Source organism: Telopea speciosissima, chromosome 7 (genome assembly GCF_018873765.1).
Source record: "Telopea speciosissima isolate NSW1024214 ecotype Mountain lineage chromosome 7, Tspe_v1, whole genome shotgun sequence".
In the NCBI taxonomy this organism is placed as follows: Eukaryota; Viridiplantae; Streptophyta; class Magnoliopsida; order Proteales; family Proteaceae; genus Telopea; species Telopea speciosissima.
In genome coordinates, this window is record NC_057922.1 from 33,312,388 (window position 1) to 33,456,566 (window position 144,179).

General features: G+C 43.0%; 2 protein-coding genes and 1 pseudogene across 3 annotated transcripts; all 3 read left to right on the forward strand.

Annotated features, from left to right (window-relative positions):
- Positions 1 to 995: 995 nt before the first annotated feature.
- LOC122667651 (spermatogenesis-associated protein 20) lies at positions 996 to 44,096 on the forward strand. Of its 2 annotated transcripts, XM_043864020.1 has the most exons (15): positions 996 to 1,274; positions 1,383 to 1,455; positions 1,558 to 1,579; positions 1,682 to 1,760; positions 1,853 to 1,885; positions 12,611 to 12,759; positions 12,931 to 13,087; positions 14,063 to 14,303; positions 17,220 to 17,461; positions 41,516 to 41,779; positions 41,894 to 42,004; positions 42,432 to 42,656; positions 42,765 to 42,968; positions 43,067 to 43,243; positions 43,766 to 44,096. In XM_043864020.1, exons 1-15 carry the CDS (start codon positions 996 to 998, stop codon positions 43,967 to 43,969), a joined length of 2,460 nt encoding a protein of 819 aa, XP_043719955.1. In that variant the 3' UTR covers positions 43,970 to 44,096. The 2 variants fall into 2 exon arrangements, with proteins under 2 accessions (XP_043719955.1, XP_043719956.1); XM_043864021.1 differs by lacking the exon at positions 12,611 to 12,759 and having other exon boundaries at positions 1,682 to 1,764; positions 1,843 to 1,885.
- Positions 44,097 to 53,732: 9,636 nt separating this feature from the next.
- Positions 53,733 to 60,127, forward strand: LOC122668474. The gene is made up of 3 exons (XM_043865033.1): positions 53,733 to 53,981; positions 59,277 to 59,655; positions 59,817 to 60,127. The coding sequence occupies exons 1-3, from the start codon at positions 53,733 to 53,735 to the stop codon at positions 60,125 to 60,127; spliced, it is 939 nt and encodes a 312-aa protein (XP_043720968.1).
- A 30,638-nt stretch (positions 60,128 to 90,765) lies between these two features.
- On the forward strand, positions 90,766 to 97,132 carry LOC122667047 (annotated as a pseudogene).
- Positions 97,133 to 144,179: the final 47,047 nt, after the last annotated feature.

Genomic DNA, 144,179 nt, shown 5'->3' on the forward strand with positions numbered 1-144,179 from the left:
TCGGCGGTATATATTTGTTTTATTGTCTGATTTGGGGGGTAAAACAGGAAACAAATCGGGCTGTAGTTTTCAGTTAGTAAACACTAAGGACAAATAAGAGCTTCGATCTTATCCACGTGCCGAGTAGACGGCGATGATGACTTGGGTCTCGTGTGGACGTACAGTCGGTAAGGTTGAGAATGTAAAATTACGAATTTACTCAGCTTTTCGGTTTGGTTAAGAAGACAACCGGCTATGCCGGTGACACGTGAGAAATAAAGAATAATCGTACAATCACACGAACGTCGAAGAATCTGTACCGTCCATTTCTTAACTACAGAAATTAAACTAATGTGAGAAAATCCCCCTGATTAATGCGGATTTAGCTTTCTGTAGGGAGTGGCTGAAAAGCCGTTCGGATGTGTGGCAAACATCCCGATGGTCAACTAGGCATGCGACAAGATCTGTGCGATACAGTCTAACCCTTGAATGCCCACTTGGGCATTCCCTGGAGAAAAGTTGGATCTAATTAATAATCGTGTGCATCCTTGGCCCTACACTGGTGTAGGAGCCACGTGATTGGACAGTGTTTTTCTTCTTAAAGATATTAAAAAATACCACAGTTTGGGATTACCTACACGGATCTTTATCGCTCCCAGTTTTAGGGGCGTTGTTGTGCCGCACGATACATACAGCAATAAATTTTCTTACCTACGCTCAGGCCCAGCCGCGCCCGAAAGACTTGCGTGGGCGGCTTATCCAGTACAGTATCATGTTACTCGTGTATCCATATCATCAAACTATCATCATCGTTCTCCGCTCTCTGTGGCCTCTCTAACTACTCCCAAGTGTCACCACCTCCCCTTCAACGGCTTCCATTCTCTCAAACCTTCTTTTTGTTGTCTGATGACTCTGATCTCTCTCGCCGCTTTCCACAAATTTCTTTTTTTATTTTATACTTTTAATAATGCTTACGTGTATAAATAGACTTTATACCTCGTAGCCACGGAATGGTGATGACAGTCGGGGAACTCTGTTCCAGTACCTTCGTCTCTCTCATCCGACTCAATCGCCGCTTTGGCCCGCTGAGGAAACCCATAAGAATTTCGAATCCATCAATTTTTTCCTCCTCGTTTTCTTCATTCCTATCTTTGCAATCTCCTCGTCGACACATTCACGTTCACAAGGTCTTAGCCATGGCCGAACGAGCCCTAAACCTACCCCAATCTCACAAACACACCAATCGTCTTGCCAGGGAGCACAGTCCCTACCTTCTTCAGCATGCTCACAACCCGGTTCGTTTTCATTTGATTTCAATGCGTTGGAACTGTAACGCACTTTGATGATTGATTCACTAATTAGAGGTGGAATTTGATGATTCAAATTTCCAATTTTTTTTGAAGGTTGATTGGTACTCATGGGGAGAGGAAGCTTTCCAGGAAGCGCGAAGGAGAGACGTTCCCATCTTCTTATCGAGTACAGCATTCTCATGCTTCATCTTTCTTTATTTTCTCTGTTAAATTGTATCTCGTTATAGTTTTCTAATTCCACGCTGCTTTTGTGCCGCCTTGTGAGAAGTTGGATACAGCACCTGTCACTGGTATGTGCTTCGGATAAATTATTTGCTTTCCCTGAACTACTTGCTTAAGATGAATGTAAAAACTGATTCTGTTTGGTGGGCATTTGGGAATTGTTGTTAAAGGTGTCATGTCATGGAGGTGGAGTCCTTCGAGGATGAAGAGGTCGCCAAATTGCTGAATGATTTGTTTGTTAGTATCAAGGTCCGTTTTTGAATCAAGTCAAGTTAAATGTTTTGAATATAGAGTGCTCTTTTACTCGCTATTTATTTTGTCCATTTGCTCTTGTGCAACAGGTGGATCGTGAGGAACGACCAGACGTGGATAAGGTATGGACCAAATACATTTTAATTCTTCACACCTTGTACAACAGGGTATTGAGAAGAATAGAATATTTACTACTAACCTGGTTAGTGATTGGGTTTCACAAGAGATACCATCTAATTTTCTTGTCTGAGTTATCTCAATAGAAGACTTAGAATGGGATTATGGGATGTTTTGACAGATTATTAATAAGATGATGAAAATTGATGCTAGCGGTCTGTTCAATCTGTGCTATACTTTTGTATTTGCCTTTTTTTTTATTCTTTGCTAAAGATCAGATTGTATTAAAATACGAAAAGGGACTACACAAAATTAGCTCGGGCATACCCAAGCAAGGACAAATACAAAAAAAAAAAAGGAATCCGAACCTCTCCGCATGGCCATCAGCAGGCACAGAAACCATACAAAAAGAAAGCAATCAAGCTACCGGAGTCTATATCTGGGCATCACCAGAATATCTCTGTTAATCTCCTCCTTTATCAAAAAAAGTAAAATCACTGACTAAAGAGGAAATCCCTGACTTAGCAGCTTCCTCCGCGAGAAAATCTGCGATTGGATTTGACTTCCTATAACAGTGGGTAATCTTCCATTGAATTGACAAGAGATAAGATTGCAGAGAGGACCAATGCTGCCAAGTGAACCAGGGAGAGCGACCTGACTGGGCAAGGACAACCACTGCAGCCGAATCACACTCAATCCAGAGGTCTCCAATTTTCAGCTCCTTGGCCTTATGGGGACCAAGCATGAGGGCTAAAAATTCTGCATCAAAATTGGTCTTAATACCTAAGAAAACTTGAAGTGAGCAGATCATACTTCTGAAGTGATTTCTGAAAATACCGCCCGCTCCCGCTCTACTTGGGCTACCCATGGCACAACCATCTATATTTAATTTGATCCAACTACCTGTCGGTTTGCACCAAAAAGTTTCTAAGAGTAGCCTTGGAGATCTTGATTTAATAGGAAGACCCAGATTTCTAGCGCACAGGAGATCTGCAGATGAACTAACCAACCCATTCAACCCATGAACTATATCACCTAAATCTCTTAAGATTTGTTTGAAAATCAAGTTAACCGGCCTCTTCCCTTCAAATCCTCGTTGATTTCTTTCCATCCATATATTGTAGGCAATCAAAGTAAGCCCAGCATGCCAAGCTCCTTTGAGGGAAAGAATAAGGCTTTTGGATATCCACCATCTAATCAGATCGGAGGAAGAAGAAAAAATCAATCCAGCTGATTCCAAAACACCCTACAAATCTGCCAAAGCTCCTTCGAAAAAGGACAATGAAAAAAAAGTATGGGTGGCTGATTCAGAATTACTATGACATAACTCATACCTAGATGCCAATGAATCTCTCATAACACCAAAAGAATCGTCCATTGGAAGTCTACCAAGGATAAACCTCAATCCAAATATAGAAAACCGAGGGAGAAGATTCGATTTCTAGATCAGCGAATACCAGGAAATCTTTGGATTTTTCTTTCTAAATTCTAATGTCCACCACCACATAGATGACACTGGGAAAGAGCCAGACAAAGTTATAGACCATGCCACCCTATCCACCATAGCTGAACTCGGTATCTTGATCTCCTTAGCAAAAGAATCCTTAAAGAAATTTGACTAGGCAGCAGGAAATGATCATCTGGAATCTGAAATAAACTCAGAAACCTTAACCGTGGAGTTCTTAAAAAGGTCAATTGGTAAATTGGAGGAGTCTGCCAAGGATGACCTGCTAATGCAAAGTCGACATTGAACCAGGGAAACCAGCGGGAGATCAATTGCAGCGGGAGATCAATACAAAAAAAGGAACAAAATTAAATAACTAAAACTCTTTTTTTATTGCTATTTTCTGTTTACATATGAAGAAGAACATCAGAGGTTAGGAAAGAAGAAGAAAGGGATATAGAAAGGGGGAATAGGATTAGCTATCTCAGCCTATCATCCTCTCACCCAGGGCTTCTCACCCACGGGATCTCACCGTTGCCGCATCTCACAGCTTCATCAATAGCTCTTTTCTCTTCAATCTGTGTCTCTTTTCTGTTCAGCCATATATATATATTTATAATAAAACAACCCAATCCAATTCTAAGTAAGAAACTAATTAATAAAATCTATAAAATAGAAACTAGACTCTAACTAGGTTTCCTAATAGAACTAGGATTCCCAATTAGGATTACAAATCAAATAGGAAACTAAATTAGTGTCTAATAATAAAAGTAACACCAAAAAACAACTCCTCAAAGCCAGCAGTCCATATCATCCCCCAAATCATTGTTCATGTGAGCAGTGTTGCATGAACAGTGCCGAGAGGTACCGTTCACGTGAACAGTAACTGTTTTTTTTTTTTCTTCCTACATCAAGTCTACCCTTCTTGGGAAAAACAACAACTTGTCCTCGAGTTTGGTAGAGATGCCGAATTTGAATTGCATGATGAATCTTCAATTGGAAGTAGAATGCAACAACCATCGATCTTGTCTACTGCTTCTCCTTAGCTCTGATACCAAATAATGCAAAGTCGACCTTGAACCAGGGAGACCAGCGGGAGTTCAATTGCAGCAGGATCAATATAATAAAAAGAACAAAAATAAATAGCTAAAATTCTTTTTTTATTGCTATTTTCTGTTTACATATGAAGAAGAATATCAAAGGTTAGGAAAGAAGAAGAAAGGGATATAAAAAGGGGGGAATAGGATTGGCTATCTCAGCCTATCATCCTCTCACCCAGGGCTTCTTACCCACAGTATCACACCGTTGCCGCATCTCACAGCTTCATCAATAACTCTTTTCTCTTCAATCTCTGTCTCATTTCTGTTCAGCCGCATAAATGTATTTATAATAAAAAAATCCAATCCAAATCTAAGTAATAAACTAATTAATAAAACTTATAAAATAGAAACTAGACTCTTAACTAGGTTTCCTAACAGAACTAGGATTCCCATTTAGGATTACAACTCAAATAGGAAACTAAATAAGTGTAATAATAAAAATAACACCAAAAAACAACTCCTCAAAGCTAGCAGTCCATATCAGCCCCCAAAATCACTGTTCATGTGAACAGTGCCGCAAGGTAGTTCACGTGAACAGCAACTTCCCCCCCCTTCCATGTTTCGATATACATCAACTCTCCCCTTCTTGAAAAAAAAAACTCGTCCTCGAGTTTGGTAGAGATGCCGAATCTGACTTGTATGATGAATCTTCAGTTGGAAGTAGAATGCAACAACCATTGATCTTGTCTACTGCCTCTCCTTAGCTCTGATACCAAATAATGCAAAGTCGACCTCGAACCAGGGAAACCAGCGGGAGATCAATTGCAGCAGGATCAATACAATAAAAAGAACAAAATTAATTAACTAACTCTTTTTTTATTGCTATTTTCTGTTTACATATGAAGAAGAACATCAAAGGTAGGGAAAGAAGAAGAAAGGGATATAGAAAGGGGGAATAGGATTAACTATCTCAGCCTATCATCGTCTCACCCAGGGCTTCTCACCCACGGTATCTCACCGTTGCCACATCTCATAGCTTCATCAATAGCTCTTTTTTCTTCAATCTCTGTCTCTTTTCTGTTCAGCCACATACATGTATTTATAATAAAACAACCCAATCCAAATCTAAGTAAGAAACTAATTAATAAAACCTATAAGATAGAAACTAGACTCTAACTAGGTTTCCTAACAGAACTAGGATTCCCAATTAGGATTACAACTCAAATAGGAAACTAAATAAGTGTGTAATAATAATAATAACACCAAAATACAACTCCTCAAAGCAAGCAATCCATATCAGCCCCCAAATCACTGTTCATATGAACAGTGCTGCATGAACAGTGCCACGAGGTACTGTTCGCGTGACAGTAATTTTTTTTTCATGTATTGTTCTACAGCACCTGCCCAGTCAAATGTTTCTATAAATTGATGGACCTCCCATCACCAATTGTCCACCTTTCTTGACCAATAATAAAGTCGTAAATCTTCTTAACACCTGGCCAAATAGAGGAGGATTGATAGGTTTGTTTAATTCTCCCATTAGAGTCTAGGAATCTTGCTTTAAAGAACTTACTCATTCCCGACTTTCCATGTTTTATCTGTCATGGACCTTCATTTTTAGGTCTGCACACCATATCCCATTTCACCACAAATGCCTTTGCTGTATGTATCTCACCAGACCATATAAAATTCCTCATCCAACGCTTCACCAAGGAATCCAAACTATATGGCCACTGGTATAGCTGACTTTACAAGCTCCACCTTTCTAGCCATCAATAACAAATTTCCCTTCCAACCGGATAGTTTATTCTTTATTTGATCCACCATAGGTAGAAGTGGCTCCTTCTTAATTCTTCCTTGAAAAATCCCCACCTCCTAAGTAACGAGTGGGAAATTTACATACTGGAATGCTTAATAGATCAATAATTCTTTGTCTTCTGGATGGAGGAATCTTCCCCAAGAATAGCTTGCTATTATCTAAATTGATATGCTGGCCAGAAAACTCTTGATATTTGGAAAGAAGACTCTCCAAGCTTCTGACATACCTAACAGATGCATTTATAAAAATGAAAATGTTATCTGCAAATAATAAGTGGGTTGGGACATCAATATCTTGAGGCCCCTTAACGGGTTTTAACTTCTCCCCAGTCGTAAGAGCATGAAGACCTCTGCATAACACTTCCTCCACAATTATAAACAACACGGGAGAGAGATGATCGCCTTGTCTAAGGCCCCTTTCCACTCCAAAGAAACCGACTGGGCCCCCATTCAACAAGATGGAATTCCTTGTGGATAGGAAGAGCTGATGAATCCATGAAAATCCATTTCTCACTGAAGCCAAATCTTCGAAGAAACTTCAAATAAGAAGTCCCAAGACAAAGTTTTATAGGCCTTTCGCACATCCAATTTTATCCTACTTCCTCTGGACATTGACTGGTGCACGAAATTGGCCAATTCAGAAGCCATACTGATACTTGAGAAGATAACCTTCCCTTTCTGAAAGGCATCCTGTTCATCAGAAATTAAACAAGGCAAGATAGGACTCAATATCATAGCCATAATTTTTATATAACTTTTACAAAGAAATTTCCCATGCATATGGGGAGAAATTTGTCCTAGGAGGAAGCACAATCCATGGAATGAGAACGATAAAACAATTACTAACACCCTTGGGCAACACACCTTTGGAATGAGAGTGATAAAACTATTGTAAACACCCTTGAGCAACACACCATTCTTGAAGAAGTCTTTAACTGCGATACATAAGTCTTCCTCCACCACTTCCCAAGTCCCAAATTGCATTTTTAATTTCTTCCAAGGATGGAGATGCTTCGAGCCCTAAGATATCAACATCATCTATTATATGAGGAATACATGATAAAATATCCAAGTGACTCACTGTAGTAGAGGATTTATGTAAAGTTTTAAAAAACTCCACCACATAGGTGCCCATATGAATTGGATCTTGCACAACCGATCCATCTTCTTTTGTCAGACTTCAAATCCAATTTTTTGCCCTTCTAACCTTTGTGGACATATGAAAAAACTTCGAATTTTTGTCACCGTCAGCCAACCACTTGGCACGGAACTTGTCAGTCCACAATTTCTCATGCATCTTCAACGCCTTTAAATATGAGGTTTTAGTATCAGCCTCTCGGTCAAAGTAATGTAAGACCAGATTAAGGTTAACCTAGTCCCAAATAACCCATAAATAAGTTAGTCAGTCAACGAACAATAAGCTTCAACAGCAGGGTATAAACCAGGGCCGAAATCAGATTCAGGGCACAAACCAGAACTCAAAATTTATAACCAAGAATAAGACTGCAATGACCATCGAGTTTTGATCTTGAGAAGCTTAATTAAGTCCCTGAATCTGGGCAGAATCGTATGGCTAGAAACGCAAGGGCAGCAGGTCTTCAAAATTAGAAAGTAAAGATGAGTGTGTAGAAACCAAACCAGCCAATAGAATGAAACCAAACTCAGGTCGAGTGATGCTTGTGGTGAGGAGAAGCACTGCTGAAAATCTCAATCAATTCTGATGGTTAGGTTGAGAGATATGGAGGTAGCACCAAAATAGAAACTTAGGCACTGTAAAGCAACCCAGCCAGCAGTAGGGTCTGGAACTTGGATCGAGTGGAGGGCTTGGTGTGAGTGTCCTTCGCTCCAAAACCCAGCAGATTCTGATGGTGAAATATGGAGATATGCAAGCTTGAAGTTTGCAGGCCTTGGTGCAACGGTAAAGGTTGCTCGAGTCTGGAAACAGCCTCTCTGTGAAAGCAGGGGTAAGGCTGCGTACATTATGACCCTCCCTAGACCCTGCAATGGCGGGAGCCTTGTGCACTGGGTACGCCCTTTTTGAAGTTTGCAGGAGAAGCAGAGCAGGAACAGCTGAGCTGCAAGGTGTTTGGGTCTTCCTTTGGTGTGAAGCAGCAGCAACAGATGTGGACTTGATTATGGTTCAGTTCAGGCCTTCAAGGTCACAAGTTGTCCTTAATCAACAGATTATTGTAGTCACAGGATAGGCAGGGCAGTGTTGATCGAGTAGGGAAAGGAGAAGAAGATAGAAGAAAGGGGGTAGGGGATGGGCTTTCTCAGCCCTGGGTCTCTCACCCACAGCTATCCCAGCTGTTGAACAGGGGTTTTACTCCCATAATCGAGTGCAAGAATGCCTCAAAACTTCATTCATTAATTCTGTCTTATCAATTACAATAAGGGGCTGCCTATTTAATGAAGTAGGCTAGATTTCAAAATTAGGAACTTAAAAAAATAGCAACTTGACAAACTTAGCAGCTAATAGAAATTAGAAACTTAATGGAAATAGAAACTACTAAAGGCTACAGCCTTGGACACTAAAATAGCAACTAACAAAATTAGAAACCACTTGGGCTTTATAATCCAGCCACATGCAAGAATAGAAAGTAATAAATATGGTAACTAAGTACTAGGATTTCACTGGTCAAAGATCAGGATCCTTGTCAAAATCATGGGCTGCAAGTTGGGTCTTCTAGAAGGCCAGCTGACTGGCTCGATCTGGTCCTTCTTGGCTGGCTCGAGCTGGTCCAGTTCTAGTCCAATAGGGCCTGGTTCGATGCTTGGTTCTGATCTACATCACAAAGAGCCAATGATTCACACCCACTGTCTCCATTGTTTCTTGTATATCCTCCAGAACCACTTTAGTCTCTTTTAGAGTTGAATTTATATTTGGAAAGCACTGGCGAGCCCCCATCTTCATAACAGGTTTGAGTCTCTTCAACTTCTGGGACAATCTAAAGATTGGAGATTTGCTCACAGCCACAACCCAAGAAAATTTCACCGTCTCTTAAAAATCTACATGGTCCATCCAAAATTTATGAATTCTGAATGGACAATTTGGGGGTTTTGGCAGTGCAGCTGCCGTGACTGCAACGGGACAATGATTCGAGGAGGCACCCTGCAACACTTTCTGAGAACCATTGTGGAACAAATTAAACCACTCACCATTACAGAAACTACGATCTAGAACCGCACGGACATTTCCAGATCACCTATTATTTGACCAAGTGAATTTTCTCCCATGAGAAGGGTGGGAAAAAGAGAACAAGCATCGATCATACCACCAAAATCAGTTGCCGAGCCCAGGTTGAAAGTACCAAGGCCTCTTTTCTAGGTAAGGCACGTAGATCTAACCCCAATTCCCTTCTCATGGCTCGAAAGCATTTAGCATGAACCATGGTAACAAAAATTTGCTTCCCTGACCAAGTTACATTAATCGATATGAATTGATCAAAGACAACCACCACAACGGGATGGTGTATGTACGACTTCCACATAATCCAAAGATTTGGAACTTTGTTAAGCTCTTTGGTTATGAATAAAATCCACCAAGTATCCCATCTTATTAAAAAATAATTAGGGAACTGATTGACTTCCACCATAGGTTCCGCCACACAAAGGATATCAGGATTGATCTCCTTCAACAAAGACTTCAAGGCCACGTTGCGACCTTCTGGATCCTTCTTATATTCCTGAAGAGGACCCACATCATTAACAACGAGAAGAGGTAGACTGCCAAGCTTTTTAGCTGCCTGGTCCTCCTTAGACTTCCTAGATCTTAGAACTTCAGAGAAGCCCTTCGTCAATTTTGTAGCTCTAGCCGCCTCATCAATAGTAGCAATCTCAGGGTGCTTCATAACAATAGCACCCCCCTTTAAGGTTACTAGAGACTAACTCATCCACTGATTCGTCTGCCTGAACTGACGAGGAAGAAAACTTACTCGGCAACAAAGTATGATCCAGATTAAGGACCACCTCTAGGGTTCTAGCTGCAAGGTCCTCCGTATCCTTTCTTTCCAAGCTACATGCATGTGAATGAATAGTGATACGTCTCTACGTATCGGTATGTATCGGTACGTATCGGTGATGTATCGGTATGTATCGAGCCGTATCGGCCGATACGTAAACCACCCACTGAACCCTTTACTGGACGTATCGATACCATCGATATGTATCGGTCGTATCATATCGTATCAGCCCGTATCGGTCGATACATTTCGATACACTTCGAGACAGTTCATTTAAAAAAAAAAGAAGAGACGTATCGGTATGTATTGTATCGGTCCGTATCGTATCGTATCGGTCGATACTTTAAACCATGCTAGGTACCCCTTTCCCCCTACTGTGACCATGACCTCGTCTTGCTGGACCATCTTGCCGTGACTGGTGCAGTTGCTCATCTTAACGTCTACATGTCTCTGTCAAGTTCCAGGGCTTGAGAATCTTCATGGTTGTAACCCTCTTCACTACCGTCACCCTGAGACTGGGAATCACCATGACTCAACTGAGAGCGAGACCTACCTCGATTCGAATCATGCTGCAGGCCCTGAATCTCCAAATTGTGGTTTGAGGGGAAACCGCCGACTTGTGCTTATCACCAATAATCTCCTCACCGCCAGAGCCTAAATTTTGGTCATGCAACGAAAGATCCGATCCTAATCAGACTTCTCCTTACATTGACTGGTCTAGTGATCCACTCGCTTACAGAAACCAGTGTGTTCCGTACCGTTTTCATATAGAATTTTCTGCATAAAAGAGAACGTATCAGACGACCCCACCTTCTTGCGTTCAACCTTTATGGCATCCAAGTGAGGAGCCTGAATTTCAATATCGACCAACACCCCCCCAAAGTGACCAATAGAGGGAACCCTAGTGCGCCGATCTAGGGCTACCAGCCGACCAATTGCTTTTGCAAAGGATAGAAGAATATCCTCATGCCAGTATTCAAAAGGAAGATTTGGAAATCGCACCCAAACCAACTTTCTGATGAGATGATTAGCATTAATATCAAAGTCAGGCTCCCATCGCTGAAATCTCAACACCGGACCTAGAACCCTAATTGGGTTCCTTCTCCAGATCATCGCCATATTATTCTCCTAGTGTGCCGATCTAGGTCTACCAGCCGACCAATTGCTTTTGCAAAGGATAGAAGAATATCCTCATGCCAGTATTCAAAAGGAAGATTCCGAAATCGCACCCAAACCAACTTTCTGATGAGATGATTAGCATTAATATCAAAGTCAGGCTCCCATCGCTGAAATCTCAACACCTGACCTAAAACCCTAATTGAGTTCCTTCTCCAGATCATCGCCATATTGTTCTCCAAGAAGAACCTGAAGATTACAAAACCCTTGCCAATGGGAATGATCTCAACCTTCTCCTTTTATCTCCAAGACTCCTTGACAGTTCGTTTCAGGTCCTCTAGGGAGATCAACTGCAGATTCAGCATGCCGATGAGAGCGAACTTGAACTGGTCTACCTGTTCTTCATACGATTTCTGAGGATTGATGATCCTTGTCACTGAACACTCGTGGATGGGATCCGGAAGGCCATTAACGTTTGGAAGAACCCTACTACCCACAACCGCAGCAAAGGATCTTCCACCATTCTGATGTTCCCCATTCAAGGGCGGAGCTGCTTCATGACCCTGGACAATAGGAGGATTGGAGTTCGGCAAAACCCCTTGGCGATCCATGGCGAGATCCCTCTCCCCTCTGCCATCATCATCTGCTTCCTCGTCAGCATCCGCAAAAACCCTAGCAAGCGAACCTCCATACTTTCTTTCCCTCCCTTGTGTATTTGCCTTCTATTTATGTGTCTTGCAATTGTTGAATTGTCATTGGTATGAATTTAGAGACATATTTAGACCCTCCCTAGAAAGAAAAGGGAAAGGGGGAGGGAAAACCATGGCATTATGATACACCTATATGGGTGGAAGGAAGAGAGAGAGGGGGGGTGGGGGTGGGAAGGAAAACCATGGCAGCTAAGTTTGGAGCTGAGAAGGTGGCCACTGTGTTCCTGACTTTTCATACCTTTCCTATGGCGAGTTCAGCTTTTTGGGTGTTATCCACATGGCTAGGATGGACACTTCTGGGGGCCTTTTCTTGAAAACATATGGATAGTCAAGGGCTATTATTTCTGGAGTATACGGTGGATACAAGGTGGACCATGTACTAACATTGACGAGTCGTTATATATGTGGCTAATTAAAGGGTTGATATGTATATTGTTAGTTCAGAGAGTGCTCCGAAATTCGGGTTGTTTGCATTTGCCATGTCTGCCCATGAGGCAAACAAACCTTTGTGATGCAGACTTCAAAGTAGTGGTGTGACAGCCAAAAACCTTATCCATAGGAGGTATTTTATTTTCTATGTAGAAAATTCATTTTTATTTTTAAATTTTTCTTAGTCTTTTCTCCATTTTTTTCTCTATAGGTGTACATGACGTATGTACAAGCACTGTATGGTGGAGGTGGTTGGCCACTGAATGTGTTCCTTTCGCCAGATCTGAATCCTTTAATGGGAGGAACATACTTCCCCCCAGATGATAAGTATGGACGACCAGGCTTCAAAACTATACTCAGGTGATCACATAAAGCTTGTCTTATCTATTTAGTTTTGGGGGGCATGAACATCCTCATAATTGCAACCATATGGTGAATTTTATTGTCATTACCTTATATTACTTACAATTGCATGATTTTCATGTTGCTTCATGCATCCCTTGACCATCATGTATTCAATTGCTCATTCAGGAAGGTCAAAGATGCTTGGGAAACGAAAAGAGAGGTGCTTGTTAAGAGTGGAGCCTTTGCAATAGAGCAATTGTCAGAAGCACTAGCTGCGAGTGCCAATTCCAATAAGTTATCAGATGGTCTTCCCCAAAAGGCTTTACACCTGTGCACTGAACAAGTGAGAACTTTTACTCTGATTAATTAAATTCTGTTGATTTCTGTTCTTTTGCATTATAGTGTTATTGCAAAATTTCACATGGGTTAAGGTGGCAGTTGAATCTTCATGCGTTTGATTTTGGCTTGATTTGCCAAAAAAAACTTCCAGGCTATAAATCATTGGAAGATGCAAAAGGCTTAAAAGGAATTATATTTTATTTATAGAGCTAATAGAGGTACAAATTGATGGGCTGGTGGCTGTCCAAGTTCATGGGTGAATATTGGTGTGAATGGCACCACCGAGACACTAACATCATAATCAGTACCCAAGCCTAAGGAACTTAAAATAAGAAGAGTTGAGAACTAGGGAGAGAGGAGGGGAATGTTAAGGAGGACAGGAATAAGTGTATAACAAGGAGAGGATTTCCTCACTAAACAGAGGTTAAGGGGCACCAATACAATAAAACCAAATTTCAGTTCCTTACTACTATATATCCTTCAAAATATTTGCAAAGAGTCTTTGTGTAGGGAGCCTGGAAACTTCATATTCTGGAAGACCAAAGACTCAACTTTCATTTGACTCACATATTTTAACCCGACCAATATATTCTTTCAAGTTAACAACTAGTAATTTCTGGGTCACTCTTGAACTTTGAAAACTTCGACAATCAAATCTAGAATCTGGACTCTCAGACCTTTAGGACCATATTGACACTGATAAATTCACTGGTCAATTGACCTTTCAAATTTACCAGGACATGTATGATGCACTTATATAATGCGGAACTAGTAATATCTAAACTATCAAACAATGCCTAAAACTGAAATTGAACTTGGACACAATTTCCTACAATAAAGCCAATCCTTTTCAACCTCTGACGGCATGGGCCTTTCAGGATGTTTTTGAAACTCTCTTTGAACAGAGCCATTAGGTATAAACTAAGCTAGAATCTGTGTATTACTGCTTCTGAACTGGACTTATCTGTGGCTCTTTTAGCTTTCTGGAAGTTATGATCCGCAATACGGTGGATTTGGATCTGCCCCGAAGTTTCCTAGACCTGTAGAGATCCAGCTAATGATGTATCAATCAAAGAAGCTGGAGGAAGCCGGGAAATCAAGTGAAGCAAATAATAATTTGAAAATGGTACTTTTTAGCTTGCAATGCATGGCAAGAGGTGGCGTCCATGATCACATTGGAGGTGGTTTCCATCGATATAGCGTTGATGAATGCTGGCATGGTAAGTTGGCAAATTTGAATTGTGTCTTAAAGGGAGAAATCTATTTCATATACATGTATTACTGGACCTAAATTTGAAGTTGAATGACATTTTTTTGGCTTGAAAAAAATTTATTCTTTTACTTATACCCCCCCCTGTTGGGGTGCAGAAAAAATATTGTTGGTGCCACTGAGATTTAAAGTCCTACTCTTCCAAATTCCGACCACAAAATGATTGCAGCTCTACTCCCCCCCTCCCCCCAAACCACCCCCAGCAAAAGTAAAAAAATCCCCTTTTGCGTATAAAATCAAGTGTAGGACCTTGGAGCTTTGCAGAATTCCTTGCAACTTATGATTATAGGATGGTTTAAATTTTGTTGGATCTCTAGTTGGATGATAATCCTTGGAAAAGGGTTGAATGGATGAACAAATTTAGATTCTTTTTGTGGTGGAAAGCTCAAATGTAGGGATAAACTTCCCATTGGCATGCAAAAAGGAGGTGTTAATCCTGGCAGCAAGGTGTTTGGTGATCATCTTTAATGTTCGGGTGGTGATCTGATCTTTTTATTGTGTTTAAGTTGTTCCTGTTGTTGGCTTTTGTGATGATATATAATAAATGATACCAATAGTATTTGATGACTTTAAAGATCACAAATATGGGTAACTGTTATCCTGTGTCATGACTTTGCTTGTATTTATTATTTTGTGTTGATATCCGAATGTTAATTGATTTATTTTCAAGTAAAATATAGGAAAAGTATTGTTAATATGAAATATATGCATAGTGGAAAGAATTTAAGAATGTAGTTTTTGCAGTCAAGTTGGCTAGCCGACAACTAGTTGTGTTATTTTCTGGCCAAGTTAACTTTTTAGTTAATAGGTGTTACGCCAAAAAATTATGACATCATTAAATAAGTGTCTAATTAATATTTTGCTGTAAACTTGGATGAAACTAGAAATCAATGATAAGATAATGCAGTGAACTCACTGAGTATCATTTTAATGATCCCTTGACCACTAGTTGACAGCTAGTCTGCTCTAGTTGACTGACTGGTCAATATAGCTGATTAGTACCTATTTTAGTTGGTGTCCATATCAAGGAGACTAGTTGACATTTTAACTACACTCAATACAGTGGTTTAATGGCCATTATGGTCATGGTGGGAGGTGGTAAACGCACTGTATTACTCTTATCAGTTATGTATTATAGTATGCTTTGCATGTATACTTGTTCAATATCTTGTGTTATTGACAATAGAGAACTTGCATATGCAGCTTTGCACATATACTTCTGCAGACTGCAATTTCTTGTGTTATTGACAATAGAGAACTTGCTCTATCATTGTTTGAACTTTGAATTATGATTCCTTTAGTCAAAGGGTGGTGTTATGAGTTGAGACTTTGAAATCTTTACAAAGCTGTGACTTCAAGGGTTGGATTTTGTGGAGGTTTTGGGTGGTCTGTAGGTGTTCTTGTTCTTTATAGGGTTTGACTGGTTAAGCTATGTGCTTGAGTTGTGGCGGATGTTGCTTCTTTTAGGTTTGTACAGGGTTTGTTTTTACTTGGCCTTGTGATGTAGATCACAAGTCCATATGCACCCGCATGAACAAGCCCCAAAATCAGCCCAGCAAGGTTGTGGGATACGACTGTTGTGAGAAGCAGCCTGGTCTGATGATGTGGCAAGTTTTTGTTGGTTCAATGGAGCATCACCTAAGGCAGCCCCAGGTCAGAGTGAAGAATGAAGAAAATAAAAGACCAACAACACTGTTCACGGCACTGTTCACGTGAGCAGTGTCACAGCCCATATTTTCCTTGTGTGGAGATATTTTTTATATGATTTTGTGGGCCCATTAAGTGGAGAAAGATCCCATCCTAACGCTGCCAAAGTTTAGTTTCTATTTTCAGTTTTAGAAAGTTTATTTTATTTCATTTAGGTAGCTTCTAATTTCAGTTTGTTTCTTTTTTTGTTTCCTTGCTTGTTTAGAAGGCTGGATCTATAAAGCCTTAGTAGTTTCTATTTTTCATTAGTTGCTATTTTCCTACCTTCTATTTTGGTTTTGGGACGTTTCTATTTTATACCCTCTATTTTGGAAGCTTGCCTAAGCTATTAATAGGTCCTCTATTTTAAGGAAGGATTAGATTTGGAGAAAAGAATTTTCAGGCCATGTTGCCATCGGTTATGGGAGAAATTCCATGTTTCAACAGCTGGGATTGCCATCGAGGTTGACATTTGCATTACCTTGCCTCCTTTTAGCCCTTCTTCAGCTTCTTCTACTTGGCTTGTTTCATACTTTCATCTTGTATAAACTTTTGTATTAAAATGTTTTGGTATGCCAAGAGAGAAAAAGAAATTTTTATTTCTATTTATGTATGGGAGCACTGAGGCTGTTATTGGTAGAGGTTGTTCCAAAATGTCTTTACTTTCATAGAGGCAGGAACTTTTAGGTGCAGATAAGCCAACAAACGCTCAGTAAATGAGAACCATAAGTCATGAGACTGTAGGCTAGGTTTTAATTGAATGAAGCTCTTTTGCCTCAAGTGGCTTAGGTCTGGGCACTGAAAAGCAGTGAGAAAGTGACAATTTTAAGGTCATTGTAATCAGTTAGTTGCATGTGGTTGTTGAATCACAATAAGTGGAGTTCAAGAACATTTTCTTCGCATGAAGAAAATGCACTCTTATTACGTTTGAGGTACTTGCGTATCAGGACATTGGTCAGAGGATGGTTCAACAACCAGAATTCGTATATTTCTTTTTCCAGTAGTGATGGTTTGCATAATTTTCAATAGCTTTGTTAGTGTCCACTCCATTGGGCAGTTACTTTTATTTTATTTTATTTCTTTGGTTAACAACCTGATGTTCTTATGGCTGCTCTTTATTGTGGAAGCTTAATCCTTGTATTAGTAATTGGCTCTTTTGATGCACTTTGTTGTTTTGCAGTTCCACACTTCGAGAAAATGTTGTATGATCAGGGGCAGCTTGCTAATGTTTATTTGGATTCTTTTTCCATTACGGGAGATACCTTCTATTCATTTGTGGCTCGGGATATCCTCGACTATTTGAGGAGAGATATGATTGGAGAAGGTGGTGAAATTTATTCAGCAGAAGATGCAGATAGTGCTGAATTTGAGGGAGCTTCAAGGAAAAAGGAAGGAGCATTCTACGTTTGGACAAGTCAAGAGGTCAGATTTGATAGTAATATCTATGAACATTACTAGATTGAGATATGATTTTCTAAACCTTCCGATTTGATGAACATTTTATATAGAAATGACTAGATCAAGTTATTCTACATATCCTTCAAATATTTTTATCTTATCAGTTCATATAGGAGATCTATATTTTGCCTCAGGTCTTATGTTTTGTTGATTTCTCTTTGCTACTGAAAAATATCTGCCTATGTCTTCTGGTACTCTTAGTGTCACACCCCTATTCCAGACAAGGAATATAATATCATATAAAGGGTGACTAGGACGACGCGTGTCATCCTACTAAACCGCCCGGATCACTGACACAGTGTCCCAACGCACAATCATATCCAATATTGACACAATATAATATTAGAATGCAGAAAAGAGGAATATTACATTCCAATGATCAGTAGTATTGCGGAAGCGTATAAATCGAATAGTTACAAGATGTTCAAAGCTAGATGATAAATACAGTAATTAGTTACATTTCCAATGATCATCTAATAACTATCAAAAATGGTATTACAGTAAGTATTTCACCATAGGCCTTAGCCTCAAAAGTAATCAAAAGGGGATCGAGTCCCGAATATCCTCACGGCCCGTAGGCACAATCATCGCAAGGACACCGCCGCCATGTTCCTCAAACACGGCCTCCGGTTCCTCCTCACCGATCTCATCGTATCCCGAGGGCTGAACTCCAAGTCCCGCGAGATATCCGTCACCTGCACCATAATCTAAAAAAAATGTGCGCACGAGGGGGTTAGCTCCACTGAGCCAGTGAGGGGATGGGAATGCACAAACACGCAATTCACATAGTCCAATGATGCATGCACATGTTAAGTTCATTTTTCCACCTATCAAACAACTAAGTCAATGGCATATGCCATCGTGACAACTCTGGAGACACACGTGGGTCACTTAACTTATCGCCACAATGAAACCTCAATTGTCACGTGGGACCTACGCCGATCGAAGCCTCCAAGACCACTCTGGCGGACCCTCGATAACCAATACTACCACGATTGGCCTCTCCCACCTCCACGTAATCCGAGATCGATTACCCAACACCCGAACCCCTGTTGGTAAGGGTCGTAGCATAAGGGTGTGAAATCCTAGCCACAAATATACTACATGCAAGTCCTATCGTCCCGAGAGGTAATCCGGCGCATCAACTTTTCATCCGGTTTAGTGCCCGGTTACAAGACGGCACGCACGCATCTATTCAACATGACATTCAACATAATTTCTTCATAAATGTATATAGTGTTCGGGTTATGCACCGTCACCCACCGCACCGAGACCCATCAAGATACAACATTACCAATCAACATTATAACAAATAGATATAAAATTATGCAATATGCGCAAACATGCTTATTAATTATAATGAGTACATAATATATAGTGCATAATAATAATAACAAGCCCAAACAACCAAACCCACTCACAACGTATACGCCAAGCACCACGATTATCAGTTGTCGCCTCGATCAAGCAATAAGCCACAAAAGTGAATATATTAACCTATACAAAGAGTGGAATAAGGTTACACGAGCGAAAGGAACGGATCCCCAAAAGGTCTCCCATAAACACTTAAGTATAAGGTTTCAGAGACGAAGTGGTTGCAGGAGTGGTTTCATGCCCAAATTCTGCAACCACATGTAAATCCTAGGAAACCGGGGGTTCGGGACAGTTTTAGTCAAGGTCGGATGCGATGTGGTTTGAAAAACTGAATCCGAGTGTAAATCCGAGCTCACAGGGCTCGGGACAATTTTTGTCAAGGTCGGATGCGAGATGTGGTTTGAAAAACGAATCCGAGTGTAAATCCGACCTTCACAGAATCCATCTCGGGAAGGTAATTTAGGGTGGTTTCTTGCAGGTCTGAACCCACATGTAAACCCTCACACCTTCAGGTCCAAAATCCGAAGGATTCCCCTCCAAGGACCCCATTTCAAGTGGTTTTTAAAGCACAAGGACTTCAAGAAAACTCCATCCTAAGCTCATTAGGGTCCAACCTTAAATCTCTCAAATGGCAATGAGAACCCTCACATTAGAGCTCATAATGGAGTGAACTAACTCCACCATAGCTTGGCTTTAAAGCTCCATCTACTCCCTAGGTTCCAAGAGAGATCTAGGTCAATCTCTCCCATTACCCAACCCCTTTTTGAAATCCAAAATAGAAGAAAGAAGAAGGTTCAATAGCTTACCTTCCCCCAAGATGAGAGCTCCACGATTTCTAGCCCAAGAGATGGGGTCTCCACCTTCCTCCAAGCCTCTCTCTCCTTCCTCTTTCTCTTTCTCTCCTCTTTCTCTCCTCCACGATTTAGGGTAGAAGAGGATGTTGAAGAAGAAGTGATGTTCTCTCTCTCCCTCATGGACTCATTTATTATAAATGAGTCCATGGGTACCCTTAGTCAAATGGGTCATGAGGCCTAATGGGTCAACCCATTAGTCCTATGTGGGTAAGTGGATGGAATAACCCATCATTGGGTCAATAGGTTATATGGGCCTGCCCACAACCTCAATTAGGGAAAAGCCCATTCTTAGATGGGTTCATATGAGATGGGTTTAAGTCCCCAATGTACTTCCTAAAGGTACGCGGGACCCGAACTTAAATTATTCCCTTCTCTCATGAAATAGCTCGAGCGGTTCAAGCCCGGACCCGCACTTCGAGGTTACCAAGGGAAGAATAATTAATAAGTCTTGAGGCTAGAACTTACTTTTCCCCCGTCATGGTTTATTACCCATGACCCGAACGCTTCGCCACGGCAATGCTAAGCTCATCACCGAACGAAATATCCAGCTGAGGTGACGGTCCAGGATGCTCTCTCCTGAACTCCTCGCTTCCCGGGCTGGTACTTGGAGGGTAGTCGACGAAGTCGCCGTCCACGAACTTTCCCCACTGGCGGTTGAGGAATCTTTCCTCCACAGGCAAACCCGTGCTGTGGTCAACGATTTTGTAGCTAGGTTTGACCATCATGGAGAACAGTCACCAAGATACATGGCAGGTATCTACACGTCACGAGAAGAAATGATATTTAATTATATCCGGTACGGGTATAACATCCCCCCACCTTATAAGAAATTTCGTACTCGAAATTTGACGTACCTTGTAGATAGGCAAGAAAAGGGTATTTCGCCCGCATTTCTACCTCTGCCTCCCAAAAAGCTTCCTCTTCCGGATGGTTGCACCATTTTATCTTCACATAATGAATGGGCGGTTGCGAAGATGAACAACCTCTTGTCCAAAATCTTTTCAGCAACTCTTTATAGGACATGTCGGCCGCAAGTTCTGGTGGTTCATGCGTCAATACATGGCTTGGATCATGGACATACTTCCTCAACATGGACACGTGGAAGACGTCGTGTACACCTTCTAAAGATGGAGGGAGTGCTAACCGATATGCCACCGGTCCAATCCGTGCAAGGATCTCAAAAGGTCCTATAAATCTCGGACTACCTTGCCTTCTTTCTGAAACGCATCACCCTTTGGAGGGTGATACCTTAAGGAACACTTTATCACCGATAGTGAACTCAAGGTCCTTCCGTCTCAAGTCCGCATAACCCTTTCGCTGGATCGAGCCGCCTTGATCCGCTCACGAATCAAGTCCACCTTCTCGCATGTTGCCTGAATCAACTCGGGTCCAAGAATACGCCGTTCACCTACTTCGTCCCAATATAACGGTGTCCGACACTTCTTCCCATATCGAGCCTCAAACGGTGCCATGCCTATAGTAGCCTGGTAATCGTTATTGTAAGCAAACTCAATAAGTGAGAGATGCTCGCCGCGCCTTGCATATCAATGGCACAGCTCGGAGCATATCTTCTAATGTCGAATAGTCCTCTCCGATCGTCCGTCGGTTTGAGGGTGGAAGGTGTACTAAAACTCAACAAGTGTACCCATTGCCTTCGAAAACCCCCCTAACTTAGATGTAAATCGGGATCCCGATCGGAGATGATGCCGCAGAACTCCGTGTAGACGAACTACATTATCAATGTACAAGCGAGCCAGCTTGTCCATCGAATAGGTAATCTTCATGGGGATGAAGTGAGCCGTCTTTGTCAATCTGTCAACGACAACCCATATGGTATCGACACCTCTAGGCGTGCGGGGCAACCCGGTGACAAAATCCATGGTAACATGCTCCCACTTCCACTCTGGAACAGAAATGACCGTAAGAGGCCATGAGGTCGCTTGTCTATCCGCCTTCACTCGCCGACAAGTAAGACATTTTGCCACATACTCAGCCACATCCCTCTTCATTCCACTCCACCAGTAATATTCCTTCAGATCTCTATACATCTTCGTACTACCTGGATGAATAGAATAGGGAGAGTCATGGGCCTCAGCTAACACTTCCTTCCTCAACTGAGGGTTACTAGGAACACATAGCCGTTGTCCGAACATGAGAACACCACTCTCTGCTAAAGTAAAATCCAGTTCCTGCGTGTCCCCCTTGATAGCCTCAATAACCTTTTGAATCTCCTCATCGAAGCCTGGGCTGATTGAATTCGCCTACTACCAGTGTGGATTGTATTGATAAAGCCGATAGAGATAAGGTAACACCATCAACCAAGAATTCCAGTCCATCCTTCTAGCTTCCTCGATGAGTTTCTCACCGGCCGCTAATGATGCCAGTGACAAGGATCGAGATTTCCGGCTCAGGCGCATCCGCTACTACATTTGCCTTGCCTGGGTGGTAATGGATAGTACAATCATAATCTTTCAACAACTCCAACCACCGGCTGCCTCATATTGAGCTCCTTTTGTGTAAAGAAGTATTTGAGGCTCTTGTGATCATCGTATATTTCGCTCTTCTCACCATATAAATAATGTCTCCGGATCTTCTGAGCGAAAACCACGTGCAAGCTCCAAATCATGGGTCGGGTAGTTCTTCTCATAGTCCTTCAATTGCCGAGAAGCATAGGCCACTACCTTCCCATCTTGCATTAGAACACAACCCAAGCCCATTTTAGATGCATCATGAGACTACCATCCCTCCAGCACCATTAGGAATGGTAAGTCTGGAGCGGAAACCACCTCGCTTGAGCTCTTGGAAGCTCTTTTTCGCACTATCGACCACTCGAACTTCACTCCCTTTCGGCGGTCGTGTCATAGGAGCGGAGAGCCTTGAGAAGTTCTCAATAAATCTCCCGTAATAGCCAGCTAGTCCCAGGAAACTACGAATGTCCGCCACATTCTTGGGTATCGCCTATCAACTATCGACTTCACCTTGCGGGTCAACCTCTATACCCTTACCGTAAACAAGGTGTCCTGAAATGCCACTGTTGTAGCCAAAACTCACACTTACCGAATTTGGCGTACAACGCTTCTCCCTTAGGCGTTGTAATACTAGGCGAGATGGTCTCGCATGCTCCTCCTCGCTCTTGAATAGACCAAGATGTCATCAATGAAGACAATGACGTACTTGTCTAGAACATCGTGGAACACCCGGTTCATCAACTCCATAAAGCGGCGGGGCATTGGTCAGCCCAAGGACATGACCAAGAACTCATAATGACCATAGCGAGATCCGAATCTGTCTTGCGATATCACTATTTCGATCTTCAATTGATGGTACCCGACGGAGATCAATTTTCGAGAACACCTTCGCACTCGTAGTTGATCGAATAGGTCATCGATCCTAGGCAAAGGATACCGGTTCTTGATTGTCAATTTGTTGAGCTCACGGTAGTCAATGCCGACGCATACTACCGTCCTTCTTTTTCACAAACAACACAGTGCTCCCCAAGGAGATACACTGGGTCTAATGAAACCCTTCTTCAACAGGTCCTTCAATCGCTCTTGTAGCTCCTTTAGCTCGTTGGGGCCATCCTGTAAGGTGCCTTGATCCGGGGCTGCACCGGAATGAGATCTATCATGAACTCGTCTCGCGATCCGGTGGCAACGCGTTAGATCCTCGGAAAGACATCCGGAAAATCTTTCACCACGCACAACTCTTCCAAAGGCCTGCTTTGGCTTGATGTCTATCACGGATGCTAGATAACACCGACATCCTCTCGCCAATAACCCGTACTTGGAGGCGAGAGATGATAGCCTTCTTGGGTCTCTCCCGCTAGTACCCATAAACACAAACTCTTCACCTTCACTGGTTTGAATAGAACCTTCCTCTCTGAATAGATTAGACTGGCTTTGTGAGTTGATAGCCAATCCATTCCCAAAATCACATCAAAGTCTTTCATATCCAGCAGATCTTAAGCTTGCTTCGAGTCCGTGACCACCCACACCTACCGGCAAGGATCATAAACCGAGTTAAGTTCAACCTTGCTACCCGTTGGTGTCTGACTATCAATTTCCGGGCCATTCGCTTTGGTTCAATGGACATCTTCTTAGCAAAACTAGGGGACACAAAAGAGTGTGATGCCCCGAATCAAATAAAGCATAAGCAGCCGAGAGCAAACAAGAACGACACCGACAAGCAAGATAACCAATCATAGAAACAAAAGCTATTATATGCACATCTTAAGAGTAGAGTGCATTACTGTAATAACACTGGGATCGGCCTGGCCTCTTCATTTGTCACGAATACACCCGACCTTGAGATCTCGTGGGCCGGAGCAGGAAGAAGAGAACGCACAATCTGGCTTGGGGTGCCTTCGTGTAGCTGCACTGGAGGACCTATCATCCGCGGATGAGGACAGTCTCGAACCATATGCCCGGACTCCTTGCAATTGTAACATATGAGAGTCTGGGAACCATAGTGAGGAGTTGATGTAGGCCTGGGTGCTTGCACCGCATCTGACCTCCGGGACTGGACCGGAAAAGTAGTAGTGTAAGATCCTCTCTTTTGGAATTTTGTGGATCCCCTAGGTTCATGAGAGGTCATGGGCCTTTTACCAACCTGAATGGCCCTGTAATTCTCTCTCTGCCGGTCCTCGATCACCTTAGCGGCTTGGACCGTCTCAGCATAAGTAGGGTACTTGTGTAGCACCACAGAAGTACTAATGCTAGGTCTAAGCCCCTTCTCAAACTTCCTAGCCTTCACATTCTCGGCCTTCATGTGTACCGGGGCGAAGTAAAACAGCTCCTCAAAAGCTTGCTGGTACTCAAGGACCGATTTGGATCCTTGAAAGAAGCTCATAAACTCAGACTCCTTCCTATCACGGAAGTTTTGAGGGAAGAAATTTTTGAAGAAGACTTCCTTGAATTGAGCCCAAGTTGCCTCTGGGTGAGTTGCCCAAAAATGGTCTTTAGAGGAGAGCCACCACGCATCGAATCACCCCGGAGCTGGTAGGTAGCACACCGGATCTTGTCCGTGTCATTGCATCGTATCACTTCAAAGATTCTCTCAAGATCCCTTATAAATGTTCTTGCGGGAAAAAGGAATCATGGGCCATCTTGTAGAAGGTTGGAGGACGATGTTTCTGAAATCTCTCCGATAACCTAGCAGCATCCACCCAAGCCGGAGTCACCGCTTGGACCGAAGGAGCCACAGAAGTGGAAGGTAGAATAGGTGCTGGCACCTCTTGTGTCAAAGGAATTCCGGCGTGGCTTGAGCGCAGAGGAACACTAGGTACAGCAGAACCCACGGGGGGTGGGGGAGGATTGACTTGCAGGGAGGAGGCACTGGTGCCTTTCCCTAACAAAGGCTTGGAACATAGCCGTCATGTTTTGCATAAATTGGCGCTGCTCTTGTTGCGCCTCCCTATGCTCTCGTTCCATGGATTGCAACCTATTGCTCAACAACGCGGCGACATCCGCATTATTATTAATTGGCGGTGCTACCGGTAGAACCGTATTCGAAGCCTCACCGGCCTCTTCCCTAGCAGGAGAACGGTTGGCATTTGACCGTGTATTAACCATGGTTCACACCTGGTTACAGTCAACACCCTCAGTTATAGGCACTATAGCAATTTTAAGCAAACCAATCAAAAATCGATTTGCAAAGGTAAACATAGGTTACACGAGGGGTAAGGGAAGCAATAATGAGGGTAATAAGCATTAGAAACAAGTTGGTTAAGCAAAACAGGGCCAAAAAACCCTTTCTGGCAGGGTCGGATTTACATGCGGTTTCACCAGGCTGCATCCGAGTGTAAATCCGACATTCACAGGACCAAAGTCTGGTCTCGGGAAACCGCGGATTCACAGTCGGTTTCAAAATTGTGCATCCGAGTGTAAAACCGCATGGTCAAAAAACAGAATTTCTAACTCGAAACTCTCTTCCAAAACCCAAATTCCTTTTTCCAAACACCCCCTACGTTCTGGAGAACCCAAAACCGCACTCGTCCCTTGCTCCCTCTCCCTTCAAGGTGGATTTTTGGCACTCAATCCACGCACAACAGATCCGATCGAGTTCAGGTATGCCCTCTTCCCTCTCTATCGATCTATCTCTTTCTCCTTTCGACTTCTATTATGGAGAAACCCCAAAATCCATTTCGGGTTTACAAGATTTGGGTTTTTTTGTTTTCTCCTAGCTAAATAGATGGATTATTGTCCATTCTCCATTCGTTTCCCATCATATGCAACCTAGTTGAGGTATTTCCCCCAATTTTGCACCTTCACCATGGGTTTGGGTTGGATTTTGGTGAAATCCCAAAACCCTAACCGAAATTCTATGTCTTTTTGCCCAATTCAAGTTCGGTTTTGCTAGGTAGGCTTGGTGTATATAATTTGGGGTTGTCTCAAGCCATTACTTATTTATTTCTTGCAAATTGGAACTTCAAGAATCACATCTGAATTTTCTTTTAGAGATTCAAGCATTATTTACTACAATTTAGCTCCATATATTGCTTGAACTAGGTATTTAGTATAAACTTCATGTTTTAGGTATACTATGGCCATGTATGTATATTGTTTACTATGCCATTCAACTTCCAAACACAAAACTGAAAATTTCCTCTTTGGATCCCTTAGTATATTTCTTATCAAATCAGTCCAACTTTGTTTGAACTAATTGCTTGTATGATATAATGCTTCTCCAAGCATAATGTGGCCATGTACATTTATCCTCTATAATTGCATCTACATGTTGGCCAGCATTCCCTTTCCCTAACTCCTTAGACCATTCACAACAAAATTGTCTAGTACATTTCCTACGTAATGTGGTTCATTGTAGGAATCAAGGTCTAGGTTCTAATTCCTTGTCTCCCTTCATTGTATATCGCTTAGACCTTAATATCCAAGCATGGACTTAATATGTTTCTGTATTCTCGGCCTTCTTTGGTTGCAGGTTAGGGAATCTAAATGGCTCCTAGAACAAGGCGTGCACGGGCCGAACAAGCTGCCCCAGCTGCTTTGGATGCACTATGGTTCCAAGACCTAGAGAAACAGGAGATGTACCAAGACCACTTTCGCTTTAAGAGTATCTTGGAGGGGAGAGATGTAGTACTGGAAGACCTCAAGGCCTACAAGGTAGGGCCGAGATTTGAAGCACTGGGGTGGTCCAACCTCCTCAACCTTCCAGAGCCATTCTATCCCAAGCTCGTTCGTCACTTCTACGCCAACCTCGCACACCGAGAACCTAGGCACGCGAGATTACCGGATCCTCTCTTATGTCAAGGAGTCACCATATCCTTCACAGGGGCACAGTGGTGCATCCTCAATGTAGCTATCCTGGGAGAGAAGACTCATGCGCACCATGGAAGAATCCCTACTCCTTTCTCAGGAGAGAGGCATACAGAGAATTATACAGGGAGCTTACAGGTGGGGCATTCGAGAAGAAAGTGCCTGAGACTTCTTTTGCCAATTCTCCCAGGATATTGAGCCGGATAGAAGACAACATCGTGCCTATAGCAGGTCACCGCACCATGCCTTCCATCTTCGTAGGCTATGTGGCCTATCACCTCTACAAAGGCATTCCCATCCGCCGCCCTACATTATCATGCGGACCATGGATCATGCGGGCGAAATCCCAGGAGGAACTTAGATTTACCCTATGGGAGGTTGCTCACCACTATTTTTCAGCATTTTGGAGTTGACTTGAGTGAGGAGGATCAAGACTTAACCGAAGATCCACCTCTAGATCGAAATGCGATGCGAGGATGCGAGTGCGATGGATGCATATAGTGATGGGGAGCCATTGGTCCCAGCAGAGGGTCACGGGCCCGAGCCTCGTGCAGGAGCCTCCTCCTCGCCCGGTGCATGCGGCCTCTTCATCCAAGATGCCTCCTAGTGGGTCGACATCGACAGGATTCTTGCAACTCGGGCCGGATGAGCACCGGCATGGCTCGGGGGTTTCAAGGAGTGAACACTAGGCTCGATGCATCGACGACGCATGGAGAGCCTCGAGCAGAGATGGAGGACTTGCACTCCTACCTCCATGATGAGGGCACAGAGGACGAGCCCAGAGTGATGATGAGATGGAGCAGTAGACCTCCTGTCCATTCCCACCATGCTCTCAATGGACCCCTAGCTATTTGTCTTACCATGCAGCAAATTTATTTTTCTTTTTCTTGGTTGTAAGAATTTGAAGTCTAAAGTTCAGCTGAATTTTGTTGTAATCACTCGTTTGGCTTATGGAAAATGTATTCACAGCTGGAATTAAGGAATATATATATAAATATATACACATGTCTTTCCTTCCACTGTTGTCTATTATTTGCTATTGTCTTCGGCTTTCTCCCTAACACTCGCACACATTCCAATTATGCATTGTTAGAAGCTTTTATTTTAGCAACCTATTGTGTAGAGTAAATCACAATTCCGCTTAGATCGTGGCAGTGCAGAGCATCTCGCCTCGATACCATTGTCACACCCCTATTCCGACAAGGAATATAATATCATATAAAGGGTGACTAGGACGACGCGTGTCATCCTACTAAACCGCCGGATCACCGACACAGTGTCCCAACGCATAGTCATATCAATATTGACACAATATAATATTAGAATGCAGAAAAGAGGAATATTACATTCCAATGATCAGTAGTATTGCGGAAGCGTATAAATCGAATAGTTACAAGATGTTCAAAGCTAGATGATAAATACGATGAATTAGTTACATTTCCAATGATCATCTAATAACTATCAAAAATGGTATTACAGTAAGTATTTCACCATAGGCCTTAGCCTCAAAAGTAATCAAAAGGGGATCGAGTCCCGAATATCCTCACGGCCCGTAGGCACAATCATCGCAAGGACACCCGTCGCCATGTTCCTCAAACACGGCCTCCGGTTCCTCCTCACCGATCTCATCGTATCCCGAGGGCTGAACTCCAAGTCCCGCGAGATATCCGTCACCTGCACCATAATCTAAAAAAAATGTGCGCACGAGGGGGTTAGCTCCACTGAGCCAGTGAGGGGATGGGAATGCACAAACACGCAATTCACATAGTCCAATGATGCATGCACATGTTAAGTTCATTTTTCCACCTATCAAACAACTAAGTCAATGGCATATGCCATCGTGACAACTCGGGAGACACCGTGGGTCACTTAACTTATCGCCACAATGAAACCTCAATTGTCACGTGGGACCTACGCCGATCGAAGCCTCCAAGACCACTCAGTGGCGGACACTCGATAACCAATACTACCATGATGGCCTCTCCCACCCTCCACGAATCCGTTGTCGATTACCCAACACCCGAACCCCTCGTTGGTAAGGGTCGTAGCATAAGGGTGTGAAATCCTAGCCACAAATATACTACATGCAAGTCCTATCGCCCCGAGAGGTAATCCGGCGCATCAACTTTTCATCCGGTTTAGTGCCCGGTTACACAAGACGGCACGGCGCATACGTTCAACATGACATTCAACATAATTTCTTCATAAATGTATATAGTGTTGGTTCCAGCACCGGTACCCACCGGCACCGAGACCCATCAAGATACAACATTACCAATCAACATTATAACAAATAGATATAAAATTATGCAATATGCGCAAACATGCTTATTAATTATAATGAGTACATAATATATAGTGCAATAATAATAACAAGCCCAAACAACCAAACCCACTCACAACGTATACGCCAAGCACCACGATTATCAGTTGTCGCCTCGATCAAGCAATAAGCCACAAAAGTGAATATATTAACCTATACAAAGAGTGGAATAAGGTTACACGAGCGAAAGGAACGGATCCCCAAAAGGTCTCCCATAAACACTTAAGTATAAGGTTTCAGAGACGAAGTGGTTGCAGGAGTGGTTTCATGCCCAAATTCTGCAACCACATGTAAATCCTAGGAAACCGGGGTTCGGGACGTTTTAGTCAAGGTCGGATGCGGATGTGGTTTCGAAAAACTGAATCCGAGTGTAAATCCGAGCTTCAGGGGCTCGGACAATTTTTGTCAAGGTCGGATGCGGATGTGGTTTAAAAACTGAATCCAGTGTAAATCCGACCTTCAGAGAATCCATCTCGGGAAGGTAATTTCAGGGTGGTTTCTTGCAGGTCTGAACCCACATGTAAACCCTCACACCTTCAGGTCCAAAATCCGAAGGATTCCCCTCCAAGGACCCCATTTCAAGTGGTTTTTAAAGCACAAGGACTTCAAGAAAACTCCATCCTAAGCTCATTAGGGTCCAACCTTAAATCTCTCAAATGGCAATGAGAACCCTCACATTAGAGCTCATAATGGAGTGAACTAACTCCACCATAGCTTGGCTTTAATAGGTTCCAAGAGAGATCTAGGTCAATCTCTCCCATTACCCAACCCCTTTTTGAAATCCAAAATAGAAGAAAGAAGAAGGTTCAATAGCTTACCTTCCCCCAAGATGAGAGCTCCACGATTTCTAGCCCAAGAGATGGGGTCTCCACCTTCCTCCAAGCCTCTCTCTCCTTCCTCTTTCTCTTTCTCTCCTCTTTCTCTCCTCCACGATTTAGGGTAGAAGAGGATGTTGAAGAAGAAGTGATGTTCTCTCTCTCCCTCATGGACTCATTTATAATAAATGGGTCTATGGGTACCCTTAGTCAAATGGGTCATGAGGCCTAATGGGTCAACCCATTAGTCCTATGTGGGTAAGTGGATGGAATAACCCATCATTGGGTCAATAGGTTATATGGGCCTGCCCACAACCTCAATTAGGGAAAAGCCCATTCTTAGATGGGTTCATATGAGATGGGTTTAAGTCCCCAATGTACTTCCTAAAGGTACGCGGGACCCGAACTTAAATTATTCCCTTCTCTCATGAAATAGCTCGAGCGGTTCAAGCCCGGACCCGCACTTCGAGGTTACCAAGGGAAGAATAATTAATAAGTCTTGAGGCTAGAACTTACTTTTCCCCCTGTCATGGTTTATTACCCATGACCCCGAACAGCTTCGCCACGGCAATGCTAAGCTCATCACCGAACGAAATATCCAGCTGAGGTGACGGTCCAGGATGCTCTCTCCTGAACTCCTCGCTTCCCGGGCTGGTACTTGGAGGGTAGTCGACGAAGTCGCCGTCCACGAACTTTCCCCACTGGCGGTTGAGGAATCTTTCCTCCACAGGCAAACCCGTGCTGTGGTCAACGATTTTGTAGCTAGGTTTGACCATCATGGAGAACAGGTCACCAGCATACATGGCAGCGGTATCTACACGTCACGAGAAGAAATGATATTTAATTATATCCCGGGGTACGGGTATAACACTTAGTGAGTGGGTCAGACATAGGCTTAGTTAGTAAATACGCGTATCCGAACATTTGATTAACAAAAAACATATTTTACTGTATAAATCCATATATAAGGTAAAAAAATGCGTCTTTTACGTGGGACCATATTATACATGTATAAATATGAATTAAAGACGTATAATACTTTTAACTTAAAGTTAGTTTATGTTAAAAAAAAAAGATAAAAAATAAAAGAAGAAAACACGCAATAAAACACTCACAACTCTCAGGAAGTTAAAAACTTAACAATTCCGGTCTTCGAACCCTAGCCGCCGGCTGCCCCCATTCATCTTCTTCGTCTCCATTCCCATTTCAGTTCAACGGCGGCCAGCTAGACTTCCTATAAGGCTCAATACCCCCCTGCCTGCCCCCGGATCGTTATCCTCTGCTGTCCGCTGCCCGAACAGCACCTGCTGTCCCTTCACATGGGGGCGAAATGACGACTTTACCTCCCTGCCCGAGGGAGGTTAAGTCGTCATTTCGCGCCCCATGTGAGGGGACAGCACTCTGTTCGGGCAGCGAACAGCAGAGGATAAAAATTCGCCTGCCCCCTTCCTATTCTCCATCTCTGTTAATGGTTAGTCGCAGCGGGGCGATTGCAGTGGCAGACAAGCTCTGTTCCTCTTCTCCTCCTCCATCTCCTTTCGCCAAATGGTTGCAGCGGCGATTGCAGTGGCAGGAACACTCCATCTGAGGCTCTCTCTTCTCCGTCTCTATTTTTCCAGCGAGTCTTTCTTCTCCATCTTCATCTGTATTCTTTTCTCAGCTTTTATGGTCTTCTTTTTGTTTCCCTCTGTTTTGCTTCTATTTGATGTAGAGAATAATGAGGAAGGAATAGAAGCTCTGAGAAGAATGGAATAGAAATGGGATTTTTAATAATCAGGTCCTTAAGTTCGCTCGACTCTGAATTTTCTTTTGCACAATTTCAACATTTTTGTTGTGATCTTTGCAACGGCTATTTACCTTTCACACCTTTGTAAAGACTGAAAACATTCGCTTGCAGAAGCTACTTGAAATTGTTGGTTAGAAAACATGCCATAAAGAATGGATGGTGGTGCCAGGGATAATCAGTTTAGTGATATTCTTCTGTTCCAGAAAGCTCTATAAATGAAATTTATGGCTTGAATTAGGAAAAAATCAGGAAACAAAATTAGTCATTTCTAAGAAGTCTAATGAATGCTTATCAGCTGGAGAAAGTAGAGTCAATTGTTATGGCTTGCGTGTCTTTTAACTCTTATTCAATTTTGGTAAACTTAGAAGTTAAGCATATGAAAGCAAACCTTACAATTAACCTCCATGAGAGAGACAATGCATGTAATCAATTTGAGTTTTGTCAAATTTGTAGGGAACAGACTGAGAAACATAGTGTTTATTTGAGTTGTGAGGTTTCTTTTTGATAAAATCATTTTCTCTATGCTATTATTTTGTTTATTAGGTGGTGAGTGTCTGTTATGTAGTGAATATATGTCTGTATTTTTGCTTACAGAGTGGCTGTATTAAACACGTACCGTATCATTGCTGTATGCGTTTTATTACACAGGATTTTTGAAAAGTATTATTGCCGTCTAACCAGTTAATTGCCATACGTATCCATACCCGTTTTATTGCTGTTCTCGAATTCACTAAGGGCATAGGTAGGCCTAACCATGGATCCAAGGTCCTAAAACTTGGGTTTCGACCAGCAAGAAACAGAGATATGGTCGTATCCTGTGATTTTTTCCAAGCCAACTCGAGCTGGTGGTTTCGAGGCCCAGAAATGCTCTTTTTGATCTGATTTTTTGTATAAAACTTATTTTTGACATTCTAAACACAATGCATGAACTATTTTCACAAAAAATTACACTCAAAATGGTACTTGTGGTTTTTGACCCAAGTTTACTAGTGTACGCATAGTGTACTGAGAATCATTTGGTATATCATTTACCTAAGATATTATTCATAAATTAGCAAATACGCCCCTATTTGAATCTAATAAAAATAGTTAAAAAAATCAAATTCCAGAAAGATAAAGTCAATTCCCCAGTTCAAGAACAAAAATTGGATTTTCGGCGGTAGGTGCGATTTTTAACTTTTAAATGCTTGGGTTTTTCTTAAATCTAAAAATTCCATAAATCTTAATGTGGTAAACATTGCTAAAAACCAAACAAATCCAAGATTGCTTAAATCTGATTTATATTGAAGAAGTTATGTACCGGTTAAACCTTAATTTGGTGTGCGCTAATGCTGTTTAAAATCACTCTGAATGAAATATTTTTTTTAGAAAAAAAAAAGAGAATATTTTACCGTACTTTTGGTTTTTAGCAATGTTTTACCATATTAAGATTTATGGAATTTTTAGATTTGAGAAAAACCCTAGCATTTAAAAGTTGAAAATTGCACTTACCGTTGAAAATCGAGTTTTTGTTCTTGAACTGGAGGGTTGACTTTATCCTTTGGAATTTTATTTTTTAACTATTTTTATTGGATTCAAATAGGGGGTATTTGCTTATTTATGAATAATATCTTAAGTAAATGAAATTATTTACTGAAATTATATTAGGTATAAATAAGGCTAAATAAGTGTCTGTCCTAGTTTCTGGCATAAATAACTGTTTGTCTTGCTTTCGAGCGAGGTTTCCTCAAGTTTCGATGGGCATGGGTGTCAAAACTTGCGAAATATGGGTTGTTTCGGTTGAAACAGGTCGAAACTAGTGACTTTTTAAACTCCACCCACAACTCGTCTTGGTTTCTTGCGAAACCGAGATATCTTGGTGTTTCGGTTGGTTTTGATTGAGTTCTCTTTCCATGCATGGATCTTCCAGGTTTTGACCAGTTTTGACCATATTTCGAATATTTCGGTAGTTTCGACCAAAACTGGTTGAACAACTACTTAAAATCCCCCATCTCCATCGAAGCTTGTCTTATTTCGACAGGTTTCTACTGAGAGCACCGGGTTTTTAAGTTTCAACTCCTAGAATGAGGATTTTGCCAAGAACTTTGATTTTGGGCTCAAAACATGTATACATATATGGTGCATTCCGAGGAGTGGTGACGATTTATTCAGTCATACACAGCTCGTGGAATGGACCTGCCAAGAAGCTCCACATGGAATTGAGTGGTGAGTGTTGTACTTGTATGCTTGTTTTTCCATTCTAAGTTGGTGTTCTTTCCGATCTCTACGCATTTCACCGCTCCACCGGAAATTCTCTTTGCCCCTACCGTACTCCAGCTTGGTAGTTTCCACCGCTTGTCCAGGGTTGAGCCCTGGGATTTGACAGCGGACTTGAAAAGCCACCTACAGACGCTTTACGCCCAATCAGTCCTCAGTTCGGATTGCAGGCTGCAACTCACCTGCATGAAGCCGGAATCGCTAGTAATCGCCGGTCAGCCATACGGCGGTGAATTCGATCCCGGGCCTTGTACACACCGCCCGTCACACTATGGGAGCTGGCCATGCCCGAAGTCGTTACCTTAACCGCAAGGAGGGGGATACTGAAGGCAGGGCTAGTGACTGGAGTGAAGGATCGTCGAATTTGAAATGACAACAGAACGCATAGGTCATTAGAAGGAGTTCTAATAAACATATACTTAAAAGTATACCAGCGAATCACCTTATTTCCTGTATGTTTTGATTGTTTTAGTAACTTATTTACATTTCTAGTAGCTCAATTATATGTAGACTCGATGCATAATAGGGCTAGTGTACAGCAACATTCAGTGTAACCTAGCAAACTTGTGTCCAAATCATAGTTGTCACGGCGTCACGGCGATCCAAGTCGGTGGAAGGGTGTCACGTCGATATATCGACATGTCGCCCGCCATGGCGTTGCCATGGCGAGCATGTCGACCATGTTTAATTTTTTATTTTCTCTATTTTTAATGTCATTGAGTATGCCATAATATATGTCCTATAACATCAAAAATCAACATGAAAGTGTACTACACTACTACTAATATACTATGCCACTATGGTTTAATTCATGAAAGTGTAACTAATATCCATTAGTGTATATGAAAGTATGAAAAATTGAAAATATAGATAACCTATCAAATAATTGAAAGCAATAGTAAAAATTAAATGATAGGCTAACTTTTGCATCAAGCTTGATAGCAATAGTCTTTCTTGAGTGTGTGTGATTTGGAGCAAAGCAACGAACAAAGTAATAGGTATATATTAATATATATGAATTTGATGAAAGAGGAGAGGAAATTATGTATTTAAAAGCCAAAAATAATTTAAGATAGATAATGAATATAGTAATCAAAGATCAAATTATTAAAGTCAAGTAATCAACCAAATATAGATAACTTTAAGTCCTTAACTAATCTTCAAAGATCAAAGTTTAAAGTTCAAACCTTCAAAGTTTAAATAATCCATAATCATAATATCCAAAAGGACCAAAACTAATTAATTATCATATTCATCTAAAAGATCCGCATTTGGCAGATTTTCTTGTCGTGGCTCTTCGACACCAACATAGTCATCTCGACATTCTCGTCGTCATTCACATCATCTTCCTCTTCTTCCTCATCTTCATCTAGCTCGAGTCATCCCGAACATCAGCCATCCTTGAGCTACCTCTCCTCTAGCATGTCCACGGCGTGAATATGTCACATCGGCTCTAGAGGTTGATGCTTGAGTTCTCCTTGGTCGGATGGGGGCTTCAATCGATGCCCCCATTGCTCTACCAACATCATCCCACGTGAGATCATCATTGGGATGGACTAAATCTTCCTCCGACTCGGGTAACCATCCACTCACTAGACCAATCCAGCTCATCAAGAATTAGTGGATCATATGTTTTGTTTTTGCCTTCCACTCACGCTCTCTGTTGAAACCTTTCATGGAGGCGGCTATTGTATTGAACATAGACTAGATCATTCAAACGAGAATGTTCAGTCTATTCCTCTTTTGGTATGAATCTGAATTCATAAACAAGAGAGAACAAAAAGTCATTTTTCAATAAAAAGACATAACAAAAGTGGAAAAAAAGAGTCTAAAAATAAATTAAAAGTAAATGTAATCATGTAAGTTAATACTTAATACTTACAAACTCAAATGTGCTCGATTGCGCTCATAACTAGAAGAAGAGCAACAAAGGCCTAGTATGCGTCGTGCAAGCTTTGAAAGCTCAAAAGCACGACCTCCATTTGTACTCCACCAAGTAACTATAAAAATATAATAAAAAAACTGAATTAATAGTAATACATCATAGACATAGTAGCATACAACGTAGGTACAAACTAAAAATACTAAGTTACTTACTAGGATTTATGGTTGTCCGTTGTCTAATCGCCATATCCCTCCGAAACAACCCTTTGAATATCTATAATCATCAATTTGCAAAGTTATCTTGTCTTTATAGATAGGTCAACTACCAATCTGGTCATGACATCAACCAATGAGATGTGTAGATTGGCAATCAGTTCGCCATTTTCATTTTCCTTGAACATGAAAAATTTTCCGGGATTAAGAAATAGTGCGGCTCCATACAATGGACGCTCCATCGACACTCCCAACGCCCGTCAATGATACTTATAATTTTCTTCCACAGCCGTTCTTTATGTGCTAAATGTTCACGTATTTTCTTTTTGCCTCTTCCATAGCAACATAAACTTCGTGCATTGCAGCCTCTCATCACCATCAACAATCCTCAAAACAACAATAAGTGGCTTCGATGCTCTAATAAAATCCTCCACGATGTTCCAAAATGGTACAACAAACACCGTTTCTTCCACTTTCTTTCCAGCCTCTGTCTTTGACAAATTAGAACCCTTCCACTCATCGAAATAAACAAATGCTTCAATGCATCCTTATGCCTAACTAAGCTCCGACATGTCAAACAAGCAGTTGCAAATCTAGTAGCTGCAGCTCTCACAAGATCTTTTTGTCAGCTTCTTTTCCTCATTGCATCAAGAAGACGTGTGTGCCTGTAGATGAAGGTGGTTATTTTTTTGCCTTACCTATCACATTCTTAAAGTCTTTCGGACCACCTATATCCTCCAACATCGGTCTAAACAATGGGCTGCACAAGGAGTCCAAGTATAGCTTTCTTCTCTTTTCCATAAGCATTTTACCAAGCCAACTTATAGTTTGAAGCATTGTCATCTACAACTTGAATGACATAATCCTCACCAATCTCATCAATTTTGCTATCAAGCAATTCAAATAGCATTTGTGCACTTTGAACCATACCAGACGCATCAACAGATCCCATGAAATAAGTCCCTCTCGGGACGCTTAACGAGAAAATTAATTAAGTGCCTTCCCGTTTATCCGTCCATCCATCGACATAAGAGTGCACCCATACGCTTCCAATACTCTTCATATTTTTCTTCATCTCTGCAGTTTCATTCACAGCATTTCTTAACAATGGCACTCTCACTTGATGATATGAAGGTGGAATATATCCAGAACCATATTGTGCAATAGACTCGCACATCACCTCAAAGGTCCTTGCCTTAATAGCATTGAATGGGATACCTTGCGATACAACCACTTAGCAATGTGATAATCAACTCTAGCTTTTTGTTCGGTGTCCTAAAACGGTTCTCTATAGTAGTCCGAGTAGAACTACTATTATGCCTCTCATTGACTACTTGCTCAGAGTCCGTCTAACATGAGCATCCATGGGACCCCTTACTTGAGGCTGAGTAACCTTTCTTTTCTTAGCAATTGTCCCGAGCTAGGAGCCACCCTAGCAGCCTGTAGGAGTGCGGGATTGTCCTTCTAGTGTATCTTCGATTGTATTTGCCCTCCAACTTCTACAAGCATTATCATCACCATCATTATCATCCAATACTTCTGTAATTTGTTTCTTCTTTTTTTATTTAGAGCTGCCCTCATCACTTGAGAAATAGAATCATTCGTCTTGGTACACTTAATAACGTCTCCATATCCACCCACCAAATGTTGCTTCAATCTTTTAATTCCACAACTCATTTCTTTGCCACAAAGGGTGCATTTAACAACATTCTTGTTTGTTAGATCTGGCCAATACCCATACTTCCACCAGGGTCATTTGATTTGGCCTTTCTTGTTGGGTCTTTGCTTGGATCATATCCTGGAGTAGCTCCAGTTTACAATATTTTCACCCCACTACTAATTGGTGTAGAACCATCCATTAGTTGAGTGAAAGACACTAGTAGACTACAAAGGTAACAAAACAAAAAAAAAAACAATTAAACTGATTTTTAGCATATTAACATTAAGCTGAACTAGGATGGAATACAGTCAAAACACAAAATCCAAGTACTGGTTTTTAGCAGATTAACATTAATGGATGGAGGGGGAAAAAAAAACTGAAATTATGGACTTGAATATGTGCTTGCTGCTGTTGTGTGTGTGACACTGTGAGTCTGTGACTGAGACTGTGAGTGAAATCAGTGAATAGGGATGGACTACTGGCTGTAATAACTATTAAATCCCTCCCCCCATTGTCTCTCGAGTCTCGACTCTCTCCCTGTCTCTGTGTGTGTAAGTGTAACTGTGTATGTGTGGGCCTGTGGCTGTGTGCAAGGTAAGAAGAAGAAAAATAAAAACAAACACCTTCTATGTGACTGTGCAACCCTGCAACTGCAAGGCAAGAAAAAGGAAAAAAAAAACAAAAAACAGAGATAGTTCGGCTGTAATAAATCCCTCCCCCTTCTGTCTCTCAACTCTCTCCCTGTCTCTGTGTGTGACACTGTGTGTATGTGTGCACTGTGCAGGGCAAGAAGAAGAAGAAAAAAAAATGCAAGGCAAGAAGTCCCAAGGTCTGCGACTGTAAGCAAGCTAGTTGCAAGGCAAGAAGAAGAAAAAAGGAAAGAAAAAAAAAACCGAGAGGACTATGGTTACAACACTGGCTGGAATAAATCCCTCCCCCCTCTCTCTCGGCTATGTCCCTGTCTCTGTGAATCTCTGTGACTGTACAAGCAAAGAAGAAAAAAAAAAAAAGAAAAAACCGAGAAGGCTATGGTTACAGCACTGACTGGAATGAATCCCTCCCCCTCTGTCTCTCGACTATGTCCCTGTCTCCGTGACTGTACAAGCAAAGAAAAAAAAAAAAAAGAAAATAAAAACCGAGAGGAGTCGAGAGTGAGGACTACTAACTGAAATAAATCCCCGTCTCTCGACTCTCTCCCTGTCACTGTGTGTGTAAATGTGGCTGTGCAAGGCAAGAGAAAAATAAAAATAAAAACGATACTACTGGCTGTAGTAGTGATCGGAGGCTGGGAGGAGAAGAACTGAAGAAGAAGAAGTTAAGAAGAAGAAGAAGAGGTCTGCCTGGGAGGAGGAAGCAAGGCAAGAGAAAAATTACAAAAAAACGATACTACTGGCTGTAATCACTACCGGAGGCTGGGAGGAGAAGAACTGAAGAAGAAGAAGTTAAGAAGAAGAAGACGAGGTCTGCGGCGTCTGCCTGGGAGGAGGAAGAAGATCCAAATTAAAAAAATTACAAATTTACTTACTTGGAGAGTTGGAGTCCTGGAGATTGCCGGAGAAGCTGGAGAAGTTCGAAGTTCGAACTTGTTCGAAGGCTGCCGAGACTCGAGAGTTGCAGGAACTAGGAAGCGAGGAAGTTACCGTTGCCGCTTGCCGAGTCACGATCCCTCTCCTCTCGATTTTCCTTTTGCTATTTCTAATTTTCTATTTCCCCCATTAGGGTATAACCGTATAAGACTATAAGAGTATAAGTTATTATGTTTATTTAAGTTTTATGATAATGTGTATTGTAGGTGTAACTTGAAAAAGTTACACCTCCAATACACATTAAAAAACATCTAAGTTATTAAATCGCTTTTAAAAAATATATATATATAAACCTGACTTTTATACATTAAATGTTCAAATATCGGTCGACATACCCATATATCGTGGTATGGCGTCCATGGCGACGCCATGGCGACGCCATGGAAGCCATATCGCTCGATATTTATACATATACCATGGCGGATCTCGATATGCCCTTTCCCCAGCGCCAGGACGCCATGGCGGCGCCATGGCGACGCCATGGCGACGCCATGACAACTATGGTCCAAATCACAAGTACCATTTTTGGTGGTTTTTTTGTGAAACTAATTCATTCAATATGTATAAAATATTAATAGTTGGTGCACAAAGGAAAAAAAAAAGAAGCTGGGCCTTGAAACCTAGGTTATGAGTTTGGCCCAAAAAAATACCTGGTTTCGGTCGAAACTTGTGAAATCTTGGTTTAGGTTTGGGTTGAAACCGAGATTTAGAACCTTGGGCCTAACTGAGCCTGAAGTTTCTGTGTCAGAACCAGGTTCAGGTAAGGTAAAAAAAAAATTATGGGCCTCCGGCCATATGAACCACGTATTAGTTGCTATAAATGTAAGAGGGCCAGTCATATATAAGCTAGGCTCATTAACAATCTAATCGTTGTGTTTTAAAGGGGTATATTGTAATTTACAATACATATTAATGATATGTCACAGTTGTATATTATTTACATTTGGGGCTTGGGCTGGCAAGAAAAATGTGGGCCAACTCAGGTTGATCAGGCCTCAGACTGGACCAGACCAAGTTACATCCCTACTATTTCCATAGATCAAGCCAATATTGTAAGTGTTGATGATAACACCAGGATTTATTAACACTAGGACACAGAGACTGGTGGTAGCAGATCTCTGGCTGTTACTGCATTCATTGTTGTCAAGGCGTCACCTAGGGCACCTTGACAACTAGGGTTGCCTTGCGTCCAGGCCCCCTCCAATGCATTGGGATCGAATTAATTGAGCACATTCTTTTTTCTTTAAACAAGTCTACGAAGTGAGGGTCCTTTTTGTGAGCTTCCTTATCATATTCCACCTTGCTTTTAATCATCTTCTGTATTGAATCTTGCAGTGAGGGCCTGTTTTCCCACTTTTTGCTCTTTGTTTTATTGCATGTGTGTGGACATTAAACTTTGGTGTTACTGTATGTCCCCTATTATATGCTTGAATATCAGTAATTATGTCTATCCCTACATTATTTATTTTGATTTGCTTTTATCTGTTGTTTTTTCTTATTTTCTGTCCTTTGATCCCCTCTATGTTTCTCTGTGCTTTTATTCAACTTTTTCCCACTTCTTTCTTTTCCTTTCTTCAAATTCTTCCGCAGTCCCTCCCCTCCCCCCTCCCCCCCCCCCAAATAAAAAGATTCCTCTGTTTTAAACCCTCCCTCTCTCTCTCCACACACGTTCTTATGCTTTACTCTTAAGAGACTGATTTGCTGGACAGCTGTGGAGAATCTGGGCACTTTGCTCCGGTTCCACATATACACGTGTTTTTTACATCAGGTCCCCATTATGTGGTCCACTACAGAAGGGTTTTTTTCCGAGTACTTAAAGTTGTTGTCTTTATGGACCCACTTTTTCTGTGGTTCACTGTGTCCATGTGTAGGGAGTATGGTTTTTACTCCTGGAGGCCCTATGAAGTATGAACTTAGCCTGGCTTTGGCATTCTGAACTTATCAGAGTCTGGCTTTATTAATCTGACTTTTGTCTGTTTCGTTGGATTTTTCAAAGGTTGAAGATATAGTTGGAGAACATGCAGATATTTTCAAAGATCATTATTACATAAAACCTTCGGGGAACTGTGACCTTTCACGAATGAGTGATCCCCACAATGAATTCAAAGGGAAAAATGTACTCATAGAGAGAAATGATACTTCTACAATGGCATCAAAGCTGGGAATTTCCAAGGATGACTATTTGGATATTTTAGGAGCTTGCCGAAAAAAGCTTTTTGATGCAAGATCAGAACGGCCACGGCCACATTTAGATGATAAGGTATTATTTTTCCTCATACTACGTTTCTGCAGGAATCAGATTATTGTTCAAAAGATGTCAAGTATTTCTGAGCTTATCTTACTTACACTTTTAACAGATCAGGTTCTTGCCTAGGTAATTGTTTCATGGAACGGGCTTGCTATTTCAGCCTTTGCGAGAGCTTCTCAGATTCTCAAGGGAGAAGCCGAAGGGACCAAATATTGCTTTCCTGTTGTTGGGTGCACTGTAAGGCTCTGAATTCATGGATTGATTTTGTTTTCTGAATGCAAGTATTTTTTTACAAGGCTTTCCAGTCATTAACCAGTGCTATGCTTATTTTTTATCAGCAATTGTGGTAGTCTATTTGTTGGTCCGTGTTGAAAAAAATATAGGAAATTTTCCTTTCCGACAGCCTGCTAGTGTCCTCATTTCCTCTTACTATTTTTTTTGGGTGATGCAATTATAACCCAAAAAGAACCAGATTCCGTAAACAACATAGAGGAAGAATGAAGGGAATATCTTATCGAGGCAATCGTATTTGTTTCGGCAGATGAGAATATTCTCTCTCTCTCTCTCTCTCTCTCACACACACACACACAGACGACACCCCCCCCACCCCCCAAAAAAAAAAAAAACCCACTGTGGAGTCATTGATTTAGTTTCACATTTTCAGCCTAGCGAATACCTGGAAGTTGGAGAAAAGGCAGCATCTTTTATCAAGAGGCAGCTTTACGATGAGAGGGCAAACAGACTGAAGCATAGCTTTCGGAATGGTCCATCTAAAGCACCTGGCTTTTTAGATGATTATGCCTTTCTAATCTCTGGTTTACTGGATCTTTATGAGTGTGGTGGTGGTACCAGCTGGCTGTCATGGGCAATCGAACTGCAAAATACCCAGGTATGTAATAACTGTAAAGTTGCCTGCCTGCCTGCCTTTTCTTTAATTTTCCTTCTCACCCTAAAGGGTACCATCTGATGTGACATCCCATGGGAACTATCTTTCTAGGATGAGTTGTTTATGGATAGAGAAGGGGGAGGGTATTTTAATACTCCTGGTGAAGATCCTTCTGTTCTGCTCCGTGTTAAGGAAGATCATGATGGGGCAGAGCCTTCTGGAAATTCAGTATCAGTGATCAATCTTGTTAGATTAGCATCCATGGTTACGGGAAGCAGGTCCGACTATTACAAGCACAATGCAGAACATCTTCTGGTATGTTATTTTTTACCTTAAAACCTACATTTGCTGAGAACTTGTAACTAATTTTAAATCATCCCTAATGCAGTTTGTTGTAATATATGGGTTTTCAGGTAGTTTTTGAATCACGTTTGAAAGATATGGCTATGGCCATCCCCTTGATGTGCTGTGCAGCAGATATGCTCTCTGTTCCTTCCAGGAAGCAGGTTGTCTTGGTTGGCCATAAACCAAGTGTGGACTTTGATGGAATGATTGCTGCTGCTCATGCATCCTATGATCCTAATAAAACTGTGAGTAGAACACAAGCACATGATTGTTTTGTATATCCTTTTTCTTCAATATAATAATAGTCTTTTTTAAAAAATAAAAAATTGGGCAAGGATATCAACTAATGTCTGATGTTATTGGTTCGATTTTCTCAGGGTTCCAAGAATCGGGATCAGATTGGCCGATCCCAATTCCAGCCAATCCAGCTGGTCTGATTATTGTATGGAAACTAGGGCTAGGGCATTAAAACACCAATTCTGGGGCCGTTCCAGGCCCATTTGGAATCAGCCAGGACCTATCCGGATCATGATTCTGTTTTTTCTTTTTCATATTTAGTTCGTATTAGTGTCGAACAGACCTCCTCAGGATTGGATGTTGATTGAGGCTAATTGACTATTTAAGCTTGCACATAAACTGTCTAAAGCTTTTGTGCTTGTAATTGGGAATAGAGTTGGGACTTTAATATCACTTTATGATTGTCCCAACTTCAAGGATATTTATAGGAGCCATGTACTGATATGTTTTCCTAATGCTATTAATGACAGGTTATTCATGTAGATCCCAGCAACAAGGAAGACATGGAGTTCTGGGAAAGCAACAATGAAAACATAGCCATGATGGCAAAGAATAACGCTGCAACAGACAAGGTGGTGGCTCTTGTTTGCCAGAACTTCATGTGCAGTTCTCCTGTTACTGACCCTGAGTCTCTTAAGGCCTTGCTCCAACAGAAACCCTCTCTTCCTGTTTAGCTATGAGTGAGTACGAACTTCCTTTATACCTCACCCTCGTCATGTATTTCAACCTACAACTGCTGGAAGACAGGGTGGCCAATGTTTGACATGTATATGCCGTTTGTGTGGAGGATCTGTTTCCCTTTTTTTATTCTCATTTGGGTTAAATATATATTTTTTAAATTGTAAAAAGATTATCCTGCTACTGCAAACTGATCCTTTGATGGGTTTTATTTTAATATAGACTGGTACTTAGTTCTGCCATTGTGGTAGTTTGGAGGGTTTTGAAATTTTGTGCTCCGGTGGACCTCGAGGTTTTCTGCTCACAAGTGGCAAATTGAGTTTGGAAAAAAAAAAAAGAGAGGAGATTATGGAAGAGTGCTCGGCCTATCAGGTCGGCTGGGTCGGGTTGGATTACTAGAAGGTGTGCACCGATAGATAAGGGGATGCATGCCAAGACACACGAAAGGGTATCTTATTACGAGGAAAAGTCTCTTTGAGCAATCGATGTAAGCATTACTGTTATGTTAATGGGGTTCAATCTAGTGGATGGGGGTTAGTTTGGGTCAGTCTAATATGAGATTGGTTAAATGATTTGATTTAATGCGTTCCATTAGTTCTGGAGCTTTTGGCGTATTAGTCAAGTACCTAACATTTGGTATCAGAACTAGGCACCACGTCATAGAGAGGACTACTTAGGAGAGTGCTACCTGGAGTAGAGTAAAAGTCGTCAAAAAAGAGTTGTTTGCTGCCAGACAAAAACCTTGGGGTAGACTGGAACCACTTGGAAAGGTCTACTTAACGTCAAAGTGAGAACTGCCTAAAATGAGTCGTCGAGGACGAGGGTTGCAGAAGCATGATGGTTTGTTATGTGCTTAATAGGGTTCAATCTAGTGTATGGGTGTTAGTTTGGGCCAGTGTAGTATGAGATGAGTTAAAGGGTTTGATTTAATGTGTTCCATCAGTTCTGGAGCTTTTAACGTAACGATCGAGTACCTAACACTTACGTTCACCGTTTCTGTTTTCTCCATTGATTGATTGTCCCACTCAATTGGCTCAAAGAACACTCTTTCTTATTATTAAATCAGGAGAGTTTGATAAATGATTAATCTTGGATTATCTTTTCTTTATCGAACGGTTGGGATGACACAACATACTGTTTGAGTTTTAATAATACCGCAAGCGTATGGGTCAATCATAGCTACAGGTCGAACATAAGGAGATGTATGCCATTCTATCTTACTCACTTAAAAGCAACGCAAAGTGAACCAAATTAATTAAGGTGTTTAGTTAAACTAACGAATCCTAACTCACAAGCATCTACGTCCTAACACATCCATCTAACCTACTATGCATCTAACGCGGATTAACGAAATTGGAGGAATTAAAATTACCACAACCACACCACAACCACACCACAACCACACAATCAAAAATTAGAAATCAAAGAAATAAAACTAACGAATTGTTCCTTGAACTGGACTGAAGTTGATTGGCTTTCTCTACCACACTTGAATGTGCATACCAAATCTGAAAAATAAAACAAAAATACTTAAACTAAGAGCTTAACATAAGGCATGATGATGAAAGTAAATAAAACATAAAATCCCAAAAGCATGGAAGAATTAGAGAGGTAGAGAATGAGAATAAAATAAAAAGAGTGGAAAAATAAAATCCTACTAGAATGGAGGAATTAGAGGTGATGAGAGTAAGAATAAAAATAAAAAGGATAGAAGAAATATGAGACTAGGAATGAGAAAAAGAAAAAAAAAAAAAGAACTTTGAATCAATACTCACTTCTACCAAACTTGTAATTACATGAATTAATTAGGCATTGGATGGATGTAGTTGATGAAGCTTGAAAAACTTGAATGAATTTTGCATGTCTTCCTCTTTCAAATCTCTAAGTCTTCTCATAAGAATTAGAAACCTAGAAGTAGAAAGCTTAAAAAACTAGGAACTAGAGATTAAGAGATTACAACCATATTGAAGACAATAATTGAATTAAACTTGCGTAAAATTATTACAACCATGGAAATCAAATTCATAAAATCAAACTAGAAATTAAAAGCAAAAAATTAGAGGAAGAAGAAGATAATTTTCATTAAGAATTGAACACCTTACAACCCCCAACCCCTTAGGTATTTATAGGGGAAGGAGAAAGAAGAGAGAAGAGGAGGGAAGCCTCCACGGTTTTGGGAGGTTCCCTCCTCTAAAAATCGTGGAGTGTAGAGAGAATCCTCCAAAAATTTGATTTTCATCTCTCTTTCCTTTACAACTTGCTTGAATCCCAAGGAAAATAAAAAAAATAGAAAGTGGGGAATATACAAGGCTAAGCTCAATAGACCTGCTATTTTCTAAAATGCAGAATTTCCAATTTAATTCCTGTGTTTCCTTTTCTTTGCAGGTGTCTTCTCCAAGTAATGTGATCAAGGCATCTCCAATCTTTGACTTTTCAACCTTCCAACGATGAGAGAATATTCTCCACAAGATATCCATCCATAGTCAAATTCCTATAATACCCTTGGAGATTTGGAGGAGAGAGAGAGTGATGACTAGGATTCCATTCAAGGATTTATTAAATCCCCACATTGTCCTTAAAAAATCGTGGAGCATGTGTGCTCCAAAAAAAAAACGTGGAGAGTGGCATGTGTGCTCCAAAGAAAAACATGGAGAGTGGTCCCCCCATGTGTGGATGGCAGCTCTTCTCTCTCTTCAAGATTTGAAAATCGTAGAAAGGGTCTTGTACTTGCATTAAATCTCAACCCTTGATTATAAACACCTTCTTTGATATAAAAAATACCCTTGGGTGGCAGATAGGCTTGGGCTTGCATTCCAGCTCATATCTGGCCCATTATTCTTTCCTAACCTGAAAAGAATAATCGCTTGCATGGTGGCTTAAACGAATGCGTACTTGAATTTCGTCACGTCCATCTTGCTCAAAATTCAGTCCTCTTTACAACCATGGAAAGAAATATGGTGACTTTGCGTGTAGATTAGGAGATGCAACTCCCGATAGTCCAGAATAGCATAAAATGACCAAAAACCTGAAAAGTACAGGAAAGCACTCGAGTAACTCTGTTCAATGTGGTAAAATGCATGCTTTATACCCTAAGATTTCACACATAAATGTGCTCATCAGATTCCCCCACACTTGAACTTTGCTTGTCCTCAAGTAAACAAAACAAAAATTAATCTAAAATACAAAAATCCTAACTCACTTTCACAGGAATCACAGTTGCACTTAGCATATGCAATAAGCCTTTAAACCCCTAGGTTACGCCTAGTGGACGAGTTTAGTCTCGTGGGTGTTTGCAGTGAATGTACACCCAAAATTTAATAAGTCAAGAAATGGTGCAAATTTTAATCATGGCATGAGTAGGATAGTGCACACAATCCCTAAAAGTGCTCAAATAAAGATCAAGGAGCCAAAGATTCCCCCACACTTGAATTTTATTACCCCACATCAATTCAAGCAACAAGCATGCATCAAGATTAAGGGATCTTCTCATATCTTCTGAACACTACTCACCTTCAGGTAAACCACTCATAGCATCGATAGAACCAAAGACTCAGGCTTTGAGCATTTTTGACCATACTTTCTCTTCAAACAGTGAACTCTATTTCTACTCCACTACTGTTACTTGAATGACATGGTGGAGCATACATCAGATACCGAAGTACTTGGTAGCTTCGCTTTTTGCATATATCTATAAAGACATTGAGACATTGATGCGAGAGCTTTTTTTTGAGTTTCCTTCCAAGGAATTTCGAACAAGTCACTCTGCTTCCTGAAGCACCAGTGCCCTGTCTAGTTCCAAGGAATTTCACTTTCCTTTCTTCTCTTTTTTTTTTTTTTTCCATTCACTTTCATGCCTTGCTATAAACAAATTGGTCTCAGCTACTAGCCAAAAGATCAAAGGGTCCATAAAACACAGAGGAATCTAACCATCAAATGAAATAGTGCTCATATTTTCTAACTTAGTCCCCATCACCGGATACATACCAATTACCGTCCTTGGAAAGGGATTTTGTTTATTATTTCGCATGTTCGGGCACCTAAATCCCTCTTTTTCTCTCTTCGCAATCAAAGAAACGTATGCACAAAACCAAAACTACCACCACAAATAAAATTCACCAATTAAGTTCACACCCCCCCCCACTTAATTCATGCAAAAAAGAAAGAATAAGGACAAGGGAGGTCAAACATACCAGGATATCAACCATCAAGGTAAAGAGGCTTATGGAGATCCATGACCTCTTCCACAATTGGAACGGGCATCTCAATGTATGGCTTCAAATGTTGGCCATTCACTTTAAAAATAGCACCTGTATTTGGATTGACAACTTCAATAGCCCCATGAGGATAAACAGTTTGAATAATATAAGGGTCATCCCATCTAGAGCGCAACTTACCATGACCGTCGGAGCTTCTCCACCTCTTCTTTGATCGCAGTTTTCCGATCGAGGGCATAATTTCTTCTTTTCTGTTGGATCGGCTTTTGGCTCGGATCAATGTGGAGTCGGTGCTCAGCTAAGTGTCTCAGTATGCCAGGCATGTCAGCGACCGACTATGCGAAGATGTCGGCGTTCATCTTCAAGAAATTTCTGAGCCGATTCCTTTGTTCCTCGCTCAACAACGATCCGAGCTATACCATCTTGGTAGGGTCTTTATCACTAAGGGAGAATGGGATGAGGTCTTCCATGGGCTTCCCGCGCCTCTCGATGAGCTCATCTCGTTGGTCTTCAGGGAGGTGCTCGAGGCACATGGCCATTCTTCGGACATTTCTTTTGTTTTGCTTGATGAATGTTCCGTAACACTCTCGAGCTTTCTTTTGGTCTCCTCGGATTTCTTCGATCCCGTTCTCCGTAGGAAATTTCATCTCCAAATGTACCAATGAAATGATCGCTTGGAGGGCGGTGAGCAACGGGTGGCCAAGTATGGCGTTGAAGGCCACCATCGATCGCACCACCATGAACTTGACTTTGACCGTCGCTTGACATGGTGCCTATCCGAGCGTTACCAGTAGTTCGATCGATCCCTTGATGGTGGTCAAGGCTCCCGAGAACCCGTGTATGGAGGTTCCTTCTGGTTTGAGCATGTCATCGCCGAGGCCGAATTGTCGGTATGCGTCGAGTAACATTAGATCTACCGATGCTCCCGTGTCTATCAATACTCTGTGAACAGGTCTTTTCACGATCTCCACCTGCACCACCAAAGCATCATCATGAGGTAAGTTTATACCTTCGAGGTCGGCTTCGGTGAAGGAGATTTTCGTCTCAGACTTCGACCTCTTGCTCGGCATCTCCACGACCCCGATAAACCTAGCATTATCCTTGGCTTTCCGGGTGGATTCTTGTCCGGGTCCTCTGAGGATGGTGTATATGGGCGCTCCCTTGTCATTACTCGGCCCTACTCCGTCATCTTTCTTTTTGGCTCGGGCTTTACTCTCATCGTGTTTGGCCCTTCAGCTATCTGACTTTGGCTCGGCCTTCTTTTAATCGCGGTCTTCTGGTTGCCGACCTCCTTGCTCATCTCGGATCCCTTTAACGTACAGCTTCAGGTGTCCCGCCTTGATAAGCTCTTCAATCTCCCTTTTTAGCTGGTAGCAGTCTTCGGTATCGTGGCCAATATCTTTATGAAATTGATAGTATTTATTGGGGTTTCGAGAACCCGGCTTGCATCGGCCGTGGTCTGCGAATGTACCTGTCATCTTGAATTTGTATCAGAATCTCCTTCTGCGAGGTATTCAAGGGAGTATATTCAGGACTTTGAGCTCGATCCGTCTTCTCGGTTCAGTGGTAGGTCTTGGTCGGCTTCTCATCTTTACGATCGTCACCTGTTGGCCTTTTCTTCTCGGTCTTCCCTTCGTTCGCTTTTCGCGCTTGGAGCACCTCAGTCATGTTCGCGAACTCGTTACACCTCTCCAAGAGTTCAGCCATGTTCTTGGTTGGTTTTCTGGCGAAGCCCTTGATGAGGTCCATGTCTGAGAGACCGTTGCTCATCGCCATGTGTGCCGTAGCCTCATCCAAATCCTTGATGTCCGAGGATTCTTTGTTAAAATGAGACGAATGCTCGAATCGACTCGTCGGGCCTTTGCTTCACCTTCAGGAGATTGATTGTTGTCTTTTTATGTTTTATACTGCTATGGAAGCACGTGACGAAGGCTCGACAGAGCTAAGTGAAGCTTGTTATAGAGTTCACCGGCAACCATGAGAACCATGATGTCGCCACACCTTTAAGAGATGAAAGGAAAGCTCGATAGAAGACAATTTTTGTTCCCCCATACATGGTCATCATCGCATTGAAATTGTTGATGTGATCCGCCGGGTCAGTGGTCCCATCATATCGGTCGAAGGGAGGCAGCTTGAACCCAGCCGACAATGGTGCGGTCATAATCTCAGGAGGGTAGGGTTGTCATCCGATCAACGAGTAGGCATCTAGGGTCGTCTGCTTCTTCAACCCTTCAACCTGTTCGGCCAACTCTCGTAATCGCCTTTCTACTTCGATTTCAGGTGCTCGGCCATTCTGCCCCTTGGCTCGAGGTTGGCTTTCACGGTCATCCAGTCGAGGTCTGCCATTCTGTTTGGCTCGATCAACTTCACTCCTTGCCCGCCTTTCGCCTTGGTAGTTAGGCCCACGGGGGCTTCTTTGCTATTCTTCTCGGCGCATCAGGCTACGGCGAGATCTTTCACCTTCCTTAGTGATGCGTCCTCCGTTGGGTTCTTCCCACCGTTCCTGGCGTCCCCTCTGTTGCCCTTCCTCACCGAGTTGGTTGGAGAACACCGACCTTTTAGTGACCGAGGCCGTCGGTTCAAGCTCTAGTCTCACCCTCGGGCTCAGGCGATGCTCCCACTCGTCCCGATGAATACTTCTATTAAAGCGTAGAGGAGGAGTTTTTTGGCCCGGCGGATGAGACGACGCGGCTCGACTCAGCTCGGCTCGGTGTCGGTCGGTATTTTATTGTAGGCTTCCCTCGACGAGTGCTGGTGCCAAGGGTGGTGCAGCTGGCGGTTGGCCCAACAGCCCTCCCTGGGCCATCTGGCTCATGAAGGTACGCAACATCTCATTGGTACGAAGCACTTACAATTGAATATCCATATCCTGTCAGTTGTTCGCTGGGGCTTCAGGGTCCAAATTTTTTGGCACGGGAGGTGGTTGCTGCAAATTCAACCCATCCAAGTTCGGCTCGGCTTGGGGCTGGCCCTCCGTTGCTGTTTTCAAGACACTTCCTCTATTACCTCCGTCTCCTGGTAAGGCCAGGTTGGCCGCGACACTCGCACTGCACTGGGTTCCTCCTCCTCGTGGGGGTCTTCTAGCCGCACCTTGCCATGAGGTTTCAGGGGGCGGCGAACGCCTTGTTCGTATGTCGGGCTGCGGATCATCTCCGCGAGAGCCAGAGCCGTGCTGGCCCGAACTTGTTTGTATGACCATTATCTTTGCTCTTCGGATTGGTAGAAACGACAATGCTTAGCTGACGTCGTTCCCATAGACGACGCCAAACCTGTTGTGTGTGGAAACCTCTGTCACCTGGTTCGCCCAAGGATGAACCTGCAAAAAACTGAGTGAGCACAAAAGAGCCGGTGTGGCTCTGGCCAAGGACTCTCCGATGCCTAAGTCAGGTCTCCGGTGCAACAACATTTCAACTTAGAAAAAGCGAGATGAGCTTTTGAGCTCCATACCTGGGTATTTATAGGATGAGTTGAGGTAGCCGGAATGAGTCCTTGTATGGTAAGAGTCCTTTTTTGGTCGGGCTCTTCCATACGGAGCGAAGATGAGAGTTATTCTCAGAGTCAGACTCTTAATAAGGTAAGAGTCCTTATTGGAGCGTGATTTTATTCCGTCGTTGGATCACAGCCCGATTCATATCCCATGGCTATCGGGATACGATGACGTGACTCCGTGATTTTGGCAAGTCGTGGCACCACCTCTAGAGAGGTCTCGGCCTCGGCCTGCCTTGGATGGCCGAGCCCGAGGTGCTAGGCTCCGTTGTCGGCGTAGGTGGGGATACGGTGTACCGGAATGCTCGTTCGGAGAACCTCGGCACAGGGCTCGGCTCGGTAGGTTCTCTATGCGTGACCGATCTCCTGATTGTTCGTCCCGGTATTCGTCCTTGGGGGTTTTAGTCGCTGGGACGACCCAAATTGGCTCGACCAAGTGCTCGGCTATCGGGGCGCTCGACCCTTTATGTTCGGCTATGTCGTTGAACGGGATGATCTCCGTGCCAGGGCCTTGTTTTCTCCTCTGGTGTCCAGTTTGGTGCGGCTCATTATGGTTCGGCTCGGTATTCAGGTTCGGCCCGTATATGTCCACATGTCACCCTCCGAGTGAAGGACATTTCTATAACCCATCACCGCCCAACATGGGCAAGTGGGCAATCATCTCTTGAATTTGTATGTTAAATGTTCCAATTTGAACCAAGCCCAGAAGCTGTTGGACAAAATTTCCAATCGAGATGTCCGAACATGGACAATTCTGATCACGGGTTTTGCTCAACTGGGTCCTGCTAAACTGGGGCTTGATCTCTTCTCTCAGATGCAATATGATGGGGTTTGCTCGAATTGTTTCACTTTGACTAGTCTTTTGAAGTGTTGCTTGTGTCTTAATGACCTTCAGAAGGGTAAGGAAATCCATGGATGGGTACTGCGGAAGGGGGTCGGATTCGATGTTGTTTTGGAGAATGCTATGATTGATCATTATATCAAATATGGGAACTTTGATTATGCAAGAATAATCTTTGAATCGATGACCAAGAGGGATACAGTTTCATGGAATATAATGATTGGTGCATATCTGCATTTTGGGGATGTAGATAAATCACTTGAGTTATTTAAACAATTGCCCGTTACAGATGTTGCTAGTTGAGATTTATATCTACACCTCGTATATGTGATGGTGGGACCATAAATAGTAATGTTATCACCAATATTCAAAAATGGGAATTAAAAGAACCTTGAAAGGCAGTGTGGCCCTTGCGTCCAAACATAGAGAGGAAAAAATGACCGCAACACCCCCAAGAAAGGTGGAAATCCTACCTCTATTGATGTTTTTGTACACACTCATTGCACGGGGGCCACATTGCCTTTGAGGGATTCCTCTCCCTTCAAAAAATTAGAGAGTCAATTAAATACTCACTTAGATTTCTTGTAGGAGACACAATTTGGTTCGGCCCTCAAGAACTAGTTAAAGCCGAGTCATTGGGTAACTTAGTTGAATTATTATATGGAGGGATCTCTTGATGTGTATAACATTGAAATTGACTAGTTAAATGTTTCTATTAAAAAAACACTAACTAATTGATAGTTATCTACTTATCCTATACCCTGGTGAAATTTATATTTTAATTTATTTTTTCTATATTATTTTTGTTCACATCTTATGTAAATTTACATCTTTTTGTTTCAAAATCCGGTGCATCACATAGGTTTTGTGCTAGTATATCATAATTTGTGTTATCAACAACTAGTGCAAACTTGGAATCACTAATGAATTATTTATTTATTTTGTTATACTCTTCACTAAAACTTTTAAGAGAAAAAGATCCCTCCCGAACTGCATGCAGTCTACACCTAGACACATGCCCACATGAAATGACTACGACGTGCCCTGAAATGAAAGAATTTCACACCATTGATGGTCCTACACACACTCTCATTGACCCCCCACACTTGTATAAGGGCCACGCAGCTTTGCAGCGATTTTCTAACCAACTTTTAATATCACATCATAGGTATTTGGATTATTTAGTAAATCAACAACCAAAATAAATGCATTTATGCCATGGAAGTTTTATCCAAACTCTTCTCTGCTTATCGTGATTTAAACCTTTTTCAGGGAGTTAAAATTTCCAGATCAGCCCCTGAATTCTCTCATCTCCTTTTTGTTGTTGATGTTTTCATCTTCTGTCGTGCAACTCAGGATGATCTTCTGACAATAAAGGCCATCCTTGATCTTTTCTTTGATCTTACTGGCCAAGAAATTAATCTATCCAAAAGTGGGATCCATTTCAGCAGAAATGTTCCTAATACGGTTAGAAGTTCCCTTAGCTCTCTTCTTGGCATTAAGGAGATATCCAAAGACTCTACTTATTTGGGTACTAATCTCTTTCACTGCAGGTCCAAAGTTAAGGAACTTGAAGGAGTAGTGTCACGGATGCAAAGAAAACTCTCGATTTGGAAATCCAATTTTCTGTCCTATGCTAGGCGTAGTGTTTTAATTCAATCGGTCTTGGCCTCTGCCCCTGCTTATTTGATGAATTGTTTTCTGTTTCCCTTTAAAACTTGTCGCAAGATTGATTCTATTTGCCGCAATTTCTGGTTGGGCAACACTGGGGGAGATAAGAAAAAATTTTCTCGCATTTCCTGGGATAGAATGTGCACCCTCAAATCTAAAGAGGGACTAGGGTTTCGTAAGGCTGAACACCATAACAAGGCCTTACTGATAAAGCTAGGATGGAGATTGATCACTGAGCCTTCCTCGATTTGGGCTCGAGTCCTCAAAGCTAAATATTTTCCTAAATTATCTTTCTTTGATCAAAGAACTCGCGTGAGAAAAGGTTCCTGGACTTGGAATAGTATCTCCCATGTTATTCCATCCTTGGAAAAAATGGTGATAAAAAAAGTAGGAAATGGTAATTCCACTTTTTTCTGGACTAAAAAATGGATCCCTTCTCTATCAGATAATCTCTCTTCCTTTTCCATTTCTCTTGTTACTTCTGCTACAAGCATGGAAAAATTTGACAGGTTCAGAGTGGGTTCTAACTGGAATTTTGATTTACTTAATTCTATGTTACCTGCACCTATCTATTCTCGAATTCAATTAATGAATTTGTCAAACTTAGAGGATAGATGGTGGTGTGGTAGGGACAAAAATGGTACCCTCAATAGTAAACTGGCTGCTAGAGAAATCACTCATAATTGTGGTCTTAATAATTTGTTTATTAAATCTTGGTGGAATTTCTTTTGGAAACTCAAAATTCATCCAAAATTTAAACTCTTCTTCTGGCGTTTGCTCAATGCAGGACTTCCAATCAGGGCTACTCTCTCAAAATGGCTTACATCGACTTTTCCTGTGCTCTATGTGGAAATTGTATCGAATCCTCCTGGCATTTGTTCTTATCTTGTGATTGGGTTAAACACATATGGGAGGCCAGACCTCTGGGCCTGAGAACCAAATTCTTGGCTTATGAAAGCCTGATAGATTTCTGCCTAGCACTTTACTTTAATCATCATCTAGATAAACAAACGTTAACCTGGTTTTTCAGTGTCTTTATTATTACTTGCTTCTTTATTTGGGCAACTAGAAACAAAGTTGTCAATGGGTCAGGACAGCCTGATCCACTTTGGATTATGAAACATATATGCAAATGGTTGGTGGATTTAAAATTATCCCCCCCCCCTTCAATTTCATCACAGGATGTAATTGTTAGTAATGTGGAGGATTTCTTAGTACCTACTTCTTTTTCCTTACCTGTGCTCAATATTGTTGTTTTAATCTGTGCAGGATACAGCATACCTGGACTAAGTCAGGCAGGATGGTCCCATATCTTTTTGAAAGATGACAATTTCATCTTTCTTGCTATAGGTTATATAAGTACTACTAATGATATATATGGGACCTGAAATTTTTGGTATTCAATCAGGCCTAGATCATGCTGCTAGCATGGGGTTGAAGGTTAAAAAAGTATGGTGCTCCAATCCACACATCACTGATATTCTTCCATCTCCAACTAAATCTTCTTGGCCCTGGTATTGTATTAAGTATTTAGTGTATATCTCTGATATGGCCCAAGAAATAGTGTTTGATAAGCAAGGCGACCCTTTTTGTATAGCTATAGCCATGAACCTTGCTAAGTATGCTCAATCCAAGAATACTGTATATCTACCTTTGCTTTAGTAATATATCTTTTGTTTTTCCATTAAAAAAAAAAAATAAATGCATTTATTATGCCCATATAGGTTCAACAACAATAGAACTTAATAAATAGGAAGAACATGTTAAAATCATGCCTGTGATCAAATTTTTTCTTTTCAGTTGGTCTATTTAATTAAAAAATAACATTTATATATTCATCCTAAATAACCAATATCGAATAAAGGAACAATCTCTTAAATGGTGGCATCTAAGCAATGTATTAATCTTTAATATTAGTGAACTAGTCTGGTTTCCTTGGTTCGTGCTTGGCGCGTTGGTCAAGTGCTCACTTGCTGAACGTTTGGTCACGGGTTCAAGTCTTGGAAACAACCTCTTTGGAAACAGGGGCAAGGCTGCGTACATTTGACCTTCCCTAGACCCTGCCAAACGCGGGAGCCTTGTGCACTGGGTATGGCCTTTTATTTCATTTAGTTTTACCCAATCACAAACAAGTCCTATTCTCTCATAACATAACTAAGCATTCATGTACCATGCTTCATAATTTTTGCTATTCAATTTTCACTACAACTAAACTTAAAGAACTAAATTCTTTCTTTATTACTCCAACCTCAATTGTTTCTTGGAAATTTCCTTGACATTTTAGCAATTCCATTTGTATCATGAGGTCCATTTTGATTGACTCTGCAATATCTTTAAATTATTAATGGTAGTCTTAAATTTCACAAATTGTACTTATGTAATTAGTCCTTGCTCTTTATACACGTTTTACATATATGTTGTTGTTTATTTATCATCTAATTATTCGATCTTTCAAAAAATTATTGGTCCTATAAACTATTTTGGAACAACCACCCCCACCCCTTTTTATAGTTGAATGTATCAATAATAGCATTTTGTATGCTACTTTACATGCACTTGGTTTTAACTCTGTGACTCATGCTTTCATTTTAATCTCTCTTTTTCATCTATAAGAACCAAAAGAATTTATATGCAATTATTATAAATGTTACTTGTTTATTAATCTTAATCACATCTAATTTTTCTAATTTTTATTAAAGTGAATTGGTTTAATGCTTGAAATTAGTAAAAAAATGTGCTAAAATAAAAAAGAACTACTTGTCATTTAAAATTATTCTTTTTATATTATTTTTTACTCAGCTATTGATGAAAGAAAAATCTCTTCTTTCAACTTCCTCAAAATTCTTTTTGTATAATAATTAAAGGAGAGATTTTCTTTGGTTAAAATTTTGAAAGGAAAAAACACACCATTTTAAGAATTAGTGAGATTATAAGGGTATGTATGGTAACCATTCTGATTCAAAAAATTGATTCTGGGTCAGAATCGATTTTTTCTGTTTCTGAATTTTTGGAGTAATTCTGTACCAACAAATGTTGTATGGTAAAAAATTGATTATGCTATACAGAGAAACAGAAACATGTATGGATTGCCATTGATGGTTGGTTTTTCCCTCTTAATAAGACTGGGAAGTTTTCTACAAAAATTGCTGCTAAACCATTGAACTGTTTAAATCCTTTGTTGCTACTTGTCCTATTGATAAGAATGATAAGCAGATGTTATTATCTGTTCTTGCTGTATTTTTTACTTCATTTGGTTGGCCCGAAACTATGCTATTTTTGGTTCTCATAAGCCTAATCCCCTACGAAAACAATCCAGGTTGATTTTCAAATGGGCCAATGCTTTAACAGTGAGAGAAAGAAAGCCTCTTCACCTGTGATTGGGCTCCTCTGTCCTGCCCTTCATTTCTACTTTAAGAAAAGAATTTTTTTTGATGAATTCCAACCAAAAAAGAGGAAAGGGGGGGGGGGGGGGGGGAAACACAAGAGGAGGAAAAAAAAAAGAGGGGCAAAAAAAAACACAAGCAACCTCTGTCCTGCCCTTAATTTCTACTTTAAATACAGAGGAGGATTCTCAAAGAGAGATCAGTTTATAGACGGTGTTTTAATTTCATTTTTGTGATCTAAGGTTTTAAACCCTAGATCAGAAAAAGAAGAAGAAGAAGAGAAATAGTAGTAGAAGTACAGATGAAGAAGAAGAAGAAGAAGAAAGGAAACATTACCTGAGTTGAAGGAGATGCAGATGATCCAAGCTTTGATAAATCAGAGCTTTTCCCTTCGTTCGAACAGAGGCTGAAACAATGGAGAGAAGAGGGCTAGCAGTGTTCTTCGTTTGAGAGATGGAGAGGTAAAGCCGTTTTAGGTTTTGTTATGTTTTGAGGGAAAATTCCAAAAAATACCCCTCTAACTTAAGTCGTCCTAAGTCTACCCGATTTTTCATAAAACCAATTCTTAGAATTGAGAAACTCCATTTTGGTGTTTCTCAAAAGCTTGCCAGAATTCATTATATCACCCGGTCCGTTTCAAAGAATCACAGAAACGGACCGGACAAACCATACATAATTTGATTCAATTCTGGCCCCAGAATCAGAAAAAATGCCATAATCCATTTTTTGAAAAGTTACCATACATACCCTAAGTGTTGTTTTTCTTCAAAACTCGATTCATATATCTGGTTGGATATATAGTTTTCAAACTTTATTGACAGGGAGACCCTAACCTCCCCTTTTGTACCAAGTTTGACTTCAAACAAACATCATCATTTGTTAAAATATAAATTAAGAAAACTAATCGAAATACAAATCTTAGGAAGATTATGGACCATCAAAATACAAATGAAGAATGCAATACTTGGCGGTCCAAACTTTGACATGTAATAATAGTCTTTCTTCTCAGCCACTTGTGAATTAGTTTGGTTACGTACACGTTGATGACCGCAGCCATTTGTGAATTAGTTTGGTTACGTACACTCTTACATGATTTTGGTGTTTCATTGCGTACTTCTATGCTGCTATGCGCCTATTCTGTGACAATCAGGCTGCTTTCCATATTGTTGCCAACCCCGTCTTTCATGAACGCATAAAGCACATCGAAATCGACTGTCACGTCGTCCGAGAACGTATCCAGTTAGGCTGTCTCACTACTTCTCATGTTTCTTTTGGATTGCAATTAGCGGATATACTTACTAAGGCTCTCGGTCGAGATCAATTTCTTTTTCTTTTTTCCAAGTTGGGCGGTCGCAATCTTCATGCTACAATTTGAGGGAGAGTATTAGCGGATCTACTGGTGGAGATCTTGCTGCCACGTCCTCCAAGCAGTTTCCTTCTCAATCTCTCATATTATTTTGCATTAGGATTCTCTTCTTATTGCATGCGATATAGGTTTCCTTCTATTGCATGGACTCTTCTTCTATTTATTCTCTTTGTAATTCTTCATATTGTAATACGAGATTCATTATCAATCAATTACTTATTTCACAAATGCTGCTTAGATTAGTGATTCAAATTGGTTCCGGAATGGGTTTAATGTCTTGTGCTTCAATCTCTCTCTGTGGACTTGAATTTCTTTTATTTCTCCCGACTGATTGTTGACAAGTATTTAAAAGAAGCTCGAGTGCTCATTGCGACCCAAGAGCAGTCGGAGATCGCTTCAGCTCTCAACCTCCTCGATGCTGCCCTTGTTCTCTATCCGCGGCTCGAATCGGCCCTTGAGCTTAAAGCTCGGTCTCTCCTCTACCTCCGCCGGTACAAGGAGGTTGCTGACATGCTCCAAGAATACATACCAAGCTTTAAAATGGTGTCTGAAGAATCGTCCCTGTCTTCTGATAACTCGTCCCAATCGTCCCACCAACTCTCGAAGGAACGAGTGATGCTCCTCTCCTCTGACCACTCCCCTTCTGACTCTACAGATAAAGACCCTACCTTCATATGCTTTTCTGTTTCGGACCTGAAGAAGAAGGTCATGGCTGGTCTCTGTAAGAACTGCAAGAAGGAAGGGCAATGGAGGTATATATCTCCTCGCTTCTCACATATTTTGCGGTTTCAAAGATCAAATTTTTATTTGGTATTGATTGCAGATCATCTTGTTTATGGCAATGCAGATACTTGGTTCTTGGTCAAGCGTGAAAACGTTTAGCTTCCGCAGCATTCAGGAAGGAAAGCGTGTGCTGGTCTGACGACAGCTTCTCCGCCAACTTCGCTGCAAGCAGCGATCTAAGCAACGCAAATCCTCCCACTACACCAACTGATTCGGAGTACGTTGCTCAACTCCTTGGGCACATCAAGCTCCTCTGCCGCCGCTGCACTATCGCTGTCGCAGCCTTAGACGCAGAGCTCTATTCAGAAGCCATTAGGCACTTCTCTAAGATAATCGATAATCGCTGTGGTACTCCACAGGGCTTCCTTGCCGAGTGCTACATTCATGTTATATTAATTCGATCCGAATAAGGACAAAATCCCAAAAGCCAGGATCTCCATAGAGCATTCAAGAAAACAATCAAATAAATAATAGAAAACAGGGATAGAACCACCAACCTTGTTTCGCATCCATAGTGATGATGATCGCAGCGAATAATAAAGACCAAAGATCTAGGTGCTTCCCCTCTATTCCCAAAGTAACTGGCTTGATGAGAATACCGTATGCACAGGGATGATGAACACTGAATATGTCCCTCTCTGTCCAGAATGCACTCCTCAATAGAGATTGAGAATAATTAGTTGTTATGGGTAGAGGGGGGACCTAGCTCTCTTTATATAGTAATTCCTATAGGGTCTGACTCATCACAGTCCCAATAGGAATCTATCTGCCTACCCTAAAGCCAGTCCACATAGGATTCCTAATATAACCCAATGACCTCCTTAATTAGACCAATACCATAATTAGCCTGAGTTTTAGGTTATTTAATATTAGTTCATATTAGGGAATAATAATTCAATTCTAAATAGAATTCTAGCACTACATTCACAGAGCTTCGGCCTATAAAGCTGTCGGCCAGATTGCAGAGTCGATTGTTGATTGCAATCGGGTCCTTGCACTTGAGCCAGCCTGCATCCCTGCTCTCGGTACTCGAGCTAGCCTCCTTGAAACCATCTGATGCTGTTCTGATTGCCTGCGTGATCTGGAGCACTTGAAGCTCTTCTACGATTCCATCTTATGGGACAGGAAGTTTCCTAGCCCTGTGTTAGCTCCAAAAAACTGTCAGCCCAGATTAGGCCGGACCAAAGATCCAGGATGGACGATTAGGCTGCAAGCCGTATGGGAATAACCCACTTAAAGCACGATCCCATCCCATCAATCAGAGGCTAAGCCATGTGGTAGATGCTCAGAGGACACTGGAAAAGAGGAACGTCGCCCAAGAAATGTGAGAACACAGGGCGAGGTGGACCCCACCAAGACTACAGGCAGTTAGGAGTAATGCAAGCCTGGTGGGACACATGGCAGGCGCTGATTGAGGCTGGGGAGTATGGGACCGAGAGAAACAGATTTTGTGGGGAGCAACCACATAAACTGGTAAGCAGAGAGTCTCTCCTATATAAGGAGGATGACTGATACAGAAAAGACATCAATAAACACTTAACAAGAATCAAAAGCTTTACTTTATTGCTTTTGTTTTCCCTTGATTGGAAGGATGTACGATCATGTACTAGGAGTGACGCAGATGTACTTTTGGAGTCCACACTCACATCTGGTATGATCGAAATATACACTTGCTTTTCAATCTTGTTTAGTGCTCATTGGCTCAATTCCTTCTATTGGCAACCTGTTAATTTATCCAGTTTGCGACCTACGTTGTTGGCTTAACCCAAAAGACCTTAGAGCTACTCAGGCAAGAGGGAGACCGACTGCTTGATTAGGAGTCAGATCAAGCCGTATCGACCTTGTTTGAACCTGCGCAAAGGTTCTCACACACCCGCGCTATTTGCACCATGTGCATGTTCCCCTGTACGTGAGTGTTGCGATTTTCTCGCCAACATTTTTGCACGCCCGGTGGGACCCTCATAAGCCAACGACTGCTATGGTCAAACAAAAGAAGGGACCTAGACACCCTTGTAATAAAAAAGAAATCATGATTTATGAAGAAATGGAAAATCCTACGATGGTCGAATTCGCAGACCAGGCCAAGGATGAACCATCTGGTTCAAATGGCAGCAATACCAGTCATGACTCAGTGCACCGACTGGCAGTTGTGATGCACGATGTTGTGGATCCCCTCATGGACAGCATACAACATCTGGTGGACGTCTTCAGACCTATTTCTAATGATCTACGGCATATGATGGCCGCGGTCGATAAATCGGTTGCTAGCCAACAAACCCAGTTCGAGGAGTTCTGTGAAACCCCCCTCGCTTTAAGGCAACAAGCTACATCAGGGGCAAGGCTGCATCTGACGGTTGCTCTGCCTGATGGAACCATTGCATAAACCGAGGGTGGAGGACTCGATGTGGGCCGAACTACAGGCCATCTACGTTGATAGTTCTAGCCAGAACCCTGTCTATGGAGATTAGCCTAGAGTCAGTTTGCTGCAGACGACCTTTGTCAACCCCTATACCAGGGTACGTCTGCCAACACCATCAACCCCATAGGAAGTTACGTGGCAAACAACCTCCCCTCAGGTGTTCCCGACGGCAGCATTTATGCAGCTGCCTTAGGGGCAGGTGGAAATCCCACGATGACTACCCCAATGGGAATGTAGTGGCTGATTGCCGCGAGTACTGCGCAGGTAGGGGCCACTAGACCCGGTCCTAGCCCAAGCATTACAGTCGCCACAGGGGCAAATGCTATCCTTCTTGGGGGTATCCCCCTGTTGGACGAAGTAATGGTAGTGCCAATACCCCGGGGTATAGGGCCACGGGGATAAATATCAGAGAGAACGACCTCGGATTTGAATAGAGGCCGGAGGTGTACTCAGGGGCCAGCCAGGCCTGACCAATCACAATGGTCTATGGCCGGCCAACATGGGGGGACAGGCCGCAGCACAAGGAGCACCAGTGACTATCGATCGAGAGGAGCTGGCTAGGATTATCCAAGACAACATTAACCCCTTCTATAGGACGACCTTATGTCCTACCTACAGGAAACCCTACCCAGAATACTATGATACAGTAGACCTTGGGAGAAATCACAAAATCCCAGAGTTCACCAAATTCTCGGGGAAGACAAGGTTTCTACCATTGAGTATATAGCCCGTTTCACAGTGCAGTGCAAAAACCTAGGTGGGTTGGAAGCTGCCAAGCTTAGGCTGGTCCCTAACTCCTTGACAGGATCGCCCTTTATATGGTATTTCAATTTACCTGCCAATTCTGTGCAGAGTTGGCATGAGATGGAGGAATTATTCCACACTCAATTCTACCGTACTAAGCCCGAGGTCACGATAGGGGACCTAGAAAAAATGAGCCAAGAGCCAGGGGAAACCGTTGAGAGGTTCATCTCCTGGTTTAAGATGGCCAAGCATAAGTGTCACGCCCCTATCCCAAGCTTACGAATAAGCACAATCAAGAGGGTGATTAGGATGACACGCGTCACCCCAATTCCTACCAGGACAGTGTCCCAAGCCATAGTCAACAACCAAGGACCCACCCAAATGATTACATTTGTGTGTATCAAGAAAGGAATATTCCATTAAACATCAGAGATAATATGAGAGGAAGCAATATTTATATAGAGCAGTTACAATATGTTCAACTGGCTAGGTGATACAGTAATAGTTTAACACTGACTACCACTGACCATGACATAACTACTCAGAATAATAGTAAGTTATTACAAAAGTGTTCTTGATGGGCACAAAGCCCCAAAAGGATCAAAAGTGGGGAAGATACCCAAACAACATCAGTGCTCGTAAGCATAATCATCATAGGGGCAACCGTCGCCGTGTTCATAACTCAGGCTCCTTTACACCAATACTATCATACTCTGTCGACTGAACTTCTAAGCCAGCCAAGTAGCCACCATCTGCATCAAAATCTAAAAAGTTGTGTACACAGGGGGTTAGCTCCACTGAGCCAGTGAGGGGAAAGGGGAGTGCACATACACGCAATCACACATAGTACATGAAATGTTAAATATATTTTCCACCTAACAAACAATCTAAGTCATGGTATGTGCTACTGTGATAACTCGGGAGACACTGAGGGTCACTTAACTTATCGCCTCAGTGAAACCTCAATTATCACAAGGGAGCCTACGCTGGTAGAAGCCATCAGACCACCCAGTGGCAGACCCCGATAGCCATCACTATCCCTGACCTAGCCTCTCCCACCTCCATAGGCAACAGGTGCTCAGACTATCCAACATATAAACCCGTGTTGGCAAGGGTCGTAGCATGATGGAGCATAAATCCTAGCCACAGATATACTACATGCAAGTCCTATCGTCCTGAGAGGTATTTCGGGTGCATCAACGTTCCATTCCATCTAGTACCCAGGTACCAGCACGGCACGACGCATGCAAACCAGGATGACAAACAATGAATATAATAAGAATTTCTAGGGTTTCGACACCGGTAGTTCTGACACCATAACCCAATATAATGAAGTAAAGTAGCATATTCACATTTCAACAATTCGTATCCAATATGGTTTTATATGCACAGCCGCAACATGGCAAGAATGAATGTAAGCATATAAACCATCATGTAGTTTATATAGTTATATATTATATATCAAGCCCAAACATCACCCAAAGCCCCCTCACAGTTTGCTTGCTTGTCGTTTGGTGTGTTTGGTAAGGTTTGCCTCGGTGCATGCATACAGATCTCGAAGTCTGAGGATGAGTGAGAACAATGTTAGAAGTGTATAGGTGGGTCCCATGAAGGGTCCCAACAATTTATTTGAAGTTTGGATCAAGACAACAAGGGCGGATGCTGGAACGGAGGCAGCCAGGTGAGTCTGCCCCTGGATCCGTCCAGCCAAACCCTGAAAATATATGGAACTGACTCACGGACAGATGTGGAACATGAATCCGCTAGTGCATCCGTCCAAACCCTGAGACATTCCCAAGAGCGAACTGAGCTACGGGCGGATTTACCAAGTGAATCCGCTCGTGGCTCCGCCCCAGGCTAAACAGCTAGGTTATACCGGACGGACTGACGGGAGGGAACATGACAGTGGATCCGCTCGTGGATCCGTCGACTTTCCTTTAAAATCTGAGAAGATTTCCATCTTCAGCCCTCCATCCATGGAACCATAAGGGTCCTAAGGTTAGGGAGGTGAGTCCTAACCTTCGTTGGAGATCCAAAACACATAGTCCCTTATAGAACTCAAAGGATTCAAGGGATTGGATCCATCTCCAAGGTTTTTCCCAAACCTAAGCTAGGTCTACAATGTTTGAACATCAACTAGGTCATCACAGCCATGAAGGCAATAAGGGAAAGGAGTATGAGTCTCAAAGGGAGTATTAATTAGGGATTATGGGGTTCCAAAGGGAAACCCTAGGCTGGGGATCGATCCCAAGAAGATCTCCAAACTCAAAAATGGAAAAGAGAGGGAGAAAGGTGAGGACATTCACCTCAAGGATGGATTAATGGGTGATTTCCACCTTCACAGCTCCCTCCAAGCTCTTCTTCTCTAAGGCCTTCAATGCTCCTCAGCTCCCAACATTTTTGGTAGGTAGGAGAAACAAATGAGCCTTAATGGCCAAGTTTTCCTTCATAAGAAATCCCACTTAGGGCCTGTTTGGCTTGGGCCTTAATGAGTCAAACTCATTTAAAAGCCTACTATGCAAATGGGTCCACCTATATGGCACACCCACAAGCCAAGGAGACCAAGGGTGGGGCCCACCTTGTCTAGGTGCCTAGATAGAATGTCTGGGGCACTGAGTGTGGGTCCCATACAAGGAAAATGCCCAAAAGCCTAAAACAGCATGGGCAAACTAACGGACGGATGTGGCCTTCATGAGTCTGTTCGTGCGTCTGTTGCTACTGCAAAGGACAAAACCCTAAGGAAATTAATTGGGCTTTGGCCCACACTTCAAGGCCAACAAGGGGAAGGTATACTATCATTCATAAGGGCAGTGTCTCACCCCTCGACCATCACAACGTGTCCTTCGTGATCCTGAAGAGTTGTGCGATTGTGATGCTAAGCTCATCGCCAAAAGAGGTGTCTAGGTGTGGGGACACAGGGAACACCTTTCGGTGCTCTTCACTCCGGGGACTCATGCTAGGAGGATGGTCGACGAAGTCACCATTGATAAATCTTCCCCACTGCCGATTAAGGAACCTCTCTTCCACAGGTAGGCCGGTGAACTGGTCAACTATCTTGTGGCTAGGTTTGGCCACAAGTGAAAACAACTCACCAGCGTATACAACAATAGAATCTACACGTCATAAAAGAGAGAAATTATAATTAATAGCAAATCTGGGCGCGGATGTATCAATAGTGCCCTACCGCCTTGCTCGAGGGCGTGTACGCAAAAATGGCTTTGGCGGGTTTGGGCTTCGAACTCCGAAAAAGGTTCGTTGGCCAGCACTTTGTTGATCTTGGCCAACTGGTACTACATGCCGTGCCCTACGAATAACTCTTGAAAGAAGAGAGCCAGCTAAAAATGGCCTCAATCGGGACTTCTTATAAAGATACTGCGGGCAACGGGTTCCCACTCCTAGGAAACAGCGACCAAAAATAGGTGGATTACGTAGAGTTTGAGGTAGACGCCGCAGAGATAGAGGAAGGCAAACCCTATGTATGTAAGGCCTTAGCCAGGCCAATCGACCAGGCCAAGCAGGCCGAACAATAAAAAAAACATGCCCCAAAGGATCTTCGATTCAAAATTGACATACTCCTTCAACATTTTTAAGGCAGAATTGATCTTCAATCAGCTGCTCAAGGATAAGTAAATCAAGTTACTGTCAGGGCACCAAATACCGCCCAACCACGAGCTAAAAGACCAAAAGTATTGTAAGTGGTACAACACTCGCACTCATACTACTACTAACTGTGTGGTTTTGCGGAATGCCTTACAGAAAATAATTATAGGAGGACATGTCTAGTTCCCAAGGAAAGAAAAGGGCGTCATGGTGGTAGATGCAGACCCCTTCCCGGTAAACATGGTCAGTGCTGATTTCTCGAAGTTGGCCGGACCAAGAGGAAATATAGTACCAACTTGGGACTTCGGGCAGAGGAATAAACAAGCTCGGCCAGATCCCTCAAACCGACTATGAAGATCTCGTTTGAACCCTCTGGCAGTCCCGTTCTAGAGTAAGGTTGATAACGGCCGCCCATTGGAGAACTTGTCCACGCGAAAAGGGGCAACCATGGGCTTAGCAGCATAAAGTGGAGCCCAAGGGTTGATAACCCTACTAGAGAGGCCTAGTGCACCCATTATGGGCCGGTCTAGTAACCCATCCATCCAGGGAGAGAGCTGACCTGTGTCTCCCAGAAGGGAGGGGCATAGCAAACGGCCGATAACATACAACCGCCAAGAGCCCAACCCCCCAGGAGACTCGAGTGAATGGGGAGAAAGGAGGATCGCTACGCTCGAACTGAACGAGGCACAAAAGTTTCATCGAAGTGTCTGCTCTAATTGCAGACAACTAATGGAAGATTGTTAAGAGGGATCCCCGGGGCGGTCAGGGTGACTCCTGCCCAGCCAGGGTAAATGGCCCACCTCTGAGACCACAAGGAGGCCAGATAGGATATCCAAATGAGACACGACGTACGGTTTCTCTAAGGCAACTTATACCTTTAGGCATTCAGCTAAGGACCAGCTTGGGAGGGTTCTAGTGCGGTGGCATTTATCATACTATTAATGCAAGCCGGATAACCCCTAGGAAGAATATCTAGAATGGCCGGTCCCTCAATAGTATGAAGGACGCAGGCCAAGGATAGTCCACCCCAAAGTAGAAGGAGAAAACTGGAAGGTAGCAAGGCACCCAAAGTTCTTTGCTAATCTTGACCCTGCAAGTATAACCAGGACACAAAAAAGAAGATGGTAGCAGAAAATGGCCGCTCGTAGACACAACCAAAGGCCCCCTGTGAGGGTCAGCTGTGAGGATATGGTCATCCAAAGTCAGGATGATCAAGACACCCAATTAGCGATCAGAAGTTAAGCGATCATCAATTCTTCGAAAGTCCCAGAGCTAAAAGCCGCAAGTGGAGAGGGGGCAGCGTTAGAATCAGACGTGTCAGATTATAAGAGCGGAGATAGCGATCCAGACATTTTTGAAGACACAGAGACAGGTACCAGCCCCAGGGCGGACAATATGGATGCAAATGACCCAATTCAGTCTCAGGAGATTGACTTTGGTGAACTAGTGGAAATGATGTTTAGAATAGTGCCAACTCAAGTTCAGGTGTCGATGGTGTACAACCTACCCAGGACATTCCAGTACCAGCCTAGCCAGGCAACAGAGCTAGAGGGAGACGTGGACGATGAAGGTATTCCTCCCGGGGTGCTGGGATTAGAGTTGATGCCCGTTAAGGAACAAGCCACCAAGGAACCAGACGATAAGGAACCAGACCACAAGGAACCGAAGGACAACGTTCGTATGGTCGTCACCGGAGAGATAGAGTACATATTTGACACCCCCATGACCCAGGAGAAGGTGGCCGGCATAATTGAAGAACCCACCAGAGAAATGACTTGACACCTGAAGCTGCTCTATATCCAGTCACATGGACGACAAACCGGTGGCTAGGGTATTGGTCGACAATGGGGCAGCGGTTAACATCCTGCCCTAAAGGATGTTGAGGCATTTAGGCAGAGATGAGACTGACCTATTGCCCGTCGACGTTTCGATCACAAACTTTTTGGGTGGATCCACCAAGCCTAGAGGCATCCTGCCAATCGATCTAAGGGTAAAAAATTTAACATCCTTAACGGCTTTCTTCATCATGGATGCCACGACCAACTACAACGCCTTGCTAGGGCGGGACTGGATTCACACGAATTCCTACGTCCCTTTATCCCTACACCAGTTCTTGGTACTTTGGCGCAAAGGAGGAAAGATCGAGTTGGTGATGGCCGATAATAGACCATTCATGGTCGATGCCAACCATGTGGAGGCCGCCTTATATGACGGGTACATCGGCCCCATCTAGTTCATGGAGCGGATGAGCATGGAAGACCTACATCCTTAGTTACCTCAGCTACAATGATGGAAGAAGTTTTCCAGTTGAAAGGACCCCAGACGAGAACTCTGTTGAACATCAGGGATAGGCGGAGGTTGACTGATCAAGCTGATCAATGAAGATGGAGTGAAAGACCATTGCAGACATACTACACAGACTATCAGTGGCAGGCCTAGAGCACAGGATGTCTTAAGAGATGAACATGGTGGCTGAAGCCTCAGCCAGGGAAGAAGTTGTGATCGACCCTAAAGTCAGGCTGCAGGACCTACTACCCGCGATACTCAAGATGGAGGAAACTCTAGCAGAGGTCTAGGACCTATTAGTTGAAGTTAATTTAGGAACAGCCGAGGATAAATGGCCTATTTATGTTAGTAGTTTACTTTCACCTACGTTGCAGGATGAGATTGTAAATTTATTACAGGAATTTAAAGATTGTTTTGCTTGAGATTATTCTGAGAAGCCTGGTCTAGACCAAAATTTGGTTGAACACCAGTTGCCTATCAAAAATATCTTCAGACCGGTGAAGCAGTTGCCCAGGCGCATGGCGCCAGATGTCATCTTAAAAGTCAAGGACGAAATAGAGCAGTTGCTCAGAGCGGGCTTTATAAGAACCGCCAGGTATGTGGACTGGGTATCCAACATAGTGCCTGTCGTAAAAAAGAACGGGAAACTAAGGATTTGTATCAACCTGAGAGACCTGAATAAGGCCACTCCCAAGGATGAGTACCCGATGCCAATAGTCGATATGTTGGTGGATGTCGCCTCCAAAAATCAGATAATGTCCTTTATGGACGGTCATGCAGGGTACAACCAGATATTTATAACAGAACAGGACGTTCCGAAGATGGCCTTTCATTGCCCAGGGGCACTGGGGACATATGAATGGATGGTCATGCCATTCGGACTGAAGAACGTCGACGTAACCTACTAGAGAGGAATGAACACCATATTCCACAATATGATCAACACCTTTGTGGAGGTCTATATCGATGACGTGGTGGTCAAGTCGAAGTAAGAACAGGAACACCTCGACCACCTCAGGAGGGTGTTTTCAAGGATGAGGACACACAGTTTGAAGATGAACCTATTGAAGCGTGCCTTCGGGGTGGCAGCTGGCAACTTCCTCCGTTTTTTGGTCCACCAAAAGGGGTCGAGGTGGACAAGAACAAGGCCAAGGCCATCCAAGATGCCAAACCAGCTACGACCAAGAAAGAGATGCAGAGGTTCTTGGGATAAGTGAACTTTCTCCGACGTTTCATCCCCAATTCTTCTGTAGGTCGAACTAAGGTTTTCTCTTCTTTGATAAAATTGAAAGCCGGTGAGGGGTTCAGATGGGACAACGCCCACCAAAGGGTATTTGATCAAATAAAGGATTACCTGACCAGACCTCCTGTCTTAATGCCCCCAAGGAAGGAAATACTATTGAAACTATATATATCCGGGGCAGAAGGCTCAATAGGAAGCCTACTGACACAAGATAATGAGGTCGGGGATGAGCAAGCCGTCTTTTACCTCAGCCAGGCCTTAATTGAAGTAGAGCAAAAATGCACGGCTATTGAGAAACTTTGCCTAGTATTATTCTTCTCATGGTCCAAGCTATAATACTACCTTCTGCCGACCACGGTAAACTTAATTTGTCAAACCGACATAATTAAGTACATGCTTACATGGCCCATTTCTAGGGGAAGGATAGGAAAGTGGACCCTGGCCTTGATTGAGTTCTCCCTGCAGTATATACCCTAGAAAGCAGTCAAAGGGTAGGCCTTGGCAAATTTTCTGGCAGACCACCCTCCCATTGAGACAGGAAAGGGCAAAACGGAGGTGCCGCACATCGGCCTGTCGCCTTGGAAGCTTTTCTTCGATGGATCTAAGACTGAGTAGGTCGCAGGGGCATGGGTTATGTTACAATCACCAGAGGGGATGGAAACCCAAGTAGCTTTTCAGGTTGGCTTCCCTTGTTCCAACAACCAGGCCGAATATGAGGCCCTCGTACTTGGGGTCAGCTTTCTACTCGACTTAAAGATAACCACTGTCGAAATCATTGGAGACTCACAGTTGGTAATCAAACAGCTGGCCGGTGAGTACCGGTGTGAGAGCAAACACTTGGTCAGATACCATGCGTTGGCTAAGAAGCTAATCGACGGTTTCCAGGACGTGGTCGTTCGCCACATCCCACAATCAAAGAACCAGGCTATGAACGGCCTGGCTCAGGCGGCTTCCGGCATTAGACTCCCAGAAGGCAGTCTGGAGAAGACCATCGTCATAAAAAAGTGGGTATGGTCCTCCATCCTCGAAACTAACCAAGTAGAGGTCAACTAGGTAGAGGACACACAACCTGATTGGCGAACTTCAATCATCCAGTACTTAAGTAAACCTATGCCCAAATTCGACAGAAAAACCAAGGACAGGGCTATGGGATACGTTCTAATTGGAGACGACCTCTACTAGAAGGGGAAAGACGACCTTTTACTCAAATGTGTCAGCCTGAATGAGGCCACTTGTGGTATAGGCGCAAGCCTAGTCTCCAACATATTAGGGTGTGGGGTTGTATAGCACATGTGCAGAAGCAACAAACAGATAAGTTGGAATCTCGTACAGAAAGATGCTATTTCCTTGGATACCCTAAGACTACAATAGGCTACTATTTCTATGACCCGATGAATCAGACGGTCATAGTTAGTAAGTATACGACATTTCTAGAGGATGACATGGTCTAACCGAGATCGGATCTAGTTGTCATAAAGGAAATATCTAATGACCAGCTACCCTCTGCACCCACAGAAATTTCAGTCGATGTACTCACTGAGGAGCAACAGCCTCAAGAGCCTAGACAGAGTGGGAGGTCTATACAACCACCGACTCGTTTGAATCTTCTCACGGAGGAAGATCAAAGTGTAGAGAATTCCACATTCTAATTGTTCAGACACAGATCCTTATACTTATGTTAAGGCTTTAAAGGATGTTGACTCAAATAAATGGAAGGAAGCAATGCACTCTGAAATAGACTCCATGCATTCTAACCATGTCTGGAATCTTGAGGATCTGCCATAAGGGGTGAAAACCATTGGCTGTAAATGGATCTTCAAGAGAAAGAGAGGTATGGATGGAAAGATGGAATGTTTCAAGGCGAGACTAGTTGCGAAGGGATACACTCAGAAAGAGGGTATCGACTATGATGAGACCTTCTCACCAGTAGCGATGATTAAATCCATTCATATTCTATTATCGATTGCTGCATACCATGATTATGAGATCTGGCAGATGGATGTACAGACTGCTTTCCTTAATAGATATCTTGATGAGGTCATATACACGGATCAACCAAAGGGTTATGCTTCTCCAAGGGAGGAAAATAAGGTATGTAGGTTGTTGAGATCCATTTATGGACTTTAACAGGATTTTAGAAGCTAGAACATCTGTTTTGATCAAACTATCAAGGAATTTGAGTTTGAGCAAAACATTGATGAACGATGTGTGTATAAGAAAATTTATGGGGGTTCCATCTGTTTCCTTATCCTATATGTAGATGATATACTTCTCATTGGGAATGATGTGGAGTTACTTTCATCTGTAAAGATATGGTATCCAAAACGTTCTTAATGAAAGATCTAGGTGAAATCAGTTACATCCTAGGAATTATGCTTGTGAGAGATTACAAGAAGAGGATGTTGGGATTGTTACAATCCACCTACATTGACAAAGTGCTTAACAGGTTCAACATGCAGGATTCTAAGAGAGGTAATGTGCCTCTCAGACATGGAATCGGTCTTTCCAAGTCATAATGCCCTCAAACTTCTAAGGATGTTGAGGCTATGAAAAGAGTTCCCTATACTTTGGCAGTAGGAAGTCTAATGTATGCCATATTGTGTACCAGACTTGACATTTATCACGCTATGGGGATTATGAGCTGATATCAATCTAATCTGAGATAAGAACATTGGACAGCTGTCAAGGGGATCCTCAAGTATCTAAGGAGGACCAAGGACTACTTCCTTGTTTATGTTTATAATCAACAATCAGTAGTTGGATATACCGATTCGGACTTCCAAACTGACAAGAATGACAGAAAGTCCACCTCTAGGATGATCTTTATGATTGGTAGTGGTGCAGCAATTTGGAGGAGTGCCAAACAAAAATCAACAGTCGATTCCACAATAGAAGTTGAGTACTTGGCAGCTAGTGAAGCAGCTAAAGAAGGTGTCTGGCTCAAGAAATTCTTGATCGACTTAGGGGTGGTGCCTGAGCTAGTGGAGCAACCCATATCATTGTTATGTGACAACAGGAGAGCTATAGCATAAGCAAAGGAACCAAGAGCTCACCGAAGGAATAAGCATGTGGAGCAGAAGTATCACTTGATTCATGAGATCATTCAGTGTGGTGATATAACCATAGCTAAGGTTGACACGACAAATAATTTATCTGACCCTATGACTAAAGCATTATCTCCTATTGTTTTTGAGAAACATGTTTGGAATATGGGGATAAAGTTTATGGGTAATTGGCACTGATGTACAAACTCTTTTTGAATTAATGAATTTAATTTTTGATTTGCATGATCAGTTGTTGAGCTTAGTTGTTGTCCATAGGTATTCATACCTAAAACTATTCACCACTAGGGACGAGACTAGACATCATATCCGGCATGGTGGTCACACTGTGTGTGCTTAGGAAGATTACTTTTCCAAAACACAAGTGTGAGTGTACATACGGTGTATACATTAGACTGGATCACTTGAGAATTTCACATGTAGTGTACTGTCAGTTTATAAAGAAAATGAGATTCTCTTAAGTAGTTCTCGATTGGTCCCTTGACCTGAGGGGTCCTTATCCTTGCATTCAGATGTTGTGTGTTTTGGTGCACCAACGGTTGATGTCTCTCTGACTATATATCGGTGCACTGGATTCATAGTGTGTAACTGTATTCGAAAGAGATGCCCAACATGGAATCTACAGTCCATACATTGGGAATATGTTGAGGAGAGAATTCTATACAGGATTGGACATAAATCCGGATCCGGTAGCATTTTTAAAATGTTTTTTGAAATATTTTTAGATGTATATTTACAAACCATTATCTATTTTCTTGAACATTTTGTTTGAAATATTTTTCCTCGGTCCAATCAAGGTAATTAAATCTCTCGATCGACATATCGGTTCATTGAGGATTGACAGTCTCAAACACATGCCTTATATTGAACCATGCAACATTGTTTTGTGGGGGACTAATGCGTCTCTTAACTACTTACCTTAGGTGTTGATTGTTACACTCTTCTTGGCATCTTTGGTGATTGGACACTTTAGAAGTTGAGTTGAATCCCATTGCGATCCTACCCCTTTCCTTTCAGTTCCATTAATTTATGCAGCACGGTTGATCATGATTTTCTTTTCGTGATCCTCTTGTAAGATCAGATCTTACAGTAGGATGGAGGAGATTGTTAGAAAAGAAAAGATGTTGAGTCAATATTATTCCTCTAGCAATAGGGCCTTTCGTTGGTAGGAAAGATTGAATGGGTTGGTGATTGAATATTCCTTGCCTATGTGTGCTACCAATTTGGGAGTGAGAGGGAAAATCACATATATTCATAAGATTGCCAAAATTCAAAAAGCACTCTCTCATCCTTGGAAAATCGGTGGAGCACTCCCCTCCCTAGAACCATTCTCTCTCCTCTCCCTCTCTTGGTGTTTGATCCTGGAGAAAGCTTGGGTTTTGAGAACCCTTGTGTGTGGAGGAGTTGGCTTGATCGTGTGGGAATGCCAAGCTTTGCATAGTGTGTGGAACGACTGAGAAAGGGCTATCATCGGTTGGAGGTCTTGCATCTGCGAGACTCTAGGTAACGATCGATTCCCCTGTTGTTCTAGATAATTTAATAGCATTCTCTATTGATAGAATCGATCTTACCACGCTTCCGTGGATTGATTTTGATCGCCTTTAGTTCTTTATTCAATCGTGTTTTAGATCTTTGTATGGAGATGGATTCAGGTTTCACAAATCCCAAGGTTTTTTTTTAACATTCAGCAATTGAAACTAACCAACATACACGCACGTGAAGCCAGCCAAAGCAGGAAAAATGAAGTGAAGAAACTAACAATCTCGCATAACAAGCAGTGAATGGCAACTCAGAAATATCACAGGTTCAAAAATGTAGGTGTTTCAGGGTGCAACGAAAATTAAATTATGTTCCTCTAATCTCATTAGAGTTAAGGATCACACCATTTACAGGTTCAGGAATTTTAAATCTAAAATTCCATCATATGGATTAGGAGATTACCGAGTGTTAGGGTTAGGGTTTAAGCACAAGGTTGCTTAAAGCATTACACCCTGCGTATCTAGTTTGGAATACCCAGACTGCTGCCTCCAGCTAGTATATATAGAGAAACTAGGGTTTAGGTCAGATGGGCTAATTATTAGATTGTCCCTTACAGCCTGGGCATAAACACAAGTAGGATTATATTAGAACATATGAAGGGATATTACATAAATACCCTTACAATCTCCTCCTATGTTCTACATATATCCATTAGACATGTATAGAAACCATTGTTCAATCAGTAATTGAATCAATATAAATTGAATATCAATAATCCAATAAATCAAATAAGAAATAAGTAAACTTCAAGAAATAAAACTAGGGTTTTAGATCAAAACTAAACCCAACAATAAATCCAAAGTTCCACATGCAAGTGGCTAAACCAAAAAAAATAATCAAAAGGAAAAGTCCTTGCAATCCATGTGACTTTACTCATCAAGTAAGTCATCCTCATCGAGATCCAGATTCAACCGTTCTCCTCCATCTTCGCCATTCTCTGTAATTTGTCAAATATGAATTTCATAAGATATTATGAATTCAATCATTTGCACAATAGTATCTAGTTCAACAATAAGAACTTAGTACATTTCATATATGGCTGAAGATAAATCAAAAAACAATAAGCATCATCATCAAGTTTCTTTACAAGAACTCGATCCTATATAGTTTCTATCATAAGGACCATACCATGTTTCCATTTGGAATACTGTGTTCGTCATATCAGTCATAGATTTATGTTGTATCATCAAATTTAGAATGGTACACCATACTATGAAAGATATGCCATCAAATTTGGAATGACATAAAGACTAGCACAATATCATTGAAACATATCAGACATTTTCCATAATCCTTTGTGGAATAACAAAGAAAGGAGACTTCATATGAAAATTTACTACACCATCAAGTTTGGAATGGTTTCACAAACCCCCATACTTAGTAACCTAACTAAGTTATCTGAAACATGTAAACTGTCCCGAATGCTTACTAAGGCTAGATGAGATTCGAATAATTCAAAATAATACTGGGTTAGGTTAAGACCTGACTAAATGGTCTTTAACCCCATCTCCCCTGTAGTTTTGAATGTTCGATCTTTATTCAATCCCTTTGTAAGGGCATCTGCCGTATTATCCTTCGATCTCACATCAATCAAAGTGATAATCCATTGTTCTGTTCTATAATTCAGCATGACCTGTTTCATCCTGATGTATCTCCTCTTACCATTAAAGAGTGAGTTATTCACAATCGTCTTTGTTGCTTGATTATCACAGAATATAGATATAGAGTTTAACTTAAAACTCTTCAATGGAATATCCATGATCAGATCCTTTATCCACTCTGCTTCATCTCTCACAGAAGCTAGAGCATAAAGTTCCGATTCCATAGATGACAGAGCAATACTAGTCTGTCTCTTGGATTTTTATGCTACAGCTGCTCCTCCTAGTGTAAATACATAACCACTGGTGGATCTGCTGTCTCCCAAATCTGAGCACCAAGATGTATCAGAATATCCTTCCAAAGTTGGAGGATGTCCAGTATAACATAAAGCATAACCTTGAGTACCCTTAAGGTATCTCATCAGCCTCGATAGTGCATCCCAATACTCTTTTCTAGGATTACTAGTGAAACGACTTAGCATGCCTACCGTAAAGGCTATGTCTAGCCTAGTGCAACTCATTGCATACATGAGACTACCAATCAGTTTAGAATAATCTAACTAATTCACAGTGTCACCTGTGTTAGGTTTCAACCGTTTGTTATAGTTATAGGGTGTCTCAATCGGCTTACAATCACTGTATCCCCAACTAGAAAGTAGCTTCTCAATGTAATGAGTCTGACTAAGGGTGATCCCTTGCTCACTGAAGCTTACTCTCATCCCAAGAATGGTGTCTACCACACCAAGACCTTTCATGTCGAATTCTTTGGACAAGGTTTCTTTAATGTCACTCACTACAGAGAGATCAGAACCAAGAATCAACATGTCGTCTACATACAAGCAAATAATCGTGACCTTGTTTGACTCAGACAAAAAATAAAGGCACTTATCCGAGTTGCTGGTTTGAAAACCAAGGCTCTTTACTGTCTTGTCAAACTTCTCATGCCACAATTTAGGTGCTTGTTTAAGACCATAGAGAGATTTGTTTAATTTACAAACTCTTTTTTCAGAACCTTCCATGACAAACCCTTCAGGTTGGTTCATGTAGATTTTTTCTGTTAGGTCTCCATTAAGGAAAGCCATTTTTATATCCATTTGATGCACAACATAGTGCTCAATAGATGCTATGGCAAGAAGAATCCTTATTGTTGCCAAATGGCAGACCGGGGAGTAGATGTCAAAATAATCTATCCCTCTCACTTGTTTATAGCCCTTAGCTACTAATCGTGCTTTATACCTGGCTATAGACCCATCCGGATTAAGTTTCTTCTTCAGTACCCACTTACATCCTATTGTCTTGGCCCCTTTAGGCAGATTAACAAGGTGCCAGGTCTCATTCTGCATTAAAGAGCTCATTTCCTCATCAATGGCTTCTTTCCATAACAGTGAGTCCCTAGATCTCATCGCTTCCTTATAGATGGATGGATCAGCCTCTAAATGGTAGGTCACAAAATCCTCACCAAAATTCTTGGGTACTCGATCTCTAGTAGATACTCTTCTAGATTCTGATTCAAGGAGCATTGTGGGAGTAGTGTCAGAAACAATTGGTTCAGATTCCAAAGGTGATTCTATAATCACTTCAGTCAAACCAGGCAAGGTCAGGCCTTTATCTCTAAGGAATTTATCCTCAAAGGATATAGCATCCCTAGATTCTATCACCACATTGGTTGATAGATCCAAAAACTGGTCTGCAGCACTGTCTTCTACACAACCTAGATATACACATGTGTTTGTTCTAGTTCCCACCTTAGGTCTCCTAGGGTCTTGTATCCTAACATAAGCTATACAGCCCCAAACCTTAAGAGTGTCATATCTACAGGGATGATTATGCTATAGTTCATAAGGTGTAGAAGTCAGTTTTGAATGTGGTAGTCTATTTAGAATGTGATTTGCAGTCAACACTGCTTCTCCCCAATAGCAAGAGGGCATGTCAGCTGTCAATAACATGGAGTTTAACATCTCTGTTAACATCCTATTCTTTCTTTCAGCTATGCTATTTGATTGAGGTGAGTAAGGAGCAGTAGTTTCAAGGATTATGCCTGCAGAGGCACAGAATTCCTTGAACTCTGTCAATTTGTATTCTCCTCCCCTATCACTTCTAAATCTTTTAATTTTCAAGTTCAACTGATTTTCTACCCTATTCTTGAAAATTTTAAAATTTTTAAATGCTTCATCTTTAGGTTTTAACAAGTATAAATGACAATATCTAAAAAATCGTCTATAAATGTTATCAAATACTTTCGACCTCCTCTAGTTGTGTAGCTTTTAAAGTCATAAATGTCAGAATGTATAAGTTCAAGAAGTTGAGTGCTCCTAGAAACTGGTCTGAACGGTTTTCTAGTTATTTTGGTGTGAGCACACACTTTACATCTGTTAAATCTAATTGAAGTGTCTAATGGTAAATTATGAGTTTTAGCTAGTTTGAGCATTTTCCTATAGTTCACATGTCCTAACCTACAATATAGTATTTTAGGATCAAGTGAATTATGGTTAACCTGGTTTATTGTCTCATTAGCTAAACTCAACCTAAACATACCATTCAAATCATAAGCACATCCAAAATAAAAAGAGTTAACAGACAATGTTACTCTACCACTACTAAAAGTAATAGACATGCCAGCATTAAGTAAAATTCCAATGGAAATTAAATTATTTTCAAAACCAAAAAAGATTTTAACATTTTTCAAAGTTAATATTTTACCTGATGATAGAACCAGGTTCGCTGTCCCTTGTTGAGCCACTTCCACGACGTCTCCATTTGCAACAGTGACAGTCTCTACTACTTGAACAACATAAGTGAGCAGGTCCTTGCTATTGCAAACATGACAAGTCGCTCCAGAGTCTAACCACCAATCTGAAGATGTACTGGCCAACCCCTTACCCTTGCCAACCATGGCAACAAAGTTAGTAGGCTCAGTCTTGTCCACCAGCATGTGAACTTCCTTTTGTGGTGTGTCAGTGTTCCCTTTCTTAGGACCCCTACACTCAGATGCATAGTGACCCCACTTTCCATAGTTGCGGCACTTGCCCCTCTTTTTAAAATTAGTCTTTTTGGCCTCCAACTGTTGGGGTTCTTTCTTAGGTGGCTTGGACTGCCTAGGATATTTCTTGGGTTGTGAAACCAAATTGGTAGATGCCTGTTGTTGTTTCACCATCTCCAAGTTATTCCTGACTCTGTTCTCATTTTCGATTCTAATGAACCGTTTGAGATCATCCAGCCCCACTTGTATTTTCTTTCTGTGCATCTCAGTTTTAAAGGAATGCCAGGTAGAGGGTAACTTAAAGATAATTGCACCCACTAACAATGCATCAACAACAGGGATGTTTTCTTGGTTCAATTTTGTTCTCAAGTTCTCAAAATCTGTTACTTGTGGAAGTATCTCCTTATCTTCTTGAAACTTGAAGTCCATAAACTTGTCAACCAAGTGAGTTTTTGATAGGTCCTCCTCCTTTTTGAATTGGGCTTCTAGGTTTTTCCAAATCTCTTTTGCAGTGTCATATTTACTATAGGTCTCTGCCAGCCTATCTGACAGGCAGTTCAATAGGTAGTCTTTGCAAAAGTCCTCATCACTTATCAATTGGGCTTCAGTTAGGTCCATACAATCAAAAAATTTATTTTCTACAGTGTAGAAAATATTAAGGTACTTCAGTCCAAACTGAGTTCTCCTTTTCCAAGAACTGAACTCAGAGCCACTAAAACTTTCCAATTTGATCATCTCAATTGGAACAGCGTGTTTCTCCATATTTATGTGATTTGTTTATATGCCCAAGCAAAAATTCAAATAAAAAATAAATGCTCAAGGAACAGTCACACCTGAGATGGAGAACCCTGGATTTAGACGACGGAGGAAAGGATGGTGGTGGTGCAGCGACGTCGACAGTCGTGGTGGGCACCCTAGTGCTGGCAGGCACGGGTCATTGACTACTGTTTGGTGACGGCTGGCACTGATCGCAACCCGTAGGTAGTGACCGATCTCAAAACAAATAAAAAATTAAAGCCTTTTGTCTTCTTCTACTTTTTTTTTTTTTTGAATAGTCAAATCAAGGAAGTAGAAAAGAGCTTTGAAAATTAGAAGCTCCCTGCCAATAACGTACTCTGCCAAAAGGTAAACTCCAAAACTTCTTTTGATTTGATTTTTTTTTTTTTCTCAAACCAATCAAATCAAAAGGGATTAATTGCTTTTGTCTTTGTAATCAAACAACCAAATAAAAAACCTTTGATAAAGGTTCTCTGCCAAGGTCTGCAAACGTTGCAGCTTTGTTTTAAACCAAATCAAAACAAAACTTTGAGAAACGAAAGTCGTGACGCACGTTCGAACAAAATCGTGAAGACAGATCTCCAAGCTTGATTGATCGTTTGATAAAGAATTACCTCTCAAATTGGAACCGTGATGCAAGAGCTTTGATCGATGTCGTCTTTGATAAAATAGTAACCGTGATCAGATTCCGTGATCACCAAAATGTCGATCAAATAAAAACTCTAAAGTCGATCAAAAAATCAGAATTGAGACAAAGTTGAACGTGAATCCAAAATCCAAAGCCGATCTTGATCGCAGAGAAACGAAAATCCTAATGCTTTAAGATTGTTAGGGTTAGGGTTTAAGCACAAGGTTGCTTAAAGCATTACACCCTGAGTATCTAGTTTGGAATACCCAGATTGCTACCTCCAGCTAGTATATATAGAGAAACTAGGGTTTAGGTCAGATGGGCTAATTACTAGATTGCCCCTCACAGCCTGGGCATAAACATAAGTAGGATTATATTAGAACATATGAAGGGATATTACATAAATACCCTTACACCGAGTGTCACAAATGCAACACCTCCAAAGAATTGTAGTTTTTCCACAAATCAGCAACTGAGGTATACAGCAAAATACCATACGACAACTCTTGTACGCCTAATACTTTATTTGATTGAAAGGGTGAACACCAGATCCGACTCCTCTACTTCTGCCTGCCTGGTACTACCGTGCGCCCCCACACACAAGTGCGGCAAAAAGTACCACCTTACCCCCGCTAGGGCAAGGCACTCGGGCAGGGGTAAGGCGATACATTCCGACTTGCTTGTATACGGGTGCACACGGTAGTAGGGGTAGGCGGAAGTAGAGGAATCAAATTGGTGAACACTATGCTATAAGCCATTGACAATTGAACCCAATTTTAGGATATTTACTCTTTAAAAGCAAGTATCGAGGCTATTCGGTCACCCCTACCTTCAATAAACGAATAGTCTATTGCTGGTGGGAATTAGCTTGTTTGGGGAGAGGCGCGGATAAAAGCTATCAGAAAGAATCTTCCATCGATTAAAGCTATTACTTGGAGAATTCAGACTAGGGCTTGGGGGGGAAGAAAAATTATCATCTCTATTTATTTGCCCCTCCATTTCCTCCATTACATCTAATAGGGGGGAGCAGACCCCACCCGGGTAGTGTGTTTGGGCAGGGGGTAGGATGGTCATTCTGCCCCTATGAGAGGATAAAGATCCGCGGGGGGGGGGGGGAGGGGGAACCCACCCAATGAAGAGATGATTCTCTTCTCATTAGGAGGTTACAGAATACAACCCTTTATGAGGATAGGATGTCTTAATAATTAAACTCATGATCTACCAAGGATAAGATGTCGTACATCCTTATCCCTTTTATCTATTCTTAACTAACCTCATGATGACACGTGGGGTGTCATCAAGTGAAGTGAGAAGAAGTCAGCCATAACTGTTTTTTGGCAACTCTTGGGTAGCTTCTTGGAGAAGTTTTACGATGGCTCTTCCTTGAGGCAAGATTCAGAGGATTTCTTATCCCTCACATTAGGGTTCCTCTCCCTATTTGGGTTTTCTTTCCTTGTCTTCGAAGGTTTCACTCCTGTGAGAGGCTCAGTTGCATGCGATGGAGCGTCTAAGTCTTGTAAGCTCTACGAGTAGAGATCTTCCTCTTCGATCAGGCCTTCAGTTTCTTCAATTTTGAGATCTTTAGATTCGTAAGATCATGATAGAGTTTCCGCACGCTAGCGCGCTACAACTAGCAGAGTAGCCAGCTGAAAAACTATAGCGTACGTACTCTTCTGGATAGCTTTTATGGACAATTACAATTGTATCAGTCCAACACGAGCGGAATAGTATGGGACAGGTTCATGGAATGACCTGGCTCCTTCCTTTTCCTTGCCTTCAGGTAGACTGGCAAGTCCAATGTGACTCCTAATAATATAGTATGAAGATTCATAGTCTTCCTCCTTATCCTTTTGGTATCATCATATATTGACAAAAAAAAAAACAAGTTTTTAGAACAAGCTTTTACCCAGTTATCGCTGCAAACCCCGCAATATTATTACAGCGAAGAATGAACAAAAATCCAAAGCTTTGATTCAAAATTATGTTGATTCATCCCCCATGAGGAATTACCAAAACATTTTACTCTTCATCCATTCCAATATAAAGGATTTGTCAAAAAAATAATAGATAGTAAATCGATCAGTTTGAAAATAAATGAATTGCTAGTCGTAGAATATTATTCCCATCAGACTTAAAACTAACTAAAATAAATAAAATAACAAAAAAATTAAGGGTTTGAGAAATTTGGCCCTCCTTTTCCTTTCACCGAAATAAATTGACCTAAGGTAAGTAGTTTACCCAGGATTTTTATCTGATTCATGTGTCATGAATCGATAGGGGAATTTTCATTCGTTGTCCACTCTTTCCCGTATTTTCCGTACGACGGCAACTAGGAATAGAGAATCCATATCAAAGAAGTCTAACTGTTGACAGGTTTTTCTAGCCCTTTTTTTTATGTGTTGGTGTTCTATATGACCGACATAAGACTCGACTTGCTAGATATTACGGAGGTTCAGTGAGTACCATGCCGAATCTCTCTACCATTTCCTTCTCTTCTACTTTGGCCAATATGAGTTCACCTGGTACTAGTAAGATCTTCTATGTTGATTGTTGGTGGAATTAGGGCTTGTTTCTTGTGTTCTTTGTTTCTTTGTTTTGGATTTGTCTTTCTTTCTATTTCTTTAAGATGGTTCTTCTTTGCTACTGTTTGAGAAGATCTCTAATCGTAGAGCTGAGCAAAGGTGAGAAGCTCTATCGCACGTTACAAAGCCTCTCACATGAGTGAGCTCTCTGAAGACAAGGAAAGAAAACTCAAATAGGGTGAGGAACCCCAACATGAAGGATAAGAAACCCTTAGACTCTTGCCTCAAGGGAAGAGCTATCGATAGAATTATTGCCATAGCCGGCCTCCTGCAAAACTTCTCTAAGAAGTTACCCAAGAGTTACCAAAAAGCAGCTATTCTTGACTTCTTCTCACTTGACTTGATGAAGTAACACTCCGACCCCCACGTGTCATCATGAGTTTAATATTAATTATTAAAAATAAGAAAGGGGGAAGAGCCATAAGGATAATGCAATAGCACTTGACTGGATCAACATGATCAGTTTTGGAAACCCAAACCCAAATGAAACTGGTCCAACCCGGGTTTTTGGTCCAACAAGGGCTGGTAGTAGTTTAATCTTTATGCCTTTTATTTTCTTATGTTTACTTTGGGTAGGATATGTAGGAGATACTAGGCTAGTTTGCACGAATTCGGGTAATGGCTACAAGGGAGAAATCGAAAGGAAAGTGTACCCGACCAGGGATGGATGTAAACTCGTAAGCTACCAAGGATGGGGATAATAGTCCAGGTCTTATTGTGAAACAAAAAAGCCACCCCGCCAGACCAGGCAGGTTGGTTCCTTTGTCGTCGTCGGGCAGCTCTTGGCAAGGAGACCTTAGAATAAGTTGCTAAAACAAACCGGAGGGGAGGATTGACCCGTTCAGTATAATTCCGAAGAAAGAATATTGGCAGTAGGTGGAGACATTTCTTTGGCCCCCTTCCAGGAGTCTTTTGATTTTCATTTATTTATAACTTGTAATCCATCATTCGAAAAAGGGATTTGAAATGCATAGTGATTGGGTTGCCAACGTGAGTATGTGGCTACATGATTCTCTCCCTCCCTGCAACTCTAGGATTCCATCTCATATGTCTCCCTCTTCTTCTTTAACCGACCCTCCACTAATCTGGCATCATAGCCAAAAGACCCAATCTTCCCCATCAATCTCTTTCTTCCCTCTAGTAAAGTATGACCTCTTTTCCTCTCTACTTGATCTTTTTCTAAACTTTGAAAATACTGTCAAACCATAACACAAGAGGGAGGGGGGAGGGTGTTGAATCTGTGCTTATAAATATTTTTTTTAAATTCGGATTTTCACATTCAAACACACAGTCGTATAGTTACCCACCAATCACTACAAAATAGCTTAGTTTACCGGTGAACCATACTCACTCTGCAAGCAAGCACTTCAAAACAATTAATTAAACCATAATACAAGTATATACGTGGTTCGGCATAATGACCTACATCCAAGGAGCAATACCCCTTCACAGGTTTCGTGCTTTGCTCAACACTCCACTATAAAAAAAACCTTATTACACAGGTTCAGTTCATTCCATATAACACAGGTACCATAGGAAACAATCCCACACCTAAGTGTATCAACATAGTAGGCTGTATTGATGATTTCAGTTGCTTATCTTTCTGTTCTTTCACTTAACAGGGACTGAGATGAATGGTAAATTTTTTTTTGTTTTTAATTTGGTTGAATATAAGATCTGCTTCCTTCTGGCAGGCCAATTTATGCTGGAAATGCTCTATGTACTGTCCGGTACACTGGTGGTGACCCTTGTATGCTAACCATAAAGTCCACTTCATTTCCGGTGCCCTCAATTTCAGCTGATTCAAAATCTAATGTGGCTACGATTTCCTAGGTTGATCTCTCAACCTTTAGTGAAGGTCTGTTTGCCTTCTGTTGAATTAACTAACATTCATGACATCCCTGTTGTTCTTTGCTTGGTTTCAAAGAGGAAGAGATAAGGTTTTTGCTTTATCGTGAAATAATATCTAAATATGGTGTCATAAATTTAACTATCAGAATGGGGATATTATATTTCATCTCCCTATCTACAGATGCCGATAGAAAGTCCAGGTATGTAAAGCATACATCTCAGGAAACTGAATGCCCTCATCTGGGAAATGCTCGCATAGTAGTCACCGGGGGACGGGGGTTGAAAAATCCTGAGAACTTCAAATTAATAGAGAAACTTGCGGAAAAACTTGGTGCAGCAGGTATGTGACTTTGTACTTCATGAATCATCTAAAGTTAGTAGCTGTCTTAATTTCTCCCTGTGCTCGTTCATTTCTGTAATATTCATCAAATTGATAACCAGATTTTCAGTCTGTTTTACTGAGTATTCTTTGCATATTGATCTGCCTTTTCCATCATTTAAACTTTGAAAATGTGATCTTGCGTTTTTTATGAAGATTTTAGAAATTTAATTATATAGTCTCTAATTGATGCTGTCTTCAAGTTTTTTTTATGACCTTCCATTCTTCTTTTACACTAGTCTAGTGTGATTGACTGATCTCTTCTTTATCTTAGTTGGTGCTACTCGATCGGGCTGCTGTTGATTCAGGATATGTTCTAACGAGCTCCAGGTAACTATATCAGTTTATTCCAACTCTATCTCTATCATCTCAAGAATAATGGGATGTGTTGCTTTACATTGTATTCCTTTCAAAGATTGTTTTATTTTTAAAAACTTTTATGACTAATATTAATTTTTTTTTACAAACTGTTGATATATTGTTGTGTTTGCCGCCCTTCCTAACAGCTCGAGCTTTTGGGATCAGTAGTTCTAACACAGTATCAAAGCCAGGAGGTTGGGTGTTCGATCCTTGATAAGTGTGGGGGAGTTTGTTGTTGCGCCCCTGTGCCCTGTACCCTTCAGTGCCACGTAGTGGTGTCACATGCAGAGTCGCGTGTGTGTGCACCTGCACTTGCCCTGGGGGCTGTTGATATATTGTTGTGTGCCCTTTCTAACAGCTCGAGCTTTTGAGATTAGCATTTGTTACACAAACCTATACGAATACCTTTTGCCTGTCTATTGAGGCTTGCCCAATTTTGTAGATGGTACCACCTGAGAGATCAGAATTTGTCTTTTTGATAAGAAGGTTGGCAGGTCAAACAGCATATAATTAATTGGAATTGTACCTCTTTTCCTTTTGTCCAAGGCATCCTCAGTAAAGCATAGGTTGAGAAAAGCAGTACCAAAATTAGTATGAGAATACTCAAACGTGAGATGAAACCAATGCCAATCAAATTAGTGTGGTCAGGATTCTAGATGGGTTCTCCGCTCTCCGGCTCTCCCCCGCCCGTGGAATGGGTCCTATGAAATGCAATTGATCATCTGGTAGATAAGTATTTGGATATCTTGATCTTATCATACCCAATAAAGGAAAAAGTAATTGGAGGTTCAACTGATCAATATAACTTATATTGATCTCATAAAGCAACTGTCTATTGTGAAGACTGAGTTTATCCCAATTTGTGCTACATGGTGGTTGGAGGTTCAACTGATAAATGCTTGTTGGAAAGGAAGAGTGACGAAAGCATTTCATATACCAAACTTTTTTATGTCCAAAAACTACATCGAGTTTCTAATATAAGAAAGGGGACAAAAAACATCATTACTGTGAATCAATTTACTCGGTGCAATATCAAATGTAATATTATACATATTGTTTTAGAGAAAATATTATATAGGGTTGTCAATTGGGACAGGTCCTAACTGGGTCCACCTTTTGGAAGCCAGGACCAGAACTGTCTTGATCAAATATTCTGTTCCAATCCTTAGAACCAGTACCAATTAATAATGGGAGTGTCTGATTCTGATTCCCCATCAACCCAAAGACTAAAACATCAATATGAACTGTTTTAATATGAATATGCTTGGCCCAAGAGAGTGAATACCCATTGAAAAACATAAACACCTATATATAAATTCCCATAATCAGTACCTGAAGGCTAAGGACCAGAACTGGTCCTGTCAGTTTCGAACCAGTTCCTGGTCCTTGCCTGAGATTGACCCCCTAATATTACATTGATAAAACAGTTCTAAAATAACTGGGTGTGAAAATGGTCAATACTTATGCTAGAACAGTAGTTGGCTGCCGACTGTAAACACTGTTATAGTAACATGAATGCTGATTATTTTCTTCCCTGATTGTGGAACATGAAAAAAGATGCAAAAGAAAAATTCTTGTTTACTGCCATCTTAAATATTATTATTCTTATAAGATGAGAGCTGCACTGGATTCTTTAAGCCCATTGAATTTGCATTTTCATCAGCTTGGTCTGGATGGTGATTTTGCAGGTTGCTGATTATGGATTTGTGAGTCTTTGAGGTACTACGTACCCGAGTTGCTGAAGAAGCTTCCTGATAAAAAGTAGCCTTGTACTGAGAAACCACTCAGAAGTAAATAAATAAAAGCTCAAAGTAGAACATACCAAGAAACAGAAGGGACTCCCCACAGGTCCATACATGAGAATAATCCTCTGAAGGTGGGATGGAGAAATGCTTCTACTGTTTGTTCCATTAGAAACACCATTCTTGGGTTCTTGTTTTAGTTTCTATTATCAATGAAACAACTGAAAGTATTGACTTGGAATGACTCTTTCTGTGACTTGAGTATTCTACGTTTTGCTTGGATTGGGATATATATAGCTTACTAGTGCTTGATTGTGACAGAAAACTTGATCCAGTATGAAATCTTAAGACCCATGTTCAGAACTCCCTACCTCATCAATCCCACCTGCCCACCTCTTAATGCGTCTTTTAAATGGTTAATTCTGTCATTGATGTAGTGTGAACTTGATGCATTCCTGTTATAGATAAAAAAGGAAATTAGGATGTCCCTGCTGGTTTTTACTATAATAGCTCCTTTTACAGTTCTCTAGTGTGACTAATTAAGAGAGCTTCGTGTTCCAAATTCAAAGTGGGAGAGAGAGAGAATCGTGTTCCAAATTCAAAGTGGGAATAATAGCCACATTGGTCAACTCCTACACCACTCTATACCTTATGTGCCCAGACTCTAAGAGGACTTGCCATGTACCCCTCCCAAGTTATAATTTCTATGTGCATGGAGGATAAGTCGACTAAATCTACTAGTTTCTCAACCTGCATGCAAACATTCAAACCTCTATAAAAGGCCAATTTTGGGGTTCCTCTAGCTTGCTAATTCTGCTGTCCCAAAGACGGATCATTTGTCACTACGACGAGAGACTCAAAAAATTAAGAATTATATGCTGGTAGTATGATCTAGGGGGAATGTGGCCTTCGGATGGGCGGGAGAGTGTCGTCCACGACTTTTGGTGTGGGGGGGGGGGGGGGGGCGGAATTTTTTTGATTTCATCCAATAGAAGGGGATTTTTTATGACCCTAGAATGGTGGCTGACTCTTCAGCGGTCAGCCACCGGTGTTGGAAAACTTTATCCTATGGTAGTAGTACATAAACCCTTACAGGAGAAAGTTTTCCTTCAACGTGGATGAAAGAAACACCCACAAATCTTAGGGTCAATATTACTTCTTTAGCACACATCCAAGGCCAATGATGGCCCTCTAACCTAGTCTCAAAAGGTCTAGGGAGCCTTACCTGGCCAATCAGCATCAGCATATGCCAATAATCAAAGAGAGCACGTGTAAGAAAAGAGACCAGCCCCAAAGCATTGACCATTAATCTCTATTGGTGTCCCAATCCAAAAGGCCATTTTGCCCAAGATGAAGATACAATCTTTTTACTGATGATGGTGTGAATTGTGATGCTGTTTATTCTTTGGGTTCATTATTAACTCCCTCCCTTATTGTTCATGATCTGATATGCCTTTTTCCTCTCCAATTAGAGGGTCAAATGGGGATGGGAGAAGAACTTCTCTCTTCACTTACGTGGAGAGAAACTGAATCCTTTGTAATGTTGAATTTTCATAATCTGACTTTTATTTTTTATGGAAAAAGAAAAATATATACTAACAAAAGAGGAAAGTATCTACAATATTGTCACACCGAATAAAACCCTGTTGGGATTCAATTACATAGTTGGTAATAAACTTGGTGAGATCCAAAATATTAGCGTTCTTGGTGTTGCATAAGGGTATGTTTGAAAGTGACTCCGTAACTTTCATCAAAAGAGGGACCATACTCCAAGGCCACACAGATGTAGTTGGAGATGGAAGTATCTCAAGAAGGTCCGAGTTGCAGCACTAAACTTCTTTGATCTTGTATCCCAGTTGTGAGGAAGATCGAGCCCCTATGCTAGCCTAAATATCTGGCTCCAAAAAATGGTTAGTTTCCAAAAAACCTGCAGCTGTCATAATTAAATGTCCTTCCAATAAAACTGTAAACATCCGTCCTGATCTCTTCAAGAAAGAGTTGACTGTCTTTGTGCAAATTAGAATGGCATGGTGTAATACAAGCAATAATTCTAAACAGAATCCTTTATTTTGTCCCTGATAAAATCCATCTAAGGTTGAAGAACTCCCAATAACTAGCATCTTTTAGAATAATCTTATATATAATAACATGAAGACTCTTATTAGGAAAATTATTGCCCCCAGTACTGGGGGCGCTGCTGTACGCATCGTGCGGCGCAACAGCGGGCCCCACCATGCGCACATGGCCGCTGCTGTGCCGCACGATGCGCACAGCAGCTCCCCCAGTACAGGGGGCAATAAAGATCCCTCTTATTACCAACAAGCGCATCTATTGTAGTGCTATTATTACCTTCCCATGGTATTGACCAGGGTTCGATTCCCTTGATGCGCAACATCCATTTTTGTCTCCCACATTATTATATCGTTTTTCTTTGTTTTGACCCTTCTCTTTAAGTTGGAGGAGTTGGTCTTTCATCTTTCACACCTGATGGTCCTGATGAGACCTGAATTTTTTTCCTCTTCTGTCCGCAAAGCTTTATCGTCTACGATTCCCTGACCGGTGCGGTTCCCTAGTGCCTCTCACAAGAAGGGGGGTGGGACGAATTGTTATCCTCTCTTGTTACTGCACGGTGCAGTAATGCATCGTACTGTGGCTACAGAGGCCATCTGCACCATGTGGGGCCTACTGTGCCACATGGCCTCTGTAGCGCCGCACGATGCAGTACTGCACCGTACAGTAATAGGAGAGGATAAAAATTTGGGTGGGACCCACCCGGGGCAATTGACCGAACACTCTACCCGGGTGGGGTCCACCCTCCTCTTGTGAGAGGCACTAGGAACCGCATCGGTCAGGGAACAGCATACAATAAAAATTCCCTATCGGCTGCTCGGACAGGACCGTGCTATCCCCTTATATGGGGGCACAAAATGACAATTTAATCTTGCCCGGGCAGTGTGTTCGGGCATGGGGTTAGGTCGTCATTTTGCGCCCCCATACGAGGGCACATCACGATCCTGTCCGGGCAGCGGACAAGTGAGGATAACGATTCGATGAGACCTTATTTACAATTGGACAGCTTAGGAAGCAGAATCGATCATTATCCTCTGCTGTTATAGCATGGTGCTATACTGCATCGTGCGGCGTTGCAGAGGCCATGTGGCACAGCGGGCCCCATATGATGCACATGGCCTTTGCAGCTGCCTCACGATGCAGTACAGCACCGTGGAGTTACAGCATAGGATAAAAATTCGTCAATCTTAGGAAACAGAATCGTCAATCTCTTAAACTCTTGCACCTCTTCAATCCAACTCCACCAAATTCAAGCCCAAATCCTAGTTAACAATCTGCACCCCAATACAAAAATCTATTCCCACTTCATCAATGCTTGTGAATCTCTAGGTCTTCTGAACTCCGCTCTCCTCTACTTCAATCAACTCCTGAAACCACATGTATTCATTTGCAATTCCCTCATCAGGGCCTTCTCTCATTCCTATTCTCCCCAAACCTCCATCTCTGTTTACACTCGCATGCTCAATGCCTCTGTTTCTCCTAATCACTTCACCTTCCCCTTCCTTCTTAAATCTCTTTCCGACCTCAGATAACTTGACCAGGGCCGATCTATTCATTCCCAGATCCTCAAATTAGGTCATCTCAATGATATTTACGTTCACAATTTACTCATGAACTTCTATGCGTCGTGCGGTGATATGTGTACATGCCAACAGGTGTTCTATGAAATGCCTCAGAGAGATGCAGTCTCATGGACTGTCTTAATTGATGGCAATCGAAATGCTGGGGAGCTTGATGAAGCGCTGATTACCTTCGAGCGAATGCTAAACTCAGGTGTGTCTCCAAATCGTGTAACAATGGTTAATGCATTGTCCGCTTGTGCCTGCTCTGGAGCGCTTGAAATGGGTGTTTGGTTGGATACATGATTTCATTACAAAGAATGGTTGGGAACTGGATGTGATCCTGGGAACTTCTTTGGTAGATATGTATACAAAATGCAGGAGAATCGATGTGGGGTTGAGCGTTTTTCAGAGCATGCATCAGAAGAATGTATTCATTTGGAATGCGCTTATCAAAGGACTCGCTCTAGCAAAAAGTGGGAAGGAGGCACTTTTGTGGTTCTTTAGAATGGAGACAGAAGGAATCAAGCCGGATGAAGTGAGTTTACTTGGGGTCCTATGTGCTTGTAGCCACTCAGGGTTGGTAGAAGCAGGAAAACAGATCTTTAATTCTATGGTTGATGGGAGAGATGGATTCTCACCAGGGCCCAAGCATTACAGTTGTATGATCGATATGTTGGGGCGTGCAGGGTGTCTTGAAGAAGCATTTGAGTTCATGGGAAAGATGCCTTTCGAGCCTTATAAAGTCATGTGGGGAGCCTTCTTAGCAGGTTGCAGAGCCCATGGGAACTTGGAACTGAGTGAAATTGCAGGAAGAAAGCTTGTTGCGATAGAACCAGAGAATGGTGCTTACTATGTTTTTAAAGGAAATGCCACATCAGAGGCCATCTCAGACGTATCTCCAGAGGATCATCCACCTTCCTCTTCCCACTCATCTACAGCTACACATGGTCCCCATATTCTAGAAGGATCACTTAACAGAGAGCACTAGCACTCTGCCTCATTCTTTTGTAACTGATTTTATTCTTTATTCTTTATTACTCTTCAATCTGTACAGATATATAAATAGTGAAATATACCCTAGCTTTACTCACTTGAGAAAGCTAACCAATTCATCGTCTCCTCTGGTTTCGATTTAGTCTTTATGGTATCAGAACAGACCAAGGGAGAAAGCTCTCACGTCAAGGTAGCCATGGCCTATCCATACCCTTCAACCTTGAACGTTACTCCGTTCACCTCGTTCAAACTCACACCTTCGAATTTCCTTCTCTGGGAAACCCAGATCGTGTCTCTTCTTGAAAGCCAAGACTTATATGGCTTCATCACCGGTGAAACCAAATCACCTGAACCAAAAATCACTACTGCTGATGGGAAGAAAGCCGTGAATCCAGACTATATGTCATGGGTTCGAACTGACCGACTGGTTAAGGCTTGGATCATAGCAACCCTCTCTGAAGAAGTCTTGGTTCATGCCGTTGGGATGAAGACCTCTTATGATCTCTGGTGTGCTTTGGTTGCAGCCTTTTCCCAAACATCTGAAGCAAGAGAGTTTGAGCTTCTCTCCAAGTTGCAGTTCCTTAAGAGAGAAAACTCTTCATCACTCACTGATTATCTAAATCAGTTCAAATTTCTTTGCGATCAACTCAGTGCTATTGGGAAACCTATCCCTGATCAACGCAAGGTCTTCTCTCTATTAACCAACCTTGGCCCTGACTATGAGGCCTTTGCAACTACTATGTTGAAGCCTCCAGTGCCTTCATACTCTGAAATCATTCCACTTCTGCTCAGCCATGAGCTTCGCAACAAGGGAAATCAGCCTTCCCAGGAATCCAGCAATCCACACTTGGCCTTCTATGGTGCTCACACATCGGCGAACTCTGCTAATCGTCGATTCTCAAAGCCAAAGAGCAGCGAAAGTGGCAATTTCACCTCTAAGGGCAGGGGATTTACCCAAACAACCAATAGAAGTCTTTCCTCTTCCCAAAATTCACCCAGATCTGACAAGCGAAGCACTCCGAATCAAGGCAACTCATCTGGAGGAACTGGAGGATCTGCTCGATCTAATTACAACGACCGTAATGGATGAGGTCCTGGCCGCATCTCATGCCAAATCTGTGGACAGATGGGCCATGGAGCGTAGAAATGCTGGGAACGCTTCAATCACACTTATCAAGCAGAAGAGATCCCACGAGCTCTCGCTACAGTTCACCTCTCTGATTCATAGGATGTTGCTTGGTTTCCAGATACTGGAGCGAATGCTCACATCACCGACAACACAGGTAATCTTCACAGCTTCACTCCTTATAGTGGATTTGATAGAGTAATGGTTGGGAATGGTTCTCTTCTGCCCATCACTCACAGTGGAGAGAGTAGTATTGGGATCGGTTCCTCTTCCATTCCACTGAGAAATGTGCTAGTAGTACCTTCTATTAAGAAAAATCTTCTTTCAATTTCCAAGTTGACATCTGATTATCCCTGCTCTACCGAGTTTAATAATACTGGGTTTATGATCAAGGATGCATCGACCAAGAAAGTCCTGGCATCGGGGAGTAAGCAAGATGATGGTTTATATGTCCTTGATGGGTGTTCATTTGCGAAAACTTCTCCAATAGATGCGCTGCTCTACTGCAGATCTTTGGCATCACAGGTTGGGACATCCACAAGGAAGAATCTCTGATTTTCTTAGTTCTACAAGGGCCATTTCAGTTTATAATAAACGCAGACATTTCTGCTCTAGTTGTCAAATGAGTAAGAGCTCTAAATTGCCCTTTGTAAGTTCCTTTACTCGCAGTACAACACCACTTCAACGCATACATTGTGATCTCTGGGGACCAGCGCCCATTACTTCAATACAGAAATTTCATTTTTACATACTGTTTGTGGATGATTACTCTCGCTATTCTTGGATTTATCCTATCAAGCGCAAATCTGATTTTCTACAGCATTTTATTATTTTTCACAAGATGGTTGAAAAGCAATTTAATCGGCCTATTCAAATCTTTCAATCTGATGGGGGGGTGAATTTGTGGATCACAAGTTCTTAGCTCATCTACAATCTCATGGTATTGTTCATCATATGTCATGCCCTGGAACACCCGAATAGAACAGCGTCACAGAACACAAGCATCGTCACTTGGTTGAATTGGGGTTGGCTATGCTCTTTCATGCCTCTCTCCCATGATGCTACTGGGTTGAGGCCTTTGCCACTGCTGTTTTCCTCATAAATAGGCTTCCCTCCAGGATTCTCCACATGGATACGCCTCTGCATGCACTCTATGGAAAGCGTCCTGATTACTCCATGCTGAGAGCTTTTGGTTCTCAATGTTTTCCCTACATCAGGCACACCACTTCTGACAAATTGGAGCCACGGTCATTGCCCTGTATATTCCTGGGCTACAACGATCATCATAAGGGGTATCGTTGCTTGCATAGGCCAACTAACCGTGTCTACATATCGCGCCACGTGGTCTTTAATGAAGAAGACTTCCCATTAAGCATAGCAGGTTCCACTCATCCCACTTCACCTTGCTTTAAAGGTGAACTTAGCACCTTTTCTGAATGGTTGGCACCACAGGACAGCTCACTGCAAGGCCCACCTTCACCGGCCCACTCAACAATTCCTACTCAACCCAGCCCATTATGATTCTCCTCAAGCAGCTCCACCAGCCGATGCTCCATCAAGCCCACTTCTTGAGCCCATGCCTAACCCACTACCTGCACCCATTGTGGATCCACCTGAACCACAACCTGATATTATTACTGACCCACCTGGCCCACTACCTGAAACTTTCACTGATTCTCATAGTGGCCCATCTTCTCCTGCACCACTTTCTAGCCCATCTTCCTTAACACTTCCCAACCACAACCCACTTCACCTGCTTCTCCAACCGTGGCCTCCCCACCATCCAGCATCACTACCCGCAGCAAACATGGGATTTTAAAACCAAATCCTAAATATGCACTTATGGCACCAGCTGTTCCCATGGAACCCAAATCAGTGAAGTCCGCACTTTCCCACCCAGGGTGGAAGCATGCTATGGAGGAAGAGCTTTCTGCTCTATATTCGAACCACACTTAGGACTTGGTTCCTCCCCTCCTTGATCATAATCTGGTGGGTTGTCGATGGGTTTTTAAGACCAAAATTAAATCCGATGGTTCGTTGGAACACCTCAAGGCTCGGCTCTTTGCCAAAGGATATCACCAATAGCCCGGTCTGGATTTCTTGGAGACATACAGCCCTGTCATTAAGCCAGGGTCCATTCGGTTGGTGCTCACTATTGCAACTGTTAAGGGTTGGCCGCTCCGTCAATTAGACGTCAAGAACGCCTTTCTTCATGGCACTCTTAGCAGCCCTGTCTATATGGAGCAGCCCCCAGGGTTCGTCGATGCTTCTCGGCCTCACCATGTTTGTCGCCTTCACAAAGCCCTTTACGGCCTTAAGCAGGCCCCTCGAGCCTGGTTCGATAAATTCAGCCATTTCTTGTTGGAGTTTGGTTTTCTCTGCAGCACCTACGACTCCTCCCTCTTTTTTTATCACCATAATGGCCACACCTTGGTCCTTCTCCTTTACGTGGATGACATTGTCCTCACCGGCAGCGACTCTACTATGCTACAGCTTCTTATTTCTCAGTTACACAGTTCTTTTTCTATGACTGACTTGGGGTCTCTTCACTACTTCTTGGGTATTGAGGTTTCCCACACCTCTCATGGTCTCCTCCTTACTCAATCCAAGTATGCGCGTGACCTGCTGGCCAAATGCCACATGACCGAGATCAAACCCTTGTCCACTCCTTTACCTGTTAAAGCCACTTCAGCTCCGGATGACTCGGATCCCTTTCCTGATTTCTCTTTGTTTCGTGGTATCGTGGGCACCCTCCAATATCTCACTCTCACTCGCCCGGACCTTTCTTATTCTGTGAATTTGGTTTGTCAGCATATGCACTCTCCTACCCAGGCTCATTTTCGCATGGTTAAACGTATCCTTCGCTACGTTCGTGGCACTCTCGACCATGGCATTCATATCCTTCGTAATAGCAATCTCAATCTCTATGCCTTTGCTGACTCCAATTGGGCCCGTTGTCCTATCACTCGGCGATCCACCTCGGGCTTTTGCACCTTTTTGGGCTCCACTTGCATCTCCTAGAGTTCTAAGAAGCAGGCCACTATTGCCCGTTCAAGTGCCGAAGCCGAATACCGGGCCATGGCCTCTACCACAGCCGAACTAACTTGGCTCTCCTTCCTCCTCCGGGACCTGGGCATTTCCCAACCTCATCCACCCACTCTCTTTTGTGATAACCTTAGTGCTCTATACCTTACCGTCAACCCGGTCTTCCATGCCAGAACCAAACACATTGAGTTAGATTACCATTTTGTACGTGAGAAGGTAGCCCTTGGTTTACTCATTACAAAATTTATTCCCTCCTCGCGCCAAGTCGCAGACATTTTTACAAAGCCACTGCCTAAGTCTGCATTTCGCAGCCTCTGTTCCAAACTGGGCTTGTACCCTCGGTCCCTGCTCAGTTTGAGGGGGAGTAAAGGAAATGCCACATTAGAGGCCATCTCAGACGTATCTCCAGAGGATCATCCACCTCCCTCTTCCCACTCATCTACAGCTACACATGGTCCCCATATTCTAGAAGGATCACTTAACAGAGAGCACTAGCACTCTGCCTCATTCTTTTGTAACTGATTTTATTCTTTATTCTTTATTACTCTTCAATCTGTACATATATATAAATAGTGAAATATACCCTAGCTTTACTCACTTGAGAAAGCTAACCAATTCATCGTCTCCTCTGGTTTCCATTTAGTCTTTAGTTTTGTTGTCTAACTTGTATGCAGAAATGGAAAGATGGGGTGATGTCGAGAGGGTGAGGTTGTTGATGAAAGAGAGGGGACTTAGAAAAGATTTGGGTTGTAGTTCAATAGAGCTCAAAGAACCCACTAGTCATGTATATGAATTGTTGGTAGTATGAGTGTCAAATTTTTTTTATCCCAATATCTTAGAATATGATTTTCTGAGGAACCTCAACCACAATCATGGAAACTTTCTAATGGGAATGCCTGGCACCCGTAACTGAATTGGAAGTGCTGTAGACCCTCATATTCCAATCCAAATGCAATAGGAATGGTCCTCATGCAAATCTATGGAATATGCAATTTTTTTTGTGGGATTTTGATCCTCTAGGCATGAGAAACTGCAAATTACTGTACAGCAAGGCCCTTCTTGATGATTATGTTCACATAAACTCTGCAATCAATCTACTAGCATTTAGCAAATGCAGATAACGATCATATGTGCTTAATCTAATGAAATGCCTTTTTCTCATAGGATCGATCCCATGCAGGGTTTTAAAACAAGGAATCTAGTTCTGAAGCAGGTTCAACTAGAATTGGTCATGAATCAGATGGAATCTATACCAGATTTTACCTGAACCCTAACAACTCCCCCCCCCCTCAATTGGATCATCGGCTCCAGAACAGCAGGAACCAAGATCAGGCTCAACTGGTTCCAATTCAGAGTACCAGATTCACCTGGTCTGATTCCTATTTAAATCCATGGTCTCCTGAAACTCAGGCCAACCAGGATACTATTACAACCCAAATCCTCAAAAAAACACATTGTTTCAGAGGCAAGTACAAAGTGCAATCCTAAAAAGGACATAAAAGGAATATGATTCGACCTAAGGTAGGGTGCCATTTTTTAGAGAAGGTTTTCCTTAAGCATTAAAAAAAACCAAGAGGAAAAACAAGGTCTGAAACAAGAGTCGCGTTTGGTGCGAGGGCGGTGTGAATCGGCATCCAATTCCTCCATACATTATATGGCCAATGCGCCTACTTGAGGCATGTTTGCTGCAAGATTCTCAGGAAAGGACGCGTTTGCATCTTGCATCATTGAAAAGTGCTCGGAACTAAAGGTGTCAAATTAGAAACGAACCGAAAATTGACACGAAATCGGGCCGAATAAGCCAAACTGGGCTGAACCGAATAAAATATAGTTATATTTGAGTATTAGATTTCATAACCGATTCGGTTCGGTTACGGATCATGCTTAGGAACCAAAATTCCAAAACCGAAACCGAACCGAATTTGGATAGTAGTTATAATACTAATATATTAAAGTATATTAATACATTATAATACTAATATGTTATAGTATATATTACTTTTTTTTTTTTCTTTTTCTTTTTTTTTGAAGAGCTTGTATAATAGGGTGGGGGGGGGAATTAGGGGATGGGGATAGACCCCAAGGTGGTTTGAACTCATGACCTCTTATTTAAGGAATTGGTCTTTTGCCAACTGAGCTGACCCCTTGGGGGTTTATAATATATATTACTAATGTTAGTATTAGATTTTATAATACTATTATAGTATGTATATTATAGTACATGGACTGAGTAGAGGAATCAGAACCAAATCGTGTAAGAACCTAATAGAATTGAATTTTGAAACCGAAACCGAGCAGGTTCGGTTTGAGTATTGAATTTCAAAACCGATTCGGTTTTGGATCACAACAACACTCTGAAACCGAACCAAAATCAGACTGTATAATTGAAACCGAATTGATTGACATCCTTACTCAGAACGAGCTTTCTAACTATACGTTGTGTATTAATTTTCAATTGATAGTTTGAAAATTACAACCTTCGGAATGCGCCCCAAATACCATTGTAACATCTCACTTATATAACTATCATAATTCAAAAAAAGTTACATTACCACAGTGCGCAATATTGGAAGAAGAACAGTGGTAATAATTACGAAAAATGTCTCATGAAAGTACATAATGAGGTTACAATGGTGTCCATATCCTTAGTTTTAATTTGAATTTATATCATAAAATTCGAATAGTTATGTGAATAACAATGCATAGTAAAATCAAAACCCATATGAATTAGATGACTATGCTACAGGAAACAACATAAAGCATGGGGACAGCTCTAATAATTGGATTACGAGTTGTGACATGGGGATGTGCATGAATGCCATGGTATGCATGTAATCCATGCTCATATTCATCAATCCAAATAAATGGCCATATATGATCTTGATTCCATTTTAGGCAGTGGAAGGGCACCACATGGCCAACCACTTAGGTTTTTTTATAGAAAAAGGTAAAGTACACCCGAGGTGGCCAATCTTTATTAAAAAGATTTTTAAGGTACCCATTCTTTCAAAAGGGACGTTTCGGGTGCTTTGTTGGACTTGTTATTCCAAATTTACCCAACTCCACTCCCACTTTTACGATCTGATCCCACTTCACCTCCCCGTCCCTTTCCAACCCTGACCCCAATTAACATCATTGCTGCCACCACGGCCTCTCCCTCTGCAACCCCACCATAATCTCATTCACCATCCTGCGCCCTGCAAGCCCAACATGCAACACTTAGCCCTCCATTATCACATCCTCTGATCTCCTTTTTCTCCCTCATCCCCCCCATCTGCAACTCCCTTCTGATTCCTTCCTGAATTGATGGACTTGAACTGTTCAAGGGATTATGAAGAAGCTCCACAAGGATTGGTACAGTGCGTGCCAGAACATTATCGAGTGCCAGTGCTTCATGCAGGGACTGTGAAAGGGATCTGTTGCGTCAAGAAATCGTCGAGCGGTCCTGCGAGTGCCGTCACCTGCAAGTGGACCAAAGGGGTCGATCAGAGAGAACCGGTGTGGTCCCGGCCTAGGGCTCTCCGATGCCAAAGTTAGATCTCCTGGCGCAAACAGATGAATAGTGAGTATTCAGTATGAGTTTAGATGTCCCCTATGGGGTTGTGCACCTTTGCCTTTTATAGTAGCATATGGCGGTGTGGAGAGTCCCCGTTTGATTGATGATTGTGCCGTTGAGTGGATAGAGGCCCTGGGTAACGGGGCTCTATCCTGATTGGCCATCTCCCCGTGGGAGGGAGTGTCCGGATGGCATCAGGATCCTTGGTGGATAGATACCCGCGTATGGTGATAACGTCCTTGGTGCTTGAATCCGTCTGGATGACGTGACTTCTAAGCGGTGGTCTAGAGTCCTGGTGGTGACATGAGTCTTGTAGCGATACGATCGGGTCATAGGTGAGTGGCCCCCACCTTACGTTTGTGCCCACGACGCCGTGCTCGGGTGAGGCGCGCCGGATGTGTAGCCGCGCCTAGGTGAGGTCGCGCTGAGTGGTGGCCGCGCTGGGTGAGGCCGCGCTGGGTGTGGCCGTGCTGGTGAGAGGCCGCGCTGGGTGTGGCGCGCTGGGTTGCGAGGCGCGCCGGGTGAGAGGCCGCTCCTGGATGTGGCCGCGCCGGTGGTGGTCGCGCCGGGTGAGGCCGCGCCTAGGTGAGAGGCCGCGCCTCGGTGTAGCCACGCTGGGTGAGAGGCCGCGCTGGATGTGGCCGCACCTAGGTGAGGCCGCGCTGAGTGGTGGCGCGCTGGGTGTGGCGCGCTGGGTGTGGCCACGCCTTGGTGAGGCTGCGCTGAGTGGTGGCCGCGCTGGGTGCGAGCCGCGCTGGTGCGCGCGCTGCGGTGCGGGCAGCCGCTGGTGCGGGCGCGCTGGTGCAGCGCCTGCGAGTGCCAGCGCTGGTGCGAGGCGCGCTGGGTGCGAGCAGCGCTGGGTGCAAGCCGCGCTGGGTGCGGGCCGCGCTGGGTGCGGGCCGCGCTGGGTGTGGCCAGCGCTGGGTGCGGAGCAGCGCTGGGTGTGGCAGCGCTGGGTGCAGGCCGCGCTTGGGTGTGGCCGCGCCTGGGTGAGAGGCCTCCTGGTTGTGGCCACGCCTAGGTGAGGCTGCGCCCGAGTGGAGGCCACGCCTTGGTGCTGGCCGCGCCAGGGTATTGGGACCCTGGTTCGTTTCCCTTGGTTCTGGAGCGGGTCGCCCTGTGACACATGGCGGCCATTGATTGGCCCGATGAATATTGGATGTATCATTTGCCCCCCACTCTCTTGGGATAGGATGTCCAAGAGAGTAGATGCCTTTACATAGTGAGGGGTCCGCTGCAAACAGACTTTCCTTGCAGGGCTTGCCTGTAACTCTAGTAATGAGGTAGGAGAGGTTGGGGGTTCAAACCTTACCTCCTACACTTTTTCTTTTTGTTTTTTGCAGGTATATGTTCCTTCCTCTCCCTTCTTCTTTCACTTCTCATTTCTCTTTCTTACTTCTTGTCTCCCCTTTTGCTCTCCTTTAATTCCCCTTTTTTGTCTTTTGTCTTCTCTTTGGTGCCCACCATGTGCTTGTTTTTGGGTCACCTCCACTAGTATCCATTTTGCTTGATTTTGGGTCCTTGTGTTGAGGTTGTGTTGTCTTGGTGCCTTGGTTTGCTTGGAAAGCTTGAGTGGTGCTTGGCTTGAGTGCCTTCCCTCTTGTGATCTCTGTTACTTGATCGTGCCCCAGTGGTGTGAGGCCGCGCCTATGGTGGCCACGGCGTGGGTGTGATGGACCCTCATGCTTGTCCACTCCCCTTCTTCTTGTCTGTGATGGATCTGCTGTTTATACTTTGCAGGTGGTCTTCATTTCATTTTTCTTGCTGGCTTCTTGTCTGGGAGATCGTTGCTCTGAGCAAGTAGCTAGTCTGCTTCATTATTTTATCCATGTCATCACCTAATGACTCTGATCTGACTGCGGTCGTGGTTGGATCCCTTGAGGAGTCTTCTTCCCCCGCGGATACTTTTTCTTTTTTGCCTTCCCCTGTTGGTAGTGAAGGAGAGGAGGAGGTTTCTGGAGATTCCACCCCTAGTAGGGGTCGTAGGGCCTCCAGAGCTTCTATTTCTGTTGGTGACCTTAGGAGTAAGTTGGCTTTCATTCCTAGCATCTTGACTTCTTCGGACTTGGCGGTTCGTATCCTGGAGAAGACCCGTGATTATGACTTCTCAAGGTTCCCTGAGGTCACTACGCTGCTGCCTGAGACTGCTAAGTGGCTCGTGTCTCTCCTGAGGATGATGTTGTGGTGACAGAGGAGGGTGCGGTCTTACCAGAGGAGAGTGTTGCTTGTCCGGCTGAGGCTGATATGATGTCTCCTTCTGGATCAGAGGCTGCTCCTCCATTAGATGCCCCCTGATTTTATAGATGTTCTTTCTGGATGTTGACTTTTTTGATGATAACTTTTGGATTGTGATTCTTGCTTTTGTATGTACTTGACTCTTTCTTTAGATGTTGATATGATTCGATCCTTGTCGCTTTGATATTGATTGCATTGTCTCCTGGTGATCGTTTGTGCGTTGATGCTTTCTGACCCTTGATAGTCATAGGATTTTGGTAGTGGCGTCGTGCCTTGGTGATCCTTGGACCTTGGTGGGTTAACGCCTTAGGCGTAGTGCCTCAGTGTTGGTATGACGCCTTAGGCATACAGCGTCAGTGGTGGCACGTCGCCTTAGGCATGAAGCCTCAGTGTTGGCATGTTGCCTTAGGCATAAAGCCTCAATGTTGGCATGTCGCCTTAGGCATGAAGCCTCAGTGTTGGCATATCGCCTTAGGCACGAAGCCTCAATGTTGGCATATCGCCTTAGGCACGAAGCCTCAGTGTTGGCATATCGCCTTAGGCACGAAGCCTCGATGTTGGCATACCGCCTTAGGCACGAAGCCTCAGTGTTGGCATACCGCCTTAGGCACGAAGCCTCGATGTAGGCATATCGCCTTGGGCACGAAGCCTCAGTGTTGGCATACCGCCTTAGGCACGAAGCCTCAGTGTTGGCATACCGCCTTAGGCCCGAAGCCTCAGTGTTGGCATATCGCCTTAGGCATGAAGCCTCAGTGTTGGCATATCGCCTTAGGCACGAAGCCTCAATGTTGGCATATCGCCTTAGGCACGAAGCCTCAGTGTTGGCATATCGCCTTAGGCACGAAGCCTCAATGTTGGCATAGCGCCTTAGGCACGAAGCCTCGATGTTGGCATACCGCCTTAGGCACGAAGCCTCGATGTTGGCATACCGCCTTAGGCACGAAGCCTCGATGTTGGCATACCGCCTTAGGCACGAAGCCTCGATGTTGGCATACCGCCTTAGGCACGAAGCCTCGATGTTGGCATACCGCCTTAGGCACGAAGCCTCGGTGTTGGCATACCGCCTTGGCGAAGCCTCGATGTTGGCATACCGCCTTAATGTAGTGGCCGTGATTCGATTGAGTGGTAGGAGAAGACAAGTATTCTTGCAACATTTCTTTATTTTGTGAAATTCACATTGTCTTTGATGTTGTCTCTGCTACTCCCTCGCATCGCTTGTACTTACCACTACCACTACTCTGCTATGCTTCTCTTGGTAGTACTTCTTAGATGTTCGAGTTCCAGTACGGTCTACCTTCTTGCCCCCTGGAGTCTTCAAGCGATAAGTCCCGGCGTATCGCTTGGAGACTATGTAGGGTCCTTCCGTTGGGTGACACTTCCCCTCTCGTGGCTGCGATGCACTTGCCCTCCGTAGTACTAAATCTCCCTGGTGGAATAGCCTTTCCTTGACCCTGGTGTTATAGTACCTGGCAGTACGTTGCTGGTAGGCGACGTTCCTTAGTAGTGCTCTTTCGCGGACCTCATCTATAAAGTCTAGGTTCGCCCGCAGTCCGTCGACATAAGTGCGTTCATTGAAGTGCAGAACCCTATGGGACATAGCGCAGACCTCTACCGGCGCCAATGCTTCAGTGCCATATGCTAGGCGGAATGGGCTCTCTCCTGTGGGCGTCCGCACTGTAGTTCGGTATGCCCACAGGACGCTTGGTAGCTCTTCTACCCACTTGCCTTTGGCTCCTTCTAGCCTTTTCTTGACTCCTTCCGATGAGCGTTCTTGGTGACCTCCACGACCATTGGCACTGTGGGTATGCTACCGACACACGGGCCGATAGTCGATGTTGTAGCGGTGACGAGAATGCTTGGAATTTAGGGTTGTTGAATTGTTTTCCATTATGCGAGACGAGGATCCGTGGTACCGAACTGTAGATGACGTCGTCGCGGACGAACTTCTCCATCTCTGTCTCTGTTATCTTGGCCAAGGGTTTAGCTTCAACCCACTTGGTGAAGTAGTCGATCGCGACGACCGGTACTTTCGTTTCCTGGTGCTGCGGTGAAGTTGCCCAAGATGTCTAGTCCCCACATGGCAAAAGGTATGGGGTTGAGGATTGATGTCGGCTTGGTGGCGGGTAGATGGGAGTCTTGGGGCGAACAAGCGACATTGCTCGCACTTCTTGGCATATTGGATGGCCTCCTCTTGCATTCGTGGCCAGTATAGTCCCTGGCGGAGGATTTTGTAGGCTAGGGCTCGTCCCCCCATGTGGCTTCCACATATCCCCTCATGGACTTCGGCTAGGGCGTACTCTGCCCCCTTGGGTCCTAAGCACCGGAGTAGTGGTGCTGTTGCCCCCCGCTTGTACAGTACCCCGTCTAGGACGGTGTACTTTGCAGCTCTCATCTTGATCTTCCTTGCTTCGGCCTTGTCTTCTGGTAAGACATCGTTCTGGAGGTAGTTGAGTAGAGGGTCCATCCAGCTAGGTCCCTCCGTGATCTCATTAACCTGCTTTTCCTTATACGTTGGCTCATGCAGGATCTCAACATAGACTGCGCTAGCCAAATTTCGGAGTTCCTCATTGGCTAGCCTGGATAGGGCATCAGCGGCGGCGTTCTCTTCCCTGGGAACTCGAACCATCTCAAACTTCTCGAAACCCTCGATCAATGCTTGAGCGCGTGCTAGGTATGATGCCATCCTCTCATCTTTTGCCTCATACTCTCCATTCACCTGGTTCACCACGAGCTGGGAGTCGCTCCGGGTGGATAGGTGTGTGACTTGGATGGCTTTGGCCACCCGGAGTCCAGGTAGTAATGCCTCGTACTCTGCTTCATTATTGGATGCTTGGAAGGTGAACCGCAGAGCATATTGGATACGAAATCCCTCGGGGCTGGTTAATATGAGCCCAGCGCCGCTTCCTGCCGCATTGCTCGACCCATCCACGAACATGTCCCACGATCCGTGATCCTTCTCTTCGGGCTCCCCTGTTTGTGACTCGATCTCAGACTGGGTACATTCTGCAATGAAATCTGCAAGAGCCTGGCCTTTGATGGCTGTCCTTGGTTGGAACTTGATGTCATGCTCACTTAACTCCACCGCCCATGCTATCAATCGTCCGGAGACGTCCGGCTTGTGCAATATCTTTTTCAAGGGTAGGTCTGTGAGGACTGTGATGGTATGGGCTTGAAAGTATGGTCGTAGCTTCCTGGCTGCCATTACCAATGCATAGGCTACCTTCTCGATCCTAGTGTACCTGGTCTCTGCATCGATCAGGACGTGGCTGACGTAGTAGATCGGCCTCTGGACTTTGTCTTCTTCCTTTAGCAGTACTGCGCTGACCGCGACAGGGGTGGCGGCCAGGTAGAGCTGCAACTCTTCGTTAGGTTCCGGTCGCCCAAGCAAGGGTGGGCTCTTTAGGTACTCCTTCAATTCTCCGAACGCCTTTTGGCACTCTTCCGTCCATGTGAAGTCCTTAGGGCTTCGGAGGTTCTTCAATGTTTTGAAGAATGGTAAGCACTTATCACCTGATCGTGACACGAACCTGGAAAGGGCGGCAACCCTTCCATTCAACCTCTGCACTTCCCTGACCGTTCGAGGAGGTGCCATCTCTTGGATGGCCTTGATCTTGGATGGGTTGGCTTCTATTCCACGGACTGAGACCATGAACCCCAGGAATTTTCCTGACGTTACATCGAAGGCGCACTTTGCAGGGTTTAGCTTCATCTGGTTCCTCCTCAGTACTGTGAATGCTTCCTCTAGGTCGGTCAGGTGTTGGTTGGTGTGGACGCTTTTCACGAGCATGTCATCCACATATACTTCCATGTTGCGCCCGATCTGCTCCTCGAACATCTTGTTGACCATTCTCTGATAGGTGGCCCCTGCATTCTTTAACCCGAACGGCATGACGTTGTAGCAGTAGTTCTCTTTGTCCGTCCGGAATGCGGTGTAAGACTCATCATCCTCATACATGAGGATCTGGTTGTATCCGGAGTAGGCGTCCATGAAACTCAGCATCTCATGGCCGGCGGTGGCGTCGATCAGTAGGTCGATCCGGGGCAGTGGGTATTCATCTTTTGGGCATGCCTTGTTTAGGTCGGTGTAGTCGACACACATCCTCCACTTCCCACTTGGCTTTGGTACCATGACCACGTTGGCGAGCCAGGTTGGGAACTTCTCCTTTCTGATGAACCCTGATCGGCTTAACTTCTCGACCTCCTCCTTGATTGCTGCTTGTCGGTCGAGGGCGAAGTTGCGCCGCTTTTGTTGAACGGGCTTCCTGGTTGGGTCGACATGTAGTCGGTGTTCCGCTATGGAGCGTGGTATTCCTGGCATGTCGGAGGTCGACCATGCGAAGACATCTATGTTCGCTTGGAGGAGGTGTCCAAGCTCTTCTTTCTGTTCCTTGCTTAGCAGCGAGCCGACCTGAACGACCTTGGAGGGGTCATCCTGGCTGAGTGGCCATGGGATGAGGTCTTCCACTGGCCTTCCCCTTCTCTCTGTCAGTTCATCTCTCTGGTCACTGATCATGCTCTCTAGGCAGAGTGCCATTCCACGGGTGTTGCCATTATTCTTTTTCATGAAGGTGGCGTAGCATTCCCTTGCTTTCTTCTGATCTCCTCGGACTTCGCCTACCCCATTCTCGGTGGGGAACTTCATCTTCAGGTGAAGTGGTGATATAACTCCTCTAAGGGCTGTCAGTGATGGTCGCCCTAGGAGGCCGTTGAAGGACACCACGGACTTGACTACCATGAAATTTACCATGATGGTTACTTGTTGAGGGTGTACCCCGAAGGTGACGGGTAGCTCTATGGTACCTCTGATGGAGGCGGTGGCACCTGAGAATCCATGGAGATAAGTGGGCTCTAGTTTGAGCTGGTCGTCCCCGAACCCGAACTGTCGATAGGCGTCCAAGGAGAGTACGTCAACAGACGCCCCTGTGTCTATCAGTACCCTGTGTACAGGTCGATTGGCTACCTCCACCTGTACTACCAAGGCATCTTCATGCGGGAAGTTTAGTCCTTCCAAGTCTTCATCTGAGAAGGAGATCACCGCCTCAGTCTTGGCTATCTTGCTGGGCTTCTCTGCCACTCCCACGAACCTGGCATGAGCTTTAGCTTTTCTGGTGGACTCTTGCCCTGGTCCTCCAAGTATGGTGAGGATGGGAGGTCCCTTGGTGCCACTAGGTTCTGTGGCATCTCTCCGCTCTTCTGGGCGGTCTCTCTCTCGATCTGTTCTTCTTTCTTCTCGTCTCGGCTCCACTCTGTCTCCGTCGCGACCTCTATCTCCTTGGCCTGAGCGGTTGTCACGTCTCCCCTTCACATATTTGTTCAAGCTTCCTGCTTTTACCAGTTGTTCTATCTCTCTCTTCCATTGATAGCACTCCTCTGTGTCGTGCCCATTCTCTTTGTGGAAGAGACAATATTTGTTAGGGTTTCGCTTCTCTGGCGCTGCTAGCATGGGTTGTGGCCAATGGAGTAGGTCACGGTCCTGGATCTGCATGAGTATACGGGACTGGTGGTGTTGATGGTGTGAACTCGGGGTGCTTGCCCTCTCACTTCTCTCAGGGCGGTCTGTCCTCCTGGATGGGCGGTCGCTCTGCTCTTGTCGGCGCTCTGTCCTCAACCTCTTACCCTCTTTGCGGTCATCAGGTGCTGGCCTCTTGTTGTCCTGTGGCTTGGCCTCGATTATTTTTGTTCTAGCTTGTAGTACCTCGGCCATATTTGCAAACTCGTTGCACCGCTCCAGGAGCTCTTTCATAGTCCTGGTCTCATGACGTGCCAGGTCCTTGATCAAGTCCAGGTCCCTAATACCTCCTGCTAGGGCTGCATGCTGTGTCTGGTCATCCAAGTCTCGAACCTCCAGGGACTCCTTGGTGAACCTGGTAACGTATTCCCTGAGAGATTCCCCAGGGTTCTGTACCACGTTTAGTAGATTGACGGTGGTCTTCTTCTGCTTGACGCTGCTTTGGAAACGGGTGACGAACTGTTCACATAGCTCTGCAAACGAGCATATAGATCTCGGTCGTAGCCTGGAGAACCATGATGTGGCTGCTCCCTTAAGGGACGCAGGGAATGCCCGACAGGATACCACGTCCGACCCCCCATACAGCGTCATCATGCCATTAAAGTAGTTGATGTGGTCATTAGGGTCAGTGGTACCACTGTAGAGTTCAAAGGTGGGTAGTCGAAACCTGGAAGGTAGTGTGGCTGACATGATCTCTGCCGAGAAGGGGTGTTGTCCAGGTATGGAATGTGTCTCGCCTTTGGTTTGCTTCTTCAACCCTTCCAGCTTCTCATCCAGGTCGCGGAGTCTTTGATCGAGCTCCTCGTCCCGTGTCTGCCCCCCACGCCTGGCCGGACGTTCGCTGCGACCTCGTTCACGCTCTCTCCTGGATGTCCCCTCCCGCCTTGAGTGTTGGTAGGATGGGGAATGGTCACGCCGTGATGAATCCTGTCGTGAAGGTGAGGGGCTTTCTTCTCTGTAGGTCCGGCTTCGTCGTGGTATGTGACTTTCTTCCAGTCGTCCGTCGAACACAGACCTCCGGACCGATCTCTGCGGGCTAGACACCCTCGCCCTGGGTGTTGGCGTCCTCCCACGTTCTGACCGTGGTGAGAGGTCTCTTGTTCTCCTGGGATGCTGGGAAGGCTCCCCCCGCTGCGGAGTGGGGGTTGCCTGTCGCGCAAGTCTCTCTGATCTCGCGCCCCTGGGAGATGATCTCCTAGGGTTTGGCTCTTGTTGAGGTATGGACTCCACCCTTGCTGCTGGTGAAGTCCTCCGACGGTGAGATGTCGCACGCTGCGTCAGGTATTCTCGAAAGAGTCATTGTTCACCGAGGATCTGTCGTTGCAGGTCGTTGATCTGACCCACAGTGGCTGGAGCATTGGGGTCAAGTGTCACCTCCACCACCACATCGTTGGCCTCGTCATTGTTGGGCTCGGCGATCACGAACTGGTTATTAAGGGGGATCTCCTCCTCCAGAGGGACATGGTCCTGGTCGTTGGCTCTGCGGCGAGAGCCCTCTGGGGGTGGTGATCCATTCCTTGCTCCGTTGTTGGTGGTGGTAGTCTTCCTTCGTGCCATTGAATGAGTATGGAAGCGAGCTAGTAGCTGTAATGGCTAGCGTCGTTCCCACAGACGGCGCCAATCTGTTGCGTCAAGAAATCGTCGAGCGGTCCTGCGAGTGCCGTCACCTGCAAGTGGACCAAAGGGGTCAATCAGAGAGAACCGGTGTGGTCCCGGCCTAGGGCTCTCCGATGCCAAAGTTAGATCTCCTGGCGCAAATAGATGAATAGTGATTATTCAGTATGAGTTTAGATGTCCCCTATGGGGTTGTGTACCTTTGCCTTTTATAGTAGCATATGGCGGTGTGGAGAGTCCCCGTTTGATTGACGATTGTGCCGTTGAGTGGATAGAGGCCCTGGGTAACGGGGCTCTATCCTGATTGGCCATCTCCCCGTGGGAGGGAGTGTCCGGATGGCATCAGGATCCTTGGTGGATAGATACCCGCGTATGGTGATAACGTCCTTGGTGCTTGAATCCGTCTGGATGACGTGACTTCTAAGCGGTGGTCTAGAGTCCTGGTGGTGACATGAGTCTTGTAGCGATACGATCGGGTCATAGGTGAGTGGCCCCCCACCTTACGTTTGTGCCCACGACGCTGTGCCTGGGTGAGGCCGCGCCCGGATGTGTAGCCGCGCCTAGGTGAGGTCGCGCCTGAGTGGTGGCCGCGCCTGGGTGAGGCCGCGCCTGGGTGTGGCCGTGCCTGGGTGAGAGGCCGCGCCTGGGTGTGGCCGCACCTGGGTGCAGGCAGCGCCTGGGTGAGAGGCCGCTCCTGGATGTGGCCGCGCCTGGATGTGGCCGCACCTAGGTGAGGCCGCCTGAGTGGTGGCAGCGCTCGGGTGTGGGCGCTGGGTGCGAGCCGCGCTGGGTGCGAGCGCGCTGGGTGCGAGGCCGCGCTGGGTGCGAGCGCGCTGGAGTGCAGGCCGCGCTGGGTGCGAGCGCGCTGGTGCGAGCAGCGCTGGTGTGTAGGCAGCGCTGGTGCGGCAGCGCTGGTGCAGGCGCTGGGTGCGAGCAGCGCTGGGTGCAAGCGCGCTGGGTGCAGGCGCGCTGGGTGTGGCGCGCTGGGTGCGAGCCGCGCTGGGTGTGGCCGCGCTGGGTGAGAGGCCTCCTGGTTGTGGCCACGCCTTGGTGCTGGCCGCGCCCGGGTATTGGGACCCTGGTTCGTTTCCCTTGGTTCTGGAGCGGGTCGCCCTGTGACACGTGGCGGCCACTGATTGGCCCGATGAATATTGGATGTATCAGGATCCATCTTCTTTCTGGTTGTTTGATGTTAAACGTGGCTGGAGCTCCTATTTGCATTTCCTGGTGGCCCGTTGGTTGTGCTAAGAAATTTGGTAATAGACAATCTTCTGAGCAGTGGTATGTTTATTATAGTGGAACTTTTTCACTATTCCGATCATGGATTTAGGGATTGTTATCAGATCGGCTATATTGGTCCAGTTAACTTGGGTTCGGCCTTAACTTGGTCATATCTGGTGACTCATCCGATCCAGTCAAATATCGGATTGGTGAACGACTGGGCATTTCTGCAGTTTGACTTTTTTGTTTATGTCTCTCACTTCATTCAAGCTCTAGATCTTTTTGGCTGTTGAACACATTCCAACTTGAAAGTCACACAAAAGAGAATGTTGTGAGGAGGTTTGGATCTTGGGGTTTTCAATTTGAGTTGGTTCTTCTCCAATCCAGAAAAAGAAGGTAAACCAAACCCTATATCTACTCCCTTTCGATGTTTTTTTGGATAAAACTCATGTTTGAACTTCGTGTGGATCAAACAACTCCTCCACCTTCATCCTCCAATGATGCAATGAACCGTCACCACTACTGCTTCACAATCGCTTCTCTCTGCGTCCTATACTTCTAAGAAAGCCCAAGTACTCGAGTAAACAACTTTTTTTTATTGATAAAGAAATTTTATTAACGCTAGAAAACAATCCCAGACGAGCCAGAGAGCAACGAAAGTAAAATACAAGAAGGAGGGGGCCCCAAGGCAAGTCCTGTTGAGAGGAAGCTTCCAGCAAAGCCAAGTGATCCGCGACAGCATTCACCTCTCTAAGAGAGTGAACAAAAGAAATAATAGAAAAAGCACGACAAAGAGTTCTACAATCCTCGACAATAGGCTTAATTCTCCAAGGAACAATAGGAGAGGAACCTGAGAGAATGTTGGTGAGCAAGAGGTTATCACTCTCTATGATTACTTATAATTAATGGCCCAGGTCAATCGCAATTTGCATAGCACGACGGATGGCTAATGCTTCTGCCACTAAGGCTGAGGAATTACCAATGCCTTGAGAGAACCCACATAAGAAGGAAGAGGATGAAGATCTGCATACTCCCCCAATGCCTGCAGGGCCAGGATTACCTTTGCTAGCTCCATCGACATTGAATTTAAGAAATAGGAATCGAGGAGGATTCCATCTGACCCAGCGGATATCACGTCTTACTTTTGGCTTGAAATTGTACATATGTTCCCTTGAATGGGTGATGGCCTTAAGAATGATATGTCGAGGATTGAAACTCAAGTGCCTAAAGGTAAGATCCCTGTAGCTATTCCAGATGAACTAGATAATGGTGCAAAAAAGAAAGGCCTTCAATCTATCCTCCCTGCGAATGTCATTGAGGAGATTAGCTGCTGCTGTGATTCCTGATCCATTGTCTTGATTAGAGAATAAGTTGATTAGCCCTGTCTACTGCCCTATTCCTTTGGTAACAGGACATTCGAAGAACTTATGATTAGCGGATTGTGCTTGATCGATCTTGACATATAGCACACAATGTATTTAAGTTGAAGCCCCTCTGGTTTAAGAGGTCCGGCAATGGGAGTTTCAGATGGAGAGTTTTCCACAAAAGATATTGGATCTTAGGGGCAGTTGGGAGGTACCACAGCTTAAGCCAGACTGGATTTACAGGATGAAGGCTTTCTTGTACAGCGTGGAGATATGCAAAAGCAACAGTGGAGTTGCCAGAAGACGTAACTTGCCACACCAACTTGTCTTCCGTAGGGAAAATAGTTAATGGAATAGAGAGAATGTGTATTGCCACATCAGGGGGCCACCATTGGAATATCAGATCCCTTTTCCATGATCTATCATGATGATCAACGAAAAAGCAACAGTAGAAGTGCCATTAGGGGGGAGAGGTAAAGCATCAATAGACAGAGGTCTATGAGGTATCCAGTAGTCCATCCAAGGGTTAATAGAGCAACCATTACCAACCTGGAGGAAGGAACCTTTGACAAGGAGCTCTCTACTCGAGCAGACAGATTTTCAACTCCACAAGGATGAGTTTGGGCATTTGGCTTGAACGATATTTGTTGTAGGGAAGTACTTCTTCTTCATGAGTTGTACCCATAGAGAAGAGGGCAAAGTAAGCAACTCCCAGTCATTCTTAGCGAGAAGGGTAGTGTTCAATGGCGCAGAAAGTTTGATATTAAGACCACCTATTCTCCTAGGTATGCAGATAGTGTTCCAAGAAATGGTGGGCACATGTGAATTGACTCCATTGGACCAATAGAAGTTTCTACTGATCCTATCCAGAGACTTCTGAACTGAGACCGAAATTTTGAAGCAAGACATGGTATTCTGAGGTAAAGTTGATAAAGTAGATTGAACCAGAACAATTTTACCAGTAGGACTGAGATATTGAGTCTTCCAATGTTGAAGCTTTTGGGTCAACCCTGGCTATCAAGTTGTCACAAGGATGTTTTGAGAGCTTTCCGTTAACAAATGGGATTCCCACATAATTGTGCAAAGATGTTGTAGGAGAAATTTGAAAGAATTCCCTCAGCTGTCTCTTAATAGCAGAACTTACATTAGGGATAAATTGGGCTCTTGTTTTGTTAATATTCAAAGCTTGACCAGAGAACCTGCAGTAGACCTCGAGAACATCATTCAGAACTCTTGCTCTAGCCATCGTTGCCTCCCCGAAGAAGATAAGATCATCCGCAAATCATATGAGTTAATTTTTCCCCGCCACTGTAAATTTGAATGCCTTTGATTCTGTTTTATTGATGAGCCAGAGCAAGCTTAGTAGAGAGAACTTCCGTACAAAGAACAAAAAGATAAGACGAGAGGGGGTCCCCTTGTCTTAAACCCCTAGTTGGTTTAAAAAAGGCCTCAGGGGATCCATTGAGTAAAATATTGAGTTGTGTGCTCTCTACACAAAACATGATCCTCTCAATCCAAGTCTGAACAAATCCAAAGCTTCTAAGAATGTTCTTAAGGAATTCCCATTCAACTCTGTCATATGCTTTCTACATGTCCACTTTTAAGGAGAAATAGCCTTTACTTCCTCTTCTGGTACTCTTGATTTTGTGAAGCAGCTCATGATAGATGAGGACATTATCTTGGATATGTCGACCCTTGACGAAACCATTCTAACTGAAGGAGATGACTTTGTTTAGGATGGGACGCAGGCGGTTGACAAAGATCCTTGAGATGACCTTATATATGAAGTTACATAAGTTTATTGGCCTGAATTCCGAAAAGGATGAGGGATGATCCACCTTCAAAATAAGAGAAATATAAGTCTGATTGAGAGCAAGAGTAAGAGTTCCCTAAGAAAAAATTTGCTTGATGCAGGTGGATACTTCAGCTCCAATCACAGGCCAAGCATTTTGGAAAAACATTCCAGAAAATCCATCTGGTCCAGGAGATTTGTCTGCTGGCATAGACATGACAGTGGATCTGATTTCATCATCGGTAACAGGTTTAGTAAGCATAACATTCTCCTCCCTTGAAACCCTCCCTCTGATAGGACAAAATAGGAGTCATCCTGGATTGGGTTGGAGGAAGAATAAATACTCTTAAAAAAATTGGTGAAAGCTTGACGAAGTTGACTTTCATCAGTGACAGTGATACCATCCACATTAATGAACCAGACTTTATTCCTAGCTCTTCTTTTCATGGTACAAAGATGGAAGTACTTGGAATTCCTATCACCATTCATGATCCAGTTAGCTCTGGATTTTTGTTGCAATAAAATCTCCTCTTGATGTGCAAATTTCCTTAGACAAGGTAATTGGAGTTTCTCATTAAAGAACCACTGATCAGTTTGCAGTAGAGGATCTATATTATATAGCAAAGAAAGCTCATTTTTCACATGTTCTAGATTCTAGAAGATATTACCCTCCTAATATGTATTCCAATCTTCGAGAACAGGTTGGAGAAATTTTAGTTTTCTATAGATTCTGTAAGATGGAGAACCTTTAGGATTCATGGTTGACTAGGTTCAGGTAATAATCTGAGTATAGTCCGGTTCAATGAGCCAAAAAGCCTCGAAACGGAATGGCCTTACCCTTCGATTTCTTACCCTTTCATTATGAAGCACTATTGCCTTGTGGTCCGATGAAGTAAGGATATCGATAGTAACTTGAGCATCAGGATGAAGTTTAAACCACCCTGCATTTGAAAAGAACCGGTCTAACTTAGCCTTAATCCTTCTTCCACCAAACTGTCGATTATCCCAGGTGTAGCGATAGTCTGTCTGATGAATTTCTGAGATACAAGCACTATTGACAAAGTCGTTAAGAGGCCATAATTGACTATGAGTAATTGGTCTTCCACCCACTTTATCCTCAGAACAAAGATAAGAGTTCCAATCCTCGACCATAAGCCATGGTTTAGTGATAAATGAGGAGATATTCAAAAGTTAATCAAATTGGGATCTAATATGTTCATTACAACTGATCTAAACAAAAGTCAGAGTCCATTCCTGATTGATGTCTTGAAATCTCATGTCTACATGGAAACACCATTTACTTTTCCAAATAATATTATAGTCAACACCATTAGCCCACATGAGAATAATACCCCCTGCCCCATTAGTTGCTGGAAACCAATCAAAATTGTGGAAATTAAGGGACCAACAAAATTGGAGCAGGTTAGAGCTGGACTTCTTAGTTTCCGACAGAAAACAAACTATAGGTCTATGCTTATTTAGTAGATAGCGAATTTCTCACTTAGTCGAGGGGCGACCAATCCCCCGACAATTAAGCGTTAGGATTTTCATTTCTCCCCGAGTGACTGTTTACAGCCAGTCACCTGTGCCTCAGAGTCAGTGGAAGTAACAACCTCCTTGTCTTTCTTCACTTTCTTTGATGATTCCCCTTGACCTAGAGTGTAGAGTTGAAGACTCAGCTGATCTTCCTCATCCGTAATGGCTGCTCACTTTTTTGGTGGGAGCTGAGGAAGTGCACTCTTAAAAAGTCCTTGCTGTAAGGGAACATCTTGCACAATAACGGGGCCTGCCTTGTTTGGCCAAAAGTTAGCATAGTCTTGAAGAGCAAAAGCGGGAATACAGGCTAGAGTGCCTAGTTCCAACTTGGGCACATTATGCTAAAGATGAGAGGAAGGGGGGGGTTGCAAACTGAGAAGGATTTCTCACCAAGACAGGGAGAATGTTAATGCCTGGAGTGCTCAAATTCTTCTAAATATTGGGATGGATGGGGGGGATTATGGGCACTGTTCTTGATGAGATCAGCCATAGGTGCTAGTGGAAGTGAGGGGCAACTCAATGCCAAAAGTGTGAGCAATGTTTATAATGGCTTTTAGGATCTCGGTCTTCCATTTCTGGAGGTAGGAAAGACGCTGATCAGCTCGAGTTTCATCCTTTTTACATTCTTATTTGTTGGAACTCTCATCAGGTATAGTCAAGAAGAAGCTGCCATACACCTCACAAACTTCAATTAAGAGATTAAGCCTACGTGGGGGAATAGCCGCTTTTGGAACCAAGGTTAAATCAGCATTGGGATCAAGTAACGCTATCAGCTGCCAGATATTCCATTCGGGGTTTGAAAGGGCATTCATCACCTGAATGGCCAATCTGATTACAATTGGGGCAAATGAGTTTAGGAAGCTTCTCGTAAGTAAGAATAACCTCCGAAGAGGCTGAAGAGCCCAAATTCATGGTAACTTTTGAAGTTAAAGGATGGCAGAGAGGGATGATGTTATACCTACACCCGTGGTTACTAATTAATTATAATTTTTTCCTAGTGATGTGTAGATACTGTTGCCTTGTACGCCAGAGAACTGTTCTTACTGGTGGTCAAGCCCAGTTACAAGATCATCGATCAGTTCAAGGGTCTGCTCGTCAAAGAGAGGTTCCTTAATCGGGAGTGGGGGAGATTTGCCAATGGTGACTTCGTCGACTATCCTCCTAGCACAAGCCTCCAAAGGGAGGAGTATCGAAAGACTTTTCCCGTGTCGCCACACTTAGACACCTTGCTTAGTGATGAGCTTAGCATGGCGGTCGCAAAACTCTTCGGGATCACGAAGGATACATCGTGACAATCGAGGGGTAAATTACTGACCTGGAGTATGCTAGTGTATCCTCCCCTCTATGGCCTTGAAGTGTGGGTCAAAGCCCGATAACTTTCCTTGTATTTTTAGCCCTTATAGCAGCGATGGAGTCACGGACGGACTCACAAGACTGGTTTTGTCTGTGGATCCGCCTATGTTGTTTCATGCTTTTTAAGTGTTTTCTTGTGTAGGGCCCACACCCTATGCCCCAGACCTTGTAGCTGAGCCCCCGGACATGGTGGACCCCACGCTTGGTCCCCTTATAATGTGTATGTGCTATGTTGGTGGGTCCACTAGCCTATTAATACATTTAAATGTGTTTTACCTTAAGAGACTCAAACCAAACAGGCCCTAAGTGGGCCTTTTAATATAAATACATCACTCAGCCTTTTATTGGCTCATTCACTTCTCCCACCAACCAAAACCATGGAAGGCTTGGAGAGCATTGAAGGAGAAGAAGAAGGTGATAGGCGGAGGGCTTGGAGGTGGACTTCATCCATTGGTTCACTTGGCTAGGTGGGTGCGTTCTCCCTTCTTCCCTCTCTTTCCTATTTCAAATATGGGAATCCCCTCTTGGATCGGTTCCAACCTAGGGTTCCTTTGTGGAACCCAAAGTTAACCTTTTGGGCATCCTAAATGGAGTCCTACCCCTCCATTAATGCCAGCAAGAGTCCCTTGTAACCTAAGCTGCTATCCCAAATGCTAAGACTCTAACCTAGGAGTGGAGAAACCCTAGAAATGGTTCCAATTCCTTGGATCCTCTAAAGCTCATGGAGGAACTAGGTACTATTGACCCTAGGGAGACTTAGGACTCCCCTCTCTAACCCTAGGAGCCATGTGACCTCAAGGATGGAAGGGTGGAAGTGAAAATCCTTTAAAATCTCGGACAGGGACTCGACGGATCCACGAACGGATCCAATGTCGTAGTTTCGTCCGTAACTCTGTCCAGTATAAGCTATTAACTGGCTCGAGCGGAGCCAGGGACGGATTCACCTAGTGGTTCCGTCCATGGTTCCGTTCTCTCTCAGGAATGTCTCAAGGTTCAGACGGATGCACGAACGGATTCATGGTGAGGTTCCATCCGTGAATCCGTCCCTCCTGTTTTCACCATATGCCTCGACGGAGCCAGGAACGGACTCACCTTGTTGCCTCCATCCCTGAGTCCATCCGTGCTGTCTTGTGTGAAACCTAACTTTAACTTTTGGGACCCAGCATGGGGCCCACCTACACACTTCTAACACTATTCTCACACGTCCCTAGGTTACTTAACTAGTATAGGAGAGCGTGTACCAAGGCAAACCATACTAAACACCTCAAGCTACGATCGAACAACCGATGAGTGCATTTTGGGTGATGTTTGGGTTTGCTTATAGGAAATATGCATTTATTATGATACCTGTATCATTAATGAGCATGTTGCATTCTTGCATATACTATATTGGTTATGATTTGATACTTCGTGGTTGTGTTTATAACGTCATTAATGAATCGGGTTACGGTGCTGGGTGTGCCAGTTTCGGAACCCATAAATGTTTATGAAATTCATTGACTGTCATCCTACCCTGTATGTGCCGTGCCGTGTTGGTAGCCAGACCCAAGATGGAATGAGACGTTGATGCACCCGGAATACCTCTCGGGATGATAGGACTTGCATGTAGTATACCTGCGGCTAGGATTCATTTCCCTATGCTACGATCCTTACCATTAGGGGTTTAGGTGTTGGGTGATCAGGGCTCCTTATTGCCTATGAGGGAGAGAGACCAAGTTAAGGATTACCACTGATCATCGGGGTCTGCTACTAGGTGGTTTTAGTGGCTTCGACCAGCATAGGCCCCTGGTGACGATTGAGGTTTCATTGTGGCGATAACATAAATGACCCACAGTGTCTCCCAAGTCGTCATAGTAATATATACCTGGACTTAGACTGTGTTCTAGGTGGAAAAATCTATCAACATTTACATTCATCATCAACTATATGTGACTATGTGTTTGTGCATTCCCCATCCCCTCACTGGCTCAGTGGATCTAATCCCCTGTGTACATCTTCTTTTAGATTTTGATGCAGATGGTGGTTATCTGGCTGGTCTTGAGGTCTAGCTTACTGATTATGATGGTATCGGCATGGAGGGGCCCGATGCTATGTCGGAGGAACACGGTGACGGATGCCCCTATGACGATTGTGCCTACGGACTGTGTTGATTCTAGGGATTGTCCTCTCTTTTGATTTTTTTGGGGCTTTGTGCCCATTATAAACATTTGTTTGTATTACTTTATATTCTTTTTGAGTAGTTACGTCATGGTCAGTCGGTAAACAGTACTAAACATTATTTGTATCATTTAGCCAGCTGAACATATTATAACTGCTATTTAAACGCTTTCGCTTGTAATTAATCTACTTTGGGATGAAATTTCCCTTTATCTCTACATTTGTAATTACTATGCTTTACATTGGTTATTGACTGTAGATTGGGACATTGTGTTAGTGATCCTGCTAGCTAAAAGGGATGACACTTGTCATCTTAGTCACCCCTTTGACTGCAATTTATTCCTACTCGAAAATGGGGGCGTGATAGATGATCACCCTAGTAGCAGGGTTGAGAGAAGAACTGATGGAACCAGTAGGATACTCGATGTCCAAACACCGACCAGCTTTAGAGAAGATAGAAGAGATAATATCGTTACCATAGTATTTCCAATAGAGTTTCTCTAACTGAATCCAAATGATCGCCAAAGTGAAAGTCACCTACTCAGCAGGAATATCAGGGTCCCACTTCCGAAGGGCTACAAGATGTCCTTGATATGTCCAGGGTTGAGATAAAAGGACATGCATGTCCCAAACGCATTTCAGCTTGATAAGAAATCAGTCCTTAGCTTGTTCTACAAGATGGATTTCCTCAACCTTAACAGCTTTGGCGTGACCTGGTCGATTAAACATGGATCGAACTTCCAATGCAAAAACATGAATGTTATAAAAAATCCAACCCACAATGGAGAATTGAAAATTCATTTTTGCTTTTAACAGAGCTTGCTCCGTGACATTAATCGAAGGTGTTTGCATGCTAGGCAGATCTAGCTTACCAGAGAACTCCATTGCTAACCGCTTCTCAAAGACCTTAGTGCCAGAAGATTCACCAAAAACAAAGGAAGACAATGACTTATTTGGGGGACATGCCATAGGAAAAACAGTTGGTGGACACAACCTTACCACAGAAGCACTCACAGTAGAAAGGAATGTTTGAGGGTGAAGTGGAGGTTTAGCAACCTTTCCATAAATACCAAACCACATTGCTGCTACAATAGGGTTTCTCAGCCATAGCACCAAGGAATTCCAAGAATGAGAAGAATAGCGTTCATAATGAAATAAGCTAGTAACAATAGGGTGATGATGATAACATGCAAACAGATAATGAAAAAGATCTAAAGAAATCTTAAAGGGGCAATCTCCGATAGGCTGAGCGAACTTGGAACTTCAAACATGATTTAATGCTATCCAGGTTAAGCCAATAATTAATGCAGAGGAGGCTATAGGAACTTACAAAGCATAAATCTCGTTGCTCAGTAACCTCAGAATGATTAAGAAACTCTTAACCCTGAATCAACAACTAAGCTTGTTGGCGAAGGAAGGACCTGCGTGCATTAGTGCAAGAAAATTATTGATGATCAACACCATGCAGGAAGAAGATCATTTAATATGATGGCTTGCAGGAGATAAAAATCATAGCAGATGATGAAGATTCATCTAGGAAACCAAAACCGTTGGGGAGTTAGACCGTAAAGATAGTTGGAGAAGATGAAGAGATAAGGGCACAGTAGGATAAGGGAGAATCTTTAGGGAAGCTTCAAAATCAGATGATTCGATCAAGGAATACGGAAGAACACGATAACTTTGGTATCTCCGCTTGGATCCTTGGAAGTTCTGCTGAAAGCTCCTTGTTCTGCTTGTTACATGCAAGTCGTGCTACTTGAAGGCCTGCATCGATTCTGTTTCTATTAGGATTCGAGTAAACAACTTTAGAGCTCTAAAATAGTGCCAGTTACAGATTCCAAAAAGAAGTTGCTGGATGATAATCAGAAGAAGCCATGCATCAAGCATGCTTAGCTCTCTATTTCATGATATTTATTAATCATGGCTTGGATTCACACTTTGAGCATGGATCTCAGACTAGTAGTCCCCACAATACTCGCTCATAATAATTACAATTGTTGTCTGATTTTCTTCATTTTTTTTTTCCATAAAAGTGTGGTTTCCATTTTCATACTATTTCAAAAGTATTCGAGAGAGAAGGTGGGGGCTGTGAAAGGGATCGGAAGGGAGTTGCAGATGGGGGGTGAAGGAGCAGAGGCAGATCAGACGATGTGATAGTGGAGAGCAAAGTGTTGCATGGGGAGTTGTAGGGGGAGGATGGTGGATGGGATTGTGTTGGAGATCTTTATCTGCTCTATTTCCTCAAGTTCTTATAATAGAGGGGACGAAAATAACCACCTTACCCTTGCCCGAAATAGACTGCCTGGGTGGAGTCCACCCTCCACTATTAGAGGAACTAGGGGAAATGGAGCGGGCAAGAAATGAAGCAGATAAAAATACATGGGATTGTGGTGGGGTTGTAGGGGTGAGGCGGTGGTGGTGGCAGTGATGGTAATTGGGATCAGGATTGGAAATGAAAGGGGAGGTGAAGTGGGATCAGATCGTCAAAGTGGGAGTAAGGGAATCTACGATTTCCTGACCAATGTGGTTCCCTAGTGCCTCTCACAAGAGGGGGTGGGACCCACCAGGGCACCTGATCGAACACTCTGCCCACTTTTTTCATCTACGGTTCCCTGACTGGTGCGGTTCCCTAGTGCCTCTCATAAGAGGGGGTGGGACCCACCCGGGCACTTGACCTAACACTCTGCCCAGGTGGGATCCACCCTCCGCTTGTGAAAGGCACTAGGAAACTGCACCGGTCAAGGAACCATAGATGAAAAAAATTCGAAAGTAAAGTTGGGTAAATTTGAAAATATTTTTAATTTGAAATAGAAATAGTCCAACAAGGCACCGCAAACGTCCCTTTTGAAGGAATAGGCACATTCAAAGTTCTTTTAATAATAAAAAAAAAAAAAACTCTGGACCGACTCCATTAAGAGTTTAAGACTGATTCACATTAGGTTTTAATAAAAAAAAAGGGAAATTTTCATCGCCACCCCCTCAAATGGACCAATATGTTAATGTCACCCCACTAAGGGCCAATATATCACTTTGGGCCCAAAAACTAATGGAAATCACTGAATCACAGTTAAGTGATGACGTAAACATGTTAATATTTTCAAAAAGACAAATTTGCCCTGCAAACTTCCTTCTCATCTCTGCTCATCTCTGCTCATCTCCATCTTCTTCCTTCGATCTCTGCCCATCTCCGCCCCTCCACCTTGCAGTGCTGCCCATCTCCGCCATTGCACTCCTACACCCCCACCCCATCTTCTTCGTCCTTAGTGAAACAAAAAACAGTGATACATCATCACCTTCTGCAACTGGACATGTACACTCATCTCTCCAATCTTTGCAACTGGCCACATAACCCTCTCTAAGCTACGGTTCATCTCTGCAACTACTGCACCTACCACGGATTTGTACTCATATCGATGACCAAAGAACCCTGAAGATACGACCGCACTCTGGCGACTACCCCTAAATGTAAGTTCTCTCAAAACCAAATTTTGGGCTTCAAAATTGAATTTTTTTTGCCCTAATTGAAATTTTTTGGAGACTGTAATTGCATGATCTGTATTTCGTAAGACACACTTATGAAGTTGTATGATTTGTATTGCCATTAATAAACCATGAACATCCCCTTGATGTACCCTACAGCACACTCACACACTACTCACTGACCTGCAGAGACACACACCCACCCCGAGTGCTAACACACACACACATATTAGGGTGGTAGCTTGCCCTTGATGCACCTAACAAACGCACACCCCCCCCCCCACCATACACACACACCCCGAGCCCCTTCTGCCTTTGCTGCACATAGCCCACACCCCAACCCCTTTACTGTCCCTATCACACACACACCCCACGCCCCCCACACCCCACATCTTCCCATGTTGCACCTACCACACACACACACCCCCTTATGCCCCTTCTGTACCTACCACATACACACACACACCCTGCGCCCCTTCTGCCCTTGCTGCACATGCCACACACCCCACTCCTTATGCCCTTGCTACACATAGCCCACACCCCACCCCTTGTACCCTTGCTGCACATAGCCCACACCCCACCCCATTACACTTTATTGTACCTATCACACACACACCCCACACCCCACCTCATTGTCCCTTATTGTCCCTATCACACACACACACTCCACACCCCCCACACCCCACATCTGCCCATGCTGTACCTACCACACACACCCCCTTATACCCCTACTGCACCTACCAAATACACACACACCCCCTCCTAGCCCAGCTATACCTAGCACACACACACACCCAAAACCCCTTTATTTGTGGACAGTTTTAATCATATGGTGTGCCTAATGCTTGCAGGATGGATTTATTCATAGTTTATTACTATTATGATGGGAATGTTTCACATAAAGTAGTTGACAGAGATAGGTATGGATATATTGATTTGGTGCATGACATCTATAGCACAATCCTAGGTCATATACCAGATGGTAGGGCTTTGACTTTCAAATGGAAAGCTACAGTACCGGGTGGGAATGAGGGTGTAGAAGTGTCGAATGATCAATCATTGATGCAGTTGTTTGACATCTATGATAATGACAAGATCATTAGACTGTATGTCTTCAATGTGCAAGAGAGTGAGACTGACCAAACAAGCCAATCTTATAAGATTAATGGGTTTGAATGTGAGGTGATTGGTTGGACCAGTAATACAAGAAAGCAAAGAAATGTAGTTGGTAAATCTACATTGCTGAGACACCAAAGTGCTACTGCTCCTAGTAGTAGTAGAATACCAAAGAAGACTATCAAAAGGGGGGGTGCTACAGGCCTTGGTGTATCAAGTAGGACACCTTCCAGTCTTGCAGGATCTAATGAGTTTGAACCTGTGGAATTGAATGAATCAGATGATGATGATAATTGGCAACTTAGTGAGGATGAGCTGGATAGAGAAAGTGGTAGAAGCTCAGATTCTTCAGATGATGGTGAAGATGAATCTGAAGAAGTAGTGGGTGAGGTGTTTACCGAGAAAGTTGGTTAGCATGGTGCAGGGGCAGACTCAGATTATGTTCCTGAGGAAGATAAAGATGAAGATGAGTCAGATAGGGATGATATTTCAGATTATGATTCTGAGGAGAACCATTCACAATTCTCCCAAAAAAGTGGGGTGAATGATAGGGGAATATTGGAGTTGGGTGTAGGGATGACTTTTGATTGTGTGCAACAATATAGAACTCATTTAAAGAATTATGAAATTTAAGAGGGGTTTGAAATTTATAGGTAGGGATGTAAACGGATCGAATTTGGTCGGATAGTGGCATTATCATTTTCGTATCCGATTATATTCGGACGGATTCGAATAATATCCTGTCGATTTTCGGATGGTTCGGATAATTTTCGGGTAGTGATTTTTTGAGTACAGGTTTTGCTAAATGGATATGAATACGGATCGAATACGATTTTTTGACTATCCGTTGACATATTTACCATTTTTATGATGAGGGTTAAGGTTGAGACTTGAGAGTTCAGTAACTACCCTTTCTTCTACTCTTCTTAATCTTTTATTCTCTTACATTTTTTACTTTAGATTTTTTAATAGATATGTAATTCCATGTATCACATTGCATAAAACAATATATATAAACCAATAGCACATCTAGAAAAAGAATCACATTATCTTAACTTATAAATTTATAAAAATAAGATAACAAAATCCAATAAGATAACTTAAAAGGATAGACAAACATAGAGTTATATTTCAGATATTTTATTACCGTTGAACTGCTAAACGAATCAGACAATAATCGATCGGATAGGGGGATTATCATATTCGTATCCAATTAGCTTCGGACGGATTCGGATTCTCCTAAATGGATATGAACGCGGATCGAATATGGATTTACGAATATCCATTTACATCCCTATTTATAGGCAAAAAAATTAGAGGACTAGAGTAATTGTGATTTGTGCAAATGATGGTTGCCTTTGGAGGATACATGCTTCTCTTGCAAATGATGACAAGACTTTCATTGTCAGAACATATGCAGACAAACATACTTGTAGTGGAAGAAAGACAAAATTGGCAACAGCTAACTTAAGATGGATAGCAGCTAAACTTGGTCCCTACATCAGGGTAGATCCTGATATGCCCATTAAATGCATGGTAGCAATGATGAAGGTACAATATGGACTGCAACCAAGGAAGCAACAGTTGTATAGGGCAAGAATGATTGCCAAAGAAGAGATTGAAGGCAATCATACTAAATCATTTGCATAGTTGCCAGCTTATCTTGATTTGATTGATGAGTATAACCCAGGAGCAATACTCAAGATTCAAATGGAGGATAAACAGGATATGAATCAGAATCCTGTGTTTAAGAGGGTGTTTGTGTGTTTTAAAGCATGTATAAAAGGTTTTGTACAAGGGTGTAGGCCATTTATGGGATTAGATGGTTGCTACCCAAAGGGAAAGTATGGAGGTGTGTTTTTGGCAGCAATATCATTAGATGGAAATAATGGTTTATTTCCAGTTGCATTTGGAATAGTAGAGGCTGAGAGAAAAGACAGTTGGATGTGGTTCCTTGATTGCTTAAGCATTGCTCTACAAATAAAGACAGACTTTATACCCCAGTTGACCTTTATGTCTGATAAACAGAAGGTTAGTAAGTATTATTTGGGTTTATAGTTGATAGATATATTTTTACATTTATATGCATAACTTCACATATATAATTTGTTAATCATTTACAGGGTCTAATTGATTCAATTCAACAACAATTTCCTCAATGTAATTAGAGACATTGTTGTAGGCATTTATATGCCAACTTTAGGGGTGTTTATCCTGGAGCAATGTTGAGGACTGCCTTCTGAACTACTGCCAAAGCATCAACTGTTGCTGATTTCTAGAAAGCTATGGGGGAGCTGAAAGCTATAAATGTAGAAGCTCATGACTGGTTGATGAGAAACCCACCTACTAACTGGTCAAGACATGCCTTTAATCATGGTGCCAAGAGTGACCATGTGACTAACAACATGACCGAATCATTCAACAAGTGGATTGCACCTTATAGAGACAAGCCAATAGTGAACTTGATTGACCAACTTAAGGTGCAGTTGATGAAAAGGTTTCATCAGAGGTATGCTAATGGTTGCAGTTTCATGGGTACAATTACACCAGCTATTAAGAAGAGATTGCTTGCTATTGAAAGGTCAGCAAAGGGTTGCACTACACATGTAGCAAGTCTGTATGAGTTTGAAGTCAATGATGGACATCAAGTGGTTGTGGTGAAATTGGATGACAGAACTTGTACTTGTAAAGTCTGGGAAGCAACTGGATTGCCTTGTAAGCATGCAGCCCATGTTATTGCTGTTAAAAAATAGAACATTGATGACTACTGTGATCCATACTACTCTATGCAGAGATATCAGTTAGCATATGGGGTTATGATCCATACACAGCCAGATATAACAGGATTATCTGAGGAGAGTAGTATATATGGTGTGGTGCAAACCCCCCCCCCCTTTGAGAAGGAAGCCTGGAAGACCCAACAAAAATAGAAGAAGAGTTGTTGATGAAGGAGCCCCTCCAGACTTCAGAAGAAGATCATCATCAGTAAGATGTAGCAAGTGCAATTAGTTACATCACAACAAGAAAACATGCAGAGGGGGTGCAGTGAAAGGGAAAGGGAAAAGGAAAAGAGTGGATAGTGAGGTAAAGTTTTTTGATTAATACTCTAACTAGCTTTATTTCATAATTGCATACATATTAGTGAATAAAATGTTGCTTTTTTTTATGGTGTAGAGAAAAGAAAGTGGAACCAGCAGTCATGATGATATTAGTAACTCCCAGAGGCAAACCAAATCAACCAGTGCATCTACAGAGACAAGTGGATGTGTACAAGAGATATTGAGATCAAAGATGGCTGCTTATAGGATAAGAAGGAATTCACAAATTGCTAGTAGTTTAGGTAATGGTCAGACATTTGGGTCTGTATTAATGCAAACTATGTGAGGAGTGTTTTTTAGACAAATTTGACATGGAATTCTGTTGGAACAGATGGATGCTATGAACCACTGGTTTTGAATGTTTTTTATGTTGTAATATTTGTGATGGAACACATTAATGCTTAGTTTATGCTAATGGATGTGATCATCTTAGTATACTTGATTGTGTACAAGTCTTTATATATGTGTCCCTTTAGTAAATTGGAATCACCAAATGGTTTGGAAACGACTTTAAACCAACTTTTTTCATTACTAATACCAACAACTTACAAGACAACACCCTTCTCATAACCAAGTTTTTAAAGTTACATCATACTTTAAACAAAAGTTACATCAGGCTTTAAAAGCCAGTAGTACAAAGTTCACCACACAGAGAATCAATACAATTAGGGACACAAGAAATATTTTTGCAAACATCTCATCCTTCAGCTGTTGCACTCCATTCTGGTGAATTCCACTTCCATCATGCATGTGATTGTTTCTTGATACAATTGTAGACATGGCTAGATTTCCCATATCTTCCTTTGGGTAGCACCAAGCAAAGAAATCACAGCCTCCTTTACCTTTTTTGGGACAGTTGTAGTATAGCCTGTTTGGATTTTGCTCAACTCTGAAATCCTAACTGCAGCTCGGTACCCACAGTCACATTTCAAGTTCTCAAATTTCAATGCCCTTGAATTTTTATTGTTAACACTAGCTGATGTCGACATTATTATCTACAAAAATACACAAAATATTTTAAACTTTAAATATATATTAAAAGGGTATTTCAAATTCTCAAATTTCACTGGGGGTGTGTGTGTGTGTGTGTGTGGTGTACAACAATGGGCAGGGGAGTGTGTGTGTGTGGTACAGCAAGGGGCAAGGGAGTGTGTGTGTATGTTTGATAGGGTGTATCTGTGGGTGTGGGTGTGTGTGTTTGACAGGGTGTATCTGTGGATGTGGAGGTGTGTGTTTGCAAGGGTGTCTGTGGGTGTGGGTGTGGGTGTGGGTGTGTGTGTTTGCAAGGGTGTCTATGGGTGTGGGTGTGTGTGTGTTTGATAGTGTGTCTGTGGGTGTGGGTGTGGGAGTGTGTGTGGTACAACAAGTGTGTTTGGGTGTGGGTGTATCTGTATGAGTGTGTGGAGTGATGTGTGGCTCACCAAGGTGCAGGGGAAGGGGTGTGTGCATGGTGTGGTGTGTGATTCAGCAAGGTGTAAGGGCAGGTATAGCAAGGGGCAGTGGCTGTGGCAACTCAGTGAGTGGAGTGCTATGGTGTGGTGTGGTGTGTGTGTTTGTGTAGGTGTGTTTGTGTGTTGTGGGGTGTGTAGGAGTGAGTGTGGGTGGGTATTCTCAAGTACATCTAGGGGCTTCAGCAGGGGTGGGTGTTCTCAGGTACAACAAGTGGCTTCAGTAGGGTTGGGTGTTCTCAGGTACAGCAAGGGCTTCAGCAAGGGTAGATGTTCTCCGATACAGCAAGAGGTTGAGCTGAGGGAGCAAGGGGCTGAGCAAGGGCTCTGTGGGTGGGTGTTCTCTGATACAGCAAGGGGAAAGAAGAGAAGATGACAGGAGAAAGAGAAGCAGACAGCAAGAGCAAGAAAGGGAGATGTAATGGAGACGAGGAGATGGAAAGAGGTTGAAGAACCTGTGTTTGTCGCCTCTCTGGTGTGCTGGTCGCAGATATGGGGGCAAGAAGAGCTCGGCTGCCCTAGGTCTTTCACAATTTTGAACTCCCAATGGTAAGATTAGGTCGGGGATGGGTTTTTTATGTTTTGGGAATAGAGGGTAGTTTAGACATTTTACTTTTGCACAGTTAACTCTCTTTATTTTCGTTAGTTTTTGGGCCCAAAGTGATAAATTGGCCCTTAGTGGGGTGGCATTAAAATATTGGTCCATTTGAGGGGGTGGCGATGAAAATTTCCCTAAAAATACAAACATAAAAGGAACATGATTCAACCTACAGATTAGATCTACCATGTGGGTAGCAGATCTGAAATCCGAGGTCATTTTCTAAAGCATTTTTGAAAAATGAATAAAAGGAAAAAAAAAAAAAAGGGTTTTTGTCAAATGCCCCCCTCAAAATGCCCATTTGTCTAAATGCCCCCTTACAATTTTTCTAATTATAAACTCCCCCCTATTTTCAATAAATTGTAACATTGTGATCCTGTCCGTTAATTTGGGACGTTAAACATTAGTTTTAGGATATGTAATGATCAAAATGCCCTTATGACAAAAACCAACAAAAATTAAAATGTAAAGTGACCAAATTGCCCTCATCTTCCCCAAATAGTTTAGGGTTTGAAACCGAAAATCAAACCCTAAACCATTTGAGGAAAATGAACCCTAAATCAAACCTCCAAAATCGAAGTTACAGCAGAAGAAACGACAGGTCTCTACTGCCCTTCACTGATTAATCAATAGTTCTCTGATCGATCACTGTAATTGGGTTGTCCATTCCCGATTAGCCATCATTCGGCAGATTATATCTTCTAATTTTTCTGGTTTTGGAGGATGCTTACAACGTGGGGTTCTTAAACATACAACTCAAATCAACCAATAAAAACCTAAAATCATAACAGGGGTAAACATTTTTCTCTCAAAACTGCAAAGTATAGAAAAGGGTGGAGATTTGAGAGAAGGGAATGGGTTTCAATTGGGGCTTTTAGGAGAAGATACCAAAGGGGAAGAGAGGGTTCGGTCATGGTAAAATTCTGGGTTTCGGTTGGGAGAAAATTAGAGAGGAGGTTTGAGATTTGAGAGATGGGAATGGGTTTTCAATTGGGCTTTTAGGAGAAATAATCAAAGGGGAAGAGAGGGTTTGGTCATGGCAAAATTCTGGGTTTCGGTTGGGAGAAAATTAGAGAGGAGGTTAGAGATTTGAGAGATGGGAATAGGTTTTCAATTGGGCTTTCAGGACAAGATAATCAAGGGGAAGAGATGGTTCGGTTATGGCAAAAAGAAGATAGAATAAAGAAAGGAGAAGTGGTTTAGATGGTTTCGGACGGGTAGAAGAAGAAGAAGAATTGGTTGGGGCTTACCGTAGAAGAGGGTTCTTCGAGGAATGTTGTCTTCAACTCCTCCAACTGCATTTTCTTCCTTCACATCCACATTCAGGGCTGTATCAGATTCGGTTGAAGGGGACTGAGACTCGATTGGTCGGATCTCTGAGACTGAAGAAAAAACAAATACAGCAGCAGCAGCAGCAGCAGAAGCTTTAACTTTTTCGAGAGCAAATTGATGGGTTTTTTGAGCTTAGAGGGGTATATTTGTAGAGATTTCTGAAATTAGGATGGTTACTACATCTCTACAAACGATCTCAGCAATAAATTCCCGCATCCCTTGTCTTGATTCATGGGAAACTTTCTTCACTACAACTTCAATTTTGGAGGTTTGATTTTAGGGGTCATCTTCCCCAAATGGTTTAGGGTTTGAAACTGAACCTTAAATCATCTGGGGAAAATGAGGGCAATTTGATCACTTTATATTTTAATTTTTGTTGGTTTTTATCACAAGGGCATTTTGATCATTACATACTCTAAAACTAATGTTTAATGTCCCAAATTAACAGACAGGACCAAAATGCTACAATTTGTTGAAAATAGAGGGGAGTTTACAATTAGAAAAGTTGTAAGGGGGCATTTGGATAAATAGGCATTTTGAGGAGGGCATTTGACAAAATCCTTTTTTTTTTTTTTTTTTTTTTTCATTAATAAATAATGCTTTAGAAAATGACCCCGGATTTCAGATCTGCTACCCACATGGCAGATCTGATCTGTAAGTTGAATCATGCTCCTTTTATGTTTTTTTTTGTTTAGGGAAATTTTCATCGCCACCCCCTCAAATGGACCAATATTTTAATGCCACCCCACTAAGGGCCAATATATCACTTTGGGCCCAAAAACTAACGGAAATAAAGAGAATTAACTGTGCAAAAGTAAAATGTCTAAACTACCCTTTATTCCCAAAACATAAAAAGCCCATCCCAACCTAATCTTACTGTTGGGAGTTCAAAATTGTGAAAGACCTAGGGCAGCCGAGCTCTCCTTGTTAGGATTTCCCCGAAATACGACGAGTGTGGGCTTAATTAATTATCGGATCGATCCTTGATGGGGATCAAGAAATACAAGGGCTGACGCGGCTGCTATTATTTTATTGAGATGGACTGGACCGGCCTGGCCCATTGTGGAAGTGGATTAGGGTTGGTGAGTATTATAAATACTAATAATGAGGTGTCCCTGCAGTCACTATTCTCTTTTCTCTTTTCTCTTTTCTCCACAAGAAAGGGAGTTGTGGGAGAGTTCAGGAGGTGGCAGAAGGTCCCCATCGCAGATTGCATTCATTCTCTGACAGATCGATGCTGCTTATGGAGGCGTTCTTATTTGCTCTTCATCAGCATACGTGGGTGTCAGGTACACTATGCTTTCCCTGTTTATTTTGATTCAATCATGTTCTAGAGATCTGTATGGGGACGGATTCGGGTTTCACAAAACCCTTGCGTGTTCTAACAAGTGGTATCAGAGCAGACCATACGGACCTAGGATCGATTGATTAAGAACCTGGATCGAATTTTGACGATGGAAATAGGGTTTTGGCCGAATTTTGGCAAAACTGCACGTTTTGGCCGCTGCTGGAATTTTCCACCTGCGAAAGTCTAATATTTTTATATGGATGCGAAGGACTCGGAGAGATGATCACGACGACGTGTGGATCGTCACCGTCGGCGACCGGACGTGCAGGCCGAAGCCGCGAGTGAGATCCACGCGCCTGCGGCTGTTGCAGGAAAAAAAAAAAAACTTCTCTCATAGCGATGCTGACCTCAGCCCTGTTCCTTGCGGGTCACATTTGACCCGGTCAATTTTAACCCGACCCAGGTCAAACCTGACCCAGACCCGATCAACCAAGACCCGGCTAAGGTTGACCCGACCAGATCCAAGACCCGATTGTTGACCCGTTTCCCCACCCGAATTTTGACCCGGGTGACTCGACTGGGGTGGACCAGTGGTCCGGTTCAGGTGAACCGAGTTCGGCTCGATTTGGTTCGGGCTAGTTTGATTCGATTGCCCCGGTTCGGTTCGGATTTAAAACAACAACAACAACAACAACAACAAAAAAAAGGAAAAAGGGAAAAGGGGAAAATGACTAGAAAACTTCAAATGGACCGTGTGGGTTCGTTTGAATGAATTTTGAGACGCGGTTTTTTCTGGTGTGTCTATTTTTTCGTGCTCTTCAATTTGATATGCAATTCAGCATACCTTGGATAAACAAATATTATTGTTTTGGCAGTTTTTGTGTTTATCAATTATTTTGGGAACAGAATCGACTGTTTTAGAACCTTTTTAATTGTTCTAGAAGCTGTTTTTCTTGTTTTGAAACGTCGTTTGGATAGGATTTTATTCTGGGATGCCCCATTTTGCTTGAATTTTTCAAGGTCGATGTTTTGGGTATCCAGTTCAAATATTTTTGGTTGAATTTATGGGACCTGTCAATGATTATTGTGTCACCTTCGAGTGACGTATGGGCGAGTGGAGCATCTAATTGGGCTCCGGTTGGACTTGTTTCGATCGTAATTACAAGACCTGCCCACTAGTACCTGATTTTGGGACGTTTACTACTTTCAGGGACCTATTTTGGACGATTATGCTGCTTTGAGCATATTTGGACTATTTTGGGTTGACCATTGCCGCTTGGACGATGACTGTGCATGTTACAACACACTATGGATGATCGATGTGTTTACTTCCACATATATTGCTGCATATCTGGTTGAGGAATTATGAGAAGGTAAAATGGTGATCCACTAAATTGGCCCATTGAATCCTTTTATGGTTCTGTCAAGGTAGCGGAATAGGTGACATTAGCCCAAAGGCGATGTTACCAAAGTTTGATGAGGTGATATGCACATGGATTAAAAGGATAGTGGTCTAAGGGTTCCAGTTGCCCAAAGGAGCTGGGATTTCTGAAAATTACTGATTTCTTCACGGAAAGGCAATGTGTCCATCCAAAGATAGTATACTCAAAGGTTTTGGGATGCGTAGCCTAGGGGTTTTCTTACCGCCCAAAGGTGGAGAAAAATTTTCGAAAGTCATCGACATCTCATGTTAATTGCAGTGCGATAAATTATTATTGAGGTGCATAACCTAGGGGTTTTTCTATCACCCAAAGGTGGAGGGAGATTTCCAAAAGTTGTTGCTATCTCGCGGTATTTGCCGTACGATAAAGACGAGTACCTTTGACCCGAAAGGGCAAGAATGTAGTATTGTAAAGAAGTAGTGCTGATTGATATTTATCATCTTGATTGCATATAACTATGTGTTTGATGTGTTGATGATAAATGTTTAGAACCACTGATTTTATGATGATATGTTGCTGCATGTTTGAATGATGATTGGATACGCGATGGGTAAAAAACATGCTGATTTGTGTGATATAGAAACCTTAATATTATGATATTTTGTTTCTATATGTTGATGGAAATTATGCTGTTGACGAATGACGAATAATAACTTCTTATGGTAGATGAAATAATAAGTGAATAATTATGGTAACTGACGGTTAACCAACGAGCATAATGAACCATGAACGAATAATCCATCAATAAGAATTGTAACGATGAAAGATTCTTTTTAGAATCAGTTTGTAAACCTATAGGGTATAACCGGCCTTGAGCCATTTAACGGAAGCTACTTCAGTAGCATAGATTGAAAATGTATCAATAATATGCAAAGATGAAGCCATACACTGAAATAAAACAAGGAATAATGAAAGGAATGAATGAGCGAATTAAAAATCACGAAGAATATGTTAAAGAAATTGATGCACTTAACAAACCACGACTATACCCTTAAAAGAAATCGATATCTAATTGTGCACAAGAAAGAAAGAATCTTGGGAATGATAATTGGAATAAGAACGAAAGAAGTAATCGATTTAGTTTGACGGTTTTGATTACTTTATACCGAGATGTGTGGTTTGAATCTTTATTTCAAACTTGATCGATTTAGCTTGCTCGATTCTCTTGGTCAGTAGGAGTATTTCTTTACATGATTGTTTTGTTTGTGGGTTGAAAGTTCTTCTTATTTTGTTGATATGCTTGTTGAGTGGGAGGACTTAATATATGTTTTCGTTTCGATTGTGATGCTTCTACTCGTTGTGATGAATAGCATCTGCATGCATGCATATGATTGATGTGTTGTGGGCCTTTTGGTCCAAGGATGTTCGATTGGTGACGAGCCAAGTCGTTCGGCTATTTCTAGCCACGGATGTTCGATTGGTGATAAACCAAGTTGTTCGATTACCAACGAATCATGAAGATGTTCAAAGGTAATCCATGAGTCGTACAATGCTCATGATACGTTCGAGGACCCACAACGAATGATGACGATATTTATTTGATCACAGACGTGGACGACATTCCTTGTACAAATTATCTCAAGGCGGTTCATGTTAGTGGGTAGATCTTTGTTTGTAGCTGACAGAAAGTGATATGCCGTATGTTGAGGTGTATTTTCTGCTGTTGCTTGACATCGATATATTTGCTAACTGGATCAAGGTTTAGTAGTATTATTATTGTATTGAGATTCCATAGCTACATCTGATAATGATGACCTTATAATTAATCTAGCCCAAGTGGGAGATTGTTAGGATTTTCCTGAAATGAGACGAGTGTGGGCTTAATTAATTATCAGATCGATCATTGATGGGGATCAAGAAATACAAGGGCTGACGTGGCTGCTACTATTTTATTGAGATGGACTGGACCGGCCTGACCCATTGTGGAAGTGAGTTAGGGTTGGTGAGTATTATAAATACTAATGATGAGGGGTCCCTGTAGTCACTATTCTCTTTTCTCCACAAGAAAGGGAGTTGTGGGAGAGTTTAGGAGGCGGCAGAAGATCCCCATCGCGGATTGCATTCATTCTCTGACAGATTGATGCTACTTATGGAGGCGTTCTTATTTGTTCTTCATCAGCATACGTGAGTGTTAGGTACACTATGCTTTTCCTATTTATTTTGATTCAATCGTGTTCTAGAGATCTGTATGGGGACGGATTCGGGTTTCACAAAACCCTTGCGTGTTCTAACACTCCTTGCCTCCATATCTGAGACCAACACACCAAAGAGGCGACAAATATAGGTTCTTCAACATCTTTCCATCTCCTCGTCTCCATTACATCTCCCTCTCTTGCTCCTGCTATTTGCCTCCATATCTGCGATATCTCTATCTCTATGGTTTTTCTTCTTCTTTGCAAATACCCTTCACACCAATCTTCTAAATCCGATCTACCCAAGAGTCCAAGACCCCATAAACCTGCAACCGTTTCTTTGCCCTTTAATCCTCATCCCTCTTTTTCCTCCATCTCTACTAGATTTGAAACTCTAATCGATCTCCTCGTTTCAGTGACTGAGAAGACAGTTTACCAAGACATCCACTTGATAAAGTGGTTAGGCATAGCTTTTCCAGTGAAAGGAAAGATAACAACAACTCAGTTCGTAACCCCAACAGATCAGCACTCCAAACACGCTTAGATCAGTCGCATGTTTGAAATAAGTGCCATATGGATGATCCACCAAAAACACAATGGGGTATTCTCCTTTTTCATTTTATATTTAGGGTTTTCACTCAAATTGATAGGGTTTGATTTTATTGGTCTCAAGCTTTGATTCGTGCTTCGTTTTGTAGCAGAAAGATGACGCGATGTTGGTCCCTCGTTGGACTTTCACGGATGATCCCCAGCCAATGGAAGTTGATACTTTTAGTTGTTAAAGAACAGGAAGTGTGAAGTTTGTGACGTAGCGTTTATAGATCTGTCAGATTTGGTTAGCTTGATCCGTTGGCTTCGTTGTTTGTCAAGGTGACTGTGTTAAGGGTTTTCTTTAGACGGAGACTGCCAGTACTGTTTAGAACTAGCCTGTGGAGGATTCTCCATCGCGGCAGATTGAAAACTTTTCTAGGTTGAACCTTTCCTAGTCCAACGACAAGAAGCACTACTCTGATATTTTCTCTATTGGGGTTATAAGTGGTATATGGATTTTGATTTCTTCTGCAAATTGATAGATACTTTGTTTTCTCCTATCCATCTCTGACCCTTGCATTGCTTTGGGCAGGCTGGTTGAATTTTTTTTTGAATCCCCTTTTTTAAACTTTGGGAAGGTGCTATTCTGGACCAAATTTGTGTGTTTGTTAATGGATAATTTAGAAACCAGCCTTAATTTGTACTGTGATTACCCATGAGTTTTTCTCAAATATCTTTCACTATATACTCTTCCCTTGTTCTATCCTATTGCCTCACTGACAAGAAGTTTGCTGACAAATTCCCTTGGACTTTTGGTCCGGACTAGGCATATTCATAGTGAAACCACTTCTATGATCATCATAAATCACAATATTTTTATCACTTTCTGAATATTGGGTTTGTACCGTTTAACTTCATATTGCCTCACTTGCTAGAACTGGGCCAAAAGAGTTCCTTTGGCCTTTATGTTCTGGAATTGGATTGTAGTTGTTGTTGGGCTTTATAGGATAAATAGCAAAGTCTACTTCCCGTTTTACACCAGATGATTCCACTACCTGGGGTTGTTTTGCGTTCATTATTGTAGTGGAAATCTGGTCTTTTCAATATGATTTGTTCACAGGTGTCTATTAAATAATTGCATATAGGTTGAAACAATATTCTTCTTGTGTGTGTTTGGTATTGGTGTTTCTTGTTGTCAAAATAGATGGGGGATTGAGTATTGGCTACACCTGTAAATTTGGTGATAACTCCAGTCTTTTACTTCGTGCAGAGACACCACCTATTTAATGCTCAAGAGACTATGTGGGGTTTTTCGTGGTTCATGCCTCAAGAGGAAAATATGTGCCACTGACAACAGATATATTTTGAATGACACATTAATAGTTGAAGTTGAGGTTGCTGCCAAGCCTGTGGATTATTTGACATGTAACTTGAAAAAGGAAACATGATATGTTGGACTTAAGAACAATACTGCACCTCGTTACATGAATGCTCTCAGCCAGACTTTGTACCATATCCTTACTTTACAAAGGTCAATGCCTTAAATTTGTTATCACATTATCACATTGCTAATATCTTCCCTTTCTTCTTCCCCCTTCCCTGTTTTTTTCTTTTCTAATAATAAATTACTGTATTTGATATTGTGCATTTCAGGATGTGTACAATATTTCAACAACAGTGAATGTGGAGCACCCCTCTGGTTTGACAGAGCTTATTCTATATGCTTCAGTACAGTAACAACAATGTTGCGACGAGAAGGCTGTCCTATTATTTTCGTTGGGACAAGCATGATTCCATGCCACGTGATGAACTGGAACTTAATATTGTTCTTTATGGAACTCTGGAAGATATAATTGAAGGTGCTTGTTGCCTTTTCTCCCCCCACCCCCCTGCCCCCCAATTTTATAAGATTTATGGAGGTAATTTTGAAATTAGTATTTTATATTCGGTTTACGAAGGTCACCGGTTCTCTCTCTCTCTCTCTCTCTCGCGTGCGCGCGCCCCTCGAAAATTAGCAGCGATCTATCCCCACTCCCCCACTCTTTCGCTGTAGCATTTTCCCCATCCCTCGCAATCTAATCCATCGGGATCCCCCAGATTCCAAGCAGCACCTCTTCTAGTCCGGGGGCTCTGACAATCCCGGAGTCCTCACGTCCTCTTGTTGCTCCAAAGTTCATACTGGACGGAGAACGAAGGCTCCGATTACCACCCTATACCATCGCAGGCTAAAAAAGGGGGGGGTGTTTCTTCCCATTGAGTCACCAATGGTCACATTGAGTCTACAATTCTAGCCTTATCGAAAGTTCAGGTACGTTCAGCCAAACCCCGAATCACATCTCTGAGCCCCTCCCCCAAATCCAAACTTCCCCCACTTTATCCCTGCTCCCTATTCCCAAACCCGATATTCCTTAACTCAGACCTCCCCTTTTTTAAGCCCTGCCTCCCCAAACACCTACCCTCTACACCCTCCCCTCTACTCCCCTCCCGTCTGCACAATTCCCTACACTCTCCCACGAACTTCTTGCTACCCTCAATCCTTCCTGGCCCAAATGCGCTCTTGATAGACTGAGAGAATCGTTTCATGAGTTGTATTAGTATTCCATATCATTACAAGAGGTTACCTGTGTATTTATACATGGGTGGTTGAGAGATTCTCAACCCTTAGCTTGCTATATAAAATCTGCTATACAAGGTTACAGAATAATAGAGAATTGTGAGAAGATTGTGACTGAAGATTGAGTGGATTGAGTTGCCGCATCTGTGCGCACATTATCAAAGGAAAGGCTTCATAAGGAAGATACACCAAGATCACCAAGATGGACCGAATATAGCCTGCCATATGTGGCTTGTGCTATATTCGGCTGATACACCCCCTCAAGCAGATGATTCGATGGGTCGGATCTTTAGCTTGTCTCTGAGAAACTTGAACCGGGCCAAGGACAAACCTTTGGTGAATATGTCTGCGACTTGGTCGGCCGTTGAAATGAACTGGACCGAGATTTCTCGACGGGCGACCTTTTCTCGGACATAGTGATAGTCAATTTCAATGTGTTTTGTCCGGGCATGGAACACCGGATTGGCTGATAGGTATGTGGCCCCAATGTTATCGCACCAGAGAACTGGAGGGGTAGGTAACACAGTGCCAAGCTCTTGACACAAGGACACAAGCCATGTCAATTCGGCTGTAGCATTGACCACAGATTTGTATTCGGCCTCCGTAGAAGACCGTGCTACTGTGCGTTGCTTGCGAGATGACCATGATAATAAATTGTTGCCAAGAAAAATCGCAAAAGCCCCGGTGGACTGTCTATCAGTGCTGTCACCAGCCCAATCAGCATCAGAATAGGCTTGAATATGCAGGGGGGATTTCTTGTCAATGAGGAGCCCATGTGATTTGGTGCTTTTGAGATACCATAGTATACGCTTCACAAGGGACCAGTGCTCCTCTGTTGGAGCGTGCATATGTTGACAGGCCCGATTAACCGCATAAGCAACATCTGGTCTCGTAAGTGTTACATATTGTAGGGCACCCACAGTGGAGCGATACAGTGTAGCATCAGTGAACGGTGCACCCTCTGACTTGGTGGGTTTGCACGAGACTGGAACTGGTGTAAGAACCGATTTGCAATCTATCATGCTAGTTTTGTATAGCAAATCTGTAATATATCGTTGTTGAGAGAGAAGGAGCCCTTTGCTATGTGGTACAGCCTCAATGCCCAAAAAATAGTGCAAGGGTCCAAGGTCTTTGATAGAAAATGCCCTGGAGAGCTGGTCAAGTAGGGCTGATATATGAGTAGACTTGCTGCTTGTGACCAATATGTCATCAACATATACCAAGACATAGGTTGTAACCCCATTCGCCAGATAAATAAAAAGGGAAGGATCCGTTTGGGACACCGTAAAGCCAGTCTCTAGTAGAAACTGGGATAGTCGGTGGAACCAGGCACGTGGTGCCTGCTTGATACCATAAAGAGAACGATGTAGGCGGCAGACATGGCTGGGTCTAGTTGGATCCTCAAAACCTGGTGGTTGAACCATGTGTACTTCTTCTGTTAGGTTGCTGTGTAGGAAGGCATTGCTAACATCTAGCTGGCGTATGGGCCACCCACTGGATACAGCTAAGGAGATAACAGTTCTTATAGTCGTTGGCTTCACCACTAGGCTGAATGTTTCATTGTAATCAATGCCTGGCTGTTGGTGGAACCCTTTTGCAACAAGGCGAGCCTTGTAACGCTCTACGGACTTGTCCGCTTTCCTCTTACAACCAACAACATTAAATCTGGGGTTGGGGGAAACAAGAGACCATGTTCCATTTCGAATTAATGCATTAAACTCCTCGGCCATGGCAGCCCGCCAAGCTGGACTGCGTTTAGCCTGACTATAGCAGGTTGGCTCAACATCTTCTGACATACTGGTGGTGGTAGAGAGTGCCTGTGCCCCTGACGCAGGGGCCATCTGTGGTGGGTAGGGGATGGGTTAGGTGGCTGCATACATGTCTGAAATTGCTCTCATTTTTGGCTGACCACGTGGAGCCCTAAAGTTGGGCGGTGGACTGGTTGGTGAAGTGACAACAGGGCTGGCCGGTGGAGTGGGTGTGTGTGCGACAGGGCTGTTTGGTGTGGTGTTACCTTGTGTAATAGGTGATGGTGGAGATGTCAAAGGAGGCGGCACTAGAGGTGCAGCCATGCGATGCGTAATCGGTACTAACGCCCACGGAGTAGAGGGCATAGTCGATGGTACGGGTCCAAGGAGAGATGGCTGAGACGTAGAGAACAGAAAGACCGATTCATTAAAGCGGACATGCCGGGCTATGTAAATTCTTTGAGTGGCAATGTCCATGCATTGGTAGCTAGAATGTGAAGGGCTGTAGCCCAAAAAAACACGAGTGGAGCGAAACTCCATTTTGTAAGAATTGTAAGGTCTAAGGCTAGGAAAACATAAACAACCAAATATACGTAGAAAACTATAATCAGGAGCATGATTATAAATGAGCTCAAAAGGTGATTTACCTCCAGTAGCATGAGACGGCATTCGGTTGATAAGATATACTACCGTCTCAAACGCAAAGTGCCAATAGTGATGAGGCACCATTCCCTGGGCAAGCAAGGTTAGTCTCGTTTCTACAATATGGCGGTGATGTCTTTCGACGGTACCCTGCTGTTCATGGGTGTGGGGGCAAGCAATATGATGTTGAACTCCTAGGGATTCAAAGTACTTGGAAAGATTGCGGAATTCCCCACCCTAATCAGACTGAACTGCCTTGATTTTGGTTGAAAATTGACGCTCTACAAGCGCCTGAAATTTTTTGAAAACATCATAGGCATCCGATTTGCGAACCAATGGGTAATACCAGATATAGTGGGTATGATCAACAACAAAAATAATAAAGTATCGAAAACCATTAACAGAAACAAAGTGTGCTGGTCCCCAAATGTCCGTAAATATAACATCCAAAGGAAATAAGTTGCGAGAATTAGAGGCTCGCAAAGTTTGTCTACTGGCTTTGCCAAGCGGGCAAGCCGTACAAAGAGAGCTTAATGAAGAAGGAGAAACTGCTAATTTATGGCTACGAATAATATGGTGATAAACTTGGGCATGGGGATGGCCAAGACGACGATGCCACCCATCAGAAGAAGTGCGCTCAGTAATATTGGCATTTGGCGTTGTTTGTGCTACTGGAAACGTGTACAGACCATCATTACTCGGGCCAGTAAGAAGAGTGTGTTTGTTTTCTGATCCTTCACAAAGAAAGAAGATGGGTGAAATTCAAAATACACACCATTATCACGAGCAAATCGTTGAACGGAAATAAGAGATTTTTGCATATCAGGAACACAAAGGACATTAGAAACATTAAGAGAACCACTAGCAGAAGGAAAGGAAGTGGAACCAGTGTGGGTTATGGAAAGACCCTTACCATTTCCTATGTGAAGCTGATCAGTACCTGAGTACGCATCGTAGGATGACAGTGCCTGTAAGTCTGGTGTGACGTGATGTGTCGCACCGATGTCAGGGTACCATGTAATGTGAGATGGTGGAATCATGGATGGGTATGATTGGTAAGGCGGTTGGGCTGAGCTATGGGTATTCGGCTAGGGCTGAGGTTGATAAGAGGTAAAGGGTGGGTAATATGTGTGATAGGCCGATGGGTGTTGGCTATGGTTTCTTGGTTTAGAAAAACAATCGGCTGTGTTATGGGTGTTTCGGTTGCAAAAGGTGCACCACAAACGGCCCTGCTGGTTAGGGCGGTAACCACGACCACCATGTCCTCCACGGTTGCCACTCCCACCGCGACCTCCCCTCGAAGGGGCACGATCCGATTGCGCACGGTTGGACTAATTAGTTGATGACGAGTCCCGTGTCGCAACATTTGCAGCAGGTGTAGAAGGATTACTGCTTGCATCAATAAGAGAGAGCTTTTCAATGGCGAGTTGTGTAAAAATTCATGAGTCAGCAACTGTGAGTGCAACTCATCATAAGAGACTGGGGTTACACGACTAGCAAGAGTAGGAATAATGTCTCGAAGGTCTGCACGTAGAGCTCTGAAGATATGAATGTTAAAATCAGTATTTGATATTGGTGTTTCAGCAGCAGCGAGGTCATCTACAATGGCCTTAGCCCGTTACAAGAATGCGGCAACAGGCTCGTCAGGCTGATGAACGAGATCTTGGAGTGCTAAATGTAAAGATAGCACACGGGTAGCAGAAGCAAATGCATATGTTGTAGTTAACGTTTCCCAGATTTCCCTGCTGGTTGTTTTGCCAATGATGACCAAAAAAACTTCTTCGGTTAGAGAAGAGAGAAGAAGGCTGCGAAGGACTGCGTCTTGTTGACGCCATGTCGCAGCAGCAACCGGATCTGTTGGGCAGGGATGTGAACCATCGAGGAACCCAAATAAATTCTGGCCAAGAAGAAAGGCCTTCACCTGTGTGCGCCAGTACAAAAAATTCTTTGGTGAGAGCTTGATCGATATATAGTGATGGGCGTTTGGAACAGATGGAGATAAAGAGGAGGGTGTCAAGCTCGGTTGCAGGCTGATTATGGGATCTGTGACGGTGGAATGGGTAGAGATCACCAGTAGAGGTGAGGTGATCGATGAACTGATGGCAGCAGTTGTGTGAGCAGCCTCAAGAGGGGCTGAAGACAAAGGTGTTGATGCATTTGGGTCCCCCATGATCGTGTGTTGAATAGAAGAAAAAAAAAAGAAAAATAAGGCTCGGTGGAGCTTAAGGTGGCTGTGATACCATGATAAACTGAGAGAATCGTTTCATGAGTTGTATTAGTATTCCATATCATTACAAGAGGTTACATGTATATTTATACATGGGTGGTTGAGAGATTCTCAACCCTTAGCTTGCTATATAAAATCTGCTATACAAGGTTACAGAATAATAGAGAATTGTGAGAAGATTGTGACTGAAGATTGAGTGGATTGAGTTGCCGCATCTGTGCGCACATTATCAAAGGAAAGGCTTCATAAGGAAGATACACCAACATGACCAAGATGGACCGAATATAGCCTGCCCTATGTGGCTTGTGCTATATTCGGCTGATAGCTCTAATCTACCCCCACTAAACCCTCAGGCCCCATTCCTTTTGCTTTCTACCCTTAACGCCTACTTCATCCCCCAACCCCAAGCTACCACTCCTCCCCCAGAAACCACCAAGAACTCAGGACTGCAAGGCATCAGTTCACAACAGTATTGCGGTTGGGTAGGTATATCAATTCACAATAGTTGTTATGGTCAGCCTGGTACACCTGATCGGCTCCACCTGCTCACCCTTGATTTTTGATCGACTCTAAGGGGTAACTGCCCGTCTATTTTTATTTTGGTCTGTAAAGGATCTCTATAAGCTATTTCCTTCCTTCCCTTCCCTCTTTACGTGTGCTGCTGGTTCTCCTTGTTAGTCGCTTTTAATATAAGGTGACCTTTAATTCTTGTTGTGTGTGTGTTAACGGCTTAGTGTTTTAATTCTCTGCTGTATCCTGGTGTTGCATGATCTCTATTTGGTTATTGTTCTATTATACTGCTGTAGCCAGTAGGACCTCGTTTGGACTGAAGTATTTCTACTGCTGTCTTAGTGTTTACTGATTCACTGCTAGCTGCTTTGATGTTTCTACTGCAGTACATGCGTTACCTCTACTTGTTGTATTAGTGTGGGCATGTTGCATCATTGGTCTCAAGGATTTATGTTTGACTGGGCCAGAAATTTAACGTGCTCGAATAGTGTTTTAATTCTCTGCTGTATCCTGGTGTTGCATGATCTCTATTTGGTTATTGTTCTATTATACTGCTGTAGCCTGTAGTACCTCGTTTGGACTGAAGTATTTCTACTGCTGTCTTAGTGTTTACTGATTCACTGCTAGCTGCTTTGATGTTTCTACTGCTGTCTTAGTGTTTACTGATTCACTGCTAGCTGCTTTGATGTTTCTACTGCTGTCTTAGTGTTTACTGATTCACTGCTAGCTGCTTTGATGTTTCTACTGCTGTACATGCGTTACCTCTACTTGTTGTATTAGTGTGGGCATGTTGTATCATTGGTCTCAAGGATTTATGTTTGACTGGGCCAGAAATTTAACGTGCTCGAATAGTGTTTTAATTCTCTGCTGTATCCTGGTGTTGCATGATCTCTATTTGGTTATTGTTCTATTATACTGCAGTAGCCTGTAGTACCTCGTTTGGACTGAAGTATTTCTACTGCTGTCTTAGTGTTTACTGATTCACTGCTAGCTGCTTTGATGTTTCTACTGCTGTACATGCGTTACCTCTACTTGTTGTATTAGTGTGGGCATGTTGTATCATTGGTCTCAAGGATTTATGTTTGACTGGGCCAGAAATTTAACGTGCTCGAACCTGTTATGTCTATGTGTCATCGCTTCTATATCACTAAAGACTTTACACTGGGATATATGCTTACTAAATTTTTGAGTCTTAGTTTGAGTCTTGCATTTAATACGGAAACTACTATTTAATTTTTGCATTACTCTACTCCCTATTAAGTTTTCTGTTACTCATCTACTATTTAATTGTTGCTTGCTATCTTGCCGTTCCTTGTTTCGCTCTAGTTTAACG

Bases quoted from the DNA above. Each gene is read 5' to 3' on its own strand.
- LOC122667651 (XM_043864020.1), top strand. From the start codon at position 996: ATGACAGTCGGGGAACTCTGTTCCAGTACCTTCGTCTCTCTCATCCGA. The intron at 1,275-1,382 runs GTTCGTTTTCAT...TTTTTTTTGAAG, and splicing joins TTCAGCATGCTCACAACCCG to GTTGATTGGTACTCATGGGG. The intron at 14,304-17,219 runs GTAAGTTGGCAA...GTTGTTTTGCAG, and splicing joins CGTTGATGAATGCTGGCATG to TTCCACACTTCGAGAAAATG.
- LOC122668474 (XM_043865033.1), top strand. From the start codon at position 53,733: ATGGAAGTTTTATCCAAACTCTTCTCTGCTTATCGTGATTTAAACCTT. The intron at 53,982-59,276 runs GTTAGAAGTTCC...ATTGTTGACAAG, and splicing joins GCAGAAATGTTCCTAATACG to TATTTAAAAGAAGCTCGAGT. The intron at 59,656-59,816 runs GTAAGAACTGCA...GAAAACGTTTAG, and splicing joins GAAGGTCATGGCTGGTCTCT to CTTCCGCAGCATTCAGGAAG.